The 121411-nt window shown below is 34.4% G+C and overlaps 2 protein-coding genes across 2 annotated transcripts; both read left to right on the top strand.

Annotated features, from left to right (window-relative positions):
• The first annotated feature begins 7306 nt into the window (after positions 1-7306).
• Positions 7307-41828, top strand: LOC100920356 (meprin A subunit beta-like). Its single transcript, XM_031950123.1, has 14 exons — positions 7307-7369; positions 9351-9364; positions 9542-9597; positions 9685-9728; positions 13580-13652; positions 16348-16465; positions 20003-20181; positions 26861-27079; positions 28248-28400; positions 32345-32560; positions 34406-34846; positions 37217-37402; positions 38759-38900; positions 41548-41828. The coding sequence occupies exons 1-14, from the start codon at positions 7307-7309 to the stop codon at positions 41753-41755; spliced, it is 2112 nt and encodes a 703-aa protein (XP_031805983.1). The 3' UTR covers positions 41756-41828.
• Positions 41829-60903: 19075 nt separating this feature from the next.
• Positions 60904-121058, top strand: LOC100920095 (meprin A subunit beta-like). The gene is made up of 14 exons (XM_031946673.1): positions 60904-60966; positions 64451-64532; positions 64621-64664; positions 69961-70036; positions 74647-74764; positions 81680-81858; positions 89987-90205; positions 91416-91568; positions 96672-96887; positions 97628-98068; positions 102775-102954; positions 106697-106844; positions 114519-114723; positions 120382-121058. The coding sequence occupies exons 1-14, from the start codon at positions 60904-60906 to the stop codon at positions 120382-120384; spliced, it is 2127 nt and encodes a 708-aa protein (XP_031802533.1). The 3' UTR covers positions 120385-121058.
• The last annotated feature ends 353 nt before the right edge of the window (positions 121059-121411 follow it).

Raw genomic sequence — 121411 nt, 5'->3', positions numbered from 1 at the left:
AACAAATTCCATGAAAATTAAAATCAACTAAACAGAGGCCAATTACTTCCTGAGACAACAACAAAATCAAAGCTTGGAAACATTGAAGAAAGTGTAAGATATATCTTTGCAAAGAGAACTGACCTGGAAAACAGATTGAGGAGAAAAAATTTCAGAATTAGCAAATTACCTTACCACAGGGCCCAAAGCAAAAATTTGAATATTATATTTTAAGGAATCTTTTAAAAGATTTCTTAGATCTGTTAGATCAAGAACCAGAGGATTAATTAATGGAAGTATCCTATCCTGAAAGAAACCCCCAAATGAAAATACTCAGGAACATTTTAGCCAAAATCATGTGCTTTTTTTTTTTTTTTTCTGAGATAATTGGAGTTAAGTGACTTACCCAGAGTCACACAACTAGGAAGTGTTAAGAGTCTGAAGTCAAATTTGAACTCAGGTCTTCCTGATTTCAGGGCTAGTGCTCTATGTTAAAGAATGAATTCAAGCACCAGAAGAATACCCTGTTCCTGTTTATCTCCATCAGATTTGGAAAACTCTAATTTAAGAAATGCTGATTCTCTTGAGTTTAGAATCTCCCTCCCTCTTTTTCTCTCACATTCTCTTTCCCTCTGTTCTTCTCTTTGTCTCTTTCTGTCTCTGTCTCTGTGTTTGTCTCTCCTCCCTTCTTTGTGCTTATGATTTTCAACTGGGTAAGGAAAACCAGAGCAGAGTAATCCAAAAAGTTTTCTCCTAAGAAAGAAATGGGAGGGAGATAGATGCTACCTAACATGACAGTAATGGCATGAAAAACTTCTTTGGCCTTCAGGGAAGGCAATACTCTGGGAAAAATAAACCTTAACAATATAGAGATTCTGTGGACATTAAACTCATCATAGCACTGGCTTTTGAGGTCCCTTCCATTTCTAGATCCATGATTCTATGATCCTATGATTGACTGGTAAAAATTAAATTTGATTTATTGATTATGTTGAGTTTGAGGTATCAATAGGACATCCAGGTGAACTTGCTGGTGATATGGAAATTTGGTTCAGAAGATATATTAGAGATAAATACACACAAACACATATAGAACATATTTTATACTTGGGTATCTATCAATGTACATACAGCTATCTAACTTTTATTATATGTATATACAGATACATATTTACATTTGTGTGTTTGTATGTGTGTCTTTATGTCAATGTCTCTGTGTATATTTGGGAGGAATTATCTGAACAGAAATGCCAATTAAACATATGGGAGCTGAAAAGGTCACCAAAGGAAATGATATAGAGAGACAAAATGAAATCAAAGTCTTGAACCTCAGAGGACACTCTCACAATGGCTAGAAGGAAGATGAGTCATACTTATTTATTAGACTTCAGATTTATCCATCATTTTATAGTTCAAGAGCAGAAAGATATTTTAAAGCTTATCATAAGACAAAGCATAACAAAATAATGAGTTTAGTCAACCAGCTTATCTTTTTAGGACATAAAATGTACTTGGAAGTTTCCCAGAGTTTACAGATTGTTTTATAGATGTTAAAATAAGAGATTTCACAAATGCATATGCGGGATACAATGAATTAATGTCCTGAAACTTCTTTCTACAGTTAAGGTTGGAAGTTTGGTAGGGTTAAATGGAATCAAGGACAGAGTGGAAGATTGGAACTACAGAGAAGAGGAATGTGACCAGAAAAGAGATAACCAATAACATTATACAAATGGGGAAAGCCAAGACATTTTCCAATAAAGTACAGATATTATTTAAGAGAAGGCAATAAAAGAAGATATCATCATCTGTGATGCGCAATGTGGAAACAGAAAACCTGGGGTCAAATTCCAGTGTTGCCTTTTAATGACTGCATGATGTTGGACAAGTCAGTCCAACTCTCTGGGCTCTATTTCCACATCCCCAAAACGATTGCCACATTTTAAAAATCATCGTTCCAGTTCCTGCTCTTATTTCCTTTTGCTCATTTTATGGAGGTAATGATGTGGGTGGGAGAGCTTATCAACAAGATGAGCATCAGGTGACAAGGACAGGGAAAAAATAGGTAGATTCAGAAACCTGACAGGGTTCACCTTTAGCAACTTCCTCAAAGTCATGGAAATTATCAAACACTGTCACCTTGATGGTACTGCTTCTATCAGTCCTCTAGGTTACTGGTGCCAAACTCAAATAGAATTGGAGCAACTAAATTACACATAAAGATCCCTTTGGGCTTCAGATTGACTTAGAAAACTACATATTAACATTATGTTCTATTGTATTTTTAGTTTAACTATGTTCCAGTTACATTTTAATCTGTTTTCGGTCAGTTTTTGTTTGTAGTGTTCCCTTTATGACATGTTTAACTCTTCTGCTCTAGGCAACTCTAAATTGCAGACATGGTTTGAACCTGTCTTGATGGAGGTCACGCTTAGGCCCCTTATAGCAATGAATCTCAGGTCCAGTTCTTATCTCTTTTTATTGACTGAAACTCATTTACAGAGGGGTCATTATTTTTGCATATAATGTTCACTATTTCAGCCAAAGGCTGCAGATCTGTTTAGAACAACTGTTTTTTTTCCCCCCTGGTAGCCCAGACAGTTCCCAGAGTAGCTGGCCTTTGAGGATTAGAACTTGACACATTGGGTTTGCCAAGGAATTTGCCACCCTATCCACACTTGTCGCCAAGTTTGTTGCTTTGGATATTAGGATCAGAGGTGACATTATAGCTTGGCAGCCTAGTCAGAGGAGGCAGATTGTGATGCAGTGAATTAGAAATGGACCTGAAATCAGGATAACTCATCTTTCTTCAAATTTGACCTTAAACACTTATTAGCTGTGGGAGCCTGAGTAAGTCATTTAATCTTGTTTACCTCAGTTTCCTTATCTGCAAAATGAATGGAGAAGGAAATGGCAAACCATTCCATTATCTTTGCCAATAAAACCCCAAATAGGATCACAAAGAGTCTGACATGAATGAATAACATCTTACCTGTAGGAAAGATACTTGGCATCTTATCAAATATACTATGGAAGTTTAAGGGATTCATAGTAGTCCAGAGAGACATTTTAGCAGTACCAAAATACTATTTATTGTCATAGAAGAGATCTAGAGGCTAGCTTCTGGAAGAAGCGGATATAACTTCTGGAGGACTGAAATGGTTCTACTAGTTAAAAATTCATTTCCTGTCTCCTCCAAGTAGAATAAATCTAGAGAAAGCCCTTTTATCATTATGTTGTAAAATAAGGATTATGTTTGGGTTTCAGCAATAGTTCATATGGCTCTTAGCTTCTTCCTAGCCAATATCTTAGGTTTTACAGCAACATTTTTATTTTTGAATTGGATAAAAAATGGACTTTTTCCCCTTCCCCTGCCCTTGAGTATTTTATAGTATATAAAACCAAAGAAAGTCAAAGTACATAATCTGTCATTATTTTAAAAAATTATTTTATTCTGAATTTAATAATACACAAGCATTTCCATAACATAATAGAATAAAAAAAGATGATTGCACAGGAAAATGCAAATCTATTATGTACAACTTGCTGTTTCTTTTAAGATATATATTAGTTATCATGTAATTTTTCCCCTTTTTTCTTCTTCCCATGCCCCCAGATAGCTGCTATTAGACATAAACTTGTATACATGTATAAAATCATTCTATATGTGCTTTTATTTATCAGTTCTTTTTTTGGATATAGATAGCATCTTCTTTTATAGATCCTTTGTTGTTAATTTGGATATTTATAATGGTCAAAATGACTTTGTTGCCCAAATTTGTTCTTAAAACAATATTGCTGTGACTTTACATAACATCTCTTGGTTCAACTCATTTCACTCTTTATTATTTCATTCAAGTCTATCCATGTTTTTTTTTTTAAGATCATCCAATTCATAATTTCTTTTGAATGGCACTTCGAGGATGTCTTCTTTTCACCTTCCCTGATTTCTGTTACCACTTTTTTAGGTCAAGAATATAATTAAATTTCCTGAGATCAGATTGAGGAGCCAGCAAAATTAAGAGGGAATTTGTTGTAGGTGATTTAAAGTAAGAATTCTTATACAAGGGATCTTTTAATGTGTTTTTTTTTTTTAAAAAGGAGAATTGTGTTTCAAAAGAACAGATTTTTCTCTGGAATCCCATACATTTTATTTTAAGCATTGAAAAGCATTATCTTGATATCCACAAGTTTTAAGAGGCTATCAGAAGTGTGTGTGGGGATAAAACTCCTTAGTTAAAGAAGGGGGAAAAAGATGAAGTTAGGGATAAAGATAAGGAATGATTAGGTGTTTAGAAAACTCACAGTGTCCTGCATTAATATCTTTGCATAAGCAACTGGGCAACAGGAATGTACAGAAATGAAATCTGGTATTATTTGCTATCCCAAGCTCTAGAGAATCATTGGAAATTATTGGATTTTATAAGTCAGAAAGTAATTAAGGAGCATAAAAGTTGAATGGTATTATGGTGCTTACAGAAGGGATTGAACTGGTTCAACTTGACAAGAATACAGGAAGGTGCTCAGAGATTTTGATTGATTATCCTTATGGAAACTGTGTACATGTATTTGTGATGAACTGATTGGCATGAGCTGTTGTTAGCCAGAACTTATAAAAATAGTGAGGGAAGCCAACTGCAGACTCTTCCCTGTTTGGAAAAATCTGGATGGGCAGTGTGTCTTTGGGACGTGGCACAATGGAGAGTCTTGAAGTCAGGAAGATCTGAGTTAAAATTTTGCCTCAGACACCTACTAGTTGTGTGATCCTCAGCAAGTCACCTACACTCTTTTTGCCTTGGTTTTCTTAACTGTAAAATGGTGACAATAATATCCCCTATCTCACAGGGTTATTGTGAGAAACCAGTGAACTAACATATGTAAAGTGGTTTGCAAACTTTAAATTATAAACACTAAGTATCATCATCATCATCATCATCATCATCATCATTTTGTCTCTCTGAGAACAATGTTGACTAATTTCCACAGTCCTATAGATGGCAGCCTTTTGGCCCAAAAGATGGTAACAATTGCATGCAATGGGGGACCACTTTCAGAATACAATTATGAATGTGGGCAGTGTTAGAGACAAGTATCATCTTCATATTTGTGCTATTATGGATTTGTTCTAACTATCCAGGTTATAGGACTGGTGCTGTCCTGGAGTTTCTTTTCTCTCAGTGAAACTTAGACTCCAAGATTTTCTTTTCTTTTTAAAAAAATTAATATTTTTTATTTTCTCCAGTTACATTTAAAACAATTTTTTACATTTGTTTTTAAAAATTTGAGTTCTATATTTTCTCCTTTATCCCCACCTCCAGTCCCTATTAAGAATACATGTGTGAAGTTACGTAAAACATTTCCATAAAAGTCATGGTGTTAAAGAAAACATAGATCTTAAAAAAACCCTCAAAAACAATAAAGTTAAAAAGAGAGAGACAGAGAGAGATACGCCCACACAGAGACAGAGACACATAGAAAGAGACAGAGAAAGACACACAGAAAGAATATGCTTTAATCTGTATTAAAACACAAATAATTCTTTCTCTGGGTATGGATGGGAATTTTAGTCATAAGAAGTCCTTCAGAGTAGTCGTAGATCATTGTATTGCTGAGAATACAAACTTCTCTTTTTTCAAGATGCTGGTCCTGTCAAATCACTATTCCTCCTCCAAACAGGAAAATAGGTCCTGAACCTCTCCAGGAAGTGAATGCTACTAAGGAATTTCCCCCTTCTCTTCTCCTTTTTATAAGAGGGTAGAATTCAGGTCCTCCTTCTTCACCACTTGGTTTTCTTATCCTGGAACATGTGATTGAGCACATATGCACCTATAATATGCCTCTGTCATTAACTCTCCATGGTTGGATTCAGATCCTTGTTATCCGATGTATGGCAATACTCCCTATACTATTGTTTCACCTGTTTTCCCTGGGAATAAATGCAGAGGGAATGGTTAGGAGAACCCTGGGTCTCCTGAGGGCCAAGTTTGCTTTTGAGTTTAGTCCTATTTCTCCTGAGCATTTTCTCCAAACGGTAAAAAAAAAGCTGATAGTTCCTTGCAATTCTTTACAGATCCAGGATAAATATATGACTCTAGCCCATTGTTCAAACCAATGAATTCATCCCCAGTTAAATCACACAGCTTTCTTAGGGAAATTAGATCAAGGTCAAACATTCTCTTTCTTATAACCCCATCATATTGATCATAGAATCTTCTGAGCAATCCCCTACATAAGCACAGTAGTCTGTGTGCCAAAGTGCCATAGTGTGCATAGTATCATGAAACTTCAGATTTTCTAATAATGCTTATTATTTACTCAGTGATAAAATTCAATAATGCACAATGTATCTTTAGAACTCGAGAATGTGAGGTAGCAGATGGTAGCATATTTCATTTCTCAGAGCATAACAGGTGGCACAAAACTAGCCCAGAAGCAACAGGTGAGTTTTTTAATCACCTGGCCATTCCTTACCTTTATTCTACATCTCATTCTCCCTTTTCTCTGCCCTCTCCCACTTTATACATAACTTTTTATCTATCTAGAGATTTCAATACCATCTCAGAATTTGGAATCAGTGGATTTAAAGTTGATTCCCAGTTCTGCTGCTTACTATTTCTGTGATTTGGGGCAAATCATTTAATTTTCTTAGGTCTCACTTTTTAAATGTGTAAAATGAAATATTGGACTGGCCTCTAAGCTTTCTTCTACTTTAAATTTATGTCATGATGTCTCTGGTTTCATTTCTCTTTTCGTCTGGATATATTTGAAAAGGAAAAAAAGAAAGATTGATTCTTCAACTAGCCATTTAAAAAAAAACCAGTGCAAAAGGGTGGCTGTACTTTACAACATCCCAAGTCAACCAAATCATCCCCAATGGACCTGGATAGGCTCCATTGGAAGATGTAATCAAAACTCAAGTGGACTTACTTTCCCTGTAATATTATCTAGTCATTCAGTCAATAAGCTTTTATTTAACACAATAATTTATAATAAGCAGTTGAATGGAAAAAATAAATGTTTTAATTGATGACCTTCTTCATGTGGGATTTCCTGTTATTCACCAGGAAATCAAGATTAGATATTTAATCTCCCAAGCTTGCTCCTCCCAGGCATTTGCTCTTGAAAATAAATAGGATAAACTGCCAAATTCAGGAAGATGCTCACTTTGTTGGACTTCATATTCTTGATTTGGAGAATTATTCTAGGAAGAGACTATCCTACAAAGTTACTTACACAGATCAAAGGCTCTAATTTATGATGTTTGGTTCTATATAAGTAAAACTCATTTGGAATTTCAAATTCTGTGACTTTTAGTTCCAGATGCAACATGAATTTGTGGTGTTTACCTTGGGTTCTGCTCTATGATATTTTCCTTGTGGTATCTGGCATGGTAAGGAATTAAAAGGGATATGTTACAAGATATATAGAAAATACAGCAAAAGAAATAAGTACACTGGAGGGTAGCAGGTACCTCCAAGGGTGGAGCAGTGTTATCATTAAAACTGATTTAGTGTCTGCTTTTCTTTTATGTATATCAAGCAGGGTAAATGAAATGAATACTTTTTTGGGGCAAGAAGAGAAAATATACTGTTTGGGATAGTCAAATCTATCAGTCTGTCTGATTGCAGAAGAAGAGATGCAATGGAGAGAAAGACTTTGGTGTAGCTGATTATTTTTGGTTTTGTTTCAAAATTAGCTTTTGGCAATATGGAAAAAAGTATTTGTTTTAGTACAAATTTTGCTATTGACTGATGACATAAAAGGTTTTGTTTTGTTTTGTTTTTTAGAAATCTCAATGTAAGTGATTTGGCTGTGGACTGTGAAGGGCTCATCAGAGTAAAAATTCTTTTCTGATACTTCATTAGCCTGATCTTTTGCAGGTAGAGAGGTATCTTGCACTAGATGAATATGGACGGACAAAAATCAAAGCAGGCTTGGAGAGAAACCTGACATTCTAAATTTAAAAGAGCAGTCAAATGCTGAAGAAATGATCTTCTGATTTAATATATTTATGTTTAAAGTAAAATATATCTTAAATTCCACTACTAAAATTATATTTTATATGTTTATTTATATGGTTTTTGTTTCTATTTGCAGACATGTTTCTTGATGTGTGAGATGATCTTTGGTGTCAAATATGATGGTATATTGTATGTTATAGATAACCATTTTATAGCATTAACTTGAAACCAACAACTCATTTCTTTTGTTAAACATAGTCATAATTAACAATAATTCTGTATCTCCTACCTTGTTTATCTGAAACAAATAGGCTAAGGAACAAGTAATTTGCTATTTTGGGACAGATTAGGAAAAAGTTATATAAAGTAATTCACACTGATTTTTTTCTACCTCTACAAAGAAAGAAGGAGAATTTCTTCTCATATTACTTCTTTGAGGCCAATGTTGGTCATTTTAATTTTTAATTTTATAGCACTCAGTTTCAAGTGCTTTTGTTGTTGATTTTTATAATTATAGTCATTATGTACATTTTTTTGGATCTGCTTACTTCACTTTCCCTCAGTTCATAGAAATCTTACAAATCTCTGGAAATGTCATATTCATGGTTTATTAGAGTATAGGAATATTCCTTTACATTCCTGTATTACAACTTAGTTGACTTAGTTATGAGCACTGATATTATTTTATATTCTTTGACACTACAAAAAGTGCAACTATAAATATTTTGACGTATATATGTGTTTTTTTTTTTCATTCATCTCCCTTGGTTATATACCTAATAGTGGGATCTCTGGTTCAAAGGGTATGGAAATTTTTATGACTTTCTTCACATTATTCCAAATTACTGTTCTGAATGGCTGGTTCAAATGAGAGCTTCACCAATGTGCTCCATAGGTTTGCTTGTTCCTTTAATGACAAATTTTCATTCAAATAAAAATTCAGTTCGTACCCTGAGGGCAAAGAATTAATATTAGCATGGTAATAAATAAATGTCTTTATTATTATATAGTACAGTTAAGATCAAGAAAAGTACTGATAAATCTTGTCTATCATGATAATGTGTTTTCTTCTCTTTTTTGATCTATAGCCAAACCCAGAAAACATTGGTGAGTCATATTTGTTGATTTCTATTCTTTTCAGTACTTTCAATGGTCTATGATCTCATTTGTGGGACACCTGCATAATGCAAGTGGAAGTGTTGGTTTTGGAGCCCAAGAAACCTCAGTTTTCTCAAGAAGATCTGAATTCTGTTTCAGACACTTTCTGTCTGTGTGATCCTGAGCAAGAAGTTTTCCAAATTTGTAGTCTTCTCTATAAAATGAGATTAATTGCATCTACCTCACAGGATCGTAGGGAGGTTGAAATGAGACCAACTAATGCATTTGAAATACTTAATATGTGATATACAGTCACTAGGTGGTGCAGGAGAGTCAGGATGTTCAATTGGTTCAGTCAAGTCTGAGTCTCAGTCATTCCACTTGGGGTTTCAGTATTGGAGTACTGATCCTAATATGATAGCCTACAGTTTCAGGTTGAGGTAACCATTGAACTATATCAGCATTGATTAACCTTTGCTCTCTCGTGTCTTTTTATTTGTATTTCTAATAATAGATGTGGATGGTGGCAAGAACAATGACATATTTGACATCAATCATGGTTAGTGGATTTTTTTCTTTTAAAAATGCACAATCAGGTATAGCACTTTGCCCATTTGCTAATGTCAGATCTTGTCTCACCATTTAGCTTTGGGACTACACCTGTTTGAGGGAGACATCGAACTTGGTGGGGTGAGTTGACATGCTGCAATGATATCAATGCTTTTATTGGTCCAAGCAAACTGAAATACTGCCTCTCTGAAGCTTATCTACCAGTGTGTTAACCTTAATCATTGGAGGTGGCACAGAATTAATGGGAATTAATTATTATCATATTTTCACAAAGCTTCAGAAATGAATTGTTGATTCATATTAATATCAACATCTTTCCCTTGCTGTGATTTCTTGTAAATAAATTCTAAGACTTTCATTATTATGTAGTCAGACTATATTGAGCTAAATTTGATAGGTTTATAATTTTTTAAATTGATAATTTGTAGTTAATTGTTTTCTTTAATTTGAAAGTATTTAATTTTTCCAATTATGTGAAAAGAGTTTTCAATATTCATTTTTATAAGATTTTGAGTTCCAAATTTTTCTTCCTCCCTCCTTTCTCTCCCTTCTCTCCAGACAGTAGGCAATCTGATATAGGTTATGCAAGTACAATAATTTTAAACACATTTCTATATGATCATATTAAGAGAAAAAAACAATAAAAGGGGAAAAACACAAAAAACTCCTGCACCCATATTAGGGAACTTTAACATCCACATTGATTCTTACTCAAAACCCCCAATTACTCAGTTCCTTAACCTATTCATTCCATGAGCTATTTCCACACCCGACCTCAGCTACACACAAAGTTATTTATCCTTTTGATGTCGACAATTCTTTCTCAGGCCACTTCCCTTAAATGAGCAATTCTCTTCTTTTCTCCTCATCTTGACTTCTTGGTAAACCAATTCAATTCTACACTGTGCTTAAGCCTCAGCCTTAAGATCCTTCCACCATTCATCACTTTCCTGCCTACAAACATGTAACTAAACAAACTTATGCTAAACCTCAAATGGGCCCTTTTTCCTTTTTTAGTAGGCAATCCTACTATCCTTCCCGGTAAGGGAGTTGATAAAACTCACTATACCATCTCCACAACAGCTCTTCCATACCTTTTCATCCCTCCTTCAAATTTCCCATGGTTCCTTTTTCCTTACTTTCTCAACTAAGAACCTTGTCTCATATTTATGGAAAAATTTGAAGCCATTTGCCTTGAACTCCCTCTTTTCCCCACTTCTTCATCTTCTATTATTTCAATTGCTTATGTAACTTTTTCTTACTTCACCATTATTTCACATAATGAAGCAACCTAATTCCTTAACAAGGCTCATTCCTCTATTTATTCAAGTTTTATCCCATCTTATTTAGCATATTGCCTTTTCTGTCATTTCTACTCTTTCATTTATTTTCAATCTCTTCTCTACTGGTTTATTTCCAACTGCCAAAAATCATACCCAGGTCCCCTTTCTCCTGAAAAAACCCTCACTTGATTCTTCCACATCTACTAATTATCATTCTGTATTTCATCTGCTTAACTCAAAAAGGCTGCCTATAATAGGTGCCTCCTTTACCTCTCCTCTCTCTCCCTACCTTCCTTCCTCTGTCCCTCCCTCTGTCCATCTCTCTGTCTCTGTTTCTGTCTCTCTCTCTGGGAAATAGTATTTTATTTTTCCAGTTTCATGCAAAGATAGTTTTCAACATTCATTTTTTTGTAAGATTTTGAGTACCAAAATTTTCTCCCTCCCTTCTTATTCTTATCCCCCTCCCCAAGACAGCAAGCAATTTGATATAGGTTATACATTATACAATCATGTTAAACACATTTCCATGTTCTTCTCACTCTCTTCTTAACCCTTTATAATCTGGTTTCCCGGATTATCATTCCACTAGAATTACTCACTTTCTCCAGTGTTACTAACGATTTCTCAGTTATTTAATCCAATGCCTTTTTCTCCATCTTCATTGTCCTGGATTTGAGTCTGAAGCCTTTGATACTATTGAACACTTTCCTCCTTTAGTTTTTGAGACACCACCCTCTCTTGGTTTTCCTCCTACCTATCTGACTGCTCCTTCTCTCTATTCTTTATTAGATTCTCCTCCAGCTTGTTCACTCTAATCATTGGTATCTCTCAAGTTTCTGTCCTGGGTCCTTTTCTCTTCTCCCTTTAAACTGTATCACAGCATAGTAAGCTGATGATTCCAAAACCTAATCCAGTCTTCAATCATATCTTGTGACCCCCTTCCATCCAAGGCCCTTTATAACCTTGTCTCCTCCTACCTTTTTGGATTTTCCTTTCTTACTCCCCACCATGTACTCTTTGATGCAATGACACCAGCCTCCTGGCTCTTCCAAGAAGAAGACACTCCATATCTTGCCTCCGGTCATTTTCTCTGTCCAATCTGAATGTTTGGAACATTCTGCCTCTTCTACTTCAAATACTGACCTCACTAATTTCTATTAAATTACTATTAAAATACAACCTTACAGGAACTTTTTTCAAACCCACCTTAATTCCAGTTCTTTCCCTCTTTTAATTATTTCCTGTTTATCTTGATTATAGCTTGTTTTATATGTGTATTTGTGTATATATATATCTATGCATCTACATATGTGTGTATCTATATCTATCTATCTATCTATCTATCCTTGTTTGAACATTTTCTTCTCCATTAGACTGTATGCCCCTTGAGAGTAGGGAATGCCTTTACCTTTATTAAAAAGGTATTTTATTTCATTTAATTAATATGTATGTAATAATATAAATAACAAATAATTATTATTTATTAAAAAGAATTATTCTTGACACAGTGGTTACTTAATAATGTTTATTAATTGATTAATTATTCTTTAACAAAGAATAAAAATTAGAGAGGAAAAATAATTTAGCAAATCTAACTTATCAACTGAGTCAGACAGTATATAATATGTCTCACACCCCTAGAGTCCTACCTCTATGAGGTGAGGAGAAAGATGTTCCTTTTTTTTTTTCCAGTTCTTTTTCTAAGACCTTTTCTTGGTCATTATAATTACATATAAGTTTGATATTTATTTCAGGCTTTCAATCTGAAAGGTTTTAATTATATGATAAAATCATACCAATTCAGATGAATTGAAGAAAGTTCAATTTAAATCAGTTGATTTTAAAGTCTAAATATGAAAATGCTTCGAAAGAGTGTATTTTATTAATTTCAAATAACCAATCTCTCAATCAAAAATAATTTAAGTTCTAATATGTTCCAGGCAACATACTAAAAGTTGGGGATAAAAAAAAGAAAAAAAAAAAAGAAAAGAGTTTAAACTCTCAAAAGAGTCAATAGTAACACCATCTAACCTATGGTTAGCAAGTAGCAAGTAGCAACAAAATGCTACTTGATAGATTCTATCAGATCCATCTGATGAACAGATGTGAATAATAGTCATTAGTAACTGGCACATTATTTAAATCAAAACAAATCCAGCTAAATCAGGATTTAAACATCCTTTAAAACAGTTTACTTAACTACTATAAATATAATTTCCTCTTTTAAATAATTTTTTAAAAGTAAACTCCATTTTCACAGTACTATGGTAGACTTTAACCCCGAATATATCTGAATGATCTTGAATTCTGAAACAACAAAGCTCCAGTTAATGAACTTTTGCTATAACTTTTCCTTGTAGATAATCATTTAGCTAAACTGTGTACAAGAATATTCATTACCGTTTTTTTTCTGCCAATGGTGATTAGATTTCCCTTATAATCAGCTAGATATAAGCTTTGCAGGCCTGTTTTTTAAATTGTCCTACCCCAAATCAGATGCATTATTTTCTTCCTGACCTCTTACAGAATTTCTGGGAAAGTACTTTCATACATGGACAAATGATTTGTTTCATCTGATGTTTGGGAGTTCTTTACATTGCCCTTCCCTCCTCCACCCCAACAAGCTACACCTTCTCCAAGAAGTAGCTTAATCCTGAGATCTGCATGTCCTGTTATTTATCTTTTCAGAGAGACAGAAGTGCCCTTGTTGGTAGTAACAAATGGCCTAAAACCATCCCTGTTGTCCTTGCAGATAGTCTGGGTAAGTATATCATTTGGGCTAGAATTCTAGTTCCTTCATCCTCTACCCCGACCCTGGTCTCTTTTGAACTCTAGGCTGGAAGTTACAGGAACTGTTGAATTCAGACCCTCTTAGTTGAAGACAGAATGGAGGTTGGGAGAACAATGGAAACGGGTATAAAAACATATATCTGTCTCTATTATTTGACTTCTATGATTGCTAAAATGTTTCCTAATCCTAAAATCTCTAAATTCTATGACTTATAGGTATACAGTCTTTATTTCGAGTCAACAAAAAGCAAGGCTGAGATAACTGGTCAGGTACATTTGATATAAATTTCTAGAACCTGGATACAAATATATTTCTATTTAAAATTAAAATTTTTTATTAGTTTTTCAAAAGTATCAGAAGGGCCAATAGGCCCAATAGATCCTCACCTGCTTTTTGTTATTGATGGGACTGTCTAAAATTGAACATAATTTTCCTCACCTTCATTTGAAATTAGGAAAACAGGCAGGTTGCAGTGGAAAGAGGAGGGAACCCACATAGATTTGAGTTCAAATCTTGACTACTCCATAATATTTATGTGACTATGGACACTAATAATAATAGTAGCAGTTAGTTGCACTTTATGTTTTCCAAATTGATTTGCAAATGTTATTTTATTTGATCCTCATGATAACTCTTGGAAGTAGTTACAACTATAATCTCTGTTTTGCAGATTAGGAAAATGTGGCAGACAGATATTAAATATCTTGCCCAGGGCTACCAACTAGATATTTTGTGAGACTGGATTTAAACTCAGCTTTTTGATTCCAGGCCCATCATTCCATCCACTGCACCATCTATTAGCTAATTTAGTAATCAGTCACCTTCTGGCTCTTAGTTCTTCAAGGGTCAAATAAAAAGTTTGGAGCGCAGACCCTTTCAGTGAAATAGATGGGAAATGGAGGCTCATCTCTCTTATGTACCTCTCTTGTGTGCTTCTTACGATCCCTTGTATTTTCCCCCTTCAGCAAATACTTCCTCTAATTCTTCCTTGTGCGGCAGGTGCTCCTAGTTTCTCAAAGGTTATATTAGTGTTACATAAGCAATGGCAGATCTTATCAAAGTGGAAACGTTTTCTATCTGAGGGTAATAACAGACTCTGTCATGTAAATGCTAATTTTGGAAGATAATCTTTATCAGATTACCTGCAAAGTAATGAATTTAACAGTCACAGAAGATCATAAACTAGGCTTTAAAGGATTGTTATATAAGTCTATGGAGAATATGATCTCATGGATAAAATAACAGAACCTGGAAGTAATTCAAAGTTCTGAAGTAAGTGTATATCTCATAATCATCCACAGGATTGAGGATTGCAAACTTCTTAAGGACACAGACCATGATTTATCCAAATTTTCTATTGTAAGTCTCAAAAAATCCTTTGCATATGATAGATGCTTAATAAACAATTACTTCTAAGTAGCTAACAACTGCCCTGACTGAATTAAGAAATTTGGTTTTTTTAAAAGGATAGGATGCTTTATTTTTTTTTTAAATTGTGTTTGAATATGTATGTATTTATATATTACATTAATGGTGGAAATTAGAGAAATTAATTGGTAGAAAACCAAGGAATCAATTATTTTGCTGATAATTTAGGGTTAATCAATCCAGTGACGAATTTTTATACTGTTACTGATAGAAATATCAGTTTGGACTTGTTTTCTTTTCCACTGCTTTTCACTGTTCTTTAATTTATGGTATTTGGTCCCATAAGGGTTTTTATAATGAATTTATATTAGGAAATGTTATTATCCTTGGTTACCAAGTCTTTATGCTCTGCAAAGAGGTCATTGTTAGCTAGCTAACATCTTGATTCTTTAATGAGAAAACTGTGAACAGTGCTTCCCTTTAGCTGTGATTTCTTTATATCTTCTATTTTGATTCACAATGATATTTAGTAGTCTATCAATTCAGCAGTCATTGGACAGTTTTCTATCTAGATCGCCAACAGGTAAACTGTTTGCAGACAAACTAAAAGCTATTTTCACCTTCTACTTTCTTTTTTGCTCTTGCATTACCGCCAATCAAGAAGTGGAAAGGGTTGGCTTAGGACGAAGAGTCATTTTGCATTTTTCTTTAATTATGATCTTCCATGTCCAGTTACCAACTTATGGGGCTTAAATTCCTCTACATTCAGCAAGTTTGATACATAAAAAAACACATTCTGCCTACCTTCCTTCAGGAATATATTGAAAATTTTTATAGCTTTCTAGAATATACTTGGATTTTTTTTGTTCATTCCATTATTTCATTTTTCAACAACTTAGGGCTATTTCCATGTCATGAAAAGGCATTTGACAGGCCTGTCTTTTTTGTAGCATAGAAATGAGAATTTAATTCTCTACAAGACCTTTGAGGAAGACTCCTCTTAAAAGATTAGGATGAGGGTGGGGAATAAGGGAAATGAGACAGAGGAGAGGTTAGAGGCAGGAGGACAACAAGAGGAATTGGCTTGAAAACAAGGGAAAGGAAAGTCTGAAGAAAAGGGAACCACTGATCATGTCAAAAATTTCAGAGAGTTCAAGAAAGATGAGTCTTGAAAAAGGACCTTTGGATTTGGCCATTGGTGGCCTTTGAGAGTTTAGCACAGTAGCAAGTTCAGTTCTTAATCCAGGATCCTACTGGTGATTAACAAGCAATGTTTTTGTCTCTTCTTTTTCTTCAGAATTGAATGCTAAAGGAGTTATTCTGAGAGCATTTGAACGGTTTCATTTAAAAACCTGCATTAAGTTTAAACAATGGAAAGGAGAAGACAACTATATTTTTATTTACAGAGGAGAAGGGTAAGAGAAAAACCTTACATTCTTACCAATTTCCTGAAAATAGAGATCATGTTGAAAATTGAAGCTATTAAACCCAGGCCCTGATCATTATGTGGTTCACATATTTGGCTTGTGGCTGAAAAGTGACTCTAAGAGACAAAAAGGAGGTGGTAGTCCAAGTCTTCTTAAAAAAAGAAAAGGAAAAAAAAAACTAGTTTTGAGGATTATTATATACTTAACCTCAATACTTATAGCCCATTATCACATACTTGCCAAGTAGTCATTAGCCTCTTCTTGAAGAACTTCAATGAGGGACAATCCTCCCTTTCAGAAGACTAGGCAGCTCATTGAATTTTTGGATATCAAGCTTTAAATTTGCTTTTTTCATCTTCCCCTAATTATTTCCAATGATATATTCTGATACACTTTTCTTCTCTATGACAGCCCTTCAAATACTTTTACACAGCTCTTGTATTCCCCCTGGTTAAATCGTCCCATTTCCTGATATAAAATAGACTCAATGAATGTCACCATTCTAGTTGAATTCTCCAGAACCTTGTGCCTCTCTGAATGCAATCCAAGATCTCACATACTTTTTTCTTTTCTGTATCATACTTACAAAAGTAAGTCAACAAGTCAATATCAACAAGTCAAATTCATGTATAGTTCACTCAAATCCTCAATATTTTTAGATTACTCCTGTCAAACCTCCTAATTCTTTACTTTTGAAATTGAATTTTTTTTTAACTCAAGTACAAAACTTCACATTTACCCAACCAAATTTAATCTTATTAGATTAATTCTAATATTCTGGTCTGGGAGATTCTTTTGGAGACTGTCTTCAAGTGGGTTAGCTATCTCTCTGACTTTTTTTTTTTGTCAGCAAATTTGCTGATCATGCCAACTTTACCTATTTTTAAGGTAAAGATAAAAATATCAAACAACAAAGGAGCAATCCTCAGGACACTCCACTAAAGACTTCTTAGCAAGCTGACATCACCATTAACAGCTATTCTTTGCATCTGATCTTTCAACTTGTTCTGAGTTTAACAGTATTATGACCAATTCATATCTATATTTGTCACAAGACAGCATTTTACTAAATAATTTCCTAAAATCCAGACAATTCAATCCTTGTTTGCTTTGTAGAGTTACTTTAATCCATTAATTTAATAAATAGCTATAGATTGCCTATAATATACAAGACCCTAAGCTAGGAACTTCCAGAAGTATTCTTCATCTCCTACTTGTAACTTTATATTCTGAATTTAACAAAAATAAAACAAAAACAAATCAAGCATTTCTTATACAAAGTAGGACACAAAAGAGAACTTTATATGAAGCTATTATTTTATATCTTATATCTCTTGCTTTTCTAAACAGTTTATATTAAATTATATACTTTACATTTAACACTTTCCTGTCTGTCTATGCTTCCTTCTGTATATCCTCTTGTTCTCTGTGCACTTTAAAAAATGTTTTAATGATCCTTCTCTTTTTTTTTTTCTTTTTGGAATCACTATTGTTAATCCCCCTTCTGCCCACTTCCCCATCCCAATTAAAAATAATAAAAAAATGCCAATCCTTCCAATTAAGTTCCAATTGATCAGTGATGAACAGAATACACCCAGTGAAAGAACACTGGGAAACAAGTGTGGACTGCATGCATTTTTGTTTTTCTTCCAAGGTTATTTTTACCTTTCTAAATCTGATTTTTCTTGTGCAACAAGAGAACTGTATAAATATGTACGCATATATTGTATTTAAGATATACTTTAACATGTTTAACATGTATGTATGAGACTGACTGCCATCTAGAGGAGAGGATGGAGGGAAGGAAGCGAAAAGTTGGAACAGAAGTGTTTGCAAGGGTCAATGTTGAAAAATTACCCATGTATATGTTCTGTAAATAAAAAGCTATAATTAAAAAATGCCAATCCTTGCAACACATAAGCATAGTTAATCAAAACAAATCCAAATTATACCTATGCCTTCTTTAGACCTTGAATCTATCATTTTTCTGTCAGTGGGCGATATGGGAAGGTTTCATGTATGATTCCTTGAAATACAATGTCTAGGCTTTCTTTTTTCTGATCATAGTTTTCTGGGAATCCAGTGATTCTTAAATTATCTCTTTCTATTTTTAATAATCTTTTGATTTTGCTCTATTATTTCTTGCTGCTTAATGAAGTCACTGATTTCTGTTTTGGTGTATTCTAATATTTAGGAAATCTTTTCTGTGTGAATTGTTTACTGTTTTCTCTTTTAAGTTAGTTATTCTTCTTCTAATTGGTTCCTTCAAAGATTTCATCTCATTTTACACCTCTTGCTTATTTTTTGTGGATATTTGTGTAGGAAAAATTTTTCCTTTGAACCCCTGCTTGTAGTTGTTATGGAGCTTATAATGCAGATTTGGGGGTTAACTGTAGAGCTATAATTTTTTTTTAGTACTCTATGTGTTCTTTTATTTTCTCATTTCTCTAACTTGAATTCCCACACTGGCGTTTGTTCCAGGGACATGAACTACCTCTAGCTCTGTTTTTGATGGAGATGGTCTACTCTGCCTGATTTTTATTTGTTTCACTTGGGTTCCTGTCCTGACCTCTACCTCCAGGCAGTGTGTCTTTAATAATATACATGCAACAGAGAATAGGTTTTAGGTTCTCCTTTATTTTTTAGGTGTTGAATGCTGGATTTTCATGGCTTTCTTTGGCAACTTCAGATAGAGTACTAGGAACTTTGGAACCTGGACACCTGGTTTGATGCTAAAAGTCTGAATGCTAAAAGTACCACCCTCGTCACTGCCATTTACTTCTAGAATCTATACAATAGAATTTCAGTCTGTTTTTGGGCTTTTGTATGGGAGGTCTCTGCTCTTTCTCCTTTCATCCACAAAGCCATACTAGTTGTAGTCCTCTCTGACCCTTCACTGATCATACTGCTAATGAATCTTTGAACTCCTATTTGTTATTGGTTAATCATGCTAAATAACCATGTCTATAAAATTCATCTCTAGAAGTGCTTGTAGCCTTTAAATTTAATATCAGTCAATACAATACACAGTGTCAGTCCTGGTATTACTTTGTGCTTTCAATAGACATTTGTGCCTTACAAATAGACATTATCCACAGAAGCCAACTATGATAAAATAGCAACAGTTGAATATGAATTTCATGCTCTGATATTCTGGCATGAGCAATTCCATTCAGAATGTCTTTTTTATTAATTGAATTTCCTCCTCTTTCTTCTTCAGTTTTCAATTATTCAGCTGTTAATAATTGTTCATGGATCATTGAGGCTATTCATTGCTTCAGTTTCTCTTTTTCTTCCTACCTTCCTTTACTACTTCATTGTCAGTTTCTTCAGTACTGTATAAGTAGAAGCAGAGAGTGGAGGTGAAACTGGAATCTATAAGTTCTGTTATTGATTACCTTTTCCGTCTGGCATAGATTGGGATGGGGAGCAATTTAAAGTAATAATTGAAGAAGCTTAGAGATCTTGGGAAAGAACCTGGGCGACAATGCCAATCATCTTACCACTTTGTGCTTTGTTTTTTAGGTGCTTTTCTACAGCAGGAAATGCACATTTTGGCAGACAAGAGATTTCCATTGGATACTTATGTGACAAGATAGGTTTAGTTCAACATGAGCTCTTCCACACCCTGGGATTTGTGCATGAGCAGTCCCGTTCAGATCGAAATGACTATGTTACAATAAGAGAGGACAACATTTTGCCAGGTATGATTTCATTGCTTGTTTTCCATTTTGTAAAAGAGAATTTAGAAGAGGATATCTCCTTTCAATCATTAGTGGGTAAACAAGTTTTATTAAGCATTTATTTTGTACCAAACACTAGCAAAACAGAGAAAATAAAAAAAAATATGACACCTGTTCATTCAGAGTTTACATTTTAATGATATAGACAACATGCAAACAACTATTTACATATAAGATATATGCAATGTAAATGGAAACTACCTTTAGAAAGAAGGCATTAGAGAGAAGGAAAGGCCAATTATAGAAGGTCAGACTTCAGCTGAGTCTTGAAGGCAGTCATGGAAGCCAAGGGGCTGAGATAAGGAGGGTGAGCATTCCAGGAATGAAAGATAGGCAGTGAAAAATGGATTAGAAGATGGCACATTATGTTAAAAAGAAGATCATGGGCACTGGATCATCAAGGATTTGGAGGAGAATAAAAAATAAGAAGATTCTTAAAGGTAGGGAGAGAACAGCTAATCAAGAACTTTAAAAGCCAAACGCAATTTCATAATCTGATCCTGAGGTAATAGGAAGTTGAATAAATAGATATGGGAATCATTTATTTTGAGATGATTACTGAACCATGTGAGCTGATGAGATCACCAAACAAGATAATACTGAGGAAGAAAAGAGAGGGCCAATTAAGGCCTCTGGGAGACATTTCTTATCAGTGATCATTATTTTCATGTTAGTCCAGCAAAGGAGACTAAGAAGGAGCTGTCAGTCAGTCAGGAAGAGAACTGAGAGAGCAGAGCCATGAAATCTCAGAAAAGAGAGCAAAAAGGAGAGTATGCTCAACAGTATCAAAGTCTTTGAAGAAGTCAAGAAGCATGAGAGTTGAGAAAAAAGTTATTAGATTTGGCAATTAAGATTAATTTGGCAATTAACTTTGGAGGGAGCAATTTTAATTGAATTATGAAGTCAAATGCTAGACTGTATTTGAATTGAGAATTGAGAAAAGAAAGTGAGAAGAAAGGAAGTAGAGACAGAACTTAGAAAAATTTAACATCAAAAGGAGAGATGTAGGAGTTAATGAGGATGATAGGATCAATATAGGAAGTAATATAGATGTATTTTTAAGTAGCTAGGAAGTAAAATTCCACTGGGAAAAACTGAAAGTCATTGAAAAAGTGAAAGTTCAGAAGGAAATCAGCTGTATAGAGAGAGGAGGAAACGCAATATCAAAGTTTTTAATGGATTCCTTTAATGTTACATATCCAAGTAGTCAATGACAAGCCAGATTAAAAACTAATTATGTCACTTCCCCCCATACTGTATTACCTTCCATATAGAGATAGTATTTTAATATAATGTTTAGTGTAACATATTTGGAATATAATTATTATATATGATGTAATTATACAATATAATTGGTTACATAACACACATGTCATACATTTATATATTATACATATATGTATATATGCAGGTATAAATATATATAGGTATAAATATTAATTATGTCAATAATGTAATGAGTATACACTATGTGGCAATGTTCTTATCTTTATTACCCAGTTTGCCTGGCAACTGTTTCAAGGAGAGACAGAGAGCAAGGACAAAGATTGTAAATAATCTGCTCAGTGAGGGCAGACATTAAGGTGGAGGTTGGTGCCTTAGGTTTGCTTTATTTTAGTGGAATCTTTCTCATACATCCTCTGTGATGTGGCTGTTAACAGGAGTTCTAAATACTATGATGTCGTCATATAAAGACTTAAAAGCTGAGTCAAAAATTAATTTAAAAAAATCTCACATTATATTATAACTTGAGATTGACAAAACACTTTTTAGAACTGTTGAATAATATGATTCATCTCCAGATATGGATAATTTTAAATGTATTTGTATGCTACTAAAGTCTTATTTCAATGCTTCTTTGTGATGTAGTAATCACTCTGAGTTCTTGAGGGCTGCCTATATTCCACTATATTCATAAATTGTTCAGTCATTTTCCAATTGATGGGCATTCCATCAATTTTCAACTCTTTGTCACCACAAAAAGAACTACTATAAATATATTTGAATATAAAGGATATTTTTCTTTCTCTTGATTTCTTTGGAATACATTCACAGTGGTGCTATTGCTGGGTCAAAGGATATACATACTGTTATAGCTTTTTGGGCATAATTCTAAATAGTTTTCCAGAATGGTGGTATCAGTTTACAATTCTACCAACAATGTAGTAGTACAGCTCTCTTTCACATTCTCCTCTCTCATGTTAGTCAATCGCATAGGTGTTAAGTGATACATTCAGTTTCTTTATTTGTATTTCTCTAGTTATCAGTGATTGAGAGTGTTTTTTTTTCACATGATTATTGATAGCTTTGATTTTTTAATTGAAAAAGGTCTGTTTTTATCCTTTGATCATTTATCAACTGGCTCTTATTTTTTTAAGTAAAATTGATCCCAGTTTTCTATATATTTGAAATATAAAACCTTTATCTGAGAAACTTACTGTAAATTCATTTTTTAAAGTTTCCTGTTTTCCTTCTAATTTTGACGGCATCATTCTTATTTGAACTAATATTTGTTAACTTAATACAATTAAAATTATCCATTTCATCTTCCATAATCCTATCTATCTCTTTTTTTGGTCATCAAGTCTTTCCTTATTTCTATTATTCATAGATCTGGTGGATAATTTTCTTAATTCTTTTATAATTTGCCTATTATATCACTCTTTATGTCTAAATCATGCAAAATTTTAACTTATTTGGATATATAGAGTAAGATTTTGGTAATGCCTAGTTTTTGCTAGATTGCTTTCCCATTTTCATAGCATTTCCCCCCAAATAATGAATTTCTGATTCCAAAACTTGGATTTTTAAAAATAAAATATTGAATAAATATGGTCATTTACTTCAGTATATTGTGTACCTAATGTATTCCACTGATCAATACTCTATTTCTTAGCCAGGATTAATGATTACTGCTTTTCCACATAATTAGAAATCTGATACTAGGCTACCTTCCTTCACATTTTTCATTAATTTTCTTTATATCCTTGACCTTTTGTCTTCTAGATTAATTTTGTTATTATTTTTTCTAGATATATAAAATAATTATTTGGTATTTGGATGATATGGCTTTGAATAAGTAAATTATTTACATAGAATTGTCATTTTTATTATATTATCTTAGTCTACTCACGAGCAGTTAATAATTTTCTAGGTCTATCTTTATTACATTAAAATGTCTCTACCCTTAAAAAATTTATATTCTAATCTTTGCTTCCAAAGTCCTTTATTAAATGTTTTTTTTTTTTTACACTACACTATGATCTGGAAAAAATGCATTTAGTATTTCTGCATTTGTGAAATTTTTTTATACTTTAATACAAAATTCACAAATTTTGTGAAACTGAGAAAAACAGATACCCTATTTTATTCCCACTCAACATTCTTCAGAGTTCTATGATATTTATCTTCTCTAAAATCTATTTATCTACTTAACTTTTTCCTTATTTATTTTAGATTTTTCTAGTTCTGAAAGGGAAAAGTTAGTTTTCCACTAGTATAGTTTTATAATTTCTTCTGTAACTCATTAAATTTTCCTTTAAGAATTTGGATGTTATGCCATTAGTTATTTATTTAGTACTTAATTATCAATAATATCTGTAAGCAAAATGTAATTTTCTTAATTATATCTATTTTTGTTTCCCCCACCCCCAAATCACGTTTTGACTTCCTGCTTTTTTACCTCAGTGGAAGTATAATAGATTTATAACTTTATCGTAACTTTGTGTGTGTTTTCAGTTTCTAGTCAGGTCTTTTCATCAGGAATGCCTAGAAGTTCTCTATTTCATTAAATATACATTTTTCCCTTCTAGAGTATTAGACTTAGTTTGACTGGTTAGGTTATTCTATTTTTCTAAAAAAAAATTAATTCATTATTTCCCAATTACATGTAAAAATTAACATTCTTTTTTTTAAGTTCTGAGTTCTAATTTTTTTCTCTCTCCCCTAGAGAAGGCAAGCAATTTCATATCAATTATCCATATGATGTCATGCAAAACTCTTTTATATATTAGCCATGTTACAAAAGAAAACAAACCAAAAAGTCTTAAAAAATAAAGCTAAAAAACAGTATACTTTCATCTTCATTTAGATTTTACCAGTTCTTTCTTGGGACTTTAATACCATTTTCTATCTTAAGTCCTTTGAAATTATCTTGGCTTATTGCATAGCTGAAAATAGCTGTCTTTCACATTTATTATTGTACAATATTACTGTTATTGTGTACAATGTTCTGGTTCTGCTCACTTTACTTGGTATCAGTTTATGTCTCCACAGGTTTTTCAGAAAGCATCTTGTTTATCATTTCTTAGAGGACAATAATATTCCATCACAATTATAAACTACAATTTGTTTAGCCATTCTCCAAGTAATCAGCATCCTCTCAAATTACATTTCTTTACCATCACAAAAAAGTTGCTATAAATATTTTTGTACATATAGGTACTTTCCCTTCTTCTTTGATCTCTTTGGGACACAGACCTTGTAGTAGTATTTCTGTGTTAAAGGGAATGCATAATTATATAGCTCTTTGGGTATAGTTCCACATTTTTCATGAGACTGGTTAATTCAATTCACAATTCCATCAATAGTGCATTAGAATATCAATTATTTTTTTAACCTCCTTTTAGGGAAATTATTCTTAATTGTAACTCCAGCTCCTTTGCCTCTCAATAGTCTTATTTGAAAACTTCCACTCCTTTATTGTGGTAGGTCTTAAATACTTTGTGATCCTGGTTCTGGTTTTATGGTATTTGAATAGGTTTTTTCCCTTCTGTGTTGCATTCTCCTTGATTTGGGAGTTCTGGAATTTAATTACAATATTCCTGAGAGTTTTAATTTTAAAATCTCTATCAGGAGTTAATCAATCATTTCCTTTCATTTCTATTTTTTCCTACAATTCTAGATTTGGGGGAGGTTTTCCTCTTTAATTTTTTGAACTATGATGACTAGTCTCTCTTTTTGATCATGAATTTGAGATAGTCCAATTATTCTTAAATTATCTTTTCTCAATCTATTTTTCAGGTCAGTTATTTTTTTTTGATGTTCTATTTTTTCATTTCTTTTACTCTTCTTTATTGTTTCTAGATGACACATGGAGTCATTAGCTTCCACTTGACTAATTCTGATTTTTAAGGAATTACTTTCTTCAGTAAAGTTTATTTTTTTAAAAAAGATCTCTTTCCCCATTTGTTCAATTTTATTCTTTAAGAAATTATTTTCTTTTTAAAGATTTATTTAAGACAATACAACATAAGAAAAAGAAAAAATAGAAAAGAAATTCAGAAAAGAGAGAAAAACATTGTCATGTACCCAGCAGAACATCAGGGAGGAGTTGAAATATCTTACAAAACAATTAGATTTCAAGAAAGTATATATAATAATAGAGGACATTATATTCATGATTTCCCATCTTATCTTTGTTTCCTTGTAGGTTATTCTTTTGTTCTCTGATGTTCACTTTTTACTTTATTCCCCACCCCCTTTCATTCCTCCCACCTGTCCCAAGTGTACTACAGTTAAGCAACCACAGGTATTCTTGTATTTCTTGGAACTGTAAACCTTGTGAATTTTGCCATATCATATCTCCAGCTTCCCCAATGATTCTCTGTAATAGATGTTCAGTCTCCTTATCGTTTCCAAGGGGTGGGAATTTCTGGTATTATTGCACTTGCTTTTGCCATCACTGCTGCTTTTTCTAAGCTCAACAGATGGTGTTGCTACAACACTGTGCTCCCAACAAATTCCTACTCCACAGATTTCTCCTTCTGACCCCCCATGATGTCCCTTTTGATGTTTATGCTGCTTCAATTGTTTGGAAGAGAATGTTGGGAGAGTTTGGCTAAAATGCTCCCTTACCCCTGTTATCTTGGCTCCATCTCAAGCTAGACAATTCTTGGGTAGGGTCTTGACAATGAGGATGTGCAGTATCTGAAGTAAGTATCACCAGAGAGTTACCCCCTCAGAAATGAGTTTTCTAACTATAGCCACTTATGAAGATCATCTACTCAGACAGTTTGGGTTTGTAATTTATGGTGGTAGAGGGAGAAGCTAAAATGAAGAAACCATATTGCAGTACTGAAGTAAATATATCTTTGTAGATCATATTTCAGAAAGACATATTTCTCCTGACTTGCACTCTCCTACAGATCCTGTCATCACCTCTTTGTATCCAACTATTTTTACCTGTCAATGGTCTTAACTTTTCCAACAGGATTTTCTAGTATATTTTATTTCAAAAGTTACCTTCTCACCTTTCACCATTATGTTCCAAAAGCTTGACTTCTGTTACCATTTCTTACTGGTACCTCTTTGCTTACCTCTAACCTATAATACTTTATGCCCAAGAGTTAGTTATTGAGCCTCTTACTGTTCCAAAATAATTCTCTAAGACCATAAGTTAGAACTAAATTGTGGGTCTACACTGGTGGAAGGAGTCTCTTTACTGGGAGCCCCTCACACTTATAAAATCTGACATGGATATAAAAGAGAACCGTGAAAGAAACCATTATTCACAACTCTCTTGCATTTGCTATAAGATAACCTAAGGTTCATAAACGTTATACTTTTAAAATTTAATATTGTTCATACTTTTTATTTTATATATTTTCTCATATACTTTATTTTCTCATTTTTATTTTAGGCACAGAGTCAAATTTCAAATATTTTAGTGATAAGCTATTGGAATACCTGAATGTTCCCTATGACTATATATCTCTGCTGCATTATCCCCAAGATGCCTTCCAAAAAGGATCAGAGCCAACAATTGTAACAAGAAACCCTGACTTCATGGATATGATTGGACAACGAATAGATTTCAGTGATTATGATGTTGAAAAACTGAATCGGCGCTACAATTGCTGTAAATATACTGGCCTCTAGGGAACGTTGGCTATTCCTCTTGTACTATGAGGAAAAGCTTGTCTAGTTGGTTCTTGCAATTAGAAAATTTGTATCATTGCAACGTGGTGTTTTAGGGAAGAAGCCTAAGGCAGTGGGTTTGAAATCAGAAAACCAAGAACCAAGTTGTGACTCTGGCTTTTATCAGTTGTGCAAGTCACTTGTCTCAGTTTCCTCTGCTATCAAACAGAGAAAATATTTTTACCAGTCTCCTTACAGATTTAGAAGTGTGAGCTATTATTGGGCCATGACTATTGGCATGAGCTTTAATTGGCTCTCCTAGTAAGAAAATTGTCCCTGATGATGTAGCTTAATGCCCACTCTACAATTTATAGTCTTAGAACTCTGCCATGGGGTATTGAGATGCTAAATGTTTTTGCCCAAGTAACTCCCATTACACTTGGGATCAGGGATAATCATTTTTTTCCTTTTTGTGTGTTCCCAGTGTTTAGCACAATGCCTGATATGTAGGAGGTGCTTTATAGCAATCAATACTAGTTGACTGACTGACTGACTAACACAAACTTTATGTGATAGAAACAGGATCTGATCATACATATTCCTGATTTGCAAACTATCCTGCACTGACTCCCTATAGGTCACTATGTGGCTACAATGAAGTCTCGATGGTATTTTTCTTCTAGATGGAGTTTTCCTGATTGGAAACTTATGTGATCCTTTGTGGGGTATGGACTTACATTTCCCCATGGAAATGTCAATTTGGCATCAGGATTTATTTTTCATACAAGTTTCTGAAGGACTGATACAGACCTAGGAATAGTTATATTTGGCATTTTGAAAACTGGGTTCCCACATGGAGGACAATGAAATGTACAAATTCCTAAGGAGGAGAGTTAGAAATAATTTCAGGAAGATAGAAGGAAGTAGACCTTGACTCAACATTTCCCTTAATAACATCTCCAACTCTGGCTGCTACGCCAACATGCCGAGTTCCTTTCTATGTTGTCTATATGGGCTGGTATCAGAGCTTCCCAGAACCCTCCCAGAACTGTCCATGACTTGCTGGTTTCCACTTTCCCTTCACTGCCTTCTTTAACTTAATTATTAAAAAAACACTAAAATAGCTTATCTCTTAACTAAAGACATTTAATGATTTTTGCTTTTTTCAGCTTCTTCCAAAATCTTTATGGACTCATGTGATTTTGAACTGGAAAATATCTGCGGTATGATTCAAAGCTCAGAGGATAATGGTGACTGGCAGAGGGTTTCACAGGTGTCTGGTGGGCCCGACTCTGATCACTCATACTTGGGCAAGTGCAAAGGTAACTATTAGAAGTGGGACCAGCTGACTCTTACATACTTTTCCTTGCTTTCTTCAGCAAGCCTCTTAGCACTTATCTTTACCAGTTTAGTCATGCTCTAGGATTATGGATGCAGAGCTGTTAAGACCTCAGAGGCCATCCATTCCAAAGTCCTCAGTTTACAGATGAAGAATCTGGCATTCATAGAGTCTAAGTGACAAGCCCAGCATCCCACAGGGAACCAGTGCCAGAGGCCTGTCAGGGACCCAGGTCTCCTTGATTCCCAGTGTAGGAAGTTGTATTTCCTACACCAAGCTCATACTCTAATGGCAGAGACTAAATGTTATTTAAATGCAGAATAAGGTCTTATTTCTAAGATCTATCAGTATTATTAGTCTTATTATCTAGTTTTAATTTTATAATAATCTTATTTGGGAATTTGACTTGCTGTAGCAAATTAAAATGATTAAGGTCTTTTCTCTTACCCTCGTACAACTGCAGCATCTCACTGGGTATGGACAGTGATGAGGTGGAAAAGAGAGAGACTCTGGAATGGTAGGGCTCTGAGTTTGAATTCTGCCTGGGATTTTACTACCTATAAGTCACTTAAGCTCTTTGAATTTGTTTTCTTATTTGTATAATGAGAGGGTTGGACTCAGTGGCATGTCTCTCTCCCTCCCCCTCCTCCCCACCTCTTTCTCTCTCTCTTTCTCTCTCTCTCTCTTTTCCTCTTTCTTTCTCAATGTGAGAGGGATGGATAGTTGTGGATTCTTCCCACTTCCCAGGAATTCTGCTTGTGAGAAGAGAGTGGGAAGGAGAAAAGGTGAGGGAAGGGAAGGACCAAAGTCTCTAGCCCTCTTTATATTCAGGGCAAATCAGGACTTAAAGTTACTTGTCTGCCTACCCATGTAGGTTGGACAATTTTAAACAATGGACACAATTTGAAGATAGAATTATCTGAAAAAGCATGAATGATAGGAAAGTTTTTCTTTGTGGTTCCATAGGGTATTGGACCCTTTAGAGTCAGAAGAGGAGAAATGATCACCATGTTATTTCCCAGGGAAAAGATGTGGCTCTGTGTGTGTGTGTTTGTGTGTGTGAGTGAGATTAAATTTTATGTTGTATTTTTCTTTGAAAATTCTGATCTTCTCAGGTGACCATAGAAAGGGAAAACCTTTGATAGATGACTTCTCATTTATTTTAACTGTTGCGCATTTTCCTTTGCAATCTGGTTTGGACTAAAGTCTTAAAGCATCACATTGCTATTGCCACACTTAACATTTATGTTGTTGGTTAACAAACATGTATAACTTAAAACTTAGGGTTGTTGCACTAATTTGAATGGTCAGGTGATGTACTCAGGGGATCTGAATACATGTCCTTTGGTTGCTGAGACAATGCTCTTTCTATCATAAGCTATAAGTGATCAGTACTTTATAAAAAGTAATTTATAATTGTACTTTATAAATAAATCATTGTAATACTGTATAATTTCTGTACTGTATAAATTCTCTGTCCAAGGACAAAGAACTTGGGATCTCCCAATCTTAACCTTCTCAGCGGTTAAAGGTAATTAGGAGAGAATATGACAAATGAAAGGACATATTGCTCTTGCATAAGGGGTTTAGGACGATAGGAAGATGAAAGATTAGAACAGCAGAATGAAACAAGTCTCAGAAATTAGGATTTTTTTCTTTTCCTTGTGTTTTGAGATTGTTATTACTTGAAATCAGAGATAATTTGTTAAAGGTTTTTTCCTTCGACAAATTTATATTTTTTTCCATAAAATGTGAACTCCTAAAAGGCAGGGATCATATTTCATTATATCTTAGTACTTACGTTGAACATAACTGGTGCTGAGCAAAAACTTATGAAGCAATTCCTCAGTATTAATTAAGAAGCAAATAATTCACTCTGACCACCCCATGACTTTCTGAACCACAATTTATTCAGAAGATAGTAGAATTATAGTGTTGAATATATTAGAGCAGAAATAAACTTTGACAACTTCTAGCCCAGATTTTACAGTTTTAAAAATCTGATTTTATTTTGTTAATGAGAAAACTAAAACTCAGAAACAAGAAATGATTCATGCATTTTGGACTCCTCTGGACTAGATGGTTCACTAGGGAAACTGAGCAGCTTCCTGGGCATACTCCCTGGCAGTAATAATTCTTTTTTTTTTAATAGCTTTTTATTTACAAGTTATATGCATGGGTAATTTTACAGCATTGACAATTGCCAAACCTTTTGTTCCAATTTTTCCTCTCCTTCCCTCCCACCCCTTCCCCTAGATGGCAGGATGACCAATACATGTTAAATATATTAAAGTATAAATTAAATACAAAATAAGTATACATGACCAAACCGTTATTTTGCTGTACAAAAAGAATTGGACTCTGAAATATTGTACAATTAACCTGTGAAGGAAATCCAAAATGCAGGCATGCAAAAATATAGGGATTGGTGGCAATAATAATTCATAAAGATCCCACATCCTCTATCAGTTACATTTTTCTGTTGGCATCTGAAGTTGCAACTCAAGGGAGGCAGCATGGTATAAAAAGAAGCCTACCTGAAGCTAGAGGACCTAGATTCAAATTATACCTGTCTTTGGGCATTGTCTTAACACTGCTCTGACTTGTTTTTATCATATGTAAAATAAAGGGCCTGAACTAGAAGGTGGGTGTGATTTTCTAGCTGTGTAAGTTTTTTGGTCCTCTTTTCTTATTACTTCAAATACATAGTTGCCTACGTATTTACTATGTAGACAGAGCACTTGATCTGGAGTCTTGGCCTCAGGTACCATTTATGTGGCACTGAGCAAGTTACTTAATTCTGTTTGACTCAGTTTCCTCATTTGGAAGATGAGGATATGAAAAATCCTTACTCTGAATTGCTGTGAAGACCAAGTCAAGACAAGAACTGTCAAGTTCTTAGCTCAGTACATAACTCATAGTAAGCATGATATAAATGTTTTATTATTATTTTCATCATCATGATTGACTAGTCTGGCACAAGAATTCAGCAAGAGTGACAATCAGGGCAGACTATCAAAGACCTTTATTTTCTTTACTTTCACTATTTCTGTGATTCTTAGAATTGAGGTACATTTCCATTCCTGAGAGATTATTCAAATCCTTGGCTTGAATTAGCCCTCATATATGCAATTGTGGAAACTACTTATTAACTAGTATAGTAAGATATCCTCATTTGGTGTCCCTTCTTCCTTTCCCTTATTCCTGATACATATGCTTTTGGGGGCATATGCCCCAGAGAACCTCTTTTCCTATTGTGAGAGGAACAGGAGTGATTCTGTGCAGATTTTGAAAGATCTCCAACCGGAAATAAAATTTTCAGTGTAAACATTCATGCTTCAGAAATCACCACATATTCTAAATCAGGACTTGATTTTGTTGTTGTTGTTGAATTTCTAGATTTAAAAAAATTATAGAGAAGATTATCATGTGAATTAAACTTAAAAATTTCACCCTCCTTCGTCCCCCTTAAACCCTGAAATTTGGTTGTTAAATGTTTATCAGCACATCCTTGAATCTATATCATTCTGTCTGGTTTCCTTGGAAGAGTTTGAAATTATATTTGAAATTATGTAATAGTGTTTAATTCTTTGAATATTCCTATTTCTCAGTTTCCCCTCTGACCAATGTGACTAGACCTGGAGCCATGTAAAATCAGAGTGTTTTGCTATTGCAAATGTGTGTGTGTGTGTGTTACACATTTGTAGCCAGTTAAACTAATATTTTATTTAGCATAAAATTAATTAACTAATTTTCTAGGCCCTAACCTTATAGGTTGTAGGAAATGAAAAAAATCCTGAGTTTATGATGACTTTATATATTAGTATTAAGTACATTTACTTAGGAAACTTCTCTAAGAGAGAAGGGGCCAGGGAGACTTGTAGCCAGGGCCTAATAGTCTCAAGTCTTTTCTCTGTTTTCTCCCAGGTTCCTGTTTCTTTATGTATTTCAACAGCAACTCTGTGAAAGAGGGGGGAAAGGCAATCCTGGAAAGTCGATTATTTTATCCCAAGAGAAACTTTCAGTGTTTACAATTTTATTATTATAACAGTGGGAATAAAGATGACAAGCTCAAGATCTATGTCAGAGAATATTTTACAGCCCATTCTAACATGTTTCTTACTTTGGTGGATGAAGTAAAAGGTATGAGATTTTATTTCTAGGGAAATTAAGTTTGACTTTGATTCAAGATCTTCTGTAGGTTTTTGTTTCCTTATTCCTAACATGTCAGAGGATTTCTTCCTTTACAACATTATGCTTTTCCCTCCCTAGAGGATATAATGTATGATGGTCTCCATAACATATGGTCATAGTGCAATAACAAGGAAGGATTCGTTTTATGAGGATCACAAGAAAATGTTTTTTTGATAATTAGGGAAGAAAAAACATAGATTGAACTGCCTTGGGGGGAGGGTGCTAAGAATAAGTGCCTTATCACTGATGATCTTGAAGCAAATACTGAATGATTGCTTTTGGGGATGTTGCAGATAGAATTAATGATTTAGAAAAAGGCTAGGCTAAAAGACTCCTTATCTCCTTCATTTTAAATTTACAATTTTATATTGGGATAGCTACTTCTATGTACACAGAGAGGTAGAGTAGTAGATAGAACACTGAAGCTGGAGATGAGTTCAAATTGACCTACATATGCCTTAATTTTTTCCAGCTATAAAATGGGGACAATAACATTTACCTCCCAGAGAACATAGTAAATGCTTAATAAAGGCTTGTTCCTCTTTTCCTTATTCCAATAAATTAAATATATTGCCCAGACAGCTAGACATTAAGGAGAATTATTAGGGGGCAAGATCTTGGGAAGCAATTTTTATAAGGATTTGTAGCAATCTGTGTATTGTCACTGAGGTACTGATACTAAATCTTCTTTCAAGGAACTCATACATCAATAGGATTTTTGAGTTAGTAGCATCTTAAGAGTTCTTAAATCCAAAATATAAACAGAATGTTTAGGACATGATAGGATGCTAAAAAGGAATTCTGCTCTATCACTAGCTTTTGAAAATAATGCTGCAGAAAGATAAAGAAAATATCATGGTAAGCAGATAGTGTGATGGATTAGGGATCTGAGAAATTGAACTTAAATTAAGTCACTTAACCCCTGTGAGCTTTAACTTTCTCATCTATAAAATGAGGGAAATGCCTATAGAGTCCCTTGTATTTTTTTTTTTTTTTTTTTTTTTTTTTTTTTTTTTAGTGAGTCCCTTGTATTTCTAACTCTATGTCAGTACATTCCTGTAAAACAAGCTTTGATGTGAATATCAGACAGAGGTAAGTACAAGATTAAGAGGGCCATTGTTCTCATTGTGTTATTTTCAAAGACCCGAGTTCAAATGCAATCCCAGATATTTATAAACTATCTGACTCTGGTCTAAGTATCTAAGTTCCGTCTGCCTCAGTTAATAATTACATCTATCTACCTCCTAGGGAACATGAAAGATGCTTATTAAATGCCTGTTCTCCCTTTTCCTGTACTTCTCCAAATATCATATCATTGGGGAAAGCTTCTAGGAAGTGAGATTTCAGGAACTAATCTTCTAAAGGATTAGTAGAATTCTGCATATTATCAATGGGAAATGAGTAACAAATTTCTGTGTTGTTGGAAGGATCAAATGAACTATTTGTCAAGTGCTTTGCTAAACTTAAAGCACTATTTAAGTTCTATTAGCAGTATTGATTTTTACATTTTTGTGAACAGGAAATATGTACAACTGAATTGAAAATAACTATTTACTCAGCCCTTTAAACCTGAAAAAACATAAGCAATTTCATAGGTTATTAGAAATGTGCTTAAGTATTTTTTCAGGTCATATGATCTGGCATGAATATTGGAAAGTAAAATGTTTGAATTGGATATGGGGTAAAACCATAACATATTGATTTATTTAGTCTTGGAGGCTATGATCTACTCTCGTTCATTAGTACATAATTCAGTAATTGACTAAAAAGTTAACATTTCTCTTCTACTTACAGATGCACCCCTTGGGAGCTGGCAACTCCATTATGTATCATTGGCAGTTACCAACAAATTCAGGATAGTATTTGAAGGAACTCGAGGTACTGGTACTTCAGCTGGTGGTCTCTCCATCGATGACATTAATCTTTCTGAAACCAAGTGCCCTCATCATATCTGGAGAATAAACAATTTCACACAAATCCTTAGTTCAAGGGAAGTCATCAATAGCCCTCCATTTTATTCTCATTCAGGCTATGCCTTTCAGGTTCAGTTAGATGTAAGAAATCAAACTAATGTAGGGATATATTTCTTCCTGATCTCTGGAGCCAATGATGAAGAATTAGCGTGGCCATGTCCATGGCATCAAGCTACAATGACACTATTGGACCAAAATCCTGATATTCGTCGGAGCATGTCCAATGAGAGGAGTATAACGACAGATCCATTGAAGACAATTGGTTTGTAATTTTTTTCCTTTATTGCTAACACAATATATCAATTTCATTGGGATGGTGGATAGGGAGGGAAAAGAAGAGAAGAAAAGAAAAGGGGAAGAAAATGTTACTACATTGCTGATCAGTTAATAGGGACCACCAATAGAGTTAGTACAAGATTCCAGAGTCTTTGGAGGGAAGGGTACATGTGAGGGAGTAAGAATAGAAATGGAAGGTTGAGATTGAGTTGGAGGGAACAATTATCCTTTGAATCAATTCATACTTCTCATGTGGCCACATTTCTCATTTTACATTTATCTACTGGAGTTTTTACTGCCCATCATTCTTTTTTTTATTTTTTATTTTTTATTTATTTTATTATTATTAAAGCTTTTCATTAACAATATGCATGAACATTTTTCTTTTAAAAATTGTTAAAGCTTTTTATTTACTTTTTTTTTTATTTAATAGCCTTTTATTTACAGGTTATATGCATGGGTAACTTTAAGCATTAACAATTGCCAAACCTCTTGTTCCAATTTTTCACCTCTTACCCCCCCCCCCCCCCTCCCCCAGATGGCAGGATGACCAGTAGATGTTAAATATATTAAAGTATAAATTAGATACACAATAAGTATACATGACCAAAACGTTATTTTGCTGTACAAAAAGAATCAGACTCTGAAATATTATACAATTAGCTTGTGAAGGAAATCAAAAATGCAGGTGGGCGTAAATATAGGGATTGGGAATTCAATGTAATGGTTTTTAGTCATCTCCCAGAGTTCTTTCTCTGGGCGTAGCTGGTTCAGTTCATTACTGCTCCATTGGAAATGATTTGGTTGATCTCGTTGCTGAGGATGGCCAGGTCCATCAGAACTGGTCATCATATAGTATTGTTGTTGAAGTATATAACGATATCTTGGCCCTGCTGGTTTCACTCAGCATCAGTTCGTGTAAGTCTCTCCAGGCCTTTCTGAAATCATCCTGTTGGTCATTTCTTACAGAACAATAATATTCCATAATCTTCATATACCACAATTTATTCAGCCATTCTCCAACTGATGACTGCCCATCATTCTTAACGCTCACCTCCCCACAATGGTTCTATTCCTTGGTCACTTAATTTTCCTGTTTATTCCTGGTGTGAATTAACTACCCTGGTAACAGGAAGGTTGGATATGACAGTTTTATAATTCAGTTCTTCAATAGAAGAGAACTGTCTTTATTATTTTTTAATACAAGGTACCAAAATTGTTTTTTATATTATTTTTAAAATTTAAAAATACTATTTATTTTTTAACATTCATTTAATCATTTTTTGAATTCTGAATTCTCTCCATTCCTCCCACCTCTGCCAGGTGATATCAATTATACATGTGAGATCATGAAAAAGCAAAAAAAAAAAAAAAGAAAAAGTAGAAAAAAATTATGCTTCATCTATATTCAGATTTTATTAGTTCTTTCACTAGGAGATAATATTTTTCATTTTAACTCTAGAATTTTCTTGAATTGTTGGGAAGCCATTCACAGTTGATCATTGTATAATATTGCTATTGCTGTATACCATATACCTTGTCCTGCTTACTTCACTTTGCATCATCTTCTGAGATTTATTTGAAACCATTCTGCTTATCATTTCTCATAATGCTCCATCACAATCATGTGCCACAATTTATTTGGCTGTTCCCCAAGTGATGTACATCCCCTTAATTTCCAATTCTTTGCCAACACAAAATTACCTGCTATAAGTATACACACACATACATGTAATATAGATGCATACATATATACATATATGGACATTGTGTATGTGTGTTTTTATATGTGTGTATATATATGGGTTTTATGTATATCTGTGTGTATATGTGTATATATATATATGGGTTTTATGTATATCTGTATGTATATGTGTGTGTGTATGTATATATATATATATATATATATGTATGTATATGTGTATATAGGTTCTATCTTTAGAAATACCTAAAAGGGAATGAAAATGTCTTCCATGAAGTCAGTATTGATTCTTTTACTAGTTCCTCAACCTATTTGGAGTGATACTAGGTAACTAAAAGAACATACTGGAGTCAGAACATATGACATAATGAAAATAGTACTCTCTGTGTGATCTTGAGCAAATTACATTCTATCTTTCTCCAGTTAAACCATCACCTTAACCTAGAGAACAGGGCAGTTCTATCTACTTTGTATTCCTCTAGGATAAGATAAGAAGCTGCTCACATCTGGCAGAGAAAGTATCACACACTAGAAGCACCATTTAGTTTCTTCATAACTTTATACTTACACTATTGTACCACTGTTATGTTTTTCTAACCTCATATAAACAAGACCTTACTGGGCATGACTTAGACATACAAATTGCTTTTTCAGATAGTGATATTGAAAACTTTTTTTGGGACAAGCCTTCCAAAGTAGGAGTGACGACAACTTTCCCTAACGGAACATCATATAGCAGAAGTTTGGCATTTGGAACCAGTACCTACATAACCCACAAATGGCTACAAAAAAGAGATTTTATCAAAGGAGATACTGTTTACATCCTTTTGACAGTGGAAGGTATGTCAATACAAGAAGGCTCTGAGAATGGTTTTTTTAATGTGGCAGTAGGTGACTTTCTCTTTAGTTGCTGTGTTCCTTTTTCAGGTGTAAGAGCATCTGTAAAGCATCAAAACATGTTTCATTTTTCAATTTAAATAGTTCTTATGTTTTATTAATTAGATTAAGTATTAAATTAATTAATTAATTGGATTACACATACCTTGTGAAAAGTAATAGGGCAGGGATGATAGAGAGCTAGTATCAGATTCAAGAAGGCCTGCTTCAAATCTTGCTTCCTATTCATATTGATGAATGTTTTGGTGTAAATCTATAATTTTATTACTATACAGACCTCACAGTGAGGAAATTCCTTCTGCAATTACTTGACAACTATTCTTTAATTTATCAACTTGGTAAGATCTCTGTGTACAGACAGGTTAGGGACTTTGCGCAGGATCATGTGGCCAGTATGAGTAAGAAATAGGACTTGGTAGGAAGTCAAGACACAGGTGTTTTCTAGTTGGTTAATAAGAGCAGCTATAATGTGTTAATTCTGCCAGTTTCCTCCACTTTGAAGCCTCCTGAAATATATATCAGGTCTTTTTGCATTGGAACATCCATGTCTACTACAATATCCCCATCAAATGTTCATCCACTTATCCTTGAAGACCTCAGGAACTGGGAACTTAGCAGCTAATGCCTCTCCTTTCTTTCTACTTTGTTTATATCTTCCATGTACCTATTTAATGTTGTCTATTTCCTTAGGACAGATACTCCTTAAAGGCAGGGACAGGTTATTTTTTCCTTTCTTGTTAGCACCATGGCTAGCACAAATGAAGTGCTTAATATTAACCAATTATTATTGACTCAGCCTTAATTTCTTTTTTTTTAAATTATAGCTTTTTATTTACAAGTTATATGCATGGGTAATTTTTCAGCATTGACAATTGCAAAACCTTTTGTTCCAACTTTTCCCCTCTTTCCCCCCACCCCCTCCCCTAGATGGCAGGTTGACCAATACATGTTAAATATGTTGAAGTATAAATTAAATACAATATAAGTATATATGTCCAAACAGTTATTTTGCTGTACAAAAAGAATCGGACTCTGAAAGTGTGTACTGTTAGCCTGCGACAGAAATCAAAAATGCAGGCAGGCAAAAATAGAGGGATTGGGAATTCTATGTAGTGGGTCATAGTCATCTCCCAGAGTTCTTACCCTGGGTGTAGCTGCTGCAATTCATTACTGCTCTAATTCAGCCTTAATTTCTACAGGACTCTTAATGTTCTGCCATACCCATAATTCTAGAACTTAAGACCCCATGGTTTTTAAAACAAAAACCAACCTTTATTTGTGTATTCTTTTCTCCTTTAGATATATCACGTCTCTTTTTCACTGAGCCATTACCTGGGGAGTTTCCAAGGCCTACATCAAAACCTAACATAAGTCTCTGTGCAAAATTCGTCTGTGAGAATGATGGCATCTGTGTTATCCACAATAACAAAACAGAATGCAGGTAAGAAGATAGCTTAATATCTCCATGCATACTTTGCGCTGTTTGGTTTGTTTATGAAGTGTTTTCAGCTATAAAAAAGAGGTTTGAAATTGATGAAAAACATCCCTTCTATAACTTTGAAAATGCTATTGATAAAATATTCATAGAATCTTATGTCCATAGATTTAGAACTGGATAGACATGTCAGATTCAATATATCCAAATAGAGAACTCATGATCTTTTCCCATAACCCTTTCCTCTTCCCAGCTTCTATTATATTGTTGAGGGCACTATCATCTTCCCAGCCACCTATGCTGTAAACCACATTGTTAGTCTTGACTCCTAACTTGTACCCACCTCAGATAGTCAGTCAATCTATTGCTAAGTAATTTTTTTTGTTTATGCACAATATCTTTCACAAACATCCCCTTTTCCTCACTCATAAGCTCACCACCATGATAAAGACCCTCATCACTTCACACATGAGTTATTGCAATAGCTTGGTCTTCAAGCTCTTTCTGTGTCATCTCTTCATCTTCTGTTATATGTTCTAGTCGGTTGCCAAAATACTCTTCCTAAAGCTCAGTTTTAACTCCTTCACTTCTGTTCCCAGAAACTCCAGGGGCTCCCTATTACCTTCAGGAGCAAATATACAATGCTTTTCTTATGTTTCCAGGCTTCTCATGCTTGATTTCTCTTTACACTCTGTGTTATAGTGACACTGGGATTTTTACTGATCCTCACATACAACCCTATATCTCCTACCTCCCTGCCTTTTTCCTGAAGTTCCTTATTCCTGGAATACTTTCCTTCCTTGCCTCTGCTTCTTGGCTTCTCTGGTTTCCTTAACACTCAGCCTAAATCTCTTGAACCTTTTGCAAGAGACTTTTCCTGGTCCACTCCCTCCTTCCTATCCTCTCTCCCATATTGCTAATACCTTCCTTATAAAAAATTACCTCTCATATATATATATATATACATATATATATGCATCTTGTATATATACAGTTGTTTATATGTGTCTACCTTCCTCAAATGTGAGTTCCTTGAGAAGAGAGACCATATTTTCTCTAGGACTTAATACACTACTTAGCATATAGTAAAGTGATTGATAAATACTTGTTGATGAACTGAATATATCTATTCCTGTGAGAAAGAACACTTTTTTCTAACTCAAAGAAATTCAAAATTTGCCTTTAAAATGTGGAAAAATGATGGGAATAAAAATATGTTTATTGATATTTCAAAATAATGCAGGAATGAATCAATAGGGCAGAGTAATATGATAGGAATATTAGGAAAGGTTTCATGCAGAAGTTAATGACTGAGCTGCATCTTATAGGAAAAGGGGGACTTTGTGAGGTGAAATTTTATGGAGATGGACAGTGAAAGGAAGAAAGAAAGCCACAGGAGTGGGAAATAAAGCATTGTGAGTGATAAACAGAGTGAAGATAGTTTGGCTGGCTCTCACAGTGAAAGAGGGAAAATATCATACAAAGGAGTCAGCAAGATAGGTTGAGGTCAGATTGTATAGGATTTTAAAAACTAAACAGTAGAGTTTATAATGTATACTAGAAACACTAGGCAATCATTGGAATTAAATAAGCATGAGAATCCCATGGTCTAAAATTAAGAAAATTAATTTGTCAGTAGTGAATAGGACATATTGGAGAGGTGAGAGAAGTGAGACTACTTAGGGAGACCAATTAGGAGACTGTTGAATATCAAGTTCTAACTCTGAGACTTATTGGCTATGTGAGCACTTCAGTTCCTGTTTCCTGGACCTCAATTTCCACTTCTAAGAATTGAGGGGGTTGGACTGGATTATTTCAAAATTCCTTTTAGCTACATTCTATTATTCTATTCACACAACAAGCTTTTCAGGCACCCTATACTGTGTTTCATTGAAGAGAAACAATCACAGCTGTATGACATACATACCTAATGTGTGTTGGGCATGAGGTGCTGTTTTAAGCTTTGCAGTTTTTCTAACATTAGCCAGAGAGGAATTTCATTCTCCCCAATTCACTGAATCTCTATGGTTTCCATAACAGGTCTCATGCTATGGAACCTATGGATTCAGATTTATTCAATACTTTCCCTATTATTGGCAACTATGGCATCCAATAAATTGCTGCATCTTTTCTAAAGTTAGTGGAGGAATGATACATGGCTTTCTCTCTCTTCTATAGATGTATCTGGAGCTTCCAATACTCTTATCAGAAATTATACAATTCAATATTTTAAACTCAACAAATATACTTTTTCCAGTGGTCTTGCTCTCTTTTATTTTTACATATGCAATTATGTGAAACATTTCAATATTAGTTAATTAGTACAAGAAGACAAAAAAAAAAAGAAACAAAATGAAAAATAGCATGCTTTAGTCTGTGTTCAATCAATATCAGTTCTTTTTATGGAGGTAGATTAGTATGCTCCATCATTAGTTGTTTGGAATTATCTTGTATCACTGTATTGCTGAGAATAGGTAAGTCATTCACAAAGAGCTCTTTCTTCACTCCATCATCTTAGTACTGGAAGTTCTTGAGCATTCTTTCTTGCTATGGAGTGGTTGACACCTTTTTGAAAATGGCCAGACTGAATATTAATGAAATAGCTCTTTAAGCATGTTTTGCTATAATATTTTGTAATTTTTTTATTTTGTAGATGTCAATCAGGTAAAGACTGGTGGTACAGAGGAGAAAAATGTGAGACTATGGGCTCCACCAAGAACACCATATTTATCACAGTTTTGTTTGCTACGGGAATATTTATTTCTATGCTAATAGTGACTCTTCTGAGTGTCCGTCGTGTTAAGAAGAAATACAGAAAAAGGAGTAAAGCCAATACCTTACAAAATGTAAGTATGCAATAAGGTAACTGAATTAAAACCAGAAAAGGAAACCATACTCTTATAGTAACAAATCTTGGTCTCAGAGAAGATATAACAAAACATGCTCCCTTCTTCTGGGCAGGAAAGCATGGTTCTATGGGAACAAAAAAAGTCCACATGTCCATTATATATATTATTTGTTTTTGTTTGATTGATTATATGTTTTATAAGAAGAACTTAAGTTCTGGAGAGACAGAGATAAATCCAAAAATGATATAAAAATGAGTCATCAATTAAACTTATTTTTAAAAAGATAGAGGCTATAAGTACTACACATAATAGATAAACGTGAGGTCCTAGCCTCTCAGATTTATTTTTCTTTTATGTGTAAGACATTATGACAGATGGTATTATTATCCTCGTTTTACAAAAAAGGAAACAGAGTTAAGTTAAATGACTTGGCACATAGGTAATAAGTGCTAAAGCAGGATTTGAACTCAAATATTCCTCATTCCAGGCTCAGTATTCTATCCTGTGTACTACCAAGTTGCCTTTTAAGGTCATTTAAGACCTTTTCCTATAATAGAACAAGTGTCACAGGTAAGATTGGAATGTAGGTCTTTCTGGCTTCAAATCCAGCACTCTATATTATATAAATATGTTTAGTTTAGACAGTTCTCAGTGTTTGGCCCTCATATGTTGCACAGAACTTTTTTTTTTTTAAAGGAAAAATTTGATTTTGGAACGCTTTCTGTTTTAAATTTATAAATAATTTGGATGTATCTGATCTAGGAATTTGGATATAATATGAAGACATAGTAGAAGGTAGATCATTGATTTTCTATTGATCTTCTTCTTCTGCTGTAGTACTTTTGTATCCCATCCAATTTATGGAAAGGAAAGACGTTGTCATGTCACCATATAGAGAGAGAGAAAACATGCACTTCTTTAACTGGTTTCTCTCTGATCTCCTGCCTGCTGACTTGTACTTTCTTTGAGAAAGGACTCAAGGATGATGATGATGATGATATATTGAGAGGTAGTATGTTTCAGGGGAAAGAGCACTGGGAGAGAATCTGGCTCCATTCAGAGTCTGTCTCTGATTTTTACACCTGTGGGACATCGTTTGGTCCCAATCTCCTTGGGCCTATTGGCTCTTGGGACTAGATGGCTTCTGAGGCACCTTCCAACTTTAGTTGAAGAAATTGGGGGCAGGGAGAGAGAGAATCAGAATAACTAAGGGGATCAGTATAGATCCCCTGCAGCAGATGGCTCCTTAGTTGTCTTTTACACTAAATGGAGAATTAGGAAGTCTGTTAAGAATGTGCCATAGACATAGGGAACAATTTTGCACAAGCACAGGTGCAGATCGAATATTACATTTGAATCATGAAAAGAATTAAGACATCTGATCAATATGGCTGTGATATAGATTTCATTAAGAGGAATAGTCTGAAGTAAAACTAGAAATGTAGTCAGAAGCCAGATTGTGTGATATGTAAAATCTGAAATAACCGAGGAAACAAAATCTTGAACTTCTGAGCATTTAAATTTATTAAGCAAAGCATGCCAATGGTATAACAAATTGAGACAAAACCCCCTTAGCTAGTACAAGACCCCGAATACAGAAGAGACAAATCTTGGTGCATTCAAAGAAAACAATTAATTGGATATAAATCAGAATGCAATATTAAATAACTTTATTTCCAATTGGAAGAAAGATTAGGAACTTTCTGATTTTGGAGGGGAATGAGATAGTTTCAGAAGAAGAGCAAGCAGACTTTCCCAGATGTGAAACAGCATGTCACTCAATTCCCACAATGAGCAAGCAGATGGAATATACAGGAAAATGAAATTTAGGTATCAGAATGGAATCAGTTTTACAAGATGAAGTCAGCTTTTGTTTACTCAGTTATTTCAGATTTTACATATCACACAATCTGGCTTCTGCTTATATTTCTAGTCTTCAGATTATTCTCCTTAATGAAATCCATGTCACAGCCATACCGAGCTTTTAATTTTTTTCATACATGATTCAAATGTGATATGTGATCTGCACCTTCTGTGCTTGTGCAAAATTGTTCCCTGTATTTATGCAATTCTTACAATTCTCTCAAATATGAAGGGCTTTAAATGCCTGGCATTTTGACTTTTATCCTAAAAGCAGCTGGGAGCCACTGAAAATTTTTAACTGGGAGAAGGCAGCCTGACATGTTCAGTTTTTGTGTTAGCTGTATGAATTAAAAACTGTGTGGAGGACAGAGGACAGATTGAAAGGGAAGAAAAGGAAGGCAAAGAAATTAATTAGGAGGCCATTGCAAGAATCCAGGTGAAAGGTGGCTAAATGATGTAGTAGATAGAGGCTTAGACTTGGAATCAGGAACACTTTAATTCAAATATGGCTTCAGTTCTTCTACAAAGAGATCTAACTCAGTTTCAATTGATCAATGATGGGCAGAAGCAGCTACACCCAAAGAAAGAATACTGGGAAATGAATGTAAACTGTTTGCATTTTTGTTTTTCTTCCTGGGTTATTTCTACCTTCTGAATCCAATTCTCCCTGTTCAACAAGAGAACTGTTCGGTTCTGCACACATATATTGTGTCTAGAATATACTGTGATCTATTTAACATGTATAGGACTGCTTGCCGTCTGGGGGAGGGGGTGGAGGGAGGGAGAGGAAAATTGGAACAGAAGTGAGAGCAAGGGATAATGTTGTAAAAAAATTACCCTGGCATGGTATACCTGGCATGTCAATAAAAAATTATTAAAAAAAAAAACAAAAAAACAAAACCAAATATGGCTTCAGACACTAGCTGTGATTCTGGGCAAGTCCTTTAACCTGTCTGCTCATTTTCCTCATCAGTAAAATGGAAACAATTGCATATAATTTCTAGGATTGTTACAATGACTAAATGAGATAGTATTTGTAAAGTGCAATGCAAACTTTTAAGTTCTTTATAAATGCTAGCTATTATCATTAAGGATGCAAGCACTTGAATTAGATTAGTGGTCACGTGAGAAAAGAATTTAACCATTCAAAAGATCTTTGTGAAGGTAGCTTAAACAAAACATCAATTTATTAGATATATAAGATAATAAAGAGTTAAGAAGGTTCCAAGTCATAGTGACTGGAAGTGTGGACTTTCCCTCAAAAGAAATGAGAAAATTTAGAGCAGGAAAGTTTATGGGAAAGATGATGAGCCCAGTCTAGATATTTGCCAAAAGAAAAGTCCTGATCTTGTCATATATCTGCTTTACAAGCTCCAGTGGTTCCCATTTGCTTCTAGTTTCTAATATAAACTTCTCTATTTGGCCTTTAAAGTGCTTCACAATAATTTTGCTCCAGCTTATCTTTCCAGATTTACCTATTTCTCCCCTTTATACAGACTATAGTCCAGCCAACTGGTCTATTCTCCTCCTCCAAGACATCCCACGTATCTTCTCTCTGCCTTTGCATAGGCTGTCTCACATACCTGAAATGCTCTCTTCCCTCTTTCCCTATCCATTCAACTTCCAAATCCTATTATAATTCTTCCTGTTAAATATTTCTCCTATTTACCTCCTAATCTCCCCTAACACTGCCACCATCCTGGAGCAGAACCTTCCCAGCTCACACATGGACTATTGTAATAACTTTTTGGTTGGTCTTCTTGTATCACTCTCTCCCCACTCCAGCTCTCTGTCAAACTGATCCTCTTGAAGAGCAAGTCTGACTATGTAATTGCAGTCATCATTCAAGAAATTCCAGTGATATCTTATTTGCTCCAAGATCAAATATAAAAGTCTTTGGTTTTCAAAACTCTTGATAACTGGGCTCCTTGTGACTTTTCTCAGCTTATTGTATATCTCTCCCCTCCCAGTAGTCAGGAATCAAAAAATATCTTTTAAAAAATACTAACTCCATCTCCCAAGTCTGTGCATTTTCACTGACTATTCTTTATGCCTGAAACTCTCCTTCTCCATTTCAATCTCTGGTTTTCCCAGCTTCCTTTAAGTTTCCCCTAAAGTCCTATCTTGAATAAATAGCTTTTCCTAATTCCCTTTAAGACTAGTATGTTCTCTCAGAGACCATCATCAATTTTATCTTGAATTTGTTTTATTTGTATATAATTTGCATATTGTTTCTTCTAATTAATTCTTTGAGATAAGGACTATTTTTTTGTCTTTCTTTCTATGATTAATATTGGCACATATTAGGTAGATGACTGATAAGTGCTTCTTGACATAGCTCTTTAAGGTAAGCCAAGTAATAAATGCAATTCATTTTGATCTTCACAATAACTTTTTGAGGAAGGTGATGTTGTTACTTCTATTTTATATATGAGGTAAAAAAGGAGAAAGAGAAAATGATTTTTTTAAAGAGGAGAGAGAATAATTACCCATATTTATGTGGTGCTTTAAGGTTTACAAGGATTTTTTTTTTGCATAATAACCTTGAAAGAGTGGCAATGGAGGTAATAAGAAAACTGAACCTAGAAAGATTGAAACCTATTAATGAAGGAGATTCTGGGGGATGTTTAGTGGGGGATGGTAAGCCAAGATCCAGAACAATTCTGGCAAATTCTGGATATCTATTCTCACCTTAATTAAATTCTTCCCTTCAAGTGAGGGACTATCTTAAATCTTACCTAATGAATCTACTTTCATAGCTATCTCACTGTTTATGGAGGGTAGGAAAGAGGAAGATAATTTAGGTTTGGCCTTAAAGAGATCTGCCAAAAATTTTGCCTATCCTAACATTTCAGAATCTATATAAAGTGTGTCTAACAGCTCAGAACAAATATTTGGATAATCTTTCCTTCCTCAAATTTTCCTAGCACTCTTTATATTTGCTTTTGATATTTGCTCCTTTCATAGTTTTTTTTCTTACATGTTCTATTAGAATCTAAGTTATTTGAGGGTAGAGAAAAGGTGATTCTTTTTTTTTTCATTTTTGTATTAGAAATATAAATACCTATCATATTACTTTGCTTATAACATTTAAGAAATGTTCCTCGAACTCAGTCATTTAAATTTGGTGGATCTGTGAAGCAGTGGTTTTGATAGGATACCACCATGGAATGATTACAGAACACTATTGATGGGGACACCATTTCATTAGAATTCATTCAATTAATAGCTTTCACATTTGTGGAATATGTCATAAATTGTTCTCTCTCCTCTTTGCAGAATCATGTTCCTGAAATCCAGTCTGAAGATATTAGATAGCAATAACAACAATGACAAAAATAATAGGAAAATACAATGCTTCCTCACCATGGATTCATCTAGAAACAAATTTCAGCTGTGACAAATGACTTTTTTGTAACCTATAATTACTTTTTTTCTGCTGAAAAATATTGAAAATAGTGAATGGATTTTTTTTCTTTTTGAACAGTCATTCAATTTCTGTATCATTTTGGTTCTTGTGATATATTTGGAAGAGGTGAGTACTGTCACCTCCCCACATGCTTCCTTTGGCTACAGGTAGTCTATCTCTCTGGCACTTAACGAACAATAAGTAGTACTGGATTTGGTATTGGGGAATCTGGGTTTGAAAGCTGTCTCTGTTACTTTACTATCTTTGTAACCTTGGACAAGTGCTCCTCTGGGAGTTTCAGTTTCTTTACCTCCAGAATGACAATGTTGTACTCTTTCCCACTTCATATCCAATCAGTTAATAAGCTCTGTTGCATCTGTGATGACCATGTATTTTAAAATCTGCCAGAGTCAGGAATTCAGGTTAGGGGAAAATCGTCAATCTTTATTCTTAGCAGAGATGAAGAAAGATCAGAGGTAGAAGGGAATCAGCAATAGCAATGTAAGCAGCTGAGTCAAGAAGCTAGCCAGACCAGAAGCCGGGAGACCAGCAGCTACCAGAACCGAACCCAGCCCCAATCTCCCTTAGCCTCTCTTCCTGTCTCTCTCCTCCACCCACCAAAATCGTCATTTCCTATACAACACATCAGGACTTGCACAGAGAGTGGGCAGGGACCATTCTTTATCCAAGCATGTATATTAATAGAGTATAGTCCAATTACTCTTTAGCCTCACATGCTTGGGACCTCAGTGTATCAACTCAAGCCTCAGCCCATTACATGCATCCATTTCTGCAAAATATCTTATCCTTCTCCTTTCTATGAACATACCCCCAACATAAGTATATATACTCGATTCATCTGATTGAATTATGGTAGTAAAATCTTTCCAGACTTCCTCCAATTCATCCTTCACAACTTTCTGTAGAATTTTTCTTATGTATAAATATGGTTATTCCACTTCTCTCAGTAAAAATCTTTCTTGTCTCCTGAATCTAGCTTATCCTCCTCTGCTTGGTATTCAAGCCCTACCACAACCTGGCACTGCCATACCTTCTCAGACTTATTTTGAATTTTTCATTTTTAAGCATTACCATTCATTTCCAGCCAAAATGATGATCTTTGACTCTCTACACAATACATGCCTCCAGAAATTTACTCAAGCAATTTTCTAAACCTAGAATATATTTTTTCCTCATTTTCATTTATTGAAATTCCACCCATCCCTTAGAATAGTGGTATTAAAATCAAAGAGAAATGGGGGCCATTAAAACTATAAAAAGAGATGCCTTTGGGCTACATGATGACTTAGAAAACCACATTAATATTATCTATTTTATTGTATTTTTATTTATTTTGTTAAATATTTTCCAATTAAATTGATCTTCACAATAACTTTATGAGGAAGGTGATGTTGTTACTTCTATTTTATATATGAGGTAAAAAAGGAGAAAGAGAAAATGATTTTTCTAAAGAGGAGAGAGAATAATTACCCATATTTATGTAGTGATTTAAGGTTTACAAGGATCCTTTTTTTTTTTTTTCATAATAACCTTGAAAGAGTGGCAATGGAGGTAATAAGAAAACTGAACCTAGAAAGATTGAAACCTATTAATGAGGGAGATTCTGGGGGATGTTTAGTGGGAGATGGTAAGCCAAGATCCAGAACAATTCTGCCAAATTCTGGATATCTGTTCTTACCTTAATTAAATTCTTCCCTTCAAGTGAGGGACTATCTTAAATCTTACCCAATGAATCTACTTTTATAGCCATCTCAGATGGCTGGTTCAGTTTTGTGTCCAGGTCTTTGCTTTAAAGTATCACCACAATCATTTGTGACTTTGCCTCTTGGATGACACAGAGTTGTTTGCACAACAATGTAATTATCCAGCTATCAAATGCAATTATCATGTACTCATTGGTTTTTCTGGCCATCTCTGATAATGTTATATTCCTTCACTAGATTGTAAACTCTATGGGGCAAGAACTATAATTTGTCTAAATTTGGTATCAGTCCCATACAATGCTTTGCACTAAATGATATTACCATGATGGTGACAAGTACCAACAGGAAATTTTGTCATTCACAACTAACGGAGTTCTGCGTTACAGATCCAGGATAGAATGAGGAAAATGGTGGAGTTCCCTGATTGGGAATCTTGGGCAGTTTACTGAGAAAATAGAAAGTTCAGAAAGCAGCAGATTCCAGCAGTGTACATCAGGCTTCATGCTCAAAGCAAGATTTTACCTCTAGCATTTAGGCCAGCCTAAAGAGGAATAACAAAAGCGATAATCCCAGACCAAAGGGAAGCCCATAATTCTGCCACTTGCAACCAGCAGAATTTTCTAGCAGTTGATAGGGGAAGAGTTTAGCAGTCTAATTTTGCACAGACCCAAACCCAAACTAGGAACTTCAGAACTCAGAACAGGCAAACAGCAATCGGATTTTGCCCTGGATTAAATACTTTGTGAGCACTGAAAGCTTGCAGGTTGCCAGCCCATCCCTAGAGTCTGTAATAACCCAAGATTCAATATCGCAAAAAAGCAGCAATAGAATCAGTCCAAACCTTTCTTCCAGACATGTGACCAAACCTAGCCCTAACGTCATCTAAAATCAGGAAGTAGGCTGGAAGAATGGGAAAACCAAAAAACTTCAAGGGAGTGAGCTATTATGGTGACAGGGAAACTCAATAGGCAAAAGTAGAAAAGAATGACTCCAACTTGAGGCTATAAGCAAAGCCTCATAGGAAAATAGTGAGTAGGCATAGACTCAGCTAGAATTCCTGGAAGAGATAAAGGAAAAAGATTTTTCTTTTTAAAGAGTTAAAAATGTTGTCACAAATGGAATGAAAATGCTTGGGGGGAGGAATGGAAAGTTAATGAAAGCTATGGAAGAAAGGAGTAGAAAGGGAATTAATAGCTTGTTTTAAGAGTTGTAAAATCTCTTAAGCAACACATTCCCTCAGGATTAAAATGAATAAAATAAAAGCCAATAATTTTACGAAGCAACAAAAAACATTAAAATAAAATTTGAAAAATCTGAAAATATAGAAGGAAGTATAAGGTATGTTATCCTGGAAAAGAGATCAAGGAGAAAAAAATTAGGAAATCAATAAATTACTTCACTACCAAGACTGAAACAAGAGATGTTCCTTAAAACAGAATATTTTTAAGGAATATTTTTTAAAATTGCCCAGAGGGCAAAGTGGAAATCGAAAGGATATTATCAAAACTAAAATGAGTGAAGGTAAAACAACAAATATTAGAGGGGATATGGAAAAAATTGGGATACTAATTAACCACCGGTACAACTATGGACAGATCCAATCATTTTGGAGAGTAATCTGGAATTATGCCCAAAGATTTATTAAACTATCTATAATTTTTGACCCAGCAGTATCACTACTAGGTCTATTTCCAAAGATAATTAGGAGAAGTTGAAAAGAATCTTTATGTTCTAAACTGTTTATAGCTGCTCTCTTTATGGTTGCAAAGAACTGGAAATTGCAGGGATGCCGTCAATTGAGGAATGGCTGAACAAGTTGTGGCTTATGATAGTGATGCAACACTACTGAGCTATAAGAAATAACAAGCTTGATGATCTCAGAAAAACATATAGACTTGCAAAAAAATAGTGAAGAGTGAAATGAGCAGAACCGAGCAAACACTGTATACAGTAACAGTAATTGTAACCTCCCACCCAGAGGTTACTGATTGCCAGCTTGCCAAATCCCTGGTCTTGGACATCTCTGGCCACAATACCTCTCTGAGCAGTGCTTCTTGTTCAACAGAACGTCTGGACACAGCAGTTTGTAAGCCCAAGACTTTATTCCACATGTTCACATCCTGCACTCTCTGAACTCTTACTGATCACCTGCTGACTCCTGTTGAACTCCTAATGAACTCCACCTACCTCCTGGTCCCCACTGCTTATGTAGGGTCACATGCACAGCCAATAAGGGAAGGAGACATCTCCCGTTGATGATACGACCTCAATGGAAGCAGAGTTCTTGCTCGAGAGCTGCTGCCTGCTGGCTGCAGAAATTACATCCAGGTGTCTCAGTCTTCAAGACCTTCTTATGCTGTGTGAGGTTCCTCCCCTTACCCTTACAAGTAATATTGTTTTAAAAAGAACTTCAAGTATCTAAGTCATTCTATTATAAATAACAAATTTACTACAGAGGACGAATTAAAAATATATAAAATGATTTTAAATGTATTATCTATCTATCTATCTATGTATTTATTTATCTATCATCTATCTATCTACCTATGTCTAATGTTAGCTATCTCCAGGGAATAAGGGAGGGAAGAAAAAAAAAGAATGTTTTACATGCTAAGCTTATTATATTTAACAGGAATAGTAAATTGCACATAATAGATTTTGCATTTTCATGTGCAATCGCCTATTTTGTTGTTCTACTATGTTATGGAAATGCTTGTGTTATTTCATGAATTAAAAATAAAGTCTCATACACACACAGAGAAATGTTGATACCCTTGGGCTTAAAATCTGTCTGTCTGTCTGTCTCTCTCTGTCTCTCCATGTGTATGTGTCTCTCCATCTATCTCTTTTTCTCTGTCTCTGTCTCTTTCCTTGTTTCTTCTGCTTATACTCTTGAATCGGGTAAAGAATACTTACAGCAGAATAACCCCAAAAGCTTGGAATCTCCTGGGAAGATATCATTCCCCTATTATGGGAGGAAGATAGTATGATGATATTAACCATATGGAAAACTGTTTTGACCTTCAGGGAGAACAATATCCTGGAGAAAATAAGTCTTCAGTAGATATAGATTGTGTTGATATCAGACTCTTGAACAGCATAAATTTATTTCTTATTTGAAAAGGTTATGTCACATGTATATAAGCATGTTGGCATCAAGATTAGACAGCAGTAAACATGTCTCCTATCTACTGAGCCATACAAAGCATATTATGAGTAATCGTATCCTCTTATTAGTAATAATAAACACGTAATAGAGCAATACTTAAAGACAAATCAAAAAGTTCCAGGTCCTCTTGAAAAGTGGTGTGTGAGACAGTACCCTCATCCAAATTAAAATCAGAGACTTTTTTCCCTATCTTTTTTATTATATTATAGCTTTTTATTTACAAGATATATGCATGGATTTTTCAAATTTTTTTTTCAAAAAATTTTTTTAAAAAATGCATATTTTTTTCAGCATTGACAATTGCAAAACCTTTTGTTCCAACTTTTCCCCTCCTTCTTCCCACCCCTTCCCTCAGATGGCAGGTTGACCAATACATGTTAAATATATTGAAGTATAGGTTAAATACAATATATGTATATATGTCCAAACAGTTAATTTGCTGTACAAAAAGAATCAGACTTTGAAATAGTATACAATTAGCCTGTGAAGGAAATCAAAAATGCAGGTGGACAAAAATAGAGGGATTGGAATTCTATGTAGTGGTACATAGTCATCTCCCAGAGTTCTTTCACTGGGTGTAGCTGGTTCAGTTTATTACTTCTCTATTGGAACTGAAAATCAGAGACTCTTAAAGTAAAAATCAAAAAAAGGATTTATTACAATCTTGCAAGCCAGGGCAGCTCCCTACAGACAAGGTGTCAGTTGAGGAGTGCAAAGTGCAAATTTCAAAATACAAGATTATATAGAACCTAACCAGAAGCCTCCACCCTGCTTCTGACTTTTTCTCCCATTGGCTGGGGAGTTCTAATTTATCCAGAGCCTGGAAGCAAAGAATACCAGTCAATAGCACACTCTTTACTATATTAGATACTTAAATGCAAATGAATTAGGTTGAGAGTGAGAGACAGGAGGGGAATGTAAGTTTATCTAAGATAATCAAACACCAGCAGTTTTTAGCTATAACTCAACTTGTTATTGCAAAGTCTCAAGTCACAGTAAGTGCATAGTTCTATGCACTAGGCCACATTCCCATGAGAGGTCTTCATTCAATTTATCCCATTCAATCCTTCCTCTTTTTTAATTAACTTTTGAAGATCCCGCACACTATTCTTGTTACATTTCCTCAACCATCTTGTTCTCAGTCTCCAATCCTTCTGGACTTGGTTTGTCTTTTTTTTCTCTACTGGGGTCCATCCTCATCCTTTTAATACTCCCATTCTTCCTGGACCTCCCCCTCTAGGTTGAAGTAGGTTGTTCAATCTTTACCAACCTTTAACATCCTGAAGTTAGTTCTATTGTGATGAGCTTACACAGGGGAGGCAAAATAGGGAATAGTATGATTCCACTTACAGCTATCAGTAGGACCAAAGAACCTGTTTCCACCAGTTGCCTCCACATCAAGACCACCAAGAAGAATTAAATGGTCAGGTCCATGTCCCATGGACCAATTTTCTGATGTTTTTGGCAATTTCATTCACTCTCTGTCCATTATCAACAATTTTCACACAGCAAGTGGATAGATTTAATTTCCCACAAACTCCACCTTCTTCAGCCAACAAGTGATCTAATACCAATCCATGCTGGAGTACTGCTTCTTTAGTCTGAGTGGCCTGTTCTGCTAACAAATCCAGGGACTTTGTGATGTGATTAACAATTATTTTGACCATGGCGTGGAGTCTGTGAGCCTATTTGGCATATAAATTGGGGTTCTATACCCCCAGCTTCCATCTGAGGCCATCACCCCAATCATTTGTGTCCCCAGAAATTAGAGTAAGTGAGATGCCTATCAGCAACAACAGAAATGCTAAAAGAAACAGACACATGCATCTACCAACAGATAGATGACTAGGTCAAATACTCACTTATTTAGGATATAGTGACCACATTTTTTTCAGATAGGAAACTGCAAGATCTTACATGCTTGAATTGTGCTCATAGCTTTTACTGGCCACTTGCCTCAATTATAGAAATGTACTATAAGAGGAAAAAGCAGGGATTATAATCAAGAACTTGGTCCTTCAAGCCTCAACCTGAGAGCACAAATATGACAGAATAAAGCATCCTTACCTCATTTTGACTTTAGTTTATTGTATGCAATAACAATTCCACCTTACAGCCAGACTCAGAAATAATCAGGTGGGTTCTTGTTCAAAAGAATACCACTGGAAAACTGAATCAGAAGGATCCCACCTTACGTGGAGGCTAAGGTTGTCCCAACTCTTTCCCAGACACTAACCTCCACCTATAACAATTCAGGATTACATCCTCTGATTAGCTTGTGGCATATTCCTTTCAGATGGTAGATTACTGGACTTCATGATCCATCAGACAATTATGTCTGAATTCAAAAACTCAAAATCTCTTGGAATTGTAGCTGATATTATTTGGTCTCTAACAAATTTCATTAATCAAAGCATCAGGTGAATTTAGATTTCAAGAATCACATATCCTAACTAGTCCTGACTATAATCTTACACTGTAACAGTAAGAGATTCATCCTAGAAAGTTCACAGTTTATCTTCATATCTAAGTCCTATCAAATGATCCACTATAACCAGTAAATCCAGTATAACCAGTGGATTGAAGGGGAAAGAAAACAAAAGCTAGATGATTAATTAAGTTTTTTTGGGAAGAATTCAAGTGAAAGATGTCTACTCTGGTACATTGGATAGATACCTGTACCTGGGATTAGGAAAACTTGGATTCAAATCTGACCTTAGAGACATATTAGCTGTGTGAATCTGAGTAAGTCACTTAACCTCTGTCTGCCTCAGTTTCCAGTTTCTTTTTTTTAGTTTATTTCTAATATACATTGTTTTATGAATTATGTTGAGAGAGAAAAATCAGAGCAAACAGGAAAACCATGGGAGAGATAAAAAAAAAAAACAACAACAGAAGAAGTGAACATAGCATGTGTTGATTTACATTCAGTCTTCTTTCTCTGGTTGCAGATGACATTTTCTATCCAAACTTTACTGGGACTGCTTTGGATCACTAAATTACTGAGAAGAACCAATCCTTTAATAATTGGTCATCACACAATCTAGTAATTATGGTGTACAATGTATTCTTGATTCTGCTGGTTTTCCTCAGCATCAGTTCATGTAAATATTTTCAAGCCTTTCTATAATCAGCTTGTTCATATTTTTAATAGAACAGCAATATTCCATTATTTTCATGTACCACAACTTGTTCAGCCATTCCCCAATTGATGGTGTCTGCCTCAGTTTTCTCACCTGTAAATGGGAAAAAGTATACCTACCTTCCGGGGCCGTTTTGGAGATTAAATGAAAAAAAATTTGTAAAGTGCAATGCAAACCTTACCGTTCTATGTAAATGCTCTCTTTTATTATTATTGAGGAGATGAGGGCTTGAATTAGAGTGTTGGATATGTCAGTGAGAGGAGAAAGTCAACCTCAATAAACTTAGAAACTTAACAGATATTTAAGAAGTTTGTAGTGTCCTCACAGTGACTGTAAGGATTATGGTGGCCTCAAAAGAAATAGGGAAATTTGGAGCAGGAAAAGGTGAAGAGCCAGCTGATAAATCCTGTTCATTTTCCATGTAGTTGTCAAAACAATATTCCTAAAGTGCAGGCTTGACTTTGTCACCGTCCTGATCAACAAACTCCAGGGGCTCTCTATTGCTTGTAGTTTCAAACACAAACTCTCTGTTAGTCAGTCAAAGCTCTTCATACTCTTGTTCTAGCCTACCTTTCCAGGTTTACATACTTATTCTCTTCAAGCACTCCTTTGTCCAGCCAAACCAGCTTAATAGGTGTCCCCAAGCCAAGATGTCCCATCTTCCATTGCAGCCTCTGTATAGACTGTCCCTCATGTCTGCTATGCTTTCTTCTCCACCTTTACCTCTTAGAATCTCTAATTCTTTTAAGTATTTAGTTCAAGAAACATGTCTTACATAAGACTTTTCCTGATCCCTTTAACTGCAAGAGTATCCCTCCTGAAATGAGCTTATACTTTTATATTTTGTAAAATTACATGTACCTGTTTTAGAATATTAGTTTCTTGAGATTAAGGACTATCCCATTCTTGTCTTTGTATCCCTGATATCTAGGGCAGTATAAAACAGGACCTTAAAGATCACTGAGTATAGAGTCAGAGGCTCTTAACTTTTATGCTTGCTACCACCATGACCTTGAAAAAAGTAAAATAACCTCCTCAGCCATAGGTTTTTCATTTTACAGTTGAGGAAGTTTGACTCAATGGCTTTGAATGTCCCTTTCATCTTTAAATCCATGATTCTATGATCTTGTAACCCTATGACTGATGGATAGAAGTAAAATTGAAGATATATTGATTGGTTACACTGAGGTTGAGATGTCAACAGGACATTCAAATAAATTTGTTGGTAACATACAATTTTAGTTCAGGAGGTGTATTGTGGATGAATATATATGTTCAAATATACTATATTTATGTATCTATGTATATATAGTATCAATATATTCGAGTGTGTGTGTGTGTGTGTGTGTGTGTGTGTGTGTGTGTATCTGGGAGGAGTCAACTGAACAGAAATGTTAATTAGAAATATGGGATCTGAAGAAGTCACCAAAGGAAAGAGTATAAGAGAAAGACAAAAGCCTAAACTTGGGCTTCAGGGGACACTCACAAAAGTGGCTCAGAGAAAGATGAATCACTTATTCATCAGACTTTAGATTTGTTAATCATTTTATAGTTGATTTATCTACTGTTAGGATAGAAAGATATTTTTCAAGCTTATCATGTTAAGGCATACTAAAATTTAGTCAATAGACTTATCGTTTTGGAGATGAAGTGTACCTGAAAATTTTACAGAGTTTACAGATTGTTTTATGGATGTTAAAACAAAATATTTCATATATGCTGATGCTGGATACAATCAGTAAATGTCCTGAAACCACTTCCTACATTTATGGTTGGAAAGTTGGTAGGACTGAGGGAGATTTAAGGACAAGGTATAGAAGTGGAACTGCAAGGAGAGGAATGTGACCAGAGGGCCAATAACATCATACAAATGATACAAGCCAAGACATTTTCCAGTTCATGTATAAATATGTAAGACACAGAAATGCTCCAGTTTAGGGGATAAAACCGTGCGTCATAATTACCCTTGTCATCATCATCATCATAGCACATACTAACTTGTGATGCAGAATGTGAAATCAGAAACCTGGGGTTAAATCTCAGTGCTGTCATTTAAAACTGGTGGGATGTTGGGCAAGCCTCAGTTTCCACATCCCTAAAAGGGATGCTACGTTTTTGAAGCCACCTGTGTTGTCCCTGCTTTTACTACAGATGGATCATTTTATGGAGATGATACATTATTGACAAGATGAGCATCAAGATAGGTGGCTTCAGAAGCCTGGCAGGGGTCACCTTTTGGAAAGATCTGGAGGGGCAGACTGTCTTTGAATGGAGAGAGTGTGGGACTTGAAATCAGGAAGACATGAATTCAAATCCTGCCTCAGGCACTTACTAGCTACATAATTCTGAGCAAATCACTTAACCTTTGTTGGCCTTAGTTTCCTTAACTGTAAAATGGGGACAATAACAGTCCCTCTTTGGGTATATCCAAGAGTGAACATATATAAAGTGCTATGCAAACCTTAAAGGATTTGTACAAATCCTAGATAATTATATTATCATATCTCCTAGGGGCAGGACTGACTAATTCCTATCCTATTCCTATAGCCCTATGTATAACATACTTTTAGCCTAAAAGATGGTAGCAATTATGTGTGGAGGGCCATTTTCTGAATCCAACCATGGATACAGGCAATTGTAGAGAAAAGCAGCAGATGCACATTTATGCTGCCATAGATTTGTTTTAGCATTGCAGTTTAAGGGACTGGTACTATCCTAAGTGGTGCATTTGGGTTTCAGGACCAAGGTGGTCCTGGAGTCAGAAAGATCTGAGTTCAAAACCAGCCTCATTATTAGCTGTGAGACTCTAGGCAAATCATTTAACCCTGGTTGCCTCAATTTCTTCATCTGTAAAATGAGCTGGAGAAGGAAATGGCAATCCATTCCAGTGTCTTTACCAAAAAAACTGCAAATGGGGCCATGAAGAGATGTACATGGCTAATTGACAAAACAATAATAAAAACTACTTTGGAATTTCTTTCTCAGTAATACTTGGACTCCAAGCTTCTCTTCTGTCTGAGTCCAATTCTTTCAAATCATTCTTCCTCCTTTAAGCAAGAGTTGATTCTTGAATCTCTCTAGCAAGTTGATATTATCAGGGAATTCCCCTCTTCCCCCCCTTTTTTTTTCTAAGATAGGAGAGTTCAGAGACCTAACTTCTGGGCTAGTTTTCTTATCATGGGACATAAGGTTGAGCACATATGCATTACTAACTCTTCATGACTGGTTTCTTGTAATTCAGAATATGGGAACGCTCCTTCAACAGCCTCTTGAGCATCACAGAAATTGTCAAGCTTTGCCATTTCATGAAATGTCACTAAACTTATCAATGCTCAAGACTGTCAAATTCAAATTAAAAACAGAACCCTTAAATTATACATAACGATTCTTTTGGGGTTTAGATTGAGTAAGAAAACCATATATTAACCTTATTTATGTCCTATTGTGTTTTTTATTTCCTTTATTAACTGTTTCCCAGTTATATTTTAATCTGGTTCTAGTCAAATTCTGATTTGGTAGTGTTCCCCTTAAAGCACATTTGACTTTTCTATTCTTTAAATTGTAGAGGTAGTTTGAAACTATCTTGATAGATGTCATCTTCAGACCTCTAGCATCAGTGAAATCTCAGAACCAGCCCCCATCCCTTTTTATTGGATTGCAGGACTGAAATGCATTTGTAAGTGAGACATCATTTTTGCATGTAATGTCCCTATTTGAGCTAAAGGTTGCAGGCCTTTTTAGAACAACTGTTCTTTCTCTGGCAGCCTGGGTAGCTCTTGGAGTAGCTGGCCTTTGAAGATTGGGACTTGGAACATTGCATTTGCCAAGGAGTTTGCCACTGTCCATGCTTGTTGCCAAGCTTGTTGCCTTGGGCATTAGGATCAGAGGTGGTTTTATAACTTGGCAGCCAACCGTAGGAAAGATGATGTGATATCTTATCACAGATGCTATGGAAATTGGAGGTATTCAAAGGGTCTAGAGACAGACATTTTTAGCAGTCTCCAGATGCTTCCTACTGCCAAGATACATGTGAAGAGAACTGGAGGCTTACTTTTGGAGGAAGCAGATACAGCTTCTGGAGGACTGAAATGGTACCACTAGTATAAATTGATTTCTTGTCTAAGTTAAATGTAATGAACCTGGAGAAAGCTCTTAGATTGTTATAAAATACATTATGTTATAAAATATTATAATTTATAAAATAACTTCAATTTTTGGTATTGGCTGATGATGTATAGATTCTTAAAAATAAATTAGTTGAATAGAAGTCTCAATGTAAATGATCTGCTTGTGGACTTTGAAGGGCCCAGCAGGGTAATTTATAAAATAAAATAAGCTTTGGGTTTCAGGAATAGTTCATCTGACTCTTTCATTAGCCTCATTGACACTACCTTAGGTCTTTAACTAATGTGTGTATATGTGTGTGTGTGTAAAATTTGATAAATAATAGATTTTTGTTCTATATCACCTCCAAGATATTCCATTGTATCAAAGGTAAAATATGTCAATTTTAAAAAGTGATTCCAGGGATACTTAGAACTTCTAAGGTTCTAAAGTACTTTAGAAAGAAGGTACTTTCTACCTTCCCTGATTCCTGTTACTACTTTTCCAGGGTAGGAATATACTTAGATTTCCTCCGATTAGAAAGGGGATTTTGGAAAAGAAAAAGGAAAATAGTGGTAGATGAATTAAAGTAGGAATTATTAACCTGAGGGAATCTATTGTTTTTTTTAAAAGGACAATTATATTTCAAGAGAATTGATTTCCCTTGGATTCCCATATATTTTATTTCATGAAATAAAATATATGGGAATCCAAGGGAAATCAAATTATGGATATCAGGATAATGCATGAAATAAAATATAAGGGAATCCAAGGGAAATCAAATCTAGGCTTACGGAGACTAACAAACTGGATAGATCTTAGTTAAAGTTATGGTCAAAGATTGAATAGTAATAGGCAAAGAGGAAAAAGATGAATAAAGACACAGAATGGTTAGGTACTCAGAAAACTCACTACTTGTCCTTTGTATCAGCAACTGGATAATGGGAATGTTCAGAAATGAAATCTGCTATTATTTGCAATCCCATGTTCTCAAGCTCTAGAGACTCATTAGGAATTATTGAATCTTATAACTCAATCAGTAAGCCATGAATATAATTAGAAATATAAAAATTGAATGATAATATGCACATAGAAGGGGCTGGGAGTTTCCAATTGGAGGTGCACTTTGGGATTTTGATTGATTGTTCTTATGGAGGTTGTGTGCATGTATTTGTGATGAATTGGGTTTGAGGACTGTCAGTTACCCTGAATCTGATTTAGCCAATCTTTCGAGATAGTTTAACCTGGTTGTGGCTCCTGTATATGCTACAGCTTCTTGGAGAACTGGGTAACTAGCTGGATACCAAATTAAAGACTCAATTGTGTTTGCCTCCTCTGTAACTTCATCCAGCTGTTTATCAGTCAGTCACTAGCTATTTATTTAACACTGCACCAATCAACAATTTATAATGATTAGTTGAATGAGAGAAAAGATTATGGTTTAAAATTAATGCTGGACTTCTTACCATATGTGATTTACCAGGAAATAAAGATACGATATTTAACCTCCAAGGTTAGTTCCTCCCAGGCACTTGCCTCTTAAAAATAAATTGGATAAATTGTCCATCTTCAGAAAAGTGCTCAGTCTGATGACCTTTATTTTCTTACTTTTGAAGAATTACTTAGGAAGAGACTAATCTACAAAATACCTTATACAGATTGAAGGCTCTAATTTATGATAGTTGACTCTATATAAGTAAATCCCATTCAGAATTTTGCAGTTTGCAGCTCTTAGATCCAGATGCAACATGGATTCATGGTGTTTGCCTTGGCTTCTGCTCTCTAAGAGTCTCCTTGTGGTCTCTGGCATGGTAAGGAATTAAAAGGCATATGTTATAAGATATATGGAAAATAAAGCAAAATAAGCTGACAAGAGGGCAGTAGGTAATACCAAGGATAGTATTACTTCCGATGCTGGAGTAATGGTACCATTTAAACTGATTTAGCCACTGGTTTTCTTTCATGTTAATCAGGCAGGGTTTATGAAAGGAATGCTTTGTTTAGAATAAGCAGGGAAAATTTACTATTAAGAATACATAGATTGGCTGATTGTAAGGGACTAGGAAACAGGAAGGAGATCCGAGAGAGAGGAACAGGCTTTGTTGTAATTGATTGTTTTTGTTTCACTGCTTCAAAACTAATTTTTGGTAATATGGAAAAAAGGGTAATTTGTCTTAGTTCAATTTTTGGTATTGGCTGATGATGTATAGATTCTTTTATTTTATTTTATTTTTATTTTTTTATTTTTTTTATTTTATTTATTTATTTTTATTTAATAGCCTTTTATTTACAGGTTATATGCATGGGTAACTTTACAGCATTAACAATTGCCAAACCTCTTGTTCCAATTTTTCACCTCTTACCTCCCACCCCCTCCCCTAGATGGCAAGATGACCAGTAGATGTTAAATACATTAAAATATAAATTAGATACACAATAAGTGATGTATAGATTCTTAAAAATAAATTAATTGAATAGAAGTCTCAGTGTAAGTGATCTGGTTGTGGACTGTGAAGGGCCCACAGAATAAAAATTCTTTTCTGATTCTTCATTAGCTTTAGCCTGACCTTGTACAGATAGAGAGATACCCTGTATCAGCTGAATATGGACAGACAAAATCAAAGCAGTGAATAATATTTCAAAGGCTTGGAGAAAAACTTGAAGTTTTAAATTTAAAAGAATAGTCAAATGCTGAAAAAAAAGATTTAGTTTAATGTATTTATTATGTCTAAAGTATGCCCTAAATTCCACTACTAAAATTATATTGCATATCTTTATTTGTGTAGTTTTTATTTTTTCACAAAGACATATTCTTTTTTTTTTTTTTTAATAATTGTAACTTTTTATTGACAGAACCCATGCCTGGGTAATTTTTTACAACTTTATCCCTTGCACTCATTTCTGTTCCGACTTTTCCCCTCCCTCCCTCAACCCTCTCCCCCAGATGGCAAGCAGTCCTATACATGTTAAATATGTCACAGTATATCCTAAATACAATATATCACATAGACATACTCTTAATATGTGAGACATATTCTTAATTTTGTCAAATATGATGGTATATTGTGTTTTAAGGGTGACCATTTTACAGCATTAACTTGAAACCACTTATTCATTTCTTTTGCTCAAAACAGCCATAATTGACACTCCTATCTTGAACTAAAGAAATAGACTGAAGCACAAACGATTTGCTGTTTTGGGACATTTCAACAAAAAAGTTTGATATTATATGAAATAATCCAGACTGATTTTTCCCCACCTCTACAAAAAAAGAGTAAAAATTTCTTCTTATATCACTTTTTTGAGGCCAAGGTTTGTCATTATAAGTTCAGAGCACTCAGTTCCAAATGTTTTTATTGTTGATCTTTATAATTGCATTATGTACATTGTTTTCTTGGATCTGCTTATTTCACTTTGTCTTAAAGATTCATAGAAATCTTCTTCCAAATTTCTGGATGTGTCATATTTGTACTTTCTTAGAGCATAGTAATACTCCTTTACATTCCTATATTATAATTAAGTTAACCCAGTTATGAGCATTGATATTATTTTATATTCTTTGGTACTACAAAAAGTTCAGATAAAAATATTTTGATGTGTATATATAGGGGCCTTTCTTTTTTTCATTTATCTCCTTGAGTTATATGCCTAGTAGTGGGATTTCTGGTTCACAGGATATGGACATTTTCATAACTTTTTCATATTACTCCAAATTGACTGGCTCAAAATTAGAGCTTCACTAATGGTACATTAATGTGCCCCATGGGTTTTTTATTTGTTTGTTTGTTTGTTTGATGACAAAAATCATTCAAGTAAAAACTCTGTTTAGATTTTCAAATATCATGAAAGTTAATATCTGAGGGCAAAGAATCATTATTAGTGAGGTAGCAAATAAATGCTTTTATTACTATATAGGACAGTAAAAACCCAGAGAAGTACTGATAAATCTTGTCTGTCATGATAATGTGTTTTCTTTTCTTTTTTGTTTCTCAGCCAACCCTAGAAAACTTTGGTGAGTCATATCTGATGATTTATATTCTTTTCAGTATTTTCAGTGATCCATGATTTCAATCTATGGGTAGGGAAACTTCTTGGTACAATTGGTAGAAGTTAGTTCCAAAAAACCCTGAGTTTTCTCAAGAAGATCTGAATTCTGTTTCAGATACTTCTTACCTGTGTGAACCTGGGCAAAACCTTTTCTAAATTAATAAATATTAATATTACTAAATAATACTAATATCTCTATATAACGGGGTTAATACCTACCTTATAGGGTGGTAGTGAAATTGAAATGAGAACAATGATTTAATGCACTTGAAATACTAATGTGCTATATAATGCTATTATTGTTCTTTCACAGGTACATATTCTATCTATATCTATCTATCATCTATCTATCTATGTATCTATCTATCTATCTATCTATAAATAACACCTTTACAACTGAATGAATAGCTCCATTAGTGAATATGATACCCCCAATTCATCACCTGGTGACCAATTCCCTGTGGAGAAGCTCCAAACTTACTTAGGCTAGTCCCTGGCCCTCACACTGCTGGACTTGTAAACAGAACCTTTGAGAACCCATGGTCACATTCAGACCATGATGCAATTCCTAAATATAAGCTGAATTGAGGGAACTTGACTTAATTTTGTTAGATGAATAAAAAAATAATTCATGCATTACAACCATCATTATTCCTCCTGAATATTTAAGTGCTGAACTCACTTAAAATCCTTATATATCATGATGGTAGATTTTCCTATATTTATCCAGTGAGTATGTGAGTTGAATGAGTTATTATTTAACTCCGACCTGAGTGCTCCAAAAAAAAATTCAGGCTTAAACAAGTCTGTCATAGTAGATGAATCCAATATAATATTCCACTAATTACTCACTTGTACTCATAGAGAATCATATGAAAAAAATCATAGTGTCTATTCCCTAGGAATTTAGAAGGAATTCAGGCTTAACCTAAAAGCCTTGATCTGTGCCATTTACTAAAAGCTTCATTCTACACTGAAGTGGCCACATATGAACAAATCAAGGCTAACAATATCAGCCTGCAGCATTTGATTCCAATTTGGTTCTAATTCAGTAGCCTATCTGTATCAATGGTGTTTCTTCCCCGTCTGATTTTCCTCTTGCACAGAAGGAGCTGTTTGTTATGAACTGTACTCATTTATTCATAAAGTCAGTCAATTCTTAAGGGAAATAAGAAAACAGAGTGAATTTACTATGATAAATTACGGTTTCAAAATGGCCTAAAGATTTTTTTTGCCTCTGTGTTAAAGTTAACTTTTGCTCTCCTCTTTTTACTTTTAATAATAGATGTTGATGGTGGCAAGGATGAGGATATATTTGACATCAATGATGGTTAGTAGATTCCTTTCTTCTGAAAATCCCACATGCAGGTATGGACTTTTACTCAATTATTAATGACAGATCTGGTTTTGCCATCTAGCTTCGGGACTGAACCTTTTTGAGGGAGACATTGACCTTGGTGGGGTGAGTTGGCAGCCTGCAGTTCTATCTATGCTTTTATTGACCAGAACAAGCTAAAATATTACTTTTCTGAAGCTCATTTACCATGTGAGGGCGTGTTAACCCTAACCATTGGAGATGGCACAGAATCAATGAGAATCATTTATCAATGAATTTACACAAAATCTCATCAACAAATTATGTTGGAAAAATGATTTGATTCATATTAATATCATAATCTTTCTTTTACTGTGATTTACTGTAAATTAGTTCCAAGGCCATCATCACTAATCATATGTCATCAGGATGTATTGATCCAAACTTGTTAGGTTTAAAATTTTTTATTGATAACGTCTAGTTTTGCATTGCTTTCATTTCTCTCTCTCTCTCTCTGTCTGTGTCTCTGTTTCTCTCTCTGTATATATATATATAATACACACACACACACACACACACATATATATCAAACTTTCCCCTTTCCCTTTCTGTCTAACCACCTCAGAATGCAGACACACTTGCACTCTGAACCTTTTGTCTCTTGCTCAATGCAACATGTTCTTAGAAGAATTGTGGCATTTAACTAAGGTAGGAACCTTCTATCAGCTTCAATGCAACCACTTTTATCTGTACCTGCACAGCCATCTCTTGCTGCCAGCCCAGTCTTCCAACTGGAATTTGGAGAACCTTCATTGCAAAGAAAAGCAACCTTCTCTTCAACTTTAGGCTTCCTATTTCAAGCCAAGCCTATTCTTTGGGGGCAGAGAAATAGCACTCTTTCCTTAATGATGAACATCCTTATACTTGATAATACCCTTCACATTGCAGTGTCTCTTAACTCCTCTAGATCATCATCTAAACCTCACTCCAACCTTCTACCATAGGGAATCCTCCTTTCCATCCCTCCTCAACTCTCCTGCCCCAAAATTTCATCATAACTCCACCCCGTCCTTTCAATGTGCTCTCTGGAATACCTGTGTAGAAACTTCAAACTTTTCATTATCTTAATTCTATTTTTCTATTCTTCCCAACTGCTATGTCTTACTGAAACCTGGCTTTCCCTTGATGACACTGCCTCTCTCATTACTCTTTCTAGTACTGACTATACCTTCACTCATTTTCCTTGGCTCACTGGTTGAGGTGAGGAGGTGGAATACTCCTTCTCCCCATTATCATTTCCATATTCTTCCCTTTCCTCCATGACCCAGTAATCTCTCTTCCTTTGAGGTTTGTGATATTTTTATCTACCAGTCAAACAAAATTCTGGCATAAAGTCATCTGGTCACTTTCTTTCTTCCTCAATGAGTTGATACCTAACTTAGAAATTTTCTCTAGTTTTCAATTCCTTTGCTCATACTAGAGGAATTTAACATACATATTGATTCTCCCTAAAATGTTTCAATCATTCATTTCTTGTAACTACTCACTTCCCATGAGCTACTCCCTCCACTTTATCTGAGCTGTACACAAAGATGTTCATTTTCTTGATCTTGCCATCTCTCCCAAAATTTTTCACATTCAAGAATTCTGAAATTTCCATTTCCAATAAGAATCTATTGCTTTTTTATCTCTCCCTCCGTCTTTTATCATACCCTATCCTTTACCCACACCATGACCTCCAGTCTCTTGATCCTTGAATTCTTTTGCAGGCTATCTTTCCTGTTGTAGTCACCTTCTCCTCATCTCATCTCAACTCCTTGGATCTGAGCCCTCCCTGGATCAGAGTCTGAAGCCTATGACATTATTGATCTTTTTTTCTTGTTATTCTCTTATATCTAGGTTTTCAACTTCTTTGTTCATACTAGAATTTAACATACTTATTGATTCTTCCTAAAATGTCCCAATCATTCATTTCCTGTAACTACTCGCTTACCAGAAGCTACTCTGCTTCCCCCTTCCCTCTACCCCGCCCCCACCACCCTTTACCTGAGCTGTTCACAAAGAACCAATTCAATTCTACACTCTTGTCTCTGGAAGCACTAGGCCCATTATTATATCACCAATTATGGCAAACTATGCCTCAGTCTTGGATCATTCCCACCATGCCTATATACATATAGCTGTACAAAGGTAAGGAAAATAAAGTAACTGTTTTTCCTGGATCCACTACAAATGTGTTATATAACCTCAACTGGATCCTTCTATCTGCTGGACAATTCTACTATATCTCTTTTTTCACTTCACTATCCCACTTTCCATCCTCCTTAAAGCTTCTCATTGCTTCCCTTCACCTTTTTTCTCAGCTGAGTACCTTGCTTCATATATTATAGAAAAAAATGAGGATATTTTTCTCCTTTTACATATCTCCTATCACTCAGATTATTTTGCCAGCTTTTTCTTTCTTTATCCCTGTTTTATATATAGTGGTCTTATTCTTTACCAAGGTTAAATCTATTATTTGTTCAATTGACCTCATTCCCAACCCATCTCTTATAACAGATTGTCTCCTCTCAGTTTTTCATTTATTTTCTATCTCTCTCTTTCTGTAGATTCATTTCTTATTGACTACAAACATACCCAGGACTTCTTTATCCTGGAAAAATTCTCATTTAATTCTTCCACTCTCACTAATAAACATGCTATATACCTTTTGCTTTTTGCAGCTAAACTCCTTAAAAAGACTATCTATAATACATGCTGTCTCTCTGGCTTCCCACATAATCCTTCTATTGAAACTGCTCACTTTCTCCAATGTAGTAACATTGATCTCTTAATTAAAAATGATCTCTTAGTTACCAAATCTAAAGACATTTCTCAATTCTCATTTCCTGGATCAGAGTCTGAAGCCTTTGATACTATTGATCTTTTTTTTTTTTTTTTTTTGTTCTTGATATTCTTTTATGTCTAGGTTTTCAACTCCTTTGTTCACATTAGGAGAATTTAACATACCTATTGATTCTCCTTAAAATGTCCCAATCATTCATTTCCTGTAACTACTCACTTCCCAAGAGCTACTCCCCCCACTTTATCTGAGCTGTACACAAAGATGTTCATCTTCTTGATCTTGCCATCATTCCTAAAATCTTTCACCTCACATTCAAGAATTCTGAATTTCCATATCCAATAAGAATTTATTGTCTTTTTTACCTCTCTCCTGGTTTTCCACCTGCCTTCTTTCTATTTCCTTTACTGGATCCTCCTCTGGCATATGCTTTTTAGCCATAAGTGTCCCTCAGGGTTTTATCCTGGGCTCTTTTCTTTTCTTCTTCTAAACTACATTGCTTGATGATCTCATCAGCTCTAAAGTAAACTCCATCATCTTTCCTCCTTTCCCCCTTTCTATTTTGCCTATTCCTGTAGAGGGCAATATCTTCCTTCCAGTCCTTTAAACTTACAATCTAGGCGCCATCTTGGATTCTTCACAATTTCTCATCCTGCTCCCTTGTACCCCATGTACAGGCTATTGCTATGTCCTGCCGATTTCAGCTTTGCAACATCTCTCAAATACATTCCTTTCTCTCTTCAGCCATTCTTATCATTGTAGTTCAGGACCACATCATCCCATGCTTGGATTATTGCAGCAGTCTGCAGATAAGTCTTCTTCCTCAAGTCTCTCTCTCCCCACCCCAAGCCATTCTCCATTTAGTCATTACTATGATTTTCCTAAAATTCACTCCATTCATGTCATCCTCCTACTCAATAAACTCCAATGGTTGAATTAATTATTAAATATAAAATGTTCTGGTTGTCATTCAAAGCCCTTCATAACCTTCTCCCCTCCTACTTTTCCAGTCTTTTCATACCTTACTCCTCACATACATTCTTTGATTCAGTGATGCTGGTTCTCTTCCTGTTTCAAGAACAAGATATTCCATCTCTTGGCTGTAGACATTTTCTCTGGTTATCCCATTTGCTGGGAACACTCTACCTCTTCCACTTAAAACTATAGACCTCGATGACTTTTTTAAAGTCTCAACTAAAATTTTCTATAGGAAGTATTTCTTTTAACTATTTCCTATTTATCATGTTATATTGCTTGCTTTATACTTATATGCATATATATATGTATCTCTGTGTCTCTGTATCTCTTTGTCTCTGTGTTTCTGTGTCTCACTCACTGTTTCTTTCTCTTTATGTGTTTTCTTGTTTGCATGTTGTCTCCCCCAGTAGATTGTCTGCTCCTTGAGAACAGAGAGTATCTTTTGCCTTTTTTTCTATCCTCATTGCTTAGTACAGTTTCTGGCACAGAGTTGGCACTTAATAAATGCTTATTAATTGAATGATTACTGTTGTAATAAAGAATAAAAAAGAGAGGGAGGGAATTCAGCAACCATGATTAACATATCAACATATCTTAAGTCTGACAATATATGGTGTCTTCCAAACTTGCAAGGAAGGGAGAAAGAGATACATTTTCTCACTTCTTTCCTAGGATCAAAATTCTTGATCAATATAATTTCTATATTTATGTCAGATTTTCAAACTAGAAGGTTTTAAGTATATGATAGAACCCTACTAATTGAAATGAATAGAAGAAAGGCCAGTTCAAATTAGTTGATTTTAAAATCTAAAAATACTTTAAAAGGGCATATTTTATTAATTTCCAGCAATCAATTTATTAACCAACCATCATTTATTAAGTCCTAATATGTTCTAGGCACCATATTAGGAATTGGGGTGATAAAAAAGAAAAAGAAAAAAGAAAATCTCTATCTTTAAGGAGTTTAGGATCTACAATAACCTAATTGAAACTAATAAAAATGTTATTTCATAGAGATACTACCAGAGCCATCTGATGAACAGGCCTGAATAATATTCATCAGCAACTGGCACATTGTTTTACGAAAAAAAAGTATAACTAAAATAAGGGTTTAAGAGCGTTTAAAAATAGTTTATTTACTTTACTGTAAACACAACTCTCCCTTTTAAACAAGTTTTTAAAGTAAGCTCTATTTTCCCAGTGGTAGACTTTTAACCTAGCATATGTCTGAATTACTATGAATAGTGCAGCTCTAATTAATGAGCTTTTGCTATGATTTTTTCCTTGCACATAATTGTTTAGCTAAATTATGTGCCACACCTTTCATTACAGCTTTTCTGCCAATGGTGATTGGATTTCTCTGATCATTATTGCTATACATAAGCTTTGCATGCCTCTTCATAACTATCTTATCAAAAATCAGTGCTACAGATACATTATTCTCCTCCTGACCTCTTATAGAATTGCTAAAAAATTATGTTCATATAGGTACAAATGACATATTTTTCCTGCTGGTCAAGAGAAACCTAAATTGCCTTCTCTCTTGGGTCAAAAGCCTATCCTTCTCCAAGTAGAGGCCTGACCTTGGGATAAAGCACACCCTATGTTAATTTTCCTTTTCAGACAGACAGAAATGCCCTTAGGAATGATTACCATAGATGGCCTCATGTCATCCCTTATGTCCTTCAAGATAATCTGGGTAAGTACATCATTTCGGAGAGCATTCTTGTCCCTTTACTCTCTAGTCCCAGACTCTGGCCTTGTTTGGATTTCAAGCTATAGGTTATAGGAGCTGTTGTGTTCAAAGCCCCTTTAGCTGAAGACAGAAAGACTTATTTTTGTTTTGATCTAAGAATGGAGGTGGGCTGAAAAGAGAAATGGAGGCAGGCATTAAAAGCATAGATCTGTTTCTATTGTTTGATTCTCTAAAAGGAACTATGATTGCTAAAGTCCCTTCTAGTTCTAAAATCTCTAAACTATGGTTTATCCAAATTTTGTATCTCCTTGAGTCTCAAAGAGTGTGTTGCATACAGTAGGAGCTTAATAAGTATTGTTGCTAAGTAGCTAATATCTGCCCCAGAAAATATTAAGATACTAGGTTTTTAAAGGATAAAATGCTCTATTTTTGAAAACATTTGTATTTGAAAGTATAATTATATATTACATAAATGGTGGATATTAGAGAAATTAATAGGAAGAAAACTATGGAATAAATAATTTCTTTGGCTTGGAAATTTTTGTTGATGTTTGATCAATCCAGGCATGATATTTTTATGTTGTTATTGATTGAAATATCACAGTTTGGATTCCATGAACTCACTGATGGGAATGAATACAAACTTATTTATATCCTCTCATTCTATGGGATTCTTATCCATTGCTTCCCATTTAGTGTTACATAGAGGAGCTGCCCTGTGGAAAGTTGACATTTTTCTCTAGTTCTCCTGACATTGTATGGATACAAGTGCAATCCTTGGGTTGTTCATCTCTTATTCTGCTTTTGCTTAAGCAATCTTTATTTTAAGCAAAATTTTGTCCATAAATCATTATTGGTAGTGTATTGCAGCCTACACACATTTTCTATCTCTCCATTGAAATTTATGTAACTAACAATTTTTATTTTTTGGAGACTATGATATTCCATGATTAGCACCAAAATGTAATTTTAAATTGTGGCACTCACTAAGTTAATATTCAAGGAATATCAAGGAGAAGGTAGGGTAATTGATAGTGCTATATGATTTTTTTGGAGTGATTAAAAGTATTTTATTTCATTTTTTTAGCTTTTTATTTTCAAAATATATACATAGATGGTTTTCAACATTAACCCTTGGAAAACCTTATGTTCCAAATTTTTTCTCCCTCCCTTCTCTCAACCCCCTCCCTTAGACAGCAAATAATCCAATATTTGTTAAACACGTGCAATTCTTCTTGTATGATCTTCTAAACCCAGTCTAGTCTGTCATCCTTTTTCTCTTTAGTTCTAAATAGAGATCTTTCCTTTTTTTGGTGGGCTGCTAGTCCAATTTCTTTTTTTCCCTCCCCACTTAATAGAATTTTTTTTTTACCAATTACATGTAAAGATAGTTTTCACCATTTTTCAAATTTTTCCCCTCTCTGTTTTCTCTCCCCAAGACAGCAAACAATCTGATTTAAGTTTAACATGTACAATCATATTAATCATATTTTTACAATTAGTCATGTAATGAAAGAAGAAAAAAAACAAAAGAAAAAAGCCACAAGAAAGATAAAAAACAAAAAAATGAAAATAGTGTATTTCAACCTGCATTTAGATTTCATAATTCTTTCTTTGGGTGTGGATAGCATTTTTCATCATAAATCTTTTGAAATTGTCCTACAGCATTAGAAGAATTAATTCTATCATAGTTGATCATCGTACAATGTTGCTGCTACTGTATGATGTTCACCATATACTCAGCATTAGTTTATATAAGTCTCACCAGATTTTTTTTGAAATCCTCTTGCTCATCATTTCTTACAGCACAATAATATATCATTTCATTAATATACCATTGCTTGTTCAGTCTTTCCTCAGCACAATTCTTTTTTCATTTGTATTTTCTTGAATAGATTTGATCATTCATATTTTTGCAATAGCTATGAATCTCATTTCACTAATCATAGAACTTTGTATCATCTTAATTTTTGAATAAGAGGATACTTTGTTAGAAGACAACTTATAAGGTTATGTTTTTTCATTACCAAGTTTTGGTATATTTTTGTTACTAGACAAAGCAATATTTTTCTGTAATTTCCATGCCTTTCCATATATTTTAAGATTGTGGAGGTGTGTTTCATCATAGGAAATAATCTATGAAAGATTGCCAGTTCCCATTTCATATATTTCTAATAAAGATATCACCAAGAGGCATAGCTTTTCATAAATCAAGGCACATAGTTTTCATAAATATTTAATAAAGATTAGAAAGTATTAGTAGTTAGTAGTATCTTTTTAATTGCTTTTTGGGGAAGGAAGTAATACTATCAAATTTTTCCATTTTTCTTTTTGTATTCTCTCTCATCTGAGAAACATTGAAAATCAGTTCCTTAGTGCTTTTAAAATGTTGTCTTCAGCATGAATTTCTTCTGTATATATTTAGTCTGGTGCAACCACTCTTTATGGTTTAATTTTCTTGAGTAATAATTCATTGGGTACTGAGATGTTAGGATCCATTGTTGATGAAGAGTGCAACACTATAGAAATATTGTCAAATTTTTACCCTGTCCTACTTCCTAATTAATCTTGGGTTTAGTTAAGTTTCATGGGAAGCTTTTTTGGGGCTTGTTTTCCCTTCCACTGCTTTTCACTGTGTTATTTTATGCTATTTGGCTCTGTAAAGTTTTGTAAATGAATTTATATTCTAAAATGGTGTTATTTTTGTTTACCAAGTCTTTCTGTTTAACAAAGATATCAATTGCTAACTAACTTCTGGATTTTTTAAGGAGGATTTTATTTACCTGAGACTTATTTACATTTTCTAGTTTGATTCATAGTGATATTCAGTTCTTCTAATAATCTATCTACTCACTGATCATGGACAAAGTCTCCTATTTAGATTACCAAGAGCTAAATAGTTTATAGACTAACTTAAAGCTGTGATTATTTTCAGCCTCTGCCTTGTTTTTTTTTTTTTTTTCACTTGCATCACCACCAATGGAGAAAGTGAAAGGGTTGGTCTAGGACAAAGAGTCACTTTGTATATGAAGTGCCATGTCTACTTACTAGCTTGGTAGTGATGAGCCCCTCTATATTCAGCTAGAATGGTCTATGGAAAAACACATTTTGTTTCTAGGACTGCATTAAAATGTTTTCTTATTTGTTTGAACAAGCCAGGACTTTGTTCCATTATTCACATTGTTCCATTGTTCCAACTTTCAAAAACTCAGGGCCACTTCCAAATGAAAAGGCATTTGACTAAATGATAGAAATGACGGAAAATTTGACATTTTCTGTAGGCTGGAGATGAGAATTTAACATTGAAAGGCTTCAATATTCCGTTCTTTTTCTCAGCATGTCTGCAATCATTCATTCCAGTCACCTTTATACTTTTTAATTTTAATAAAAATAAAAAAATAGTAAAGCTAGAATTGACAAAGTGCTTGGCTTTCCTTTCATTCTCATAACAATGACAGGTTCTGTTATCATTTCTGGTTTTAAAGATAAGGAAACTGAGGCAAACTGAGCTTAATAAAATTCTAAACAAAATAATATTCATCTGTAAAATAGAGATAATAATAGTCCTTCCTCCCAGGATTGTTGTGAGGATCAACTGAAAAATACTTGTAAAGTATTTAGCATAGTGGCTGACACACATAAATAAATGCTTATGGTTTTTTCCCTTTCTGGGAAGGTAATAGAGTAGAGAAGTAGAGTAGAGAAAAGATTTGAGACATATTTTGGAAGTGGAACTGACAGCACAGAGATAGAGATAAGGACTGGAAGTATGATTTCCTTAGCATAGAGAACTTCTAGATGATAAATTTCCCTTTGTCAATACAAGTTGGCACTTTCTTTGCAATTTATTATTATTAAAATTAAAAAGTATCAAGATGACCATTACTTTTCAGAGTGATTAGAACTCAGAGGCAGAGGAGTATGAAGAATCAAGGATAACATCCAGGTTACAAAATGAGATAATGAGTTTTTAATTAAGAGGAGGAATTAGGATTAAAGATGTGTATATACAATTAGTTGTCTCAGGAAATAGAGATGGGCCTAGAATAAGGAAGACTTAAAATGCAAATTTGGCCTCAGGTCCAAGTTATATGATCTTGGGCAAATTAATCTCTTTTTCTTCATTTTCCTTCATTGCAATTAACAATCAGATGAAATAATAGTGAAAATGCCTAGCACAGTGCCCGGCACAAAGTAAGCACGATATACAAGCTAGATCTCATAATGAGAAGACAGAAGCTGAAGTCATGGAACTGAATGGGTCTGCCGAAGAAGGGAAGAGGCTGAGGAATACCCATGTTAAAGGATTAGGATGAGGGTAAGGAACAAGTAGAGAAGAAGGAGAAAGAGAGATTAGAGAGGTAGGAGAACTAAGAGCATTTGGTGTCTCTGAAGCTAAAGAAAGAGAAAGTGTAAAGAAGGAAGAGCCATTTAGAGTGTCAAAAGCTGCAGAGCACCCAGGAAAGTTAAAGCTGGACAAAGGACCTTTGGATTTGGCTATTGGTGGCCCTTGAGAGACAGAGTTTAGCATAGAGTGGGGGAAAGTCCAGCTCTAAAATCAGGATCCTATTGGTACTTAATAGGTACTGTTTTTTGTTTCCTCTTTTCTTCAGAAATGAATGCTAAAGGAGTTATCCTGAGAGCATTTGAACGCTACCGTTTAAAAACCTGCATTGACTTCAAACCGTGGGAAGGAGAAGAGGAATATATTTCAGTGTACCAAGGAAACGGGTAAGAGAAAGATATGACATTATAAAAATTTCCTGACAACAGAAGTCCTCTAGGATGCTGTAAATCAAAGCAATTGATCAGGCCCTGATCTTTATGAGGTTCAAATGTTTGACTTGTGCATGGAAAACAGTTCAGGGTTACAAGCAATAGATCAATTCTAATTTGGAAAAAAAAATAAAAATGATTCGAGGATTATTATATGTGTATGTCCAATATTTTAAGCTCCAAACATCTGTAGTGTCAACTCCCATCCTCCCTCCTCCCTCCCTATTTCCTTCTCTTCCCTCCCCTTCCCTCCCCCCTTCCCTTCCCTTCCTTCCTTCCTCCCTTCCCTTCCCTTCCCTCCCTCCCTCCCCTCCCTCCCTCCCCTCCCCTCCCCTCCCTCCCTCCCCTCCCTCCCCTCTCCTCCTTCCCTCCCTCCCTTCCCTTCCTTCCTTCCCTTCCCTTCCCTTCCTTCCCTTCCCTTCCTTCCTTCCTTCCCTTCCTTCCTTCCTCCCTCCCTCCCTCCCTCCTTCCTTCTTTCCTTCCCTCCTCCCTCCCTTCCTTGCTCCCTTCCTTCCTTCTGGGTTATTCTGGGTTATCTCCCAGAGTGCTCTCTGGTCCTAAGAACTTCAAGGGAGGTATGAATTCAGACTAAGCCAGCCCTGAATTCTCGTGTGAACTCCATTGAGTACTTAGATACTTATGAGCTCTCTAAAGGTGTGAACACAAGCATTGTTCTATCAGTTCCACTTAGTACCTTGTTTCAAGTTCTGGCCCAAAATATCTCTTTCTAAGATCAAATCAACTCCAATGGCTTAACACTTTGTAAAGATTCCAACACTTCCTTCCTCCCTCCCTCCCTTCCACCTCTCCCTTCTTTCTTCCCTCTCTCCTCCCTTCCCTCCCTTCCTGCTTCCTTCCTTCCCTTCCTCCCTCCCCACCTCCTTCCTCCAACTCAATAAAGTTGTCTATCTGATAGCCACATTTGGTGATGTATATAATTTTCTACTTCTCTGTATTACTCTCTATCTTTCCAGGTTTATTACTTATTACCCCAAATCAGAATATGATATTCTGACCAAACTGGTCCGATTGCCCTTCCTTCGGTGTAGTATTCTATATCCAGTCTCCCTGTCTTTGTATAGGCTCTCCCCAAGTCTTGAGATGCTTTTTCTTTATATAATTTGAAAATTATATTTTCAAAATAATATTTGAGAGCTAGAAGGGACCTCTGCAGCTTCCTAATACAACCCATAGCAGAATCTCTATGATTATACACTTGCTAATTAGACATTCAGTCTCTTCTTGAAGAATTTCAAAGAAGAGCAACCCATTATCTCAGGAAACTGAGCAATACTTTATACTCTTGGAAAGCTTTAATTCTTAGAAAAAATTTGCTGATATGAAACTTAAATTTCCTTCTTTGCATCATATTCTCATTGCTTCCAGTTTCACATTCTGGGGTACTTTTCCTTTTTTTGATACCCCACAATTCTGTAAACACAGTTCTCATATCTTCCATGAATCTTTTCTTCTCCATGCTAAAATAATTCCTAATATGAAATAGATTCAATGCCACCATTCTTGTTGGCTGGATTCTCTAGAAACTATGCCTTTCTGAATGTAATCCAAGATATAATATACTTTTTTGTTAGTCATCTCATACTCCTAAGTGAAATTTAAGTCTCTCAAATCCTCAATATTTTTTAGACAAACTTCTGTATAATCACTCCCCAAACCCATTTTACTTGTGAAACTGATTTCTCTTTTGATTCCAATATAAAACATCACATTTATCCCTATTAAACTTAATCGTATCACCATTAAGTCCAGTGCTCTGTTCTGGAAGAATTTTGATGGTTTGTTTTGGATCCTGAATATCATCTAGTACAGTAGGTTAATTATTTCTCCTTTTTCATTCACAAATTTAATGAACATCCTATCTTTATCTTTATTCAAAAAACTTATTGATAAAAGTATTAAACATCACAGACCAATCCCCAAGGTGCTTCAGTAGAGAGTCCCTCTTCTGGAGCATCCTGCCAAATTGAGCCTGAACCATTAATATCCATTCTTTGCATTTTACCATTCAACCTGTTCTGACTTTAACAGTATTTTGATGTAGTTCAAACCTGTCTTTATCACAAGATATCATTTCATTAAATGTTTTCCTAAAATCTAGACATCATAGTCCCTGTTTGCTTTGTTAGAGTTACTTTAATCATTTTATTCAACAAATATTGATTGTCTTTAATGTGCAAGATTCTATACTAGGAACTTCCTAAAATATTTTTTATTTACTACTTGTAGTCTTTTTTTTGAAATAGTACTTTTTCCAACTATATGTAAAGATAGTTTTTAACATTCATTTTTATTAAAATTTTGAGTTCCCATTTTTCTCTCTTCCTCCCATTTCTCCTTCCCAAGATGCCAAGCAATCTGCTATAAGTTACAAATGTACAATCATGTAAACATATTTTTACAATAGTCATGTTGTGAAAGAAGAAAAAAAAATTTTAAAAGCCAAAACAAAACAAAAAAGAAAAAAAATCAAATTTATTAATCCCTTCTTTGATTTTCAGAATTGTTAATTTGGTTAATTGGATATGATTAATTTGTTCTTTTTCCAACTTTTAAAATTACATGCCCAATTCATTGAACTCCTTTTTTGCATTTTATTTATGTAAGCATTTAGAGATATAATATTTGCTTTGTCTGCATCCCATAAATTTTTGTGCATTGTGTAATTATTTTTGTTCTCTTGGATGAAATTATCAACTGTTTCTATGATATGTTGTTTGACTCATTCATTCTTTAGGATTAGATTCTTTAGTTTCCAATTAATTTTTGATCTATCGTATGGCCCTTTATTACATGTAATTTTTATTATATCATGATCTGAAAATGATGCATTTAATATTTCTGTCTTTTTGCATTTGAATATGTGGTTCTTATGATGTAATAAATGGTCAGTTTTTGTGTAGGTACCATGTATCTCTAAGAAAAAAAGGTATATTACTTTCTATTCACATTCAGTTTTCACCAGAAGAGTCTATCATACTTAATTTTTCCAAAATTCTATTCACTTCTTTAAATTTTTTCTTGTTTGTTTTGTGGCTAGATTTATCTAGGTTATGAGAGGATTGGTTGAGGTCCCCCACTAATATAATTCTACTGTGCACTTATTCCTGTAATTTACTTAACTTTGTCTTTAAGAATTTGAATGCTATGCCACTTAGTGCATATATTTTTAGTATTGATCTTATTCAATTGTCTGTGGTACCTTTTAGCAAGATATAGTTTCTATCCTTGTCTTTTTTAATTAATTTCTTTCTAACTGCTTGCAATATTTTTCTCCTTTTTCTGGATTTTGGCTACGTTTCAGTTTGGAATTTTTGTTTTGGAATCCCTCTTTCAGGAGGTAACCAGTGTATTATTTCAATGACTATTTTTTTACCCTCTGGTTCTGGGATATCAGGGAAGTTTTCCTTGATAATTTTTTGAAAGATGATGTCCAAGCTCTTTTATTGATCATGGGTTTTCAGGTAATCTAATTTTTCTTAAATTATGTCTCCTGGATTTATTTTTTAGGTCAGTTTGTTTTTCTAAGAAGGATTTACTTTTTTTTTTTCTATTTTTTTCTTTTGATTTTGACTGATTCTTGATGTCTCATAGAGTCATTAGCTTCTAGTTGTCCAATTCTCTTATTTAAGGAATTATTTTTTAAATTTGCTTTTGTACCTTCCTTCTCATTTGTCCAATTCTACTTTAAAAATATTATTTAGTTAATTTTAATTATATTTCAACACACAAGGGACATTTACAAGCAAAGCATTATATTAGCATGGAAAAAAAACATACATTATAAAATGATTTATTATTTACAAAGTACTTCCCTTACAACAACCCCTTAAATGGGTATTTAAAAGTATTATTTCAGTCTTACAGATGAGGAAAGGAGGCTCAGAAGTGAGGTGCATTTACCCAGGATAACCCAACTAGAATCAGAGGCTTCCAATCCATTGCTATTTCCACTATACCATGTATAGTATGTATATGCAAACACTGCAATATTTAGGTAGATTAGTGTGGTTCACTGACCTCATAGAGCATTAAAAAAAATTATAGTACAAACACATAATATTAGAGTATAAAAGTGGTACAGTGATACAGAATTATAAGAAATCAAAAGTGGGGAAAACAAACTAGTTGTGAAGGATTTCTGGATGAGTTGTCACTTTCCAATTCTACTTTTTAAGGAGTTGTTTTCTTCAGTTCACTTCTGTGCTTTCTTTTCCAAGTTGCTGACTCCTTTTCATAATTCTTTTATAGAATGCTAATTTCTTCTATTACTTGATTTTGAAAATCCTTTTTGAGCTTTTCCAAGCAGAGTTTTGGACTTGAGACCACTTTATATTTACTTTAAGGCTTTGAATGAGTTTGTGTTTGGATCTTCCTTGTTACCATAATAGTTTTTCTTCAGGGCTTTTTTTTTCTGTTTGTTTTATTTAAACTTATTTTTAAAATTTGAGTTCTGCTACTGGGATACACGGGCACTGTTCCAAGCTTCTTGCCCTTGGGAGAGGAGAGGGGTCTGATTACTGTTTTTCTGTGCCAGGGTTTCTGAGAATGGCAGCTAGCCCACTGTACTAGGGTAGTTCTGTGGGCACTGGACCTGACCATTTGCTTGTTGTACTGGGGCTGGAGGCTTCACAATTGGCCTGATTTACTGTTGGTCTGCTGAGTCAGGACTGTGGGGCTTTGGATGGATAAGAATCTCCTGTTTGTTTTCCTGGACATTGTCTGTGCTGGGTTCAATCCCCTTTTACCCAAGTAAGACAGACCCATTCTGAAGTATTTCCAAGTTATCTTGTGCTGAAAAATGGTTTCTTATCTTTTTGTGGATTTTGTTGCTCCAAAATCCTTTTAGAAGATTGATTTAAGGTTGTTTCTGAGGGAGATTTGGGAGAGCTCAGGAGAGCTCCTGACTTCTCCCTGCTATCTGGATTATACATATAGTTTTGTATTCTGAATTTAACATAATCCCCCCCCCCAAAAAAAAAAACCAACCCAAACAAATCAAGTGAGTCAATATATAAAATAGAACAGAAAAATAGAATTTCATATGAAACCATTAATTTATATTTCACATTGCTTGCTTTTCTAAAAAGTACATATTAAATTCAATACTTTATATCATTATCAATTTTATATTCAATACCTAAACAAGAAAGTTTGTCTGTGCTTCCTTCTATATATCTTATTATTTATCTTTCTGCCTTTTAAATATTTTAATGGTTCTTCTCTTTTTAATTTTTTTCTTTTCTATTTTTTCCTTGACATCATCATTGCTAATGATTCTTTTCCTTTCCTCCCTTTACCAATTGAAAAGTGAAAAAGAAAATCAACTCTTCCAACAAATACACAATTAATCAACACAAATCCATAATATAGCTATGTAAAAAAATCTCTGTCTCTTCTATATTTTGCATCTATTATTTATTTGTCAGTCAATAAACCAGGCAGTTTTTATTTATGATGTCTTGAAATGAAGTTTCCAAGCTTTAAAAATTATCCCCTTTGACCTTTTTTTTCCAGGTTAGTTTTTAAATAAGAAATTTTAATTTTCTTTCTACTTTTAATAATCTTTTGATTTTGCTCTATTAATTTTGTTGTTTCCTGGAGTCATTGATATTGTTTCACATATTCTAGTTTTTAGGGAGTCTTTATGTGTATAATTTATTCCTTTCTCTTTCAGCATATTTATTCTTCTAGTTCATTCCCCCAGAACTTTCATCTCATTTTTCATCTCTTTCTTCATTTTTCCTAGATATTTATATGGTCACTGTGGAAAATTCATTCTTCTTTTGAATCTCTGCTTGCAATTGTTATAGAGCTACTTTCTCCTTGTAGTATGGATTTGAGGGTATTTCTGGATCTATAATACAGGCTTGGACCATCACTCTATCTCCTGTTCTATTTTTGTTGGGATAGTCCACCCTGCTTGATCTTAGTCCGTTTCTCCTGTTTTACTCTCCGGACTTCCACCTCCAGGTATTGTGTCTATACTACTACACACATCACAGATAGCAGATTATAGGTTTTCATTTATCTTTAATCTTCAGAGCCTTCGATCTTCATGTTTTGATATCTCAGGATAGGGTGCTGGGAACTTTTGAATCTGGTCACTAGGTTTGACTCAGTCTGGAAGCTACAAGTCCCATACCTATCACTGCAATTTACTTTCCAGTCTATGCTATAGATTTTCTACAACTCTTGGGCTTTCCTCTGCTGTTTTCCCTTTCGTGGTTATACTGATCTCTGGTTCACCTCTGTTCATATTGCTAATGCATCTGTGAATTCCTTTTTGAGCATCATTGTTTAACCACACCAAATAATCATATCTCTTAGAATAATCTCCAGAAGTTATGTATCCTTTGAATTTAATGTCAATTATACTAATACCATGAAGTCAGTCATCTTAATTCTTTTTATCTTGTTTGTTGGGACTATTCTTCAATAAGAAATAGACACATTTACAAAGAGACATTTTCCATAGGTGCCAATTGTGACACAATCACATTTTGCTATGAGCAATTGCATTCAGAAAACTTTCACTAATTAAATTTCCTTCTCTTTCTCTCTTCACCTCTCAATCACTTTGCTGTTAATAATCTAGATTGTGGATTATTGGGACTCTTCATTACTTCTCTTTCTTTTTTTTCTATCTTTCTTTCACTGAATTTACTATTTGTCAGTTCCTTTGGTAGTGCCTGAACAGAAGTAGGGAGAAGAGATAAAGCTAGAATTGATTAGTTCTGTTATTTGTTATTCTTTCTACATCACAAAAGGTTGAATTGAAGCTTAAAGACCTGGGGAAAAAAATCTGGGCTATAATGTCATTCATTTTACTACTTTATGTCTTGGTTTTAGGTGCTTTTCTACAGTAGGAAATAGTCATGTTGGCAAGCAGTTACTTTCCATAGGATTCAAATGTGACAAAATAGGTTCAATTCAACATGAGTTTCTACATGCTTTGGGATTTGTGCATGAGCAGTCCCGTTCAGATCGAGATGACTACATTATAATAATGAAGGACAACATTTTGCCAGGTATGATTTTCTTGCTTGTTTAAATTTTTTATGAGAGTGTGGAACTAGAAGCAGAAGGAAGATGTTTCCTTTCAGTCATTATTAGGTAAACTAGTTTTGTTAAGCACTTATTTTGTATCAAACACTATCAATACCAAGATAAATTTAAAAATATTGTATCTGTCCTCACAGAGTGCATATTCTAATGGGAGAGACAACATGCAAACAACAATTTACCTAAAAGGTTGTTGTTGGTGGTCCTTCATTCTCGAAGAGGACCATGACATAGGGGAGGGGATGAAGTGACTTGCAAGTGAATTGGATTAAGTGAGGGAGGGCTGGGCGAGGTCACCTGGCTCACTCTTCTCTCCAGAGGCAAGATATAGATTTAGATAACTGGAAATGGCCCTGCTGGATACATTTGGGAGAGCCTGGCCTTTTTAGCTAAGGTCTTCATCAGGTCTCAGGTGGACAGAAGCTGCGCCCATTCAGTGTTTAAGGCTAGATAGCAATTGAGGCAAAGAATCTTCTTTCATCTACTCAAAAAAAATCTAAATAAATAAATCTGGGAGGGGAAGAAGCTCAGGGTTTCTGGCCAAAGCAGAAATGATTGCTATTTACTTTTAATCTGAGTCAACAAGGACGCAAACAATGAGAAATGGGGCTTGCTTAGGACCTAATGGTGGCCAATCAATGAGAATCAGATTGATTTGGGTTTAAGGCATGATCCTTAAAAAAGAAATTTCACCAATGAACCCCAAGATAATTTGGGAGGGTTCAGAAGTCCAAAAGAAAAGAAAAGAAAAAATGATTTTAAGAGCATCTGTGGGTAAGATAGAGGAAAGGGAAAGGGAGAAGGAGGGAGGGAGGGAGAAAAATATATACAATTTAAGTAGAAAATACTTTTATAGAGAAGGTACTGGCAAGGGTAAAAGGCCAGTTATAGAAGGTAAGATTTAAGCTGAATCTTAAAGACAGCTAGGAAAGCCAGAAGATGGAGATAAATAGGGTGAACATTTCAGGCTTGGGGGATAGCCAGTGAGAAGGGACAAAATCAGGAGATTTAGTATCATGTTTAAGGAACAGTAAGAAGACCTTTTTTCCTGCATTATCAAAGAACTGGAGTTTGTATGGAATGAAGAATAAAAAGACTGTAAAAGTAGGAAGGGGACAAGTTGTCAAAAACTTTAAAAGCCAAACAAAGGATTTTGTATTTGATCGTGAGGAAATAGGAAGCTGGGTATAGGAATCATCTGTTCAAGATGACTGCTAAACCCATATGGACTGATGACATCACTAAGTGTGATAGTAGAGGGAGAAGTGGAGACAACCAGGATTAGACCTCTGGGAGACATTCACCATTGGTGGTCATTATTTGCAAGATATTCCAGGAATGGAGACTAAGAAGGAGCAGTAGGATAGCCAGGAAGCAAACCAAGAGAGAGAGCAACATCAGAATACCAAGGAGAAGATAGATGCTCAGTAGCATCAAAGGCTTTGAAGAAGTCAATAAGGATGAGGAATAGGGGGAAAAAGCCACTGGATTTGCTAATTAAGATTAATTAGGCAATTAACTTAGAAGGGAGTAGTTTTAGTTTAATGAGTCAAAAGCCAGACTGCAGAGAGTTAAGAAAAAAGTGAGAAGAAAGGAAGTGGAAACAGAATTTATAAGAATTTAATTACAAATAGAAAGAGAGATATGAGAGATGTCAAATATAGTGAGGCTGGATGGATCAAATGAGGGTGAGACAGAGGTATTTGTGGGTAGCAAGGAAATTGTTGGGGAAATTGAAAATTATCAAGACAGTGGAGGTTTAGGAAAAACATCTTTTTGATAGCAGTGTAGAGAGATGGAGAAACTGAATCTCAAAGTGTTAATAGATTTGTTCAGTGTCATATACCAACTAGACAATGGTAAAGCCAGAATTTGAAGCTAATTATAGACCTTTCCATTTTACTATATTGTTTTCTATATATCTGTAAGCTAGCATATTAACATATTTACTCTGGTATAATATATTTAGAGTGTAAATATTATATGTTTATGTAATGATTATACTATATGCAATGCAAATATTAACTAAGTAAATAATTTAATGGGACTGCACTATGTGGCAATATTCTTGTCTTTCTTGGGCAGGTATCAGGGGAAACTGTTCTAGTAGGTAACAGAGAACAAGGATCAGCATTCTATTTATTTCCTTTTTTTTTTTTTTTCTTGTCTGGTGAGACTTACATGAACTGATGCTAAGTGAAAGGATCAGCATTCTAAAGAATATGTACAATGAGGACATACTTTAAGCTGCAGGCTGGTGATTTAGGATTGTCCCTGTCTTATTTCTGTGTTATCTTTCTTTCAATTGATATGGATGCCACATAAGTTAAGAATGCCGTACCATCTCATAAAATATTTAGAATCTGATTTTAAAATTGATAAAAATTTCACATTCGATTTTCATTTGAGATTATCAAATCACTTTTTACAGAATTTAAGATCCTGAGCAAACTTGATTCTTTCTCTAAATGTGAATAATTTTAAAAATATTGGTCACTACTAAAGTTCTTACTTCAATCCTCTTTGTGATATGATAGACCCCTCTGAAATCTTGAGGGCTATCAATAGACTACAAGTCCTGGTAGAGTGGCTGACTTTTAAATTACACAATTCTTCACTCACTTTTAAATGTTAAGTTGTATTTTTCTCTCTTTTTTGTTTTATAATTTTATTTTATATTTTAACATTTATCTTTTATTTGGAATTCCAAATTTCTCTCTCCAGACCCTCCCTTACCATTTGAGAAAGAAAGTAGTAAGATATTCATTATAATGTGAAATTATGAAAAACATATATGATATATTTTTCCCCCCTGAGGCAATTGGGGTTAAGTGACTTGCCCAGGGTCACTTGGAAGTTGCTTAGTTGCTAGGAAGTGGGAATCTGAGTCTGTGAGTCTCTGAGATCAGATTTGAACTCCGGTCCTCCTGACTCCAGGACTGGTGCTCTATCCACTGCACCACCTAGCTAGCACATATTTATATTTTACTCCTGTTGCAAAAAAAAAAAAAAAAAAAAAAAAAAAAAAAAAGAGAGAGAGAAGTAAGTAAAATAAATTGAAAAAAATCTATTTCAATTACTTTTCAGAGTTCATTTGTTCCCATTCTAGAGGTGGAATAATGTTTTTCATCATGAGACTTTTGAAATTGTGGATCATTGTATTACAAAATAGTTATTTTTAAAAGTTATCATTATGATATAACTATTATTGTTTGCAATAATCCCTTAATTCTGCTTATTTACCATTCATCAGTTTATATAAGTCTTCCCAGGTTATTTTTGAAATCATATCCATCATCATTTCTTACAATATATTACTATTCCACCACAATCATATACCATAATTTCAATCATTTTGTAGTTGATATCCTCTCAATTTCCTTTTTTTTGCTCAACACAAAAAGTATTTTTGTATATAAAACTTATTTTCCTTTTTTCTTGATCTTTTTGGGATACAGATCTAATAGTGATAGTTTGGAATCAAAAGGAATACACAGTTTTATAGTCCTTTGGGTTTAATTCCAAATTGTTCTCCAGAATATTTGAACCAATTTACAATTTCAACAGAATGTTGGTGTATCTATTTTTTCATATTCCCTCCATAATTTGTCATATTTTTGAGCATGTACCAATTGGAGAATGAATCTTTTGTAAATTTATCTATTTTCTACATATTTGAGAAATAAGGCCTTTATCCAGGAAGTTTGCTGTACATTTTAAAAAATGTTTCCTAAAATCTTATGCTAATTTTGGCTGCATTGTTTTTGTTTTGCCAAAATCTATTATAATTACAAAAATCCATTTTACCTCCCATGATCCTTTCCATCTTGTTTGGTTATAAACTCTTCCCTTATTTCCTTTATTCATAGATCTGATAATTTTTTCCTACTCTCCTCTACTTTGCTTGTGATAGCTCTCCTTATGTCCAAATCATGTGCCAATTTTGATCTTATATTGGTGTATGGAGTAAGGTGTTGAACCATACCTAGTTTTTCCCAGGGTGTTTTCTGGTTTTTCTAGCAATTTTTGTCAAATATTCAATTCTGGTCCCCAAAACTTGAATCTTTAGCCATTTATTTGTGTATATTGTGTACATAATATGTTCCACTTATTACCTACTCTATTTCCTAGACAGCACAAAATTGTTTTGATAATTACTGCTTTGTAAATAAACTTTGAGATCTAGTACTGCTAAGATGCTTTCACTATTTTTCATTGATTCCTTTTACATTCTTGATCTTTTGTTCTTTCAGACCCATTTTGTTATTTCTAGATCTATAAAATAATTATTTGGCAGTTTGAATATGTTTTTGAATAAGTAAATTAATTCAGGTAGAATTGAATTTTTATTATATTGCCTTAGTCTACCCATGAGCAGTTAATAATTCTCTAGTAGTTAAGATCTGATTTTATTAAATGAAAATGATCCTATCCTCAATAACTTTATAGTCTAATCTGTGCTTCTAAGGTCCTTTATTCAATGTAATTTTTATTGCATTAAGGTTTGCAAATGCAAACATATTTTTGTTTCACTGCATTTGTGTGTGAGGTTTTTAATGTTTTAATACATAATCAACTTTTATGGAGGTGTTAAGAACATCCAAGAGACAAGATATACTCTTTTTTTATTCACACTCAGTACTAAGTTTGGAGGTCCATCATATCTATCTTTTCTAAAATTCTATTAATCTCTTTAACTTCTTATTTATATTATGATCAGATTTATATAGTTCCAAGAGGGGAAAGTTGAGGTTTCCCACTTGTATATTTTTACAGCTAAATTCTGATATAACCCATTATTTTAATTTTGTAGGTTAATAAATAACCTAACATACAATAAATTTAGGTTTTTAATCTATTGTGCTATTTGTTTCCATTTTATGAGTCAGTCCATCCTATTCACATTCATAAATATGAATACTAATTGAATTTTCCTGTATCCCATCTTTTCTTCTTCTTCCTCCTCCTTCACCATCTTTTTCCTCCTCTTTCTCCTTCCTCTTTCCTCCTTCTCCTCCCTCCTCTTCTTTTCTTCTCCTATTTCCTCCTCTTCCTCCCTCCTCTCTTCTTCCTCTCTCCTCCCTCTCCCTCTTTCCTTCTTTCTCCTCTTCTTTCCTTCCTTCTTCCTCCTCCTCCTTTCTTCTTCCTCCCCCTTCCTCCTCCTCTTTCCTCCTTTTCCTTCTTCTTCCACCTCTTTTTCCTATATATATATATATATATATATATATATATATGTATACATATAAAATATATATTCAGAATTCATCAGTTCTCTTTGTGAAGATGTAGAACACTTTTCATCATGAATCTCATGGAATTGTCTTGGATTATTGTCTTGATCATAGTAGTAAAGTTATTCACAGTTGGTCATTGTATAATATTGCTGTTATTATGTACAGTGTTATAACTGATTCTTCTCATTTCACATTATATGAGTTCATATAAGAGTTACCAAGTTATTCTGAAAACATTCTGCTCATCATTACTTATACCACAATAGTATTCTATCGTAATCTTATACTATAAGTAGTTTAACTATTCCCCAATTGATAGACAGCCCCTCAATTTCCAATTCTTTCTTACCACAAAAAGAGCTACTATAACTATTTTTGTACTTATAAGTCCTTTTACTTTTTTGTTTTGTTTTTATTTCTTTAGGATGCAGACCCAGTAGTGGTATTCCTGAATCAAAAGGCATATATAATTTTATAGCAAAGTTTTAAATTGTTTTCCAGAATGGTTGGATCAGTGAATAACTCCACTAATAGTGTGTAGTAACTCAATTTTCCCACATCTCCAACATTTTTCGTTTTTCTTTTCTCTTATATTAACCAATTTGATAGGTATAAGGGTGATAACTTTACACTGTTTTAATTTACATTTCTCCAAGCAATTACTTCATCTGAAAACTACCTGTTCATATCTTTTGACCATTTATCAATTGGGAAATAGAGAATTGAGACCTCTACCAAAAGAAAAATTTCAGTACATTTTTTCACAGTTATGATTACTATGTTTTTCTTTCCGTCTTGTTCCTCCCTTTTCCTTGGTTTATTCTACCCTTTCCCTCCTTTCACCTTATCCATCTTCAAAAGTCTTTTAATTTTGACTATACTGTCTCCTAATCTGCCCTCCCTTCTATCATTCCCCTCTTCTTTTATCTACCTCCTTTTCTACTTCTCTGTGAGTGAAGAAAGATTTTTGTACCCAACTAAGTGTGTATGTTACTTCCTCTTTGAGTTAATTCCAATGAGAAAAAGATTTAAGTGCTTCTCCTCTCTCTCCCATCTTCCCCTTCACTGTAAAAACTCTTCCACACCTTTTATGTGAGATGATTTACTACATTCTCATTCTCCCTTTCCCCTTTTTCCAGTGATTCCTCTTTCTCACCCTTTAATTTTATTTTTTTTTAGATATCATCCCATCATATTCAATTCACCTGTCTCTTCTATCTATATTCCCATCTGCCCTAATAATGAGAAAAATTCTTAACAGTTATATCTTCTCAGGAATGAATGCAAATAGTTTAACATTATTGAATCCCTGTAAATTCTCTTTCTTGTTTACCTTTTTGTGCTTCACTTGATTCTTGTATTTGCAAATAAAATTTTCTCTTTAGCTCTAATTTTTTCCATCAGGTATGCTTGAAAGTCTTCTTTTTCATTGAATGTCTATTTCCTTCCCTTGATGGCTTAAACTCAGTTTTGCTCCATAGATGATTCTTGGTTGTAATCCTAATTCCTTGCCCTATGTGCCCTGTTCTCTTTGTCTAGTTTACACTTATCCAAGAAAGGTCCTTGCTCCCTTATGATACCCTTCTTTGCTCAAATTGTAACCAGGACCTAGGCCCCTTCTTGCTTTCTGCTCTTGAATTGCTACTCAGAATTAGTTTTTGCTTCCTTGCAATTCCAAGGAATCCTTTCAGTTTTGGAACTGTGACCAAAAATTGGGTAATAATCACAGACTTGGAATTGATCCAGAATTGGGTAAAGAGCTTACAAATGATGCCGATTTATAGCCAGTGCCCACAAATGGGTCCTTGCTATTTTTCACTCAGCTTTAGGTTTCTCATCTATGGAATAGATATATGTATTCTATTATATGAAGCCACTGGATGATCAAGGGTCAAAGGAAATAATTAATTGAAAATCCTTTGCAGTTATTTAGTCCCAGAATATATGTATATCACACAATTTAAAGTTTTATTATGTACTTGATAATCAATAAATATACAAATATTCATGTTCAAAGTGATCAAAAAGAGAATTACACATGAAGCCATGAATTTATCATGTATAGCTTGTTTTCTTAAAGTATACATCATATTTAATATAATAGGAAAAACATTGTTCTTGATTATGTTCCTTTCTTAATTTCGTTCTATTCTCTTCATATTTTATAAAAATGTTTAATCAATTTTATTTCTTTTTCTTTTCTTTTCCCCTTTTTTGGCATCACTCGCATAACACTACTACAACTTCTGTTACTCTCTACAACATTCAATTAATCAAAAACATTTATTAAACACCTATTATGTGCTAGACACTGTGCCAAGCTCTGGCAAAGCAAAGAAAAGCAAAAAGACAACTCTTACACTTGAGAAACTCTACTCAAAGCTGAACCCTGGAAACAAAATAATTGCAGTTAAGCAAAATACCTTTATGTCATATTGCATATGAAATATGTGTGCATACTACACATTTTTGAAACATCAGGCCAGATAGTACCATGTAACATGACAGTGTAGAGAATATGGGTCTATGAGTCAGGAAGACCTGTTTTTCAGCTCTGTCTCTGATACATACTAGCTCTATGACTCAGGACAGTCATTAAACCTCTTAGTGCTCCCAAATAACTCTCTAATTCCATAATTAGATGTAAGTTGTTGATCTGCACCGGTAGGAAGAATTTCCTCATTGGGACCACCTTATATTGATAAATTCAAACATATGTACAAAACTGAACAGTGTAAGAAAATGTTATTTACAGCTGCTTTCAATTTTCTATAAGATAACCAAACGTTCATAAATAATAGGCTTTTAAAAGTTAATATTTATGTTTTATTTTATGTCATATATATTATTTTTATTTTAGGCAGAGAGATGAATTTCCTTTATTTTAATGATACGCAAATAAACACCCTGCACATTCCTTATGATTACACATCTCTGATGCACTACAGCAAACAAGCCTTCCAAAAAGACACAGAACCAACAATTATACCAAAGGAACATAAGTTCCTTGATGTGATTGGGCAACGAATAGCTCTCAGTGATTATGACATTGAAAAATTGAGTCGACTCTACAACTGCTGTAAGTATCTTGTTCTCTAGAGAAGAGCGACTGTTTTTTTTTCTGTTTTGAGGGGGGAAATTCACCCTGCTAGTTTCCTGCAACTAGGAAAAATGTAGTCATAATAAAAAACGAGGGAAGAACAATTAGAATGAAATTGCAGCATGGTGTTTTAGGAAGGCAGTCTGGGACAGAGGAGTTGAAATCAGAAAATCAAGAACCAAGTTGTGGCTGTACCATTTATTAACTCTGCCCTTTTGAACAAGTCATTTGCCTCAGTTTCCTTTCTTATAAAATAGAGGTAATATTTTTACCAGTCTCCTTACAGATTTGTTGTGAAGAAGACTGTGTAAAATATAAATCACCAAATAACTGTAAGCTGTTATTGGACCATGATTATTGAAATGAGGTTTAATTGGCTTACTCCTAGGGGGAAAATTCTCCCTTCCAACATAAAGCCTGAAGTCTACTTCATAAATTAGGGTCTCAGAGTACTGCCATGGGGTACTGAAAGGCTTAATGATGTTGCCTAGGGTTAATTCTCATTACACTTGAAATCAGGGATTATGTTTTTTCCCCTTTCTTTGTGTTCCCAGGGCTTAGTATAACACCTTTAAGAGGTGCTTTTTGGCAATCAATATTAGGCTGACTAATACAACCCCTATATGATAGAAACAGCACCTGACCATAGATATTCCTGATTTCTAAACTAGCTTTCTAGTCACTAAACTGAATTGACTCCCTTAAATACTGTGTGGCTACAAGGAAGTTTCAATGATATTTTCCTTCTAAATAGATCTTTTTCCTGATTGGAGACATATGTGATCCTTTGTGGGGATTTACATTTGCTCTTGAAAATATCAATTTGGCATCAGGATTTATTTTTCATACAGGTTTCTGAAGGACAATGAAATGTATGGGAGGAGAGATGGAAGAAGCTGGACTATTGTTCAGGCAGCTCAGTAATTTCAGGAAGATAGAAGGAAGTAGACCTTGACTCAACATTTCCTTTAATAACATCTCCAACTCTGGCTGCAACGCCAACATGCTGAGTTCCTTTCTATTCTGTTTATGTAGGCTGGTATCAGAGCTTCCCAGAACCCTCCCAGAACTGTCCATGACTTGCTGGTTTCTACTTTCCCTTCAGTGCATTCTTTAACTTAATTATTTTAAAAACTAAAAATAGTTTACCTCTTGACTAGAGACATTTAATGATTTTTGCTTTTTTCAGCTTCTTCCAAAACCTTTATGGACTCATGTGATTTTGAACTGGAAAATATCTGCGGTATGATTCAAAGCTCAGAGGATAATGGTGACTGGCAGAGGGTTTCACAGGTGTCTGGTGGGCCCGACTCTGATCACTCATACTTGGGCAAGTGCAAAGGTAATTATTAGAAGTGGGACCAGCTGACTCTTACATACTTTTCCTTGCTTTCTTCAGCAAGCCTCTTAGCACTTATCTTTACCAGTTTAGTCATGCTCTAGGATTATGGATGCAGAGCTGTTAAGACCTCAGAGGCCATCCATTCCAAAGTCCTCAGTTTACAGATGAAGAATCTGGCATTCATAGAGTCTAAGTGACAAGCCCAGCATCCCACAGGAAACCAGTGCCAGAGGCCTGTTGGGGCCTCCTTGATTTCCAGTATAAGAAATTGTATTTTCTACACCAAGCTCATGCTCTAATGGGAAAGACTAAATGTTATCTAAAGGAAGAATGGGATCTTATTTCTTAGATCTATCAGTATTATTAGGCTTCTTATCTAGTTTCGGATTTATACTGAGAAGATTGGAAATTTGCCTTGGCATTGTAGCAAATTAAAATGATTAAAGAATTCTCTCTTACCTTTTTGAAACTGTAATAGCTGACTGAGTTTGGACATTGGTGAGATGGAAAGGATGATGATTCTGGCATAGTAGGACTCTGAGTTGGAATGCATCTCTGTGATTTCACTTTGAATATGTCTCGAAACCTCCTCAATTCTCAGTTTCCTCTGAAGGGTGGATTTTTAGTTCTTGATTTTTGGTCTGTAGTTCAAATCCTAGGCTGTAGTAGGAAATTTAGAAAGGTGTGAGTGGCTAGGGATTCTCCCCATTCCTCATGAGTCATATTGGTGATAAGTTGAGTGTGAAGGAGAGAAGGGAACAGGGCAGGGCAAAGGGAAGGAGCTTTTTAGATTTAGGACAATGAGGGTTTGGAGTTAGTTGCCTGCTGGACCATTTAAGTCAGCAATTCTCTTTACATCAAGCAACAAGGGAATATATGAGAAAGGATGGATGGTAGATGAAATTGTTCTGTTCTTTGCAGTTTCACAAAATATTTTATTATATCCTTTAGAACCAAAAAAGGAGAAATTGATTAGATGAAATTTCCTAGGGAAAAAATGAACCTGTCTTTCTCTCTTTCTCAATCTCTTGTCTCTGTCTTTCAGTCTCTCTGAATCTATATGCCTCCTTGTCTCTGTCTCTGATTCTGCCTCTGTCTGTCTCTGTCTGCCTCTCTCTCTCTCTCTCTCTCTCTCTCTCTCTCTCTCTCTCTCTCTCTCTCTCTCTCTCTCTCTCTCTCTCCCTCTCTCCCTCTCTGTCTCTGTATCTGTCTCTTCTTCTCTTCCTCCCTCCTTCTCAGTGTCTCTCTCCTCCTTCCTCCCTCTCTCTCTCCCTCTTCCTTTTCCCCTCTGTCTTTTTATCTGTCTCTTCCTCAACTATATGTTTTATCTTCTTTGAAAATTCTGAACCTTTCAGATCAAAGCAACATAAAAACCTTGGCAGATAACATCCCATTTATTCTAAGTGCTGCACATTTTTCTTTACAGTTTGGTTTGGACCAAACTGGTCTTAAAATTTTGCTAATCTCACACTTGACATCTCTGTTGCTGGTAACAAACATGTAAAACCAGATGCTAAAATTTAGTGTTGTTATACTAGTCCACATGGTCAGGGTAGGTACTGAGACACAAAATCCTAGGACTTGGAATTCAGAGCTAGAAAGAGTCCCAGAGTTCATCTTATTCAGCCCTTTGAATATACTGAGGAGCAGATATTATATTCAAGATCATAGGTTCAGTGTCAGAGGTGGAATTTGCATCTGTGTTCTCTGGCTGATGAGGCAATGTTCTTTCCCTTATAAAGTCATTAATAATTACTTCTTTACAACCTGTCTGGGGTCTAAACTTTGGGAGCTTTCTTTCTCAATTTTCGCATAGAATGATCTTTGGGTAGGTGGGGGGAGAATATGATAAGTAAGAGGTGAAACTGTTTTTATGTTCTGGGGATGGGGGAAACAGAAATTTTATGGAAAAGATATCTATCAGATATATTTGTGCATTGGCACCTGAGGATGAAACTTAAGGGAATCCCTACCTGAAGTTAAATGACCCACGTTCAAATGCTACCTTTGTCTTTTAGAAATTCACTTAATCCTCTGGGGCCCCATTTTTCTTATATATAAAATGGAGGAGCTAGACTACATGGAATGTGAAGTACATTTCAATTTAAGATCTCAAAATTTTTTGGTGTACTCTTTTCTTATTCCTTCAAATACCTAGTTGCCTCATCCATGTGGTATGGTTGATAGAGCACTTGATCTAGAGTCAGGGAGAACTTAGTTCAAATCTGGCCTCAAATGCATACTATTTATGTAGTACTAAGAAAGTGACTTAAAAAAATCTCATTTGTAAAGTAAGGATAATAATAGTGCTTATCTCATTTGAAAGTAAGGATAACTATAACACTTTTTTCATTTGTAAAATAAGGATAATAATAGCACCTATCTCCAAGAGTTGCTATACAGGCCAAGCCAGATAGCTATAAAGTTCTTAGTTCAGTGCAAAGCACATAATAAACATGATATACATGTTAGCTATTATTGTTTTCATTATCATAATTAATTATTAAGACTCAAGAATTCAGGAAGAATGCCAGTCAGGGCAGACTATCAAAGGTTCCTTATTTTATTCACCATCACTATTTCTGTAATTCTCAGAATTAAAGTACATTTATATTTCCTGAGAGGATATTCAAATACTTTGCTTGAATTAATCTTAGTATATGCAATTGTGGAAACTACTTGTTTTTTTTTTTTTTAATTGAAAACATCTTATTTTTTGAATTAAAGCTTTTTATTTACAAAACATATACATGGGTAATTTTTTAACATTGAACCTTGCAAAACTTGTGTTCCATATTTTCTTCTCCTTCCCCCCACCCATTCCCCTAGATGGCAGGTAGTCTAATACATGTTAAATATGTTAAAATATATGTTAAATCTAATATATATATTTATATATATATATACACATAGTTATACAATTATCTTGCTGCACAAGAAAAATCAGATCAAGAAGGAAAAAAGCTGAGAAAGAAAACAAAATGCAAGCAAACAACAGAAAGAGTGAAAATGCTATGTTGTGGTCCACACTCATTTCCCATAGTTCTCTCTCTGGGTGTAGCTGATTCTCTTCCTCACTGTACAAGTAGAACTGGTTTGAATCACCTTAGTGTTGAAGAGATCCACATCCATCAGAATTGATTATTGTATAGTCTTCTTGTTGCTGTGTATACTGAGTTCCTGGTTTTGTTCATTTCACAGCATCAGTTCATGTAAGTCTCTCCAAGCCTCTCTGAAATCATCCTGCTGGTCGTTTCTTACAGAACAATAATATTCCATAACATTCATATACACAACTTATTCAGCCATCCTCCACCTCATGGGCATCCACTCAGATTCCAGTTTCTAGCCACTACAAAAAGGACTGCTACAAACATTTTTGCACGTGTGGATCCCTTTCCCTTTTTTAAAGATCTCTTTGGGATATAAGCCCAGTAGAAACACTACTGGGTCAAAGGGGATGCACATTTTAATAACTTTTTGAGTGTAGTTCCAAATTGCTCTCTAGAATGGCTGGATGTATTCACAACTCCACCAACAATGCATCAGTGTCAGAGTTTTCCCACAACCCCTCCGACATTCATCATTATCTTTTCCTGTCATCCTTGCCAATCTAAGCCGTGTATAGTGGCATCTGAGTTGTCTTAATTTGCATTTCTCTGATTAATAATGACTTGGAGCACCTTTTCATATGACTAGAAATAGTTTCAATTTCTTCATCAGAAAATTGTCTGTTCATATCCTTTGACCATTTATCAATTGGAGAATGGCTTGAATTCTTATAAATTTGAGTCAGTTCTCTATATATTTTAAAAATTAGGCCTTTATCAGAACCTTTGACCATAAAAATGTTTTCCCAGTTTATTGCTTCCCTTCTAATCTTGTCTGTATTAGTTTTGTTTGTACAAAAACTTTTTTAATTTAATATAATCAAAATTATCTATTTTGTGATCAATAATAATCTCTGGTTCTTCTTTGGTCACAAATTCCTTTCTCCTTTATAGATCTTAGAGGTAAACTATCCTATGTTCTTCTAATTTATTTATAATCTCATTCTTTATGTCTAGTTCATGAACTCATTTCAACCTTATCTTAGTATATGGTGTAATGGGTAGGTTAGTGCCTAGTTTCTGCCATACTAATTTCCAATGTGGAAACTACTTATTAACTGGTATAATGAGACCATAACCTCAGTTGGTCTCCTTTCTTCTTTTCTCTTATTCCTTTTGGATATATCTTTGGGGGGAATATTCCATGGAGCATCTCTTTTCTTAGTGGGGAAGGAATAGAAGATTATGTTTATAGATCTGGAAGGATCTCCAACCTGGAGCCAAATTTTCAGTGTGAACATTCATGCTTAAGAAAATATCAAACACTCCAAATCAGGGCTTTATTTTTTGTTTTGTTGCTGTCTAGATTTAAGATCATGTAGATTAAACTTAAAAGTCTTTTATGCATGGGGCAGCTAGGTAGTGCATTGGATAGAGCACCGGCCCTGAAGCCAAGAGGACCTAGGTTCAAATCCAGCCTCAGTCACTTAACATTTCCTAGCTGTGTGACCCTGGACAAGTCACTTAACCCCAATTGCTTCAGCAAAACAAGACAAAAAAAAACCTTTTGTGCATATTGGTGTTTCCTCCTTAAATCTCATAGTTAAATATTTACCAGTACAGCCCCTGAACCTGCCCACTGAATGCCTGGCTGCCTTGGCAGGGTTTGGAATGACATAATGGTGTTTGAACCATTCAGTCTTCCTGTTCTTCAGTTTCCCCTTTTGCCAAATGTGGTTAGGCATGGAGCCATAAAAAAAGGAGATTATTTCACTATTGTAATTGTGTTGTTTTTTTTTTTCACATGCATGTTGTCAACTAATATTTAACTTAGCATTGATTCAGTGAGGTATTTTTAGTTGGTTATATTTGAGACTGTAGTACACATACCAGACATACACATGCTAAGCTTATCAAGGTTTCATGTATTATTTTAAGTTACAAGCCACCTGTACCTTTATTATCAAATTAAACTATCATCAAATTAAACAAAAGAAATTTCCCTTCTGGCCCCAAGATCTCAAGTCTCAAGTCTCTGCTTTGTCCCTCTCAGGTTGTGGTTTCTTTATGCACTTCAACAGCAGCTCTGTGAATGTTGGAGGAAAGGCAATCCTGGAAAGCCGAATATTTTACCCCAAGAGAGGGTTTCAGTGCTTGCAGTTTTATTACTACAACAGTGGTAATGAAGATGACAAGCTTAAGATCTATGTCAGGGAATATATGTCAGATTATGAAGATGACTCTCTTATTCTAATGCATGAAATAAAAGGTATGAGAATTATCATTGGATAATTAAGCTTGGCTTTGACTTGAGACCTGTAGTTCCTTGCTTCCCCTCATAGAACTTGTCAGGGGCTGTCCCCTTTATAATGCTAGGCCTTTGGTTTTCTGATGGTTTGAGATAAGCATGAGATTTTCAGCTGAAGGGGACTCTAACATCATCTGGTCTAAGGCTTTCTGTTTTTATTTTGTCTTTCCTATATAACCCTGGACAAGTTATTTAATCTCTGTAAATTTTAGTTTCCTCATCTCTAAAATGGGAATAATAATAGCACCTTTCTCACAGAATTACTATGAGGATCAAATGAGTTTTTTCTAAAGTGCTTTATGTATATATAAAGCATATAAACATACATATAAAGTGTTTATATATATAGTGCTTAAAGCATTATATAAATTCTAGCTATCATTAGCATTAATTCTCCCCTTCTTATGAAAAATAATTTGATCACCGAATATGACTATTTGTTTAGCTCTATAACCCTAGAAAAGAGAAGGGTTATTTCATTGATTTCTAGAAAATTTCTCAAACATTCCAACAGATATATGATCTGACATGATAACAAAAATATGTTTGTATTGGAGACTGGATAAAACCATGACATAGGGACTCATTAACATATGCCCTACCATTTAGTCCTCTTAGTTTATTAGAACTATTCTTGTTCATTCCTCATTGACTCAGTAGTTGATTGACTTTAAAAAGTCAACATTTCTCTTCTATTACAGATCAACGCATTGGAACCTGGCAACTTCATTATATACCATTAACAGTAACCACAAAATTCAGGGTGGTATTTGAAGGAACTCGAGGTATTGGTGCTTCAGCTGGTGGTCTTTCCATTGATGACATCAACCTTTCAGAAACTCGCTGTCCTCATCATGTGTGGAAGATTAGCAATTTCACAAAATTGCTTGCCTTAAGGAAGATCATTTTAAGCCCTCCATTTTATTCTCCCACAGGCTATGCCTTTCAAATTCAGTTGGATCTATATGATCAGACCAGAATAGGCATATATTTCTCCCTAATCTCTGGAGCCAATGATGAAAAATTACAATGGCCATGTCCATGGCATCAAGCCACAATGACACTATTGGATCAAAATCCCGATATTCGTCGGCGCATGTCCAATGAGAGGAGTATAACTACAGATCCATTTCAAAAAATTGGTTTGTGAATTCTTTCTTTATTCCTGACACAATCTATCATTTCACTGGGAAACTGTGGAGGGAGAGAAGGAAAAAGAAAAAAAGTGAAAAGGGATGAAAATGGCACTAGATTGCTAATCATTTAATAGTGACCACCAATGGGTCTGGTAAAGGGTTCCATAGTCTTTGGAGAACGAGAGTTTGTGAGGCAGTATTGCAGTTATTGTGGGGAAGGAAGTGTGAAAAACAGCAGGCAGCAAAAACTCTAACAAACAAACTTGGAATAAGGTTGGCCGCATCAAAAGTATGGGTTGATTCAAAGGATAATCCTTCCCCCCAATTAATTTTCAATCTCCGAATTATCTTCCACTCCTGTTCCCTGGTCAATTTGCTTTTCTGGCTATCCTTTGTGCTATCCAGCGATCCTTGTTATACCAAGTTTGTTTATGATAGTGGTATAATTAATTTCTTGAATAGAAGAAAATTACTTAATAAATGATTGTTGAATGAATAATGGTTTAAGCAACCTCAATAGGTAAAACAATGACACTGAAAAAGAGGAACAGATTATGATTATTCATTAAAAAGTTCTTAAAGATTGGTCCCTGCTGGGACCAACAAGCTTATTTTCAAGTCTCTGAAAAAGAACAGGATTTAGGGAATCTGCTTTTACTATTATTTTTTATTGTACAATTGGAGGGACTTGGTAAAGAGAAAAGAATGTTTCTCAAAAAATTATTATGAGTCTGAATTTTGAAGTTTGTTGTGAAGTTTTGTGGTAGAGCAGATAAGAAACCTAATAATCTTAGAGGAAGATAAATGCACAAAACCCATATGCAAAAGACTCCATCATAAACAGACAGATAGACTTGTTATAGTTGCTTGTCCTTCATTCTCAAAAAGGACCAATAACAGCAGGAAGGCGATATCTTGACTTGCAAATGGATTAGATTTAAGTGAGGCTGGGCTGTGCAAAGTCATCAGCTACATTGTCTCTTACAGAATTATTAGGAGTTCCACTGGACTGCCTGTAAAATACAGATCACAATGATGTTAATGGCCCCAGATGCAATGGGAGACCTTGGTCTTTTTAAGCTAAGGACTTTTCCAGGTCCCAGTTTATCTGAGGCAACACCCATTCAACGATTACAATCAACAAAACAATCAACGAGTTGGGGCAAAAGATGGCTTAGTTTATCTTCTCAAAGGAATCAGTTGGGGAGGGAAAGATTCTCAAGGTTTCTTGACAGTTCAGAAACAACTGCTATTTACTCACTGTGAGCCATCAAAACCTAAACAATGAGTAAATGAGACTTGGGCTGAGAGGTTTATTACTGGCTAATCAGTGAGAGCTGGAGCAATTTGGGCTTAAAGGCATAGTTAAGTAACTCCTTTTGTATTTCACATGGTGGTTGTCCTTCCTTCTTGGAAAAAAAACAAAATAACATCACTATATTAGAGTCAAGTTATAGTATTTCCAGCTGTGGCTGATCAGACCAATATTAGCTCAAAATGCTCTGCCATAGGTTGGACACAAATAGTCCCTATGAACATTTGGGGTGAATTCTCTAATTCTGCGCATCTTGTGTTTTTTCTGAGCTACTTCAATTCTGCTTTGTTCATAGAGCACAGCACCTTCTCTGATGAGGGCACATCATGTCGGGCTATCCTGTGCCAGTGTCTCTCATGTTGTATAATAAATTCTAAAGTTCTTAAGAGACTTTGAAAATGCCCTTGTATTGCTTTTTCTGACCACTTCATGAGCTCTTGCCCTGTGTGAATTCTTCATAAAATAATTTTTTTTGGCAAGCGTACATTTGGCATTTGAACAGTATGGACAGTCCAGCTCTTTACAGTAGAGTTTGAATTGGCAGTTCAGTTCAAGAAAGGATCTCAGTGTCTGATATTTTATCCTGACAAGTGATCTTCAGAATTTTCCGAATACATTTCAAATGGAGGTTGAGAATAGAATTTGAATTAATAAAAAAAAAAAAAAAAAAGGTATTCCATCAGGCAGCACCACATTATCTGTATGTGGAACTATCAGTTTTAGCAAATGGCAAAGTTTTGAATAGTGTGGATAAGTTCACTTACCTTGGCAGTATCCTTTCCAGGGTTATACATTGATAATGAGATTGACACATGCATGCCAGAGCTAACTCAGTGTTTGGGAGACTCTGAGGGAAAGTATAGAAGAGGGAAGGTATTTGACTCCCTACCAAACTGAAGGTCTACAGAACTGTTGTGCTGACCTCATTGTTGAAGGCCTGTGATAATTGGATTGTATACTACTACCACACCAGAAAGCAATTTGCTTCCATTTGAATTGTCTGTATCACAATGAGCTTTATCAAAGTCTGGCTTTTCAGAGCTATATTTCAAGAAATCACAAATGAAAACCATATGAAATAAAAAGGCTAATTGTCCCAGGTTTTTTGCTGGGAGGGGGGGGAAATGATAGAGTACCTAAGTAGGGGAGAGGAAAAAAATCCAGCTCTCAAACCTCAAGATATCTTGAGAAGTGGAAGTGATCAAGATTTATATTCTTTTGGACAGAACACCTCACAATAAAGGTGTGACTCCCCATATGAACAGAGAAAGAGGAAGATGGAAAGAAGGAATAAAAGAAACAAACAACAAGGAAATACCAGCTTTGCCCAAATGGAACTGGTCAGTTGGGTCCTGAGTGGGGCAGCTTATACTACTCACAAATTATTGTTTGTCCTTCGTTCTTGAAGAGGACCAATGATATCAGGAGATTGTTCTCTTGATTTGCTAGTGAACTGAATTTAAGTGAGGCAAAGTCTTCAGCTTCATTCACTCCTCCAGAATCATTAGAAGTCCAAAGGCAAGACATAAGTCAGATTGGCTCCCACATACAATGGAAGACCTTGCCTTTTTAAGCTAAGGTCTTTGACAGATATGTTGAATGACTTGTTGATAGATAGATGTATGAATAAGTAGATAGAGCACATAAGCACTAATTATATGCCAAACACTGTGGGAAGAGCTGGGGATACAAATACAAGTAAATAACAAAGTCCTCACTGCCAAGAGCTTTCATTCCAATGGATAATGATAATACTGAATGGGAACTAGAAAATGTGGTGGGGGTGGGAGAGAAAGGGTATCAGGTAGACGAGATGGCTGGGGAGGAGATAGAGAAGTCTTGACAGATAGCTGAGACAGGAGTGAAGTGAGCATGGCTCAGGACCCTCCAAAAATGATGTCCTGAAATCATTCTTTGGAAATCATTCTTCTCCAAATTACATTGATAAGTTGTCCAGAGATACTGAGTTGTCACATTCTGTCAGAAAACAGTGTCTCTCCCATACTCCTTCCATGATCCTTTGCTTTTAGTTCTGGACCAGTCTGAGTACAGGGATAGATGGCAGGGTCAACTTCGGAGCCACAGAGAAAGGAATGGAATGGTCTTCCATGGAGTCAGTATTGATTCCTCTGTAATCTCCTCAATTTGTTTTGCATAATGTATAACAGATAATACTGGGGTCAGAACATATGGTATGATGGAAAGAACATTCCCTGTGTGATCCTGACTAATTTTTGTTACCTTCTTAAACCTCAGTTTCAATTTTCTTAGAATGAAGAGGTTGGAAGAGACCTTCACTAAGGGTCCTCTGGCTCAAAATATAGTAGCTATAAATATAGTAAATATAGATTTAGGACTGTATAATAGCATATGTTCCATGCTGAAGGAATAGAATGGTCCTAGTGCAGTTTGAAAAAAAAAAAAAGCTAGTCAGAACAAAACCATAAGTCAAACAGTTAACTCTTTTTTGTGCATTTGAGTATATTTCAGAAATCCTCTCATTTGGCCCAGAAACAGGCATATAAGTAAAAAATAGCCTTTTCAGTTAACTCCATAAGAATAGCTGGGTTCTTGTGTTTTTGAACATCTTGAGGAAAATAGAAATAGCACAGACAGAATTGAGAAATTAAGCAAAGTTGATTTTCTAAATAGTCTCTCCTTCCCTTCTCTCCTTCCAAGACCCTTTTTGCCCACCCCTACCCCCAGTGCTCTATAATAACCCTTGGCTAACTTGGATACTCTACTTTCAGGTCTCATTAGCATGCTGAACTTTTCTTCTTGATGTCAGATTCCTTCAAGACTTTGTTTCCCTCATTGCATTAATTAATTAATTAAAGCTTTATTAATGCGTTGCTCTATACAGATACAATATGTTCTTGTTGCATTTGAAATAAACATGGCCCCAGAAAGCCCTTAAAAGTAATTCCAGGGACAGCTAAGTGGTGCAGTGGATAGAGCATCAGCCCTGAAGTCAGGAAGACCTGAATTCAAATTTGGTATCACTTAATACTTCTTACCTGTGTGACCCTGCGCAAGTCATTTAACACTAATTGCCTCAGCAAAAAAAAAAAAAAAAAAAAAAATATGATTCCAATTCTGGAAATTACATCAGATCAGTGGAAAAGCAATTTTTGGATTAGGATTTTGGGCACCTTTTTAATTACATTACATTGATGATCATCAACTCAACCTACAGAGCAGACCTCTGTCTACTATGTTTTCCTTTATCAGTAACAAGCTTGCTAGATGTGTAAAGAAAGTATCACAGCTAGAAGCACCATTTAACTGCTTAACCTTCTTAATTTTATCCTAAGACCATCATGCTTGGTTTTTTCCAATCTTAGAAAAACCTGCTCCCATTGAATGTAATCCATAAAAAAATGAATTGTTTTTTCAGGTGCTAAAAACTTTTTTTGGGACAAGCCCTCCAAAGTAGGAAAGAAGGAAATTTTCCCTAATGGAACATTATATAGCAAAAGTATGGGACAAGGAACCAGTTACTACATAACCCACAAATGGATACACAGCAGAGATTTTATCAAAGGAGATAATATATACATTCTTCTGACTGTGGAAGGTATGTTAGTACAAGATGACTTTCCTGTAGAGAATGTTTTTGTTTTTAAGTAAATTTATTATTTATTTTAAAAAATTCATTAAAACTTTTTTTGAGTTCCATATTCTTTTCTTCCCTCTCATCTCTCCCACATCCATGTGGAAGAAATGGCATATCAATTATACATGTGAAATCATATAAAATACAGTTCTTATTATATATGGTAAATGGTAAAATTTTTCTATGTTACCCTAATTTGTACTCAATACCACCTTTTGTGTCTAAAAATGTACTCATTTTGACCTTATCTTGGAATATGGTGTGAATTAATAAACTATACTTATTTTCTGCCAAGCTGTTTTCCAGACTTGCCAGCAATTTTTATAAAATAGGGGGTTCTTGTCACAAAAAAACTTGGATCTTTGGGTTTATTAGACACTACCTTATTATAATATTGTGTATTGTGTATCTAATCTATTCCATTGATCTACCACTCTTCTTTTTAGTCAGTACCAGATTGTTTTAATGATTATTGTTTTATAATATAGTTTGAAATCTGGTATTGCAAGCCTATCTTTCTTCACATTATTTTCATTGATTCCCTTGCTATTTTTGACTTTTTGTTCTTTTAGATAAATTGTTTTTATTTTTTCTAGCTCCATAAAATAATTTTTGGTAATTTTATTGCCATGGCACTGAATAAATGAATTTAGAGTTGTCATTTTTTTTTTACACTGCTTAGCCTGCCCAGTTGTTTAAATCTGTGTTTATTTGTGTAAAAAAATGTTTTGTAGTTCCTGCATTTACTTGGCAGGTAGTCTCCCAAGTATTTTATATTGTTTACAGTTATTTTAAATGGAATTTCTCTGTTTCTTCCTAATGAGTTTTGTTTGAAGAATTTTTTTTTTTAATGTGGCAGCATGTAACTTATTGTGTAGTTTCTATGTTCTATTTTCAGGCATATAAGATATGTTCACAGAAGTAAAGGTTAAGGGCTGGAGTGAAAGAGATATTTTCATATACTGAGATGTTTATAGAAGAATGGAAGAACCACATGCAACTTATACAGATCTGATATGGGGCTGCATATCAGAAAGATCCCTGGCCTGAGAGTCAGTACTCCTGGCTTCTAGTCTCAGCTCTGCAACTAATTCTTCATGTGACTTCATAGTACATTTCTATAGGAATCAATCTTATAAGAACATTAGACTAGATGATATATAATGTACCTTTTACCCACAAAGTTTTATGATATCTATTCCAGCAGCTAATTGTGATTCTTGATTATCTTGTTGTAGAGGACATACATAAAAATGAAAAGAGACTGTCTTAGGTTTATTGTAGAAAGAATCAGAAGAAAAGATAAAACATGTCATACATTTTTTATGATATATTTTATGTCTAAGGAAACAAACCAAAATAGCTGAAACTTGAAACAAAGGGATTGTAAATCAGGGGCTTGAGACTTTTTTTTTTTTTTTTTTTGATAATTGTATCTCAGCATAATTGTTATCATTTGTAATTCTGGGTATTTATTTTATTAATCTAAAAGCATTCTAAGAAATGTTCCATAGACTTCATTATATTTCCAAGGGGTCTGAGACACGAAAAACTTTAAATTTTTAAAAAGTCACCTAAAGTCCCACAATTCATTCTTTTTTTTTTTTTTTTAAAGTAAGTTTTATTGATAATTTTTGTTTTTCAGCATTGTTATTTCTGGAAGGGATGTGAAGTGTGTGTGTGTGTGTATGTGTGCATATGTCTTTGCATATATTTCTAGTAGTAAAAAATATACTTTTATTTCTCAAAACAGTTGAACTGTGGAAATATATATATCAATACTTTAAAAAGATGCATGATTGCAGATTGATGGGTATACTATCTCTAGCAATCGAAATTATAATCCTCACATTGTTTAATACATAATTTTATAAGTTTCTGTTCCCAATAAAAGTAATACTTTGTGTTTGACTTCTGATGCTGAATGTTTCCAAGTTTAGCTAGGTTGTATTTTGGGAAAGGACCTATTGGAAATCTTTTCAGCTAGATAAGACCAATGATGTGCTGATAAATGTTCAACAACTGACTCTTCAGGAAAAAAAGTTTATACTTAATTTGAATTATTAACATTTATGCTTAATTTGAATTATTAACATTTCTCTATTACTTAATTCCAGACACTCAATAAAGTTACATAAATCATATCCTGATTTAGAGCATTTGCTTTTTTCCAAAGTGTAAAGCTCTTGTGAACTGGTTTGAGCTAGCTCCACGATATCCTTGGGCCTGCCAGAACTTGTATTTTACTTATGTTGCCTTTATTTACTCTAGATCACCTCTATACCATACCAAGACATCAGAGTATATTTAACATTTTAATTTGAGTTGTTCTCATGTTTTATTCATTAGAGCTGTACTTTTTTTTTTTTTTTCTCCTGAAAAGCTCACCTTGTGAGAAGCAGTACAGCAAAGAATACATAGAGAACTGATTTAAGAACCAGGATGATCTGGATTTAAGTCCCTGGTCCTATTCATACTAACCATGTGAAATTGAGCAAGATTCTTAACCTTTCAGTGGACCAGAGATTTCTCTAAGACTATAAAATAGAGAATAATTATCTATTTATATTACTAGGAGTTCCTTCCTACTAAGCCTTGTCAGTAATGAAATTATAGATTTACATCAAATCTCTCAACTCATTTTGGGCCTTCTCTAGGCCTGTTTCCTCATCTGTAAAAAGTAGTCATCCATCTCTACTGACATAACGAGTTGGCTCACTGTGAGCTTTATATACTTATGAAATTATAGATCTACACCAAATCTCATTTACCACATTTTGAGCTCTCTTTGGGTCTTACTTTCATCCCTTTCATTTTATAGATGAGGAAACTATCTAAAACATAGTCCTTGGCTCTAACATTAGGAGTTAAAGAACTGAGAGATTTGTGATAGATGGCCCAGTGTATAGTGTTGTAAAATTTTGATTTTCATATTTTTGATAGCAGGAAAACCAGATTATATCCCTTGTTATGTATCTTTTAGCATTTTCCTATTCTTATGGAGAAAGATAAATGTTTTTGTAGGCAATAAAAGTGATGGTTTCATCTAATCTCACAGGTCCTCTATCAATCACACAGTTATAGTTTTATTTATTATTTATTTATGTTTCTTGGGCTTGAGGCATAGTAGGTGCTTAAGACACAGGTGTTTTCTGATTGATTAATAAAATCAAGTAAAATGTGTTAATTCTAAACTCTGAGATTTAACTATGCCAATTTCTCTACTTTTAAACACATACCATGTCTTTCTGCATTGGAATGTCCATGTCTTCTACAATATCCTCATCAAGTAGTCATCTAACCTCCCTTTAAAGACCTCCAGTGACAGGAAATTCAGCTGTCATTGTTTCATCCATCATTATCTTTTATCAACTCTATGTAATCTTTTAATTTAGTTATGTTATTATTATATATGCTACATATAATAACTAATAATTTAGTTATTATTATCACCTCCATTAAAATAGATACACTTTCAGGGCAGGGACTGATTATTTGTTTCTTTTCTTTGTATATCTGGCTCTCAGCACCATGTCTGGCACAAATTAAGTGCTTAATATTAACCAATGATTGTTAACTGACTGATTCAGCCTTAATTCCTAAGGATTCTAAGTGATCTGCCATATCTACAATTTTAAAACTTAAGACTTCGTGGTTATTAAAACAAAAACCAACCTTTACCATGTATCCTTTTCTCTTTTAGATATATCAAATCTCATTTCCACTGAGCCATTATTTATCCCTACGAAGATACCAAATTTTACATCAAAACCTAACATCAGTCTCTGTGCAAACTTCATCTGTGAGAATGATGGTGTCTGTGTGATCCGTAACGACAAAGCAGAATGCAGGTGAGAACTCAACTCAGTATCTCCACATACTTTGATCTTCTTTGTGAAGTGTCTTCAGTTATAAAAAAAGAGACTTGGAAGCTGGTGAAGGTTTTCTTCCTGTCTAAAACCCTCACAATGCTGCCCTAGAATATTTGTAGAATCTTATGATCATAGATTTAGAGTTGAAAAAGACCTAAGGAGTCATTGAATTAAACCCTCCGGCAAGTCCCACAGTTAGAAATGGATCCAGGATTTAAACTCAAATCCCCTGATACCAAATAGAGTGGGCTTTTCATTGCAGGGGTCAATGCATGGTAACTCATTTTATTTCCTTTTATGGTTGATAATAAGAATAAGGATATTAATTGAATTATCTTAGAATACTGTAATTTGAATAGGAAATAGAGTTTTGGGCATTGAGTCTGGAAGACTTCAGTTCAATTCTTGCCAACTACTTTATTGGCTATGTCCCAGGGAAAACCATTTAATCTCCAAGTCTCTTTTTTGGGCATAATAATGCCTATGTTGTCTACCTAATGGAGTTGTTAAGAGACCCGGATGTAATGTCTGTAAAATGCTTTATAAATTTGGTCAAGTGCTATATAAATATCCAACATTATGATTATCCTCCTAGTTACTGAGATTCTCAACCACAGTGTCATCCTTTGCTCCTCACTCTCACTCATTATATATATCTAATCAGCTGCCAAATTTTGTTTTTTCTATATTTACAACATCACTGGTATAGATCCTCTTCCTTTCATGCCTATCATTCTAATTCAGACTCTCTTGCCTGGACTGTTGTTAACTAGTATTCCTGCCTCAAATCTATCCATTCTCAACTGCTAAAATGATTTTCTTGAAGTGTAGGTCTGATTATGCTATTGTGCTTCACCTAAATAAACTCCAGTAGCTCTCAATTATATTCATATTTGAATACAAAGTCCTTTATTTTAGCATTTAAAGCTCTTTATAACATGGCTTTTCCCTGGCTTTCCTCTCTTACACATTACACTTAGGTACATATTTTCTGATCTAATCATATTGCTCTCCTTGCTGTTTCTTATATCCAATGCTGCATCTTTCATTTCTGTGATTGAATAGTATAGTCTGTCATCCGTATCCAACTGATATTTTAAAGGTTAACTTGATCCTTATTTTTTGCATGTTATTTCCTTATTAGAATGTAAACTTCTTGAAATCAGGGTTTTGTTTTTGTTTTTGCTTTGTATCTCTAACAATGAACACAATGTCTGGAAGGTAATTGGTATTTGATAAATGCAGTTAGGAAGACTCAACTTTGTGAGTTCAAATCTGGCCTTAGATACTTTTACTAGCTATATGACCCTGGGCAAGTCACTTATTTGCCTCTATTCCAGCCCCTCATTTTAACTCTATGTATATCTCTCTGTTTCAAGTGTATAATCTTATAACAAGTATATTGTTGGGTTCTGGTTTCTAATCCATTCTGCTATTTGCTTCCATTTTGTGGGTTAGTCCCATTCACATTCACAGTTATGATTATTAGCTACCATTTTCAGTATAGATTATTTTAAATTTTATTAACTATTTTACTTACAACAATTATATGAAATAAACTTTGCAATTGGCTGCACAAATATTATTCCTTTCTTAAGTGGGAAAGGGAATGGAATTCTTTCCTCTCCCTCAAGTCTGAGATTGGATTTGAATTTGGATCTTCCTAAATCCAAATCTGGGACTCTATGTTATCACATAGCTACTCCCCTGTTTTTACCTTGTTAATGGAAATAATCTGCCTCACCTCCTTACTTTTACTAACATCTCATTTCCCAAGGTTCATTCTGCTTGGAGATGTCAACTTTTCCCTTCCCTCCCTCCACTCCCTCCTCTAGATGGCAAGCAGTCCTATACATGTTAAATATGTTATAGTATATCCTAGATATAATATATGTGTGCAGAACCATACAGTTCTCTTGTTGCACAAGAAGAATTGGATTCAAAAGGTAAAAATAATCTGGGAAGAAAAACAAAAGTGCAAGTAGTCCACATTCATTTCCCAGTGTTCCTTCTCTGGGTGTAGCTGATTCTGTCCATCATTGATCATTTGGAACTGAGTTAGATCTTCTCTTTTTAATACATCTCTATCAGAATACATCCTCATACAGTATCGTAATTGAAATATATAATGATCTCCTGGTTATGCTCATTTCACTCAGCATCAGTTCATGTAAGTCTCTCCAAGCTTCTCTGTATTCATCCTGCTGGTCATTTCTTACAGAACAATAATATTCCATAATATTCATATACTATTATTTATTCAGCCATTCTCTAATTGATGGGCGTCCATTCATTTTCCAGTTTCTGGCCACTACAAAAAGGGCTGCCACAAACATTCTTGCATGTCCAGGTCTCTTTACCTTCTTTAAGATCTCTTTGGAATATAAGCCCAGGAGGAACACTGCTGGATCAAAGGGTATGCACAGTTTGATAACTTTTTGGGCATAATTACAGATAGAATCTGTACTTTCAGAGTGAATACCCAAGATCTCCACTGGGACTCTCTGTGCAATACTTTCATGAAAAAAAAAGTAGCTATAGCCTAAACCTAATGGACAGTTAGATGGCTTAGTAGAGAGAGCACCAAACCTAGAATAAGGAAGCCATGAGTTCAAATTTAGCCTTAGATACTTAATAGCTATTACTTTTTCTCACTTATCTTTTTTTTTTTTTTAAACAAAATCTTAACATAATCAGTTCATTCCCACATCTCTTTTGCTGTAGAATCATTCTAAATGCTCTAATAAGAATAATTTTTTTTGAAAATATAAATCTCATCTTCCCATATTGAGAGGTAAACATCTTAACCTTATTGATTCCCTTATGATTTCTTTTTTCATGTTTACCTTTTTATGCTTTTCTTTAGTCTTGAATTTCAGAGTTAAATTTTCTATTCCACTCTGGTCTTTTCCTCAGGAATCCTTGAACACCCTCTGTTTCATAAATATACATTCAATTTTGCTGGGTAGGATGTTTTTAAATTTAAGCACAGCTCTTTTTGCTTTTCAAAATATCATATTCCAAGAACTCTGCAACTTTAATGTGGTAACTGTTAAATCTTATGTGATCTCAACTATGGCTCCACAATATTTAAATGTGTTTTTTTTCTGGCTATTTGAGATATTTTCTCTTTGATTTGGGAATTCTGGTAATTGGCTATAATATTCCTGGAAGTTTGCATTTGGGGATGTCTTTCAGGTGGTGCTCATTTTGATGACTACTTTTTGAAAAAGTTTCCTTATATTTTATAACCCCCTATTTCTTGTTCCATTTCTCTTTTCCCTGTTGGATTAGATAGATTTCAATGACCAATTGAGTATATTTATATATTTTTCTTCTTTGAACCAAGAATGTGGGTTCTTTCAATTTCTATATTATCCTCTGGTGTGATGATATCAGGGCAGTTTTCTTTGAAATTTTTTGCAATAAGATATTTAGATTTTCTATTTGATCATGGCTTTCTGGTAATACAATCTTCTTAAATTATCTCCTTTGACTTATTTTCCAAGTCAGTTGTTTTCATATTTCACATTTTCTTCTTTTTTCATTCTTTTGACTTTGTGTTTTTCTTTCTTGACATATCATAAAGTCGTTAGCTTCAACTTATTGTTCAATTGTTTAATCATGTCTGACACTTTGTGACTCCATTTAACATTTTCCTGGAAAAACACAATAATGATTTTCCATTTCCTTCATATTTTGTAGATGAAGAACTAAAGTAAACAAAGTTAAGTGACTTGCCCAGGTCGTATAGCTAGTAAGTCTTTGAGGTCAGATAAATGCTCAGAAAGATGAGTTTTTCTAACTTCAAGCCTTACGCCAACTTCTACTTGCTTCATTCTAATTATTAAGGAATTGTCTTCATTGAGGTTTTTTTTTTCTTTTTTAATTAAAGCCTTTTATTTTCAAAATATATACTGGATAATTTTCAAAATTCACCCTTGTAAAACCTTGTGTTCTAAATTTTTTCCCTCTCTTCTCCCCACCTCCAGATAGCAAGTAATCCAATATATGTTAAACATGTGCAATACTTCTATACACATGTCCACAAATATTATGTCATACAAGGAAAATCAGATCAAAAAGGAAAAAAATGAGAAAGAAAATAAATAACAACAAAAAGTGAAAATACTATGTTGTGATTCACACTTAGTTCCCACAATTCTCTTTTTGGGTACAGATAGCTCTCTTCCTCACAAGACCACTAGAACTGACCTGAATCATCTTATTGATGAAGAGAGCCTCCTCCATCAGAATTGATCATCATATAATCTTGCTGTTGTGGCTTCACTGAGTTTTTGTATTTATTTTTTTCTATTTGATCAATTTTCTTTATTTCAAGGAGTTAATTTCATCAGTGAACTTTTGTTCCTGTTTCCATTTGATCAATTAGGGTTTTTTTTTGTTTGTTTGTTTGTTTTTGCTGAAGCAATTGGGGTTAAGTGATTTGCCCAGGGACACACAGCTAGGAAGTGTTAAGTGTCTGAGATCACATTTGAACTCAGGTCTTCCTAACTTCAGGGCTGATGCTCTATCTACTGCACCACCTTGCTGCTCCCAATTCTGCTTTTTCAAAGTAATATTTTTTCAATATTGTTATTTGCTAATTTATATTGTTAATTATCTTTTCATAATTTTCTTCCCTTTTAAAATTTAATTTTTCTTTTATTGAAGGGATATTACGAATGGCCAGTTAGTTCACTTGGCCATTCAGGGAATGATTTTTTTCTACTTGCTAGGTTTTACAGATCTTTTTTGATGTTTCCAATGGCTGTTGCTTTTTATTTGGCCACAAAAAAAGGAGAACTTCAAATTGGCTCATTTGGCCACTTTTTGACTATTTCAAAAATTCTAATGAGGGAAGGAAGAGAAGAATGAGGTTATATTGGCAAACATGAGAATTTGGAATTATCTTTTGGATTTAATATATTATTTTGCTTCTCCTCAGCCTTATTTCTTTTTTTATATATACAAGAGGAATTTTTTCTTTTTATCAACAGATAGATCCCACTAAAAAATTGACCTCCACATTCAATCCTTAATTCAACAAGCATCATTAACCAAGAAATATCCAGGGCAAAGAGAATTTAGTACTCCTCTAGTAAAGAAAAGGAACATGTATCATAAATTCTAGCTTACATGATCCTGTGAGTTTAGTAGCAATCTTTACAAGTGATGTTAAAGAATTTTAGGGTGATGGAACATAATGGATTTGGAGTCAGTAGACTATGGTTGGAATCTTGACTCCATTATTTGTTACCTGGATGACTGTGAGCAGGATACTTGAAACATCTCTCTGCCTCTAGTTACACATTTATGAAATGAAGACTTTTCGTTAGATAATCTCTGCTGTCCTTGATAGTTCTAAATCCTATTATAATCATTAACCCACAAGATAGAATAGTGTTATAGAAACAGCACTGGAGTAGGACTTAGTATTTCCAAGTTTGAGTTTTGTCCCTTACTGATTGTGTGTCATTGGTCTGTCATTTCATATTTGTGAACAGAAATTTCATAATATGTAAAATGGGGATAATATCCTATATTTACATATATTTTATAGTTGGCATTGTTTTCCCTTGAGAAATTCTATAAAATACAGAAAAAATGATGGTTCTTATTTTACAGATGAAAAAAAATTGAATCTCAGAGAATATAAATGATTTGCTCATCATGCCCTGGCTAGTGAGTGGTAGAGTTGGTTTTTCAAATTCAAGTTTTCTAAGAATAAATTAATCTTCAGCTTAACACACTGGCTCATAGAAAATAGTACATCTCTTTCTTACCCTATAGAATTTTGGTGACATCATTTGGCATTTCAACATGCTATTTAGGTATTGTTAATTATATAAATTAATATCAAAATTAAATTATTAATTGTATAAAATAAAATCCTAATTATTAATTTTTCAGTTTTATTCTTTTAATTTTATTAATCTTGCTTTTGATTTTCAGAATTTTTAACTTGATATTTAATTGCTTTTTTTTTATTATGGCTTTTTATTTACAAAACATATGTATGGGTAATTTTTCAACACTGACTCTTGCAAAACCTTCTGTTCCAACTTTTCCCCTTCTTACCCCTCACCCCTTCCCTAGATGGCAGGTAGTCTAATACATGTTAAATATGTTAAAGCATATGTTAAATACAATATATGTATACACAGCATTCTAATTATTAATAATGAAGTGAAAGTAATTTATGCAAGAAAAGGGTTGAAACTATGACATATCACTGCAGAGTAATCTACTTGCAAATTTCTTCCAACATTAAAGCTTGATTCTGTTTTTTAAATAGAAAGCACAAAATACCTATTAACAAAAGATGAAAATGCTTATCCTAACACTCTAATTATGGGACAATTATGTTTATGAATTTTAAATTTAGTATTCATGTCTAAAAATCTACACTCAAGTTAATATAAATCCAGCAATTATTGAACAATTTGCCCCCAAGTGCTATCACATATATTAACCATTATTTGATCCTATGAAAATTTGTGATTCAAAAATTGTTTTCTATTTTAAAATGTCAACCATATAATAATGTCAAGAACAATTCTATCTATTCCTCTACCTTTGATGTCAAAGAATGTGGTTCCGCTAAAAACATATTAAACAATTTATAGATTTCATGGAAACTTTCTCCAATGATATTAAAATGTTATTTGGATTTAATAAGTTGAACTATTTAAGATCTCATATGGCAGAAGGGGGAGTACCATCCAATAAAGCTGGCAATATTGATTAGACATTAAATGGTAAACAATGCAATGTGCACTGTGACCCAGGGTTAATAAGAGGCCCTAAAACTGGGTCACATAGTCTACATTTAAGGGAAGTTATTCTGGAAGCAATGTGCAGGATGTACTGGTGAGAGACATGGGAGACCATTAGGAGATTGTTGAAATTGCAAGTTCTGACGCTGCCACTTATTGTCTATGTGACATTGTTCAGGGTCACTTCAACTCCATTGGCCTAAGCTTCCTCTTCTATGAAATGATGTAGTTCAAGTAGACTATTTCAAAAGTCTCTTCTAGCTCAAAATTCTATGTATCTATCCATACAATGGTCTCTTTTAGGTATACCACAATGCTACATTGAAGGGAAAAGGTGACAACTACATAACTTCTATACATCTTGATTAGTATTGTTATTGGAAAAGTGGAGTGTTCTTTGAGTGTGTGCTACAGAGAACAATCCCACTCATGAACTAAATTTATTTTAATTTTGGAATTTTTAAAATTACCACTTAAAGAATAATTTCATTGTCCCTGATTCACTGCATCCTTATGGTTTCCATAATGGGGATCAGACTATGGAAGTTTGAGACATGTCCTAAATTCAGATCAATTTATGACTTTCTCCATTACTGGCAGCTTTGGCATCCTATAATTTGTTGCATCTTTCCCAAAGTCAAAGGAGAGATGATGCATGGTTCTCTGTCCTGCAGAAATATCATAAGCTTTCAATACTATAATCATAAATTATACAAGCAATATTTTCAATTGATTAAATATATACTTCTCTAATCTTCTTTCTTCTGCAGAGTGGGTAATATTTATTTGAAAATGACCAGGCTGAATGTTTGTCAAGTAACTTTTTAAGCATGTCTTGTTATAATATTTCAGAGTCTAATTTTTCATTTTATAGGTGTCAATCTGGGAAAAACTGGTGGCATATGGGAGAAAAATGTGAGATACAGGCTTCTACCTTGGATGCCATTATTATAGAAGTTCTAATTGCTACAGTTATATTTGCAATTATGCTGATAGTGACTCTTGTGAGTCTTTCCTGGACAAAGAAGAAATATCGTGAAAAAAGCAATGCCAATAAGTTGAATGTCACCTTAAAACATGTAAGTGGACAATAAAGTAATGGAACAAAAATGATCAAAGAAAACCATACTGAATCATTATAATATCAAATCAGTACCAGAAAATAGACAATGAAATATGCTTCCTTTTTCTTGGCAGAGAGGTATGGGATTAGGGGGCAGAAGATTGCATATAGTCATTATAATATTTAATTTTATTTGACTTATTTTCTTTCCTACAAGAGAGGATTCAGAGAGTTATAACTAAAAAGTTACAGAAAAATAAAAGTTGTCATTGGAACTTATTTTTTTACAAAAAAAAAGACAAGTTGTAAGTACTATGGACAGGTAGGTGGCCCAGTAGAGTGCCATGCCTTGAGGCAGGAAGACAACTTCTTAGAGTTCAAATTTGGCCTCAGACACTAGCTATGTAACCCTGGGTAGTCACTCAATTTGTTTGCCTCAGTTTCCTTATCTGTAAAATGAGCTAGAGAAGGTAATGGTACACCATTCTGGTGTCTTTGCCAAGAAAACCCCAAACGGTATCATGAAGACTCGGACAGGACTGATAAGACTGAACAGCAAAAGCATAAGTTCTATACACAAAAGATAAGCATTCCTTTCTAGCTTCTCACACTGGTTTTTCTTCCATATATAAGTAGGTATTACAGGCACTATTATTTCCCCATTTTACAAAAAATGTTACTAAGGCAGAGAGTAGTTAAGGTTATTCACTTAACCTTATAACTTAAGGTTATAACTTAAGTTATTCACTTAATTCACTTAGAGTAGTTAAGTGAATAACCTAGAGCCACAGTCAATAAATATTTGAATCAGTATTTGAACTCATGTCTTCCTCTCTCCAGACCCACACTCCAGACTTCTTACACCCCCAACCTGCCTCTTATGGCTCTAAGACCTATTTATATGATGTAACTAGTATCAAAGGTAGGATCTGAAGCCAGTCTTCTTGATTTAATGGCTAACATTTTATTTTATTAAAACTTCTCAGAATGGACAATTTTTAGTTGTCAACTCACATAATGTTACAAAATATTTTAAAAATGGAAATAATTTGGTTTTTTAATATTTTTTGTTTTGAATTTGTATTTAAATATCTATTGTTTTAAGAGTTTAGATTCCATAAAGAAGGCACAGTAAAAGATTTGTAATTCCACTAATCTTCTTGCTTTTCTGCTGTAGTACTTCCTGTTCCCAATTTATGGAAGGGATAGACAATGTTATATCACCACACAAAGAATAGAGAATAGACTTTTGTCTTCTCCTTGATTTCTTGCCTGCTGACTCACACTTTCTCTGAGGAAAGATTAAGAGAATATATTGATAATTAAGTGTTGAGAGGCAGTGGGAAAAAATAATGGCATTAGAGGACCTGGCTCTATTAAGTTCTTGTGTTTAATTCTTCTCTTTAGGCCTATTTTGTCACCTTTGAAATGAGGGGATGGCACTTGATGGCTTCAGAGGTGCATTCCAGATAAGAAAACTATGACCATTTAAAGGCCTTTCTTGTTGGTTCAACAGTTTGGGGAAGGCTTTGGAGCTTGTTCAATCGAAAATTTCTAAATGTTTCATACAGGGTTAGTTAATAAGAAGATGCAAGAGAAAAACAAGGAGCTTCAAAATTTTTCATAAATTTCAAATTACCCAGATTCTCAATATTGGGATCATTCTTGATGCCTCATTTTCTATTCCCCTATATTCAGTTGAACTAACATACTCTTTTTATTTTCACAAAATCTCTAATGTTCATCTTTTTACATTTATATAGCCATTACCCTAATTTAGGTCTTTATCATTTCTCCTTGCACTATTATAATAATTGCCTCCTAATTGGTCTTCTTGCCTCAAGCCTCTCTTCACTTTAATTCATCCTTCACACTGCTGCCAATGTGATTTTCCTAAACAATGTCAACTCACTAATCAGTAAATTCCAGTGGACTCCCTCCTACTTCTGATGAGGTTAGTGGCAATCAGAGAGTTGCGGAAATCCTCTTCTGGTTGGAGGCGCATGTTCTTTGTGAAAGAATTCCTGAACCCAAAATATTAATGGCAAAAATGGAAGTTTATTTTTGGATAGGAAGCCAGTTTTGCTAAGAGACTAACTTCTTTAGTGGCAAAGTCCTATTAGGGAAATGAAGGCTGTCACTAAGAAGAGAATGCCTTCTCAGCGGGCAGGGTCCTATTTTGGACTTTCTGCAAAGAAATAAGAAAAAGGAAACCTATTTTATGAGCAGCTCTTGGCGGGGGTCTGGGACAGCCTGAGCTGATCAGACCAGGATCTCCCAAATGAAATTGCTTTGAAGGCTTCCTCAACCTGAATTTGAATAGAGATCTGAATTGTCCTAAAAATGGCCCAGCTGGGATGACGCCATTTAACTTGTCTGGGGAGATATGTCTCCCAGGAGGGTCTGAGATTCCAGTCTCCTTTCTTTACAGATCAAAGGGTACACAATTTTAGAGTGTTAATTTTACAGATTAAAAGGAACACAATTTCACCCTCACCCCCCACCCCCTTCACTTCTAGAACCAAAACAGATGTCGTTCTTTGGCATTTTAAATCCTTCACAATTCCAATAGAGTACTCAAATCCCTCTTTATGTTCAATGTTCTATCATGTACCCTTACTTACTGTTCCACACACATGACTCCTGGCTTTGCACCAGCTTCTCTCAAGTCTAGGAGGTTTTCCTCCTCTGCTCTGTCCCAGACAATCCTTGATTTCCTTTAAGACTTGGTCCAAATTCCTCTTTTTTGCCTAAAGGCTTATATCTACCTTATATGGATTTTATACATATATACATGCATTTTATACATACACACACATACAAACTAATGCATATAACATGTACTATCCACAATCACATATATGTATAGATAATAAATTCATTGAGGAAAGAGTCTAGTGTTTGTTTTTGGATTTGGTCTTTGTATCCCTAGTACCTAATGCAGTGCCTTTGACATATAAAACAGTGGACAAATTCTTAAGTAATTCATTGAGATTAATACAAAGTAGGAGAAAAAGAAACAAGAGACACACACATAGAGACAGAGAGAAAGATACACACAGAGAGACAGAGACATAGAAATAGAGAGAAAGTGAGAGAGAGAGAGAAGAGAGACAGAAACAGAGACAAGAGACAGAGACACAGAGAAGTAATATACATGGGTATTAGTAAAGAACTCCAACAAGAAATGGCACCTAAGTTGTGCTTTACACTAAATGGGAAATTCTGTAAGGAAGAAATGTATAAGAAATGCATTGCAGACATAGGGAATAATTTTGCAAAGGCAGAAAAGGAAGAGATAGGATGACATATATGAGTCATGTTTAAAACAATTAACAGGTTTGACTGTAAGATAGATGTCATTAAAGTCTTAGGAAAAGAATGAGAAAAGTGAGACAGTCTCTGTGCTCTAGGAGCTTACAGTTTGACATGGGAAAACATGTTTGCTTAATTGCATAATATAGAAAATAAATACAAGTTAATTTCAATGGGGAAGCATTAGCAGCCAAAAAAAGGTCTCATGTGGAAGGTGATTCTTGAACTGAGACTTAAAAGAAAAGAAGGATTCTAAAAGGTAAAAGGAACAAAAAGCAATCCAGAAATGAGGGACATCCAGTACAGAAACAGAAGTGAGAGATGAGATGTCTTGGGTAAGGAAACCTAATAGGCCAGTTTGGCTAGACTGGAGCATGCACGAAGGAGAGAAGTATATGTGGTTAGCAGATAATATGAGATAAAGATTACTGGGTAATGAGTCAGAGATGTTGGGTTCAAATCTCACCTTTGAACTACCTATCAGTAGGACATTGCACAAACCACAAAACTTCCCTGAGTCACAGTTTGGCTGCATGGCCTCTGAGGTCCCTGCCATGGCTAGACCTATGATCCTATGAATGATAGAAATGCAATTAGAAGTATGTTGATTGATTATGTTAAGTTTGAGATGCCCAAAGGACCAAAGGGTGAACTTGCTGATAATATGGGCTTTTAACTCAGGAGGTACCTTAAAAATGAATCAATCTCTCTCTCTCTCTCTCTCTCTCTCTCTCTCTCTGTATGTGTGTGTATATGTGAAGAGAGAAAAGATGTTTATATTTATATCTATATCCATCTATGTGTATTGACATCTATATTTTTCTATATATCTGAGATGTCATCTGAATAGAAATAATAGTTGTACAAATAAGAGCTGAAGAAGTCACCAAAGAAAAGAATGTAGAGAGAACAAAATCCCTGAATGTGATGGGGTGCCCACACAGTGGCTAGACGGAAGATAAGTCATTTATTTATTTGCCAGAATCTATTTTACAGTTGATTAACCAAAAGTTAGGGCACACCAATATATTTTAAAGCTCATCATAAAGCAAGGCACAGGAGAACAACTAATTTTGTCAATAGATTTATCATATTGGAGATAAAATGTACCTGAAAGTTTTATAGAGTTTTCAAATCGTTTATGGATCTTAAATTTGAGGCTGAGAGATTTTACAGACACAATGAGTAAATATCCTGACCTTTCTTCCTTTAGTTAAGGTTGCCAGGATGGTCAGGGTTGAATGGAATCAAGGTCAAGGTTGAGGAATGAAACTAAGGAAGAAAGGGACATGACCTGAGAGAAGATGATTTTTAAAGTATGCAGATGGGACAAGCCATTTCCTACTAAGAACACAAATATTATTTAATTTAAGATATGGAAAAACTATAGTAGAGGAAATCAAAACAAGTCATTGTCATTGTACTCAACATCATCATCATCATCATCACCATCACACATATAAACTGAACTCATTATCTTTTTCCCCTAAATCTATTATTTTCTAATTTTTCTTGTTTCTGTTTCACCCAGGATCACAACTTTGGACTCACCCTCAACTTTACAATTTTTTTCTTTTTGCATGCTGCTGCTTAGCCTTATTATGCTATTATCTGTTTTATAGATAAGATAAAGAAAAAGAGGAAAAGAAAAAAAAATTTTAGAGGAGAATCACAATGCCCATGTATGTAGTGCTTCAATATTTACAAAGATCTTTCTTTATAATAACTTTAAAAAGAAAGTAATGTAAGTACTGATATCCTCATTTTGATGAGGAAATTTGTTAATAAAGGAGATTCAGGAGGTTATTTCATGTGGGATAGCAAGCCAAGATCCAGGACCATCCTGCCATGCTGGATACCTATTCTCACCTTAATTAAATAGTTTTTTGTGATGAAGGACCATCTTAAATCTTACTCTGTGTATGAACCTCCATAGCCATCTCATTGTTAATAGATATAGGAGTGTAGATTAGATCAAATCTTAAAAAAAGATCTCCCAAAAAGTCTGAGCAATCATTTGGGCAACCTCTCCTAACTCATGTTTCCCTGGAACTCTTTATAGTTGCCCTTTCTTGTTTGTTTCTTAGATATTGTATTAAATTGTAAGTCCTTTGAAGGCAGAGACAGGGTGTTTTTTTCACCTTTGTATTCTCAGTCTCTAGCATATTGCTTTCCTTGAACATAGTTAATTAAGTTTATTGAATCTCAGAGGCAATGGGTATGGCTGAATGCCACCATGGAATGATTCCAGAAAGCCATTGATGGAGATTTCATTTAAAAATTAGATCATTTCATGATTCATTAAAATAAAACTTTCACATTTATGAATTATTTCATAAATTGTTTTCTCTCCTTTCAGTAGGATGTATCTTCCTGAAACCAATTCTGAAGACATTAAACAGCAACAGCAACGATAATAGAAAATAATTAGAAAATGCATTGCCTCTTCATCAAGGATTTACCTATGACAAATTTCAGCTGTGGAAAATGACAGTTTTTTGGTAACCTCTAATCACTTTGTGCTGTTGAAAACAATTCTCTGTAAATAATTGGAAATAATGTCAAAGGATTTGTGTGTGTGAAAATTAATTTCTGTGTCATTTTGGTAGTTTTGATGAATTTGGAAGAAGTCTATTCATGAGACAGCACCCTAACCCATCACAGAGGTTTACAAATCTTCAGAAGTAGGATGTCAAATTCCCAACACAGAAGAATGGGAATTAGTAGAGAACTCCAACAAGAAGGGTATGGAGAATGGCACCTCCCCACAACTCTAGTTACTGTATTATTTGGAGTCCTCTACTATGACTCCTTTAGTTAGAGGTGACCTATCTCTTTGAGAACAACAATGGATGGAAGAAGTACTAGGTTTGATGTCAGGGAATTTGGTTTTGAATCCTTTCTCTGATTTTTTATTATTTTTATAATCTTGGGCAAGTGCTCTTGGGTATATTAGTTTCTTTACCTACAGAATAAATGTGGTACTCTTTTCCTGTAGTAACTATTACAAATAATTAATAAATCTTGTTGAATTTACCTCTTTGTCCCTTTCTTCCCCTATTCTCACTGCCCCTACATGAGTATATACCTTCAGAACCACTTGATTAGACTATTGCAATAATTTCTTTCTAGGTACCTCTTTCTCTAATTTATTCTTGACATCTACTTCTTGTATAATTTTTCTTATGTATCAATATGGTTATGGCAGCTCTCTTCTTAAAACCTTTTTCTTGTCTTCTGAATACAATTTGCACTTCTCTGCTTGGCAATCAAGTCACCAACCTCCAACTTCACCCCACCAAACCTTCCAAGTCATAGTTAATATTTTTCATCTTTAAGCATTAACATTCCAGCCAAACTGAGCATCTCTGTCTTCTGTAAATATAAAC

The sequence above is a fragment of the Sarcophilus harrisii genome, chromosome 1 (genome assembly GCF_902635505.1).
Source record: "Sarcophilus harrisii chromosome 1, mSarHar1.11, whole genome shotgun sequence".
Taxonomy (NCBI): Eukaryota; Metazoa; Chordata; class Mammalia; order Dasyuromorphia; family Dasyuridae; genus Sarcophilus; species Sarcophilus harrisii.
Note: the sequence above shows the minus strand (reverse complement) of the source record. Positions and strands in the feature narration are given on the sequence as shown.

What these genes read in the sequence shown, in the direction of transcription:
- LOC100920095 (XM_031946673.1), top strand. Translation starts at nt 60,904, where the DNA reads ATGGATTCATGGTGTTTGCCTTGGCTTCTGCTCTCTAAGAGTCTCCTT. An exon ending in TCCTTGTGGTCTCTGGCATG is followed by an intron (nt 60,967 to 64,450) that starts GTAAGGAATTAA and finishes TCTGTGTTAAAG; the next exon opens with TTAACTTTTGCTCTCCTCTT. An exon ending in TCTAATGCATGAAATAAAAG is followed by an intron (nt 96,888 to 97,627) that starts GTATGAGAATTA and finishes CTTCTATTACAG; the next exon opens with ATCAACGCATTGGAACCTGG.
- LOC100920356 (XM_031950123.1), top strand. Translation starts at nt 7,307, where the DNA reads ATGAATTTGTGGTGTTTACCTTGGGTTCTGCTCTATGATATTTTCCTT. An exon ending in TGTCCTTGCAGATAGTCTGG is followed by an intron (nt 13,653 to 16,347) that starts GTAAGTATATCA and finishes CTTTTTCTTCAG; the next exon opens with AATTGAATGCTAAAGGAGTT. An exon ending in TTTATTTACAGAGGAGAAGG is followed by an intron (nt 16,466 to 20,002) that starts GTAAGAGAAAAA and finishes TTTGTTTTTTAG; the next exon opens with GTGCTTTTCTACAGCAGGAA.